Raw genomic sequence first — 142,127 nt, 5'->3', positions numbered from 1 at the left:
ATCTAAACTCCATCGCTCAATGGATAATACGATGGGTGTTTGAATCCAATGGCATTAGGATTAAATCCCTGTGTAAGCATCAACACGGATCCATGAACCTTCAGCTGGCACATCACAAGTAGAAAGAAACGAATATCCTGAATTTCACTAATAGCCACTATTTAGTTTTACTAAAAATGATTAAAAGCGGTAATATCAGACAATCAACTTTTCCTTTAAAATGAAGCACTCAAAAGTGTTTCACTTAAAATTCATCAGTTCACTAGGTTTCTTAAGTCGATCAATTCTTAACTATTGTATGGTTCTATTTTTTTCTCACTGATATCTAAGCGACCACTCTTGTTTGAATTAATCAATGTATGAATATTAATTAAATAATTATAAATGTAAAGGTTCCTTTTTTTGTTTTTGAAGGTATCCACAAACTACAAATTCCCAAAAGAATAAAGATTTGACTATCTCGACTACCATCTTTTCTCTTCTTCTTCTTCTTCACTGTTTTAATAGAGGAAAAAATTCTTATCTTGATTTTGCTCCTTATTGTTTAGAAATTAAAATACTGTTATTTATTTATTTAATTATTTCTCATTTGAAAATAAAGACGATAGTTGGTAATAAGAAGATTCTCTGAGAATATCACAGTTAAATTAGAATTCTCTTTCTTTTATTTATTTATTTATTTATTTATTACAAAGTAGGTTTAATTCATATACATGATTATTTGGTGTGATGGACAACTAACCAAATATAAATTGGACATATTGTTTGGTAGCTAGCTTTACAAATCTTCCATTATTATATGAATAGTTAAATAGCTCTTTGCTAGCTATTTACAAATGTCTAACATGATTCATGCTATTTAGTAGATAAGAGTATGGAAAGGTTTTTTTCCTAAAAGTGCTTAATATATTGAATTAAAACATTGAATTTATCAATATTATTCATTTAAAGACTTTCTAATGGTTGGAAGTTTATTGTGAAACTTGACTAGCCTTAGTTCGACATTTAGTTGGATAGTGGTCGTATAGTGCTAAAACAGCTCCATACGAAGATGGCACAGTTGTCCAGTGTTCCTTGGTTTCCAATTAAACTTCAAATGATTTCTATCTCTGGAGTATACAATCTAAAGATGCAACTTGTCCTAAATTAAATGATAAAAACGAATTAATTTACTACAATTGTTTCGTCGATCTTTTAAAGATGTTATGCCGGAAAAGGGAAGCTTATGTTTTTGAACATAAACGACATGTATTCCTGAATAAAGTTTAAAAATATTCCTCTCTGGATTCTAGCAAAATAAACTAAGGAAAGGAATAGATTGGCAAATTTCATGTATCAGAAGGGGTTTTGTGGAGATTTTAGTAATTTCACTAGTTGAAATCATGAGTCATTTGAAGCTAAACTACCATGGAAAACCTGGAAGCACTGGATGGCCGTTTCGCTCATAGTATAGGACTCCTCAGCAGTACGTGCCTATGATCCCACCCCGCACGAGATTTGAAATGCCTCTTGAAGTCAGTCACTAGTGAACAGATAATAATGTTCAAGATATTTTTAATGTAAAGACAATTCACACAACGGGATTATATCCACTGGATAACTTTAAAATATCAGTGAGCTCTAAGTGGTTATTTAATTCTATATCGAAAGTTCAGATTTATAATAAAACTTCGTCATTTAAGAAAACATATTCAAAATTTTCAACTTTTACAAAGAGTTAGATATAGTCCAGCCATTAGATAATAATTCAGTGTCTTTCATTTTCGATTTCCAATAAACCACAATATTCAATGACAAATTATTCGAAGTACAGTTTACTTATTGCTGACAGATATAAGATTGTGATTCAAGCTTATTTTCGGTAATCAATTACTATCCACTAGAGAACGTTATTATACGTTAGATTTATTTAATTACAAATGAATAGTAAATATCTCAATGAAATGTTTTCCTTCAGATATGCAATCCAGACTTTAATACTTTTATCATAACTGTTTTAGTCAATAAAAAAACACAACGACAATGTACAGTAGGTTGGTAGAAATATGATATATAACTGTAAACGCAACTTATCTCGATTGAAATGAGCAATTATTCTTTTCCCTGCTTGGTTCAAATATTTGGTTCCCTTTATGTTATTAATTGATATCAATCTATAGATTTAATGAAATTCATACTTTAAAGTATCCCATTACATGAGTTTGTAATTGTACATTTTATACCTTCATTACCCTACTAACTTACCATTGTTCATTTCAATTTTCAGTTGAATATTTTGTAAAGAGTAATCCAATTTAGGAATTTTTTCACAGACTGACATCATCTATATGACAGTTGCGAATCTAGGAGCACAATATAAATATACCCTACGAAATAACAATATGTTTGTACATCCATTTTCAAACAAACCAAAAATCTCCAGTGCTTCCAGGTTTCCAAAGGTGGTCTAACATCAATCGGTTCGTGATCTCAATCAGAAACTTAATGATCTCCACAACCCCTATACTTGTAAAAATTTCCAGTTTTGGGTTGTGGAGATAGTTGAATTTTATTGAAATCATGAACCGACCAATCTTAGACAACCATGAAAAACCCGGAAGCACCGGACGGTCATTTCGCCATAGTGAGGGACTCCTCAGCAGTGCAGTCATGTGCTTACTAGTGAATAGCTTCGAGAGAGAATTCTTTGAGTTAGGGTGTAAAGCTATGACCAGAGGAGTTCAACGGTGTCGGGTGTGAGGCAGCTAGCCATATAAGATAATGGAAGATGGTCGGACGACATCGTCGACTGGTCGAAGTTAGACATTAACACCGTTGGATGCCGACTGAGTAGTTTAGAAGTTGGGCGTTCGCAGCGCGAGGCTGGAGGTTCTTGGTTCGGATCTTACTACAGAACTTGTAAAGGACTAGACAAATATAACAGCGCTCACTGATCAGACAATGGTAGAAATCATAATCGTACAGCAGTTTAGTTTTGGCCCGCTCAGTTTGTGGAGATGAATTTTTAATGAGTGCCAACTATCGCCAAACTTAGATCTAAGATTGTCTAAAACTACCATTAACTGACTAAAAACCATACAATTTCCAATTGTCCTTCAGATGACTTCAGTGTGTGATGTAATCTCCCTACAAATAAATTCTGTTAGACAGAAAAGTGTGAATCAAGTTAACACCCCCCTTTACACACCACAAATGATGAATTAAAATTTTTCATCTAATCATATCACTTTTATTTAAAGATTATTCTTATTTAACATATTTTTATGACAGCCTTTTTTCAATGATTTCTTATTCCTTATTCCCTCTAAGGAACGATACGTATTTATAGAGATGCAAGTTTAAATAATTAAGAGATGCACTCAGTATGACTACATAGATTACTCTTTTTTAATGTTAGGATTTGTTTATTAAAATTACCTAGTGACGACAACATATATATGTAAATTTTCTAAAAAAGCGTGAACTACTCACAAGTAGTATACTTTTGAAGAGTTAGAAAATAAGGAATTTGAAAGCTGTACCGTTTACCACGGACTCCATCACTTAGCTACTGAGTCCAGATAGGTCTTGGAATGAAGTGAATTTCAATTTATTTGTATTGGTTGTTTGAATCTTCCTAATGATGGTTAGGGATGCAATTGACCACTCTCTTTTGGCATTCATTTATCCTATGCAGATTGCCTCGATATTGTCATTCAGCCAAAAAGGATTTTAAGCAGAGATAAATTCTTGTGACTTAGTGACAATAACAAAGCAATCTTCACAGGATACATAAATTCCAAAAGAGACTGATCTATCGAAATCCTAACCACCAATGAGAAGATTCAGACAACCAATATATATGATAGTTGAGTTCATGAGTCGATTTAAGCTAGACCAGCATGGAAAACCTGGAAGCATTGGATGGCCCATGAATTCAACTATTAAACTACTACAATCTCCACAGACCTCCAATCTGACAATATATATATGAATTAAAGTTTTTCATAGTTTCTAAACCACTAAGTAATATTATTTAAGCCACCATTTACGATCTGGAGACACGTAATGTTCGTTTTGTCCTAGTGTGATACTCATCAGAAGTGAGGATCCGTGACCTGACCTCCGGGCACTAAATTCAGGACCTTCAATTTTGCGCGTGAACGTCCAACCTTTAGAAAATTGACTCAAATTGGACATTACCATTGTTGGATGCCGGTTCAGTGGTCCATAGGTTAGATATTCTTACGTGAGACAGAAGTTTCTGAACTCAGTTTCCGGATGCAAATGTTCTATACCAGAAAGAAACGGATATTTAGTGCTTCCAGGTTTTCAGTGGTGATGTAACAAAGATCAGCTTATGTTTCAAGAACTACGAAGATTCTACAATCTGCAAAAAGTATTACATAAATAAGTAGTAATTTGTAAAATATTAAAGCCGTAATCGTTTGATGTCAAATGATATAAAACGTGAAAAGTTTAGTAATCTTTAACAAAAGATTGAAAAAATTAAAATTAGTACTTCTACGTAGACCAATTATTTGGGATTTCCTTATAGCTGATGTCTTCCCAACCTCAGAAAAGTTGCACGGATTCAATTGAAACAGACACGTTTGAAATAAGGAACATGTAAGCATTGGAGAATAAGAACTATATTGAGAAAAGTTTCCTACAATTATGTCAAAAACTATATTTCCAATGGTAATATTCATTTTAAAGGTAGCTTTGAACACTGAACATCAAAAATGTTAGGTCTGTCCTATTCAGTTACAATTTCATCTTCTAAGCATTAAGGATTAAAATACACAGTAATAAACCCAACAAATATGAATGAATTCAGGAACGGATCACAGATTTTGATATCGGTCGTATGATAAAAGGTGAAACCCTTTTCTTAGATTAAGCACATTGAAGAAACCTGACCATTAATAAGGGTTAAAACAATCAACTCAATAGTTAGCAGGGAATAAATTGCCTGCATATATCAATCTTAAACTAGATGAGAACTGGGTAATAAGATAACAATCCCACAATACTATCGTTGTTCTATTTAAAACAAGTGTTATAATGGAAAATCAAAGTTTTACATTTACAATCATTTGATTTTTTAATCGACACCTGTTGTGACTAAGCCCGGCTAGTGGTCACGTGGTTTACCTGCCAATCGAAATACAACTTATTCAATCTTAGTACTGTGCCAATATAGATATACATAATCTGGTTATACAATAGGTATACATATATAATATTAGCTCATTAACAGTTCTCAGAAGTTACTCATAATTTAATATTCACTAGGATATAAAGACACCATTTAAATCATATTACAAGCATAAATAATCCCTTACATTTCATTTAAACTTACTGAACTACAACAAACTAAAATATCTACATATAATGTGACTTAGTTTTATGAAACAACAGAAATTTAATCACTTTCATGATCATGTGTAAATTGTGTACTTTTAAGGATAATGAATTATTGGTATTGAATGACTTGTAATTCTGAATCTTGTATTCGAACTAGATTTTTACAACAATTATTTAAGTGTTGACCTACAGGTATTTCATTTATTATATTATTTACTGAACATGATCTGTTACTTACTCAGATCATGTTTGGAACTGATTTCATTTATGATCACGATACAACCAAGAAAGGGGGGAGGGAAAGCAAATTTCGTTACTGAAAAAATTCACCTGAATTTCTCTTCAACAATAATTGTTGGGTAAACTTAAAGCAACTAAGTTTGAAGTAATATCTTAATTGCAACAATAACATTTTCAATGTCCATGCATAGGTGTATACAAATATTTTTTTTAAGGGTTTTTAAGTGGTCTAACGACTTTTCTATTTGGTTTAGAACTATTTAATACATAAACTTCTAGTATATATTGGAAAATGATTGCTCAAAATTCAGTTGAGAAAATCAATTCAGTATTCATTAGTAAATGTTTAATATCTGTCATCTGAATAGTTTAACAAGCAATACTCTATCTGTATGATCTGCAGTACATTTTAGCCTGTTAGATTGTAGCATATGCTAGTTTATAGTTTAGTAAAGATAACATCAACAATCTTGATTATTAATTTACTTAATCAATTAACTTTAAATAAGAAAAGGTTGAAATATCTGATCCGGCTACTGAATCCTTCCATAAAATTCTTAAACACGATCGTCCATATCTAATAATCTAGTGTTATAGTGAAATCAAATAAAAATATTGGTTATTTATAATAACTAGGATTCAATCAATTACTAACAAGTGATTTTAACCACCCATAATTCATATCATATGAGATTAGTTGTATAATGTGTATTTATTATAAAGGTTATATAATTCTTACATAAACTAATTTATTTTAATGTGAATTTTAACCAACTTCCTAAGTGAATTGAAAAATATTTTATTCGTTTTAAGCTTATTAATGATTTACTTAGTGAAGAATCATGTTAAGAAATTGATATGATATTTATATACATGAACTATATGTTACAAACCTAAGCCCATTTTTCATGTAAGCCAAATAAGATATGATCTTAAGATACTTTAAGATAAGATGTATTATTTTCTGATGAATAGATTTATTCAAAACTTCTTACAAGCAACATGTGTCCACTTTATACATCTAGTTATTCGAATGATTATTTTGGAGCATGATTATAAATCATGAATGATATCAATCCTAGATCACATAGAAGGAGGGAAGAATCGAGAGAAGTAGTGTCTTTATCTTTTCATCACTAGAAACGCATCAACTTTGCAGAGTAACTATTCAGCAACAGAGAAATAAAGTTGGAACTATGGTATATTTTCGCACATTTACTACTGTTCATTCATTTATAATTGTACTACTATTAGCCTGGGTACAAGATCTGATTAGCTTAAATTCTGCTTACTGAATAAAAATTGTTATAATATGAATACAGTACTTTAGGACAGTTCCATACTGATAATCTGGGGTCCAATTTTTGTATAAATATGAAGAAACTGTTTTCGTAGGGCAAATTAGTCCATGAGAGCATATATAAGGTGACTTATCTAAATACAAATAAATAACTAATTACCATTGTGTTTGAATTGAATCTGAATAGACAGTGAGTAATAGTAACTAGTATACCCACCCGAGGTTATCTATGACTGATTTCATATAACTTTAAAACAATTTCTGATGACTAGACAGTGTTATCTATTTAATATTTTTAAAAGATTTTTTTTAAAACAAATGAATGCTACTTATTCGACATAAACCACATCGTTAATGTATCCCTTTAGGTTGATTCTCCATCAGTCATATCATACCATACTAGAAGATTGCTTATTTCCATTAATGACGTACAATATCCAGCAAATGACATGCCGAAAAAATCGTCTCTATACAGAAGGTATCCGTCAAAGATTTATCTCAGTTAGTATATCACGTAAGTTGATTGAATTTGGTATTCCCTACCACTGAACTCTAACTCTATCGTGAAAGCACGACGATTCAGGTTTTTTACCTCCTCGATAAATGTTCAGATAATGTTCAATAATCTTAGAAAAAATAGTGGTTGGTTTAAATGTTATCAAAATAAGTGTTCAATGTGTCCAGATGTACACTTTTGGTCTGGTGAGAAATTTAACTCACAAACAGTAAACATGTTGTTACGTAATTATTGTATTTCATACGGGACATCATTCAGTTCATTTAATGAGTAAAATAAACATGTTGAGTAATATGATTTATTAGGACTTTTAACTAAAGTCCTAAAATTAATGATATATGTGTTTTTCATCCCACATCTTCAGCTGTGCTACAGTGGCTATGTCTCAAGTTAATTTGTGTTACATTAGATTCGTCATAGGCTAGTAGTAATGCATGAGGTGGTTTGTATATAAGGCCTGAGCCTCTTGAAGGCAGTTGAAGAATTGTGGAAACTATACTTTGCTCAATGAGTTCCATGTAACACATACGTTAAACTATATAATACACTAATGAGGGTATTCGTCAATTCCTGAACCAAAGTGAATTGATCTAAATATACCATAGATTAGTCGGTAAACTAATAAGTCGAGGCAAAAGTTATTAAGAATATTTTTGATGATTACATGTCTTGTCATTCTCCTTCAGACTTACTGACAACACTTTCCACCTCGTTTCTGCATTCTGTACATAAAATGGACAGTTTAGACAGTAATAACATTATTATTATATCAGTGAAAATTGTGGGCATAATTATCTGCATTTAGTTTACTAGTAACCATTCCATCATATAAATGAAATACGCACAATTATTATTTGAATAAGCTTCAACTAGAAAAGGATTATCTGAAAATAACAGAAATTTACATGACAAGAAAAAAAAATGCTTTAACTTGGGAATGTCATATGAACCATGATGGAATTAACAACCGGTGAATTTACAATGTTACTTAAATGACTGTAATCTGGCACTGAATGCAGATGATTTATTTCTTAACATTTATTTGCCTACTCTGTAGTGATCACTTACTAAAAAACTTTATCATTCTTGCAAAAAAACGATTACCTTAATGGAAAAGCACATCAACTCCTTTGGCCGGAATACTGATAACAGAAATATCACTGACACAAATCATTCTCCATATTTCCAAAACTGATAGTCTGAAGTGAAATAAATAATTCTTCAGCAGTGCGCATCCAAGATCCCGCCCCGCGAGATTCGAACCAAGGGCTTATCACGCTCGCGTGCGAGAGCTTGACGGCCTTCCAGTGCTTCCAGGATTTCCATGGGGGTCTAGCTTCAATTAACTCATAAATTCAACCATTAAATTACTATAATATCCACAAAACCCCTCTCTGAAAAACATTCTTCACCAGCTTTAACCTGATCTAAATTACTAATTATTTCTGAGTGAAAATTTATATAAGCTAACTTGATATACATCAAGGTTATTAATAATACTGGTCATCAGTATTCTTGATAAGAGAATTACAGCATATTTCATACATAGCTATTCAAACATCAAAGGTTTAAGTTATTTGTCCACTGAAAATTACATTTTCAGATTTTATATCATATATCTAACTTCGGACCGAGAGTCGGATGAAGAGAGACTCAATTCATAAATTCTGTTGGCTTCTGATTAATCACTCTGACCTGTGAATCACCATATGGTATACATAATTTAGGAACCTAGAATTATTGTGTAAAAGTGCGAGTATTGTTGAAATTTAGCTTTGCTTCAGATTTCTGTCAAATCCCTAATCCATCTATTTCTCAAACCTCCCTTATCTAGAAAATTACCACCACTTTGTAGGTATAAATGGTCATAAAGAAAACCGAGATTTTCTTGTTTGTAGATACCGTTTTTATGTAAAAAGTCATTTAAATTTGCTGAGCATTTGGCAGAATACAAAGCAATAACCATAGAGTAGTCAGTAAACATAACTGAATACTTTATTATATGGTTAAAAATCTGATTCAGTCCTAATGTATAGTGATCATTGAAAGTGTACTACAGCAGATTTCATACCTAAATACAATTTACTTCGACATACAAAAAAACAATTGTATGTATCACAGTTTGTGGTTTAAAATCACTTGCACTCATTCCATCATTTTAATCACTACATAATCCGAATCACATATATAAGAAATATCCATTCATTGTAACTTTGTCATCTCAGTCATTAAATATCAGGTCAAATATCAGCTGATTTATTTATCATGCCCTGAACCATAAGTTTTATGGTACATTATGGAAAATTGTAATAACTAATTGATCTTCAAGACAGGCAAAATTAAACATTCGAATTGTGTACTTTTAGTCAGCTTTTACAGTATTTTTTTGCTTCTAATCTTCACTGATAACAATAACAACAAATAAAAAATTTACTTTTTTGATCATCTTGGGATTGTCCGAGGAATGAGATCAAATCATGTTGTATTTTGTTGTCATTCGTTTATTAAATTGTATATTACCTGTATTCATATGTTATGATCTGTCAAGCATAATCATATAGGAATTACTATTCATTTTTGGCACTTCCGTCTCAATTTTGACGTCATTATATTTTCTGAGCTGGGTAGTTCAATAGTGAAGCTTTTATTGTCCTTCTCATTTGAATGAGAAGTGAGTTATCGGGTTCCCATTTTGCTTCAAACATTTACTGTCTTGCTTAAAAATACCCAACAAATTAAAAGGCTAATATATATGAACGAAGAATATTCTTTTCGATAAATTCTCTTCAGGTTCTACGATTATATATCCGAATTAACAGTTCGAAAAATGGCCAGATTAAGGATAAAATGCATCGTTTAAAGCGTGTGAATTTGGGATTGTCAAAAAAAATAGAATAAAATTATTAATGTAGATATGACTCATATAGAATGTTAACTTAAATCTGCGTATATGTTAAGTGAGATTTAAGATCCATGATCAGAATTAATGTGGATCAGATAGGGTAAGAGAAATAATAGTGAAGTTACAAATTCAACCAAATGTTTGATGGAAGACTATAATGTGTAAGGGTTTCTTATTAAATTAGTAAGAAATAATAGTTGAATGAATGCTAAATAAGTAAATCATATATTCGGGAAATTAACAGCGATGTTAAACCAGTAATAATGACGATAATAATGATGATATAAAAACAACTGAATACAGATAACAGAGACAACTACATTTGACTAATAAACATACATTGGTCAAACTAGGTCACTCAGTAGCTAAGATTGCTATTGACTAATTAGCCGTGAGGTAGGCCACGGCAGGGGAAGCGGTCGAAGATATTTCTTTTGTGCACATAGCTCGGGTTTCTTAATCCGAATGACTACTGCCTTACACTATTTGAAGGACGTTGAGTCTGACAGAGTTTGGCAAGAAATTACTGACCCGATAAATAATTGAGATTGGCTTGTGCTGGCACTATAACCAGTTTATACTAAATGGTTCTATATTGAGTTGTTCATTTTCTTTACTGAACCTTTGTTTAGCCACGCTGGGAGGTGTTGACGAGCATGAGAATGCGAGTTACTAGAACCTCGACCAATATCACTTGCTCTACAACAGCAGTCGAACTGATAAATACAAAACCAGATGGTCATTCTAGGTTATTAATCTTTTATCCTCGGTTTGACCAGTGGGTGCGTAGAAAACACTAGTTGTAGTTCTCCAGCATTGAATGATTTTCGGATCGTACTGTATTGTCTCTGGATTAATATTTCGCTAGTTGCATCCCCTCTGAATTGTAGGCGCATGAACAGGGATTTCTTATTTACTATTTTTATTTCACCTATTCTAATCTTCGTGATCATATATTGGTATTCGTCCTTCCTAGGCGTAGTACGCGAGACGTTCAACTCTCCTTCAACTATATTCGTAGAACATATAATGCGTATTTGAGGACTAAGAGTTTTGATCAGGCTTCTTTCGTATAGTAGAGGTACAAAGCTAAAGGAATGTGTGTACCGACTTTTCGGTGTATTTTCTTCCGTTTAAATTTCTTCTTATTGACCAGTCAGCTCTCTTAGCTAAGAAAACGTCCAAAAAGGCTATTCTACCTTCACTTTCTTCTTCAGATATGAACTTCATTAATTTTCCTAATAATAACTGGTGGTGATGTGCTATCTTTACGGAGGATGAACGTGTCATCCACATGTCGATATTAAAATGTAAATTTTTGAACTATTTTTTTAAGTGGACCATTTTCTATTTTGGCTAGTAAAGTATCAGCTGGTGTGGGACCCAATAGTGATCCCATTGCAACTCCACTCCTTTGTTTATAGGTTTCTCCGCTAAACTTGAAATTCACATTCATGGTGCATTCTCTTTTACGACACTAATTGGAATTATAATTCTAATTTCGTTTTCTTCAAGTTGTTCACATATATATTTTAGTCCTAATGACTGGAACACTTGTGAATAATGATATTATATCCCAAGACACCATCCTTTGTTCCATAGTATTTGCATTTTCGATCTTGTCAACAAATTAAAAAAAATCCTTAACATAATGCTTTACAAGTTTTGCGTGGAATGATTTTAATATAGTTACCAACCACTTGGTTGTTGTGTGATATGTAGAGTACTACATATCAAAAATTGGTCTCAATGGGATACCGGGTTTGTGCACCTTCGGTAACCCATACAATCTTGGTAGATGAGTTCCCACAGGTCTAATAATTTTTTATAAACCTGATAAAGGTATCTGTTGGTCTCTGAGCTCCTTCAAAGATTTGGTTGGTTCATTCCCTATCTTATTATTGAGATCTTTTTGATCAGTTAGTTTTCGAAATTTTAATGTCATCTAAACTTGTACCCACTTTGTCAGTATCATCACTTTTATTCACAAAAAAAGTTCCTAAAGCTTTGTCAGGTTTCATAATCAATAACATTCCATCGTTTATGAGTACGTTAACAGCTTATTGGTGCTTCTTCGTAAGGATGATTTTGAAGTTAAATATACTGCTCTCATACTGGTAACAACAGTCTACAAGATTTGATCTCAAATGTTCAGGTTGTTGATCAGGATTTGCAACTAAATTCCGGGTCTAACTATGTAGATTTCCGAACTGTATACCTGTATCTATGTGGTCGGAGTGATTACTGTCTTCATTGGTAAACTGTATATTGTACTACATAACATAGACAACAATAATACCGGTACTTAGTTGAATACATTGCTTTTTATTGATAAGTACAGATATATGACTCGATATCTTGTTTGCTGATTTCTTATTTAACTAACAACTCAAATAATTTCTTACTATGCTTTACCTATGCATTTCGTATGCTTACATTAAGATTCAATAAATACTGTACTATTTCAATCGACAATCACCCTAGCCGAGGATATATAGTGGCAAAATTTCAGCGCTGAAGTATTCCGCCCTTACATCTGTTGGAATTTATTCATATACACGTTCGTTACAAACTACATATTACTTTCTTCAATAAAATATGTCTTTTTGGCAAAAATCAGTGTAGAATTTTCTTTTACATTCCAATATCATTAGTTTATACTTGTTCATAACTAATGCATTGTTAATGATGGCATGGTTTGGATCTGAGCCTTAATAATTTAAATACTCAGCGATTTTACCACGATTTCTAGCTTCGTAACATACATTTAGATTTGGTCATTTGAAAATATTATCTGTAGACTTTACACACTGAGTAAAGTTGGAAGCTAGACATGCAAATTTAAACATGGTTACTACATTAAAAATGATGTATTTTGGTAAACGAGATGTAGAAATTCTAATCATATACCCCGTTAAGTATATCTCTGTCAATTTTATTGTCAAGTAAAAAGTAGCGTTACTTTTAATTTAGCAGGACTTTTGTGTTTATCAGAAGTAAACCTCAGTAAACATAAATCAAAATACATTAACTTAACACATTTTCTTTACTACTCAGAGATTTTCCAATGGATCTTCCCTACGCTGGTCGGCTACGTTATTTGAAATACTAGTTCTTTTTAGTGTAATGATGATACACATCAATCATACGTAACTCGTTTTACTTTGTATAAGTCTATTGACTGGAAACTTAGTCACATTATTTAATTGAGGATTATTAATACTACTATCCTGTTTCCTAAAATGAAGTATGTTGAACAGAATTCAAACATGAAATCTGATGGCATCATATGTATTTGAAATAATCCTGACAATTTAAATTTCAATGGTTCCGACGCTTCACCTGACAAACTAGCCCGATCTTCTTCAACGAAACAATCAAAATTGTCATCTATAACTAAGGTTTAAAGTAATTCTGTTGACCTTTGATAATTTTGATTACTCCACTGAAGACCATTGAACCAGTGTGGCAGGTGAAATGTTGGGATTATTTAAATTTCAATCGCTGAGATTATTTCAAATATCATTTTGACATCTATCGTCGTCTAGATACTTGGCATTTAATTTCGTTCAAACCATTCGTTCAAATATTGACGAATATTCACATTAACTGGAACAGAATTGTTGAAAACTACCTCTTTACCGAACACCACTAGAAATAAGCTGATCCATTTTTTCGAGGAACATCATGCTAATACATTACAGTCAGTCAAACTATCTGGTTCACATTCCATGTTTGTTTTAAAAATAACAATCGTTTGTCTATCAAAAGGATTTTATTATGCAAAACTACTGGTTGAAAAACCATGTTATCCTTTTCTATTCATAAGTTATCTTAATTAAAATGACAAATAAATCTGATTTTAAAAAAGAAATTAACAATAATTCAATATGATTGTTTACTTTACAAGCACTAGTAAATTTTTATGCACAAATCTGAGGTTATGTGAATGCGTAAGTGTATATAAATGTTATACCAAAAGAAATTCAATCATTCATTCATAGTTGTAATTAGTTAATTTCAGTATGAAAATACTAATATGTTATCATTAAATCATTCTCAGCCCATATAACATGTTTATATTTTGTTTTCAATGCATGCTCTAAATCAATTCTACGTGAAGCATTCTGTATTTCACAAGTACATTTCACCTGAACTTGAAGTATACCTGATGTTGACCAAATACGTTCGTGACTAATGTCTTTTATGCTATGTATATAAAAATGGAAAAGTTAAAATTCATGAAGAAATACTTGATGGAAAAATAGATTTATGGATCTGGGTAATGATACCCTATTTTAATTAAACTCGTATCAACCTAGTCAATCAATTATTTGTGTCGATTGGACACCTTAATTACTCATAATCCGGCTTAAATTGTTTACGATCTATGAGTATATATGTTATGGACAATTAATTTGCACATAAATTAACTGACTTATATAACGTTCTCGCACAGTTAAATAGGAAGGTGACTAGCAAGCAAAATTGATCAATTTCAAGATAAGCACTTACCAGTGTTGTAATACTAAAGACTAAGACATTATTCAAACGAATTTTAAATATGAATAGTAAATGGGCAATTTTTAAGTTCATCATAAATCGTACCACCCCGAATTCATTGAATAACATTTCCAAAGTCAAACTATTATAATGCAATTAATTATTAGACAGCATTTTTAAAATATTGAACGAACAGATTAATTCGGCAGTTTAAAAATCCCCAAAGAATATTCAAAAGTGTAGAATATTTTCAATAACTTCATCATCATCATCAGGCTCTACAGTTATAAGTTCATAATGATTGTGATATTTTGCAAAGGTCAGAATAAGGCATATATTAAGAAATTTGAAAATGTTATATGTTAAATAAGGGTTAGTGTTTACATCTGTTATGATATAAATACTTCACAGTTGTGTTATTTGTAAATTAGAAAGATCATTTAATAAAGGTCAGAATAGATTGGAGTAGATTGTCAAGTCACAATCAGTACAATAGTGATATAGCAAAAATGAAAATGAAAAAAAATCATGTAAATAAAATGCATAATAAGAGAATTTCATCTTGTCAATTGAAGTAATAATGATAATAGAAATCGTGATAATGTTAAAAATTGTGCTAATATCTTTAAACTACAAATTACGAATGATAATGCCTAAGATAAACATATTTAGTTCACTTGGTGTTGTTTTACTTGTATCTTCCCATTGATGTTTAGCACTGCAACTGGTCAGTCTGTTATTGGTATATGTGTATACTATGCTCATTACCTCGATATTGTCTTCATTCACAAGCTCTATAAGCAAAGATGGGTAGTGGATAGCAGTGGAATCGGTGACACGCGTTTCGTCCTATTTGGGACTCGTCATCTGGATGTACCTGCACCCCAGAGTTGATGTTCACTCCGGGACACGAACCCAGTTCCGTTCGCCTCAAACGCCATCGCGTTATTCATTTTTGCTTGAAAAGCTTGTGACTTGAGGCTATATCGAGGCAATCCGCACAGGACATACACATGCCAACATGAGACTGATCAACTGCAGTCCTAAATAACAATCGGAAGATACAAGTAAAGCAACAACAAGTGAATTTAAACTTCACCCCATCGCACAAGCAAGCGGCTGTCAGGACTCAGTAGCTTGGTGGATAACGCGATGGCGTTTGAAGCGAACGGTACTGAGTTCGAGTCCCAGAGTGAACATAAACTCTATGATGCATGTACATCCAGCTGACGAGTCGCAAGTAGAACGGAACGCGCGTCCTGGATTCCACTGCTAGCCACCATCCGTCTTTGCTTAAAGATATTTAGTGCTACGATTTCTTGACTGAAGCATCTTAGCGAGATTATTATTTTGCATTCTCAACCGATTTATCACTTCTTAACTTCCTACTGACAACAAACAGAGAATAAATAAAATTCAACGACATTTTTGAAATTAGATTTGTGCTACCTACTAAAAAAGAAAGAGAAATATTTTCGTGGAGTAAATTTTATTTTAGACAATTCTGGGTAAAACTGTAGTACAGTGATGAGCTTATCAGAATGGTGGAAACAAATTTTAACTTTTATTACTTAGAATGAGCCGCAAACATATATATGTATAGTGTTAGAACGCTTAAAATTACAGCAAAAAATTGGTTTTATTACATCAAAGGATAAAAATAATAGTTTTAAACTAATCAGATACTCACTTCTTTACATATCTATCGCACGTGACAGGCAAACCAACCCTTACTCGACCTTTAACTCTAAACGGAAACAATGCATTTACTCCTAAAAAATTTGTGTCCTTACAAGGGTTCGAGAAAATGGATGATTTATGACCAAATGGACAAGTTTATATGTCACTGACTTTTCGACTTGCATACAGAAAGACCTGCAGAAAACTTTGATAATTTCCTTAATCATGTAAATTATATGGTATTATTGTTGTTTTTATTAACTTTTAATTGGCTAACAATGAGCTATAACTAGTTGCGGTTATTTCAAGAACCACTAAAACTCACCTCAATATTCTACTCCCACCCACTTTCTGTTTTAGTGATAATACTTAGTTCTAAAAGCTAGAAATTGTTATGAGAAACACTGACCATTTAATACTTTTTTCCTTACTGTAAGATTTTTTTAAAACGATAATCCATGAGATATTATGTAACATTAATAAACAATATTAAGTTTAAGAAATAATACAACCGTTATGTTAACTTACTTAGCTCCGATGTCGTTCAGAATTAGACATAGTTCTGAAATACTTTCAGGTCGATCATTTAAAACAACTATGAATCGACAGAGACGACCTTCAAGTGCTAATCCTTTGTCAATAACACGGCTTAGTGATGAGATATCAATATTTCCTCCACTTAGAATGCATACAACTCTAAAACATGAGGAATAATGAGGACAAGTTGTTATTAGTTGACATGGTGGATTTTACGACAATTTCCATCAAATTACTTTAAATAGTCGTTCGACTTTTTTCCCATGTTAGGTCATATTCAGTCATTCGTCTTTCAGCTCGAAGGTTGGATCCCTTAACTAAATCAACGAACAGTTTATTAGGAATATTACAAAATAACGTAAGAGTAGCCCAACGTATGATTTACTTATACGTAAAGTCACAGAGCCTGCCAGTCTCTATAATAGGTCTATAACTACAGATTGAATATAATTTCAGTATTTGGATAAAGCTAGTGATAGTTGTCATATTAGTCTTCAAGTTTGTTTTAATAGTCAGATGTTTCGGAATATTTTCAATACAGTAGACAGCTGGCAATATTTCGCATTGACATTTCCATACCTAAAATGTGGTTAGTCACAAAGATAAGACGCCTTACATATTTCTTTTTGAATATGTGGTCCCAAAGACTGAATTTAATGTAAAGTTGATAATAAAAAATGTTCGAAACCTATCCCAGTTAGTTGCAATATGCACATTAGTTAACTGAAGAACGGAACCTCTATCATTATATATATTTATAGCTTACACTGACGATGTCAAGCTATCTTCTTCCCCGATTTGCGATTTAGGTGGAACGTGTGTTTACCAGAAAAACTGGAATGTTACCAACATGAAATGTCCATAAAATCAAATTTAGTGTAATACGCCAAAAATCCAAATACTCACTTTTTTCCGATTAATTCAGGCAAAACATTTGCCATAATTAAAGCTAATGAAGTAGCCCCAGAACATTCTACAACAGATTTCTCAAATTCTAATAAACGAACAACTGCACGATAGATATATGTTTCATCAATAGTTACCACTTTATCAACTAATTTATGAGCTGTTTCAAAGGAATTCACACCAACCACAGAAACAGCTAAGCCTGATGAAAGAACAAAGAATACACTTAATCTAAAGTAAATATCATGATAATACTAAACGATATAAACCATTTATGTAATTGAAGTTATCCAACGAACTATGGATGTTAAAACATTAGGTATAGGATTTTTTTACCTAATATAATTGGCAATATAAATTAACTAGTGAATGCTCAGTATTAAGTACGAGCACATATTTGCTATAAAGAAATCTACATCACAATTAACGGGAAAATAAAACCTAATCACAAATAATGGTTATGACTTCGACCACATTTTCCCAGTAATTAATCATTGGGTCGTATGATGTCGATAAGAAATGTGTAAGAATCACTATAATGGTATTATATAAACTTCGGAAGATAAATTTAGAGTTCATTCGATATACAATATTGTAGCAACGATGAAAAAAAACTTTAGTAGCCAAAATAATGAAAATTACTGACATTGAAATTACAGTGATGCTTTTCTTCATTCTTTCTTCAGTTCCTGAAAGCTCATCAACTCGTAAACTAGATATTGTGACTAATTTCAAATTAGATTTAAGATTATCTGATAATGAAGGGAATTCTACAAATTTAACGAATCTTTAGAACGTGCAAAAAAATCCAACTAGTAGAAGAACTATTTTAGAAATATTGATTACACCATGACAACTTTGATGTAAGTTAATCTAGGTTTTAAACAAAACTAGTTTATTTCAACAGATTACTTTCTATAACAATCGAACTAAATTAGATATATACGAAAAATAAGGATAGCTCTAAGCTGCCGTGGTTCCTGTATATGAATAAATCAAGTGTAGTACGTTGTCAAGATGTCACTACCCAATGATTTTCGAGAGTACTTAATATGATGGGATAAAAAGATGACACTACTTAAGCCAACATTTCCTATCATTTCAATATAAACTTCATTTTATATGAAATGTGGGCTTTCGTTCAGTGTGATAATTATATCTATTGTATCAATTGTTATACTGTATTCAGAGTGTTTTTACAGTAACCATATGTATTTTCTCCCATCTGTGATATTATTAAGTCTCAAAATCAGTATTTGATTGTATTTTGGTCTAAAGATGACATGGAACTTTTGGGGACGTGATTTTGGAGAATCAATAATCTCCATTCCACCAGCTTTTTATGTTCTAACTTTGCGTCATGGGAATAACAGTGGCTCCCGTTTCAAAGTATAAGCAGTAAGATCCAGGAATTGCGGTGCTTTCTAGTAGTCAAGTAAAGTGTCAAGACTGAGAAATATCATTAAACACACGGCGATTTCTGTATTTTTTCATCCCATTAAAAAAATTTCATTCCGTTTCGTCCAATTAAATGACTAGTTTTAAATTCTTAATAATTGTTTATTTGTTTATTAAAATTGATATGAAATGTAAGTACTTGTCAACAGAGCACCTTTTCTTTAAATTATAGACAATGGTAACGTAAAAAGTACAAACTCTGTTGTTCCTGATGCTGTTACGGACACGGATAACATATTCTTGAATACATTGTATCTGGTACCGTTCTAATCACTTGAAGAGTTAAAGAGAGCCATCAGAACTTATGAAAGGGCGACGTACTGCCATTTTGCAGTGCAAGATTCTCATTTTCATAGGGATCAGAAGCCGTATATTAAATTTTTATATTGGAGAAATGGCCGCAGAACACATAGCGGATCCTAACACCTGACTAGACGAAGGATGTAATTTGATTTGTGTTATTATGTTGTTCAAGAAGGACTGCAATGTCTGACCTTCATCTGTTGTAAGTTTATTGAAGGTTACTGTACTGTTGTTCGTGAGAATGTACATCAAAATCATGGATGTAATTTCCTGACTAGATATTGGATTGAAGTGCAAGTTCAAAAATGCACAGGTGATTGTCGCAACAAAACAGATATCGGTCGGGAACCCCAAATATATCGTCTTCAAGAAAAACTCACATCTGCTGCCTGCCAACTATTGAAGCGTTACCTGAGCATTCCTGTAACAGAAATCATAACGTAAGTGCATTAGTTCACGGCTGTTGACACTACAGGCACTTAAATGGTCTCCCAAAATTCCGTCAATTGCTCGTATAGTTACTTAATGACAAAGATGAAATTGTTTCCACAAACTCAGAAGAATTCAATAAATGAGACAAAAACACTAACGAAGATGCCCACGACAACAGACTGTGTAACATATACAATTTCGCTCAACCGCCAAGTGAAACTGCTGATGGAAGCACTTGAATTTTTTGTCACTGTGATGCGACTTTCCATTCGTCTTGTGCTTGTGACTGACAACCACAATTCCATGGATTCCATTGTCTGATATGCGGTGTGAGAACGGAATAATAGTTGCGCCATTGTTCAGGGTAATCTGAAATGTTTAGAGACCAAAGGCCCTTGTTAGAGCCACGCACAATTCCACTTAGTTTCTTTCGTTTCAATTCGTTAAAAAATCATATAAAACAAGTTTTGTTAATCTCATTCTCAGTGAAGTAGTTTAACAGTTTCTTCTGATAACTCCTTTCCTGTGTACAACAGTGATGAAGTTTTTTTACCTTTAGGTGTGTACCGAAAATTAGTGAGTTTAGGCTGTCGTTAATGTTGATTTACTGAACCACAAGTACTAATATCAGTTCGCTGGTACAACAATATTATTTCTATGGGAAAGGTCACCTGAACTAACACTGATGAATTATAATAAAGCCCCAGTGAATAAGCTGCATAATCAATTGAGAATAATAATAATAACAATGTGATTATAGCTGAGATCCTAACAGAGTTGATACATACATAACAGCGGTAAAATACGCATGTATAACAGAGTCAACGGCTAAACTGAGTACCTGACAAAGGAATTAGATGCATTCTTGATTCCTAGTGAGGGATAGACTTAAAGACTTTGTAAAAAATATCAATGAAGTACATAAATCCATGTTAACTGACTGGAAAATTAAATCGCATTACGTTTTAATATGTGTGACATAAGTATTTAGATGAAAGAGACAAAAATTTACTGGCAATCCGTTTGGTTACAGACAAAATATAATATTAAAAAAAATTCTATACCATCTGCAGATGATTGACGATTTTCTGTGTAGACTGGTTTACCAGCGAACATAGCTTCTTGAAAACCAGGACAACGATTAGATTCTACACCCTAAAATTCACATAACATTGTTATTACCAAGATAAGTTGTTAATTGCCCATTTAATTGGTTATAATAATATTCAATATAAAAGTAATTGCTTATGCTTTCTCTGTTCTACCATAATTTATTTATTATCATACACTGAAAAAATACATTCCATTCATTTAAATTGCTATAATTATAGTTCATCATTATTTATTTTACCTTCAATTATATAATCATAACATAAGAGTTCATGTAACTCAAAAGTCCTCAAATGCCCTGGTATAGCCGAGAGTGGGGTGGGCTCGGCCTCCCTCTCGAAATGTTCTCACATGGCCACGCGTATACAGCCCCTGCCAGGGAAGTCCTACTCACCACGGGTGTTGTTTACGAAATTGAGAGGACGAAAAGCGAATGTCCGGCGCTTTAACCGGATCCCAAACCAATGGTGCACATGAGCTCCAGTATCCTGAGGGAACAAATGGCGTATGAACTAATCGTTGGTCACTGGCTACCATGGGATTGCATCTCCTCACGATGCTCCACTGCCTTGTGAGTTAGACCTTTAGGTCAAAGGCTCGGGGTGTGGCCCCCTAAGAAAACCGCCTGATTCGGTCTGGGCACCCGGGCAGTATCCCAGCCCTCACACAAATCGAGTGGTCTATGTGGCGCATATCTATTTGGTGCCTCCTTGTACCAATGTTTATGTGTTTAAATAAATAAAATAAAAACTCAAACAAAAACTAGGACTATGCCTCAAGAAGTTCTGTCATCATCTATCCATTACTTCCATTATCTTCTAGTTAGTTTAATAGAATTTTCAAGATTATTTCAAATTGTAGCTTAAAATGTTTTTAGCAGTAAATATTGAAGTTGACAAATATGTTATTTGATGTCTTTCTGAAACTAACCTGAGACTAACCTGTATTTTAATTTGTTCAAAGGGTCAAAGTTTTATGATTAATGTAAACAGAAGATAGAAAACATTGTAAATCGTGAAAAAAACTACTTTTCGATCTTTTAATAACTAACCGGTCAATTACAGTGTTGCTAAAAATAACTTGAGAATGTTCTTAACATAGAAAGAAAATTTTTTCAACTAATGCGATGATATAGAATTTCATGGTGAATAAAAAAACATACGATAATTTCTTAATTTTAAAGGTTTGCTACAATACTTGAATGTAATCAGTAAAATCATTTTTCATTCATATGTAGTTCGCTTTAATGATATAGCACAAATAAAGTCCATTCTATTCAGTAGGTTTGTCAGTATTATAAAACATAAAAGTATGTATATGAATACTAGTTCAATTAACGACTAATTATTTTCAACCAAAATGAGAGAAAACTTCCTGAAAAATTAAACTTTTAACTTACTTCACTTCAAAGTTTACACTCATGACACTGTTCATAAGGACAATGAGAATTTCACAAGTAAACGATTCTTTTTTAAAGATAGTATCAACAGTATCACCCTACTGACACATGAATCTTTCACTACTAACACGAGAGATTGTCTTATTCTATTTAAAAAAAAACTAAATATCTCTAATACACTCAAAAATGATCATGAGTAAATATTTCGTTGGAATCAACTTACAACTATCATAACTTCTGGTCGAATAGATTTAACTGCCACACAAAGTCCAGCTAATAAACCACCTCCACCAACTGGTACAATAATAGCATCCACATCAGGAACTTGTTCTAAGATTTCTACACCAATGGTACCTTGTCCAGATAAAATATGTGGATGATCATAACTACAATAGAAAGTAAAAAACTATGTCAGCTTATCTGTTGAAGACTTAACTGTGACAGAATCGTAACACTCATGTGATGCGGTAAGAATTAAATCAGATAATAAAGGATTAGTTCTTTTGGAAAGTGAATAATGCATAGTTTATTTATTATTTTATTATTATTAGCTTTATTCAGTATTATACTTTTGGTAAAACATAGAATTCTCAGCGCAAAGTATTTCAACAAGTTTCCGTTTTTTATTTCTTGATGAAACCTGACGATAAATAATGAGTGCTAGCCAATTAGATGTTAGCAGATCAGAAATCGACATCTGAATAATGTACATTCTTTTCGACGTATATTGCCAGCAACCACAATGCCTCTGATTGTGCTCTTTCCTAGCAAAACGTCGTGAATTTTTCACAAACTCACCTGAATACGTTGTGCAATTAGTTGACATAATGACCTGTTGAAACAAACAAAAGACGATAACTTGTTGAAATATCTACATGGCAGGAACAAGTAGCCCAGATATTCAAGCAGGCCGCCTTTATGTCATTGTTTATCTGATTGTTAAATGATTTGTAGTGGCTTAGATTCGTTAATTAATCACCATGATAACCGCTATTATATAAATCCCAACGGTGTTTGAAATCATAAGGCAACAAGAAGCGGAGACTACAGTTTATTAGTGAATAGCTCAGATAACAAAGCTACAAACACATCGAGTGAATTTCAAGCAGAGAGACGAATATTTGTGTGCAAGCGAATACGGAGGTAAATTTGTAGTCAAACCAAATAAAGGTGCAGTTAGGCAAGGTAAAGGCCAATAATAGGATTCGAGTATATATACATGGGGAAAAATGATTCATCGAGTGATATCTAAGCTATCAACATCTATCAAGTATCTACTGTGTTTAACTAAACAATAAAACCATATTATTTGAAACTAAATAATAAGTATGGATATTAGTTATGTTTGATTGTGTTCAAAATGTAGATAGATCAGAATCAACGAAAGTATAATTCTAATAGAGAATAAATAAGTAAATAAACTTACCCATTGATTAAAAATAAGTTGTTTAACTTTGCTATTTTTGAAGCATACAGTTTACTCTTGAAGTAGAAAAGAAAAAAAGCATATAATGTTTACAATGAAAATCACTTTAAAATTGTACGGATATTTTTCCACATTTGTAATAATTATAAACTTACTGATTACTAATTTGTAGATAGATGAATTTCAAGTATTTTTAGTTAGAATCTATATATCCTGAGAAATCGACATTTATTCCGTAAAACTGAAATAGTAATTCACTTATTAACAATGGATAATAACTATAACATCAGTTTAGTGGATTATATTATAAATAACTGAACATCATAACACTCCTCTAAATGTGTCATCTTTACTATGAAATAGGAAAGATTTGTAACTTAGCAAGATGATTTTGTTGTAATTATGTTCTCTGAGCTTGCTGATTCAGTCATGCTTTCACTGTCTTTCTAGATAACATTAACTGTTCGAACTAAAGATATAAAGGACCTATGAAAATTTATCCACAGGTGACCAGTATTCTGTTCTGCTTTTTTATACCTTTGATCGTTAGTTGTTAACACGTACCCTGCCATAGCCTGTACATTTATTTTGATTCTCTCCCTTCTTGATCTGATGGCTGTACATAATTTTTCTGACTGGTAGATAAGTTGCGTAGATTTTGATATGTTTATTGATTATTGACTGAGTATAAACATTTTGGAGATTTTGTAGTCTACTTTGTGATGCCTCAGTCTAAGATTCCAACGTTTTCCTCAGTCGGACATATTTCTACAGTTGTCTATATGTATTGGTATAGGTAAAGATATGTTGTAGCCTTCTAAAGCCGATCGGTTCTTAAGTAGACGATGATGAAATTTGCTATCGTTATGTTTGATTTACTGTTCTTCGCAATTAGGGAGGTTTTTTAAGATAGTGTTCGTCTTATCTTCTGTCATTTCATCTTTCGATTTGCATGGGATTGATTCAATTGCTTCCTTCGGTTGCACGTATTTCGTGTCAATAATGGTCTCAATAGTCTGGTTATTCTAATAATATTCATCAAGACAGCGAGAACTTAACGATGAAATAATATATCTCAGTGAACGTATTTTTAACCAAATTACTGTAAGACATTATAATCTTATGGATGTAACAACTGCGAAGGAGTAGCATACAAGAACAAAAAAGTTGTCTTCATGCTTTATTATTTTCAATAATTATCTGACTGATGTCAACCGACAATTAAAGCAACACTGGAGCCTATGAAATCATCATGATTAGCCCAAGCATTTAAAGAAATTACTAATGTAATAGCTCCAGCTTGTTTATTTAAAAATGATTTGGTGGGTAAGGTTGTTTTGTAGTTAAATAATCTTTCCCTAAAGACTTGCAACGTAAATACAGCTATGAGGTCTGAAAGTTACTACAGCTGAGGAATAATACCCATCATCTTAAACACGATTTTGATTACATTTCTATCAGTATGGGGATTTGTGGAGATCGTGGTATTACCACAATTGAATTCACGAGTCAATCTAAGCTAGACCACCACTGAAAACCTGGAAGCATTGGACGACCAGTTCGTCGTAGTATTGGACTCCCCAGTAGTGTGCATAAACGATCCCACACGTGAGACTCGGACCCAGGACCTTCGGTCTTGCACGTGAATGCTTAACCTCTAAACCACTGAACCGGCATCGAATGAAGTTAGACATTAACACCGATTCTGCAATCTTGAGTTGACTGAGGTTGAAAAAGTAAACCACTGTATACCAACTAAGTTGTTTTGAAGATAACACACTTACTGTGAGGCCTAAATGTTTGTGATTCGGTCTTTTGTGAGTTTGTTGGTGAGGATTATAAAGGAATCCGATACTAAGGTTGATAAAATCTACTTTAGATCCCCTGGTTTTCAATGGTTGATTAATTAAAACCAATTCGTGATGTGAAATATTTTTCAAATAGATAATCTCGACCAACGTACCATCCTAATTATCTTGAAGTAATTAGTTGACAGTTTTAATTGGCACTTCGCCAGTAGGGCTAATCCGTGTCAGGTAGAAACAAGTATCTAGCTTTGACAATAGAAAATGGTCTTGAAATTTCGTGGATCGGTGAAAGTTAAACATTAAAATTGTTGGATGCCGAATCAGTGGTCTAGAGGTTAAGCGTTCGCGTGCGAGACCGAAGGTCTTGGGTTTGAGTCCCACGTGCGGGACCGTGAATGGGCACCGATGAGTAGTCTCATACTACGACGAAACGGTCATCCAGTGCTTCCAAGTTTTCAATGGTGGTCTAACATCAATTGATTAATGATCTCAACCAGAAAAGTTTGTTATTACATGCATAATGATAATTTGGGATTCATAGTGTTTTTTAATTTCACACCGAACTATTTAAATTTAATGTGCAAATAGATTAGTTATATCCCGATTAATAATTATAAGACATTCACTTATAATCTAAAACAACGGTGAAGACATGTGAATGACAAATTAACTGAACTTAAACCGATATACATATATAAGTTCCTTTATACTAACATAGATAAATTCCATAATAGATTTTACTAACTGGCACATGATAAAAAGGAATTGGCTTTGTTCAAGCAGAAACGTAAACCATTAATATAATTAATATTTGGAAACACTAGTATTCAAAGTAAGTCAATACATATTGAATGTTCGTTTGAACTTTAGATCAGGTTAAGAATTAGATATAGTCTTTTATTTACTGAAACATTGAAAATTAAATTTTCATCAAACTTGCATAATTTCCACTTCCTTAAATTTAAAACTAGATATTCTTAAGTTGTGAAAAATTATTAGAGAAATCTAATTTACTCAGTGAACCTTTCATAAATTACTCATAGAAATTCAGAATATTTTACAGATCCACTGAAATAGACATTAAACTGTGGTTAGAAAATGTAAAATGGAACAGTATCGTTTAAATTAGCCACCGTATAATATTTTACTACAAACTATGAACAACAACATGTACTGGTATCAAAAATGTAATAATAATGATAAAAATAGCACCGCTGTAGTGACCGAGAACCTAGGTGGGGAAAATCAATTTATTATTCAATGCAAAATTACAGAGTGCTTTCATAAAATATGAAAATCATACATTAAATATATCATTTGAACATCTTCTTTGTTCTGTTCTTTACATACCCCATTATTCCTCTACTTCTGATGTCATTTCGATTCCTATCAGATTTGCTTTCTGTTCTCTTCTCTTCAATCTCCTGCTGCTAAGGATTCCACTTCCGATTGAGGCTACACCCTATTTACATCTAACAGAATAAGTAGCACACACCACACTATTATTATTATTACTAATAATAATAGTAATAATGAGTGACTGGTAACTAACAAGTCATTTGGTGTAAAATAATCCTCAAAGTACAGATCTAATATTTTTCATGGACTGTGCTTGTGATTGAAAATGATCTTAAATTATTATGTGCCCATTTCTAATTGTACTTTTACAATATTGACCAATAGTTATTCTCTGATATTCTCAATAGTATAGTTTGATTTAACATCAACGTAAATAAATATGATATTTGTGGTTGAAAGAAAATGTGCATTAAAATCAAAAGTAGTTCACTTCAGAGCGATGATCGCCTATTTAGGAATTCAAAATAATGTTTAATGGTTGAGGTCATCCGTAACGTTTTGTGTACTGTTATATCCCGACGACAATTATGAACGGTAACTTTTGAGAACTATTTGTGGACAAATATCATACGTATATTCTTTATGTATAACTATTCAGCAGCTATATTATGTATATCTATACTCCCCTTATTACAATCTTCATTTTGACCTATAAACTATTATCATACGATTAACCGTTCTTGAGTCTCACATAGTCCATTAATTACAGTCTCCCACATTCATAGTCACTTTTGGCTAAATATTGTGCAAATCCTGTTTTCTATTTGATGGTGCGATGTGGTCTGTTTGATTTTTATATAAACCCAGTGCGTTTGAAAAACATTATTCATATTGCAGCGGCCGGGACTAGTGTTCTGCACTCAACAGGCAGGGCTAAGCAGGAAGAAGGGCCGATAAGGACTCTAGAGTGCTCGTACGGGTTTATGCGTCATTGGTCCGGTCGATAAGCCACTGTTCTTTAATTGGCAATATCATTACGTTATGTATTAATAGGGCACAAGGCCATGAGTTATAACATGTCCAACTAGTATATCATATCCAGCTCTTTCAGTCGTTTCTTTGTGTTAACATGTTGCTTGAGTTCTGTATTTTAGTGTAATTTTCATTAGGGACCCTATTTGGAGCTCTATTTACATGTTTTCCATCCGAAATGTTTGGCTGCGTTACACCAATATGTTCATAATAGATGTCTTTGGATAACCCCATACCTTTGAAACTGAATCTTCAGTGGAATTTACACTTTAGTAAACGGGAAATTGACTGAAAATGCTAATTTAACCTAAATAACAGTGTTGTCACTAAAAATGTACAATTGGAATAAGAAATAATGATAAAAAATCTAAAATGAATTTATATTTGATACTTACTTCAAAAACACTATTACCTTTCAGTAAAACGAGTCCACCATACTTCTTACAACGTTCTTGTTTCATCAAACTTGAGTTTACAGGCATAATAATAGTAATTGGTATTTTTAACAAACTTCCATGATATGCCAAACCAAGTGCATGGTTACCAGCACTACATGCAATTACACCACGTTTAGCTTCTTCCTACAACGAAACATCCAAATGTTCATGTAACAAGTATATAACACTTTGATCACAAACAATCGTTCACTACAAATAATTATTCTGTTTAAACGACAAAGTGACTAGACGCCTTAACTTATTTTGGTTATCCTACCGTGCGTAAAAAAGTGATCAATTCCTGACTGACCATATACTGAAAGATTATTTCGTTACTATTTATGTCCTATCTTTTTCTTCCATCTAGATCTGATAATCTGTATGAACATTCCTGAAAAGTTCTAAGATCAAAATAAAATCGTCTACGTCTGAATTTTTATTCCTTACGTTTAGCCGTGAATCACTAAAATTTTCTTCAGGAATACGTGATATCAACAGCTTCTGTTGATATGTTCACAGAGAGGTGGAGTCTCCATAGCACTAACAATAGCAAAGATTAAATAGGTCACTTGATTTCAAAAAGCCATTGCTAATGTGTACCAACTTGCTAAATGCAAATGAGTAGTATATGAATGGTGATGAAGATTATATAATTGACTAGGCATTTTATATTTTATAAAATCATACATTGGTTTGTTGCTATGAATACAAAACCAATTTCAACAATGCGAAAAATCATGGTTCATTACTCCTCTTAGTTGTACAAATGCGATTTAACAACAATCAATCAACACAGTTACGTCTATATTTACTCACACACATATACATACCGGCGTATTAAGAAAACATAGTTAACTTGGTGATTTAAACCAAGCAGCGTGAACTGCTTTACAATAAGTTTTAAAGTAATTCTTAATTTGAACAAGTAGTCATACATTTAAAAAATATGCAGTGTAGTTTATTATCTCATGTCACAAAACCCCCTCAAAAAAATTCACCTATAAAATGAAATGAACATAATATAATGAACAAGTTAAACACAGATAGGCATAAAATTCAGTATTTATTAGTTTAAACATGTTCTATTTGTCTACTATTGTTAATTGAATATGAACGACTACTGCTGAGATGTAAAATAAAATATTGATTCATATAAGACTGATTTTATTTACATTTACTTGTTAACATGCGACAGATACAAGAACCTTTCTGTAAATGTGTCTTTAATGACATTAATGTAAGATTTGGAAGTGGTACTTATCTCAAGTTACAAACACTTTTGATTTTTGATGAAAGAAGTGGAAATATTTTAATGACATTTGAATACAATGGAGTTCCATCAACCTAACTAATATAATTTATTTGTAAAGTACATATTTATTTCATTGATCTTCATATACAATATTAGTGGGGAGGTTAGTGATACTGTGTGTGCTACTTATATTGACATAAGTAGTAGATGATGTTAGTCGTGAACAGAATGTCTGGCAGCAGAGAGACAAGAGGATCGAACAGTAAAGAATGGAAACAGAATGCAATTTGTATGAAAATGCAAGAACAATGAAGTCTGAGTCATTATGCGACGATTGATGGACTTTTTGCGAATTACGTATTTACTATTTGGTTGTTAGATTTTATTAATAAGTCCCGTAATTTTTTGTTAATCATATTCGATTGTTCCCACTGGTGTTCTTGTTCACTACAACACTACTTGGTTGCTCAAATTTGGATAGGTGAACTGAGATTCAAACTTGTAACTGTTCAGGTAAAAGTTGCAACCTTTACTTGCTAATCCATTAGTTTCTTTGAACTACCACTATTCGTCTCGTTAAAATGTCACCGTTTCTAAAGCTTTTTGAGGTGTCAATGAATATGGTATATATTAGTGAGGAGCTTTTTATCTTCATTTTCGACTTTAGTTTGGGAAAAAAGTTAGATATCTCATTAAATTTTCTTTTATCAGTTGATATCAGTTTGAAAAGCGTTCAAAGTTAAGTAGTCGTGAATATGGGGGTTCTCTTTGAATTTTCACTACTTTAGCTACACTACCCGATAATAAATAAACTCAAGCAATTTGTTTTACTTCAACGGCCACAACGGTCTTTTACTACCACATTACACTTGTCTGTAAAATTATTGATATGTTATTTCTTTTTCATAATGTGGCAATTCAAACTGCTAGAGTATAATTTACTGTACATTACTATATGATAAAGGTTAAAAGATGTTGGATGGTTAAATTCAACAACTTAAACTCTTATATGACTTTTGTAGACTGATTTTTGAGCGTAAATCACTAAACAGTTAAAAATTGAAATGAATCAAACTATCAACCACTTTCATTACATTTTTAAGTGTACGACCAAATCATACAAAAAATAAAATTATCGCTTACTGACGTCAACTGAAGTAGTGCATTGCGAGCTCCTCTTTCTTTAAAGCTGTTATTAAAAAGAAAGTCATAAAGACATTAAAACGTAATTTAAAAACAGTAACCTCCCAGTTACTTGAAGAAATTCCTTTTTAAAGTAAATATCCATATTGTATTCCAATGACAACTGAGACTTCTTTAAAACACATGTAGGTGTATTTATGCAATTTATGTTTTAATTCTTACTTTACACGGTGTATAAATTATTCCATCTTTTATAAGTTCACTGGCGGCCTTCACTTCTTCAAATACAATCACTTTAGGATGCTCTGGATCACTATTCGGATCTAACAAATCTGGATCTTCTGCATTCGGTAAAGGTATATTTGTTACTAATTGTTCATTAACCATGATGCCGGTATATGTCAAACTAATCTTCTGATAAAAAAGAAGCTATTTTAATGCGTCATCAATATATCAATTAAATTAAAAAGAAAAGCTATATGTTTACATCTCACCGCTATCCAGATAAGCGAGTTACGTGAAAAGTGGAACTTATATCGTAAATTGTTTCTCTGAAAGCTGATTAATACAAATTTGTTTAGCGCGAAAATATATAATTTACTGTTATGGTAAGCTAATTAGATGTAGACTAATGAGAAGGCTAGTGGACGATAATCAAAAGTGACCTATAGAGCACGTGAATTTCATTGGCTAAGAAATAGATTAATTTCCCAAGTAATAGAGTTGTATATATGTGATTGAGTATTTTTGCATTTCATTCTGTAGCCCAATATACTTCCCCACTCAGTTTTGTGTTCTTGCCTCATTAGTCAGTTGATAGGGGGAGTTAGGATATGGCACATGGTGTATCAGTAACAGACTCCGGACACCACCCGACACGAATTTTACAGTATTAAACAATCGGAACAGGATATAGAAAGCCAGCCATAAAACCATTATAAGCTGGCAAATAATACGTTAAAAGTTATCTATCAGTTGATGGCTATGTAACGTTTATCAGTATGTTGATAAACGTTATTCTAATTCATTGGCTTGGATCTATTAACTAACCGACAGGACTATAAGAGTTTTAGAAGTATTTAGTGATATAGGTGCATATATTATTTTATACGTCCCAATTTCAAATACCATCTAACTAATAGTCACATAAATAATTAAGGTTACTAAAGTGTTTATTGCACATTGCTCTTTAACGCCAGAAGAGATGCAGAAGCAATTAGATACAAAGAGTAAATAAACAATAGTTTAACTGATGTTTTACTTTCATTGGCTACGTTATTAGCTTTGATTTTACCAACTAAATAAAAATACGTAGACAAACATATCCTAAAGAGAAGACCTAGAACATTGTGTAGTTTGTAAACGCTCTATGATCACCAAAACCTAACATCTAGTTTCCTTTAACTTCATTTCTTTTGCAATGTATCCCTCAATCTGTTCCAACACGATTTCTTCTCTCGTTACAGCCACCGGAGTGTGAATTGACTAATAAAGTGTAAAAAGTTAAAAACTTGGTGTCTACTTTAGGTAAAATCTGTCGTAAACACATTGTCGAAGACATAACATTTTCGAAAACACGAACGAATGAATCGGTAGTAGATATTGTGTGGTGTACAAATGGTTAGAAAAAACTCCCTGTTTAAATAATGTTTGTCCTCATCTAAGTTTCATTCAGTTTCTCGACCTCTTATTATAGATTACTGAACAGTTTGTTTAAGATCTATTGTTGATCTGCTGGTAACAATGTACTTTATTGATTAATTGTTCCACACAATATATTATACCTCCAAACTCATTCGTTCCTCATCGAGCTTCTAATAGTCTTTCAGCTCATGACAAACCCGTCTTTTACATTTTTTAACTAAGGATAGATAACCCTGTAACTTGAATGTGTAAGTATCATGTTTGGAGAACCCATTTGATGGCTGTAAAATTCCAAATTTTTAAACACTTTGAACACGCTTAGTTTAAGTACCTTTAAGTAATTCTTTATTTTCGATATTTCTACTTGTTTCTAAATCATCCTCTAGGGTTTTTATTTGTGTTATAATAATTTCCCTGACTTTCCACTTGACCCTGTTCAGTACATTAGAACAGTTTGTGTTTCGAAGCATAGTGCGTACATTAGAGAACAGTGGAATGTACAATACGGTTGACTGACATACATCCTTGGATAAAGAAGTTCATCAAACTCCATCATGGGAAATGTCATAATTTCATCAGAACTGTGAATATCGAATTTGTGTATTATATAACAACATTTATCTGAAATCACAACGACGATCATAAGATAGTTTATTCTTCAACTTTTATTTGAATTAAGTATTTGTAGCGCTAAAACAGGTTTTTTTATATCATGAAACTATTTTTTGTCTGTATTATGTTCTCCGCGCTGAATGCCTAACAAGTGAACGTACTCAAAAACACGTGGTTATGATAGAATTGTAAAACAATTTAGTGTCTTAATCATCCAATATAAGTGCCCTGCGATGCATCATAGAAACAAACTAGTCAGATTGACATTTTAAAAAATTGTATCAAAAATTAAAACCGCTAGCATTCAATGACCAAAATATGTGACAGAAAATCTTAATTTTAAAGAATTCCGACCGCTTCAGAAATGAAAAACATTATCCGGAGAACAGTTTATTATTCTTAGAAAATATTTTAAAGTAGTTGTCTACGAATCAATAAGAATCATGAAATAATAAAGCTTACATAAAAAATCAGCTAATTCTGAAGAGAGCGTGAACTGAGAGACAAGTCGTATTTCCGCGCTTAGACGCAAACATTTCGTTTGTTTTTAAGGTTATTCAATGAACGGTATCTTTGTGATGCTTCGAAACAGTTTAAGGTCTTTGATAATGTAAAGTGAGAAGTAGTCTGGTATTCCTTTTAGTTACTTCGGGAGTTATTTGAGGTCTTCTGTATCTTGAAATCCGAATGAACTTATCTTAAGATTAATTAACGCAGTAGAGTTACAGAAGTCAACAGCTATCGAATTAACAGACAGGAAATTCGTTAATTTAATGCTAGAAATAGTAAAAAAAATAGAATGCAGGAAAGCTCAGATAAAATTATGATCAGAAGAAGTAAACAAATAAATAAGTAATTACTTAAAACAGTATGACCAAGAAAGATTTGTTTCATATCCTTATCATTGTGTTCTTCCCCTGCCTCTTAGAGCTATACGTAAATTTAATAGATTTTGTTATCACAATACATTCCTATGTATTCCTTTTTTGCAAGACATTGCATATATATGGTGTTTGTATGAAGTAATGATTATGTAACGGTAAATAAATCACCAAAATCAATGACTTTGTAAGTCCTTGACATTTGACGCCGACTACATTAGTTTTAGTGGGTTCACCTGGCTGAAGGCGCTCGGTCACGCATCCACACCAGATCACGAGTGAAAACGCAATGCTCAACTTCTACAACCGCTAGCCAGTTTAGATCAGTCATTTCTCGATATATGAATAAACCATCAAATATATCTTCGAACCTCTTCGCTTCTGATTTTTGATTTCACTGGATGGGCACGTTTTGATTATAGATGTTACTGGATGAGGTGGTGTCAAACTTCGAGTAATTGTGACATCTTCAATTGCTTTGAAATTGATTCTTAGTTCATTTTGAATTATAGATACAATACTTTCGTTTGTGCTTATCTAGTTCTATTTAGCTTAAATTGCACAGTTTCGAAAACTCAAAAATAATACAATAATCCGAATGCTTCTAGTTTTCGGAATATGCATATTCCTAACACAGTGAGCTGTGTCTACATGTACACTGTCGCGAGGTTGTGGCTAAGGATGTTAGAACCTTATGAACTTTGAGACGGATATTTACCAGGTTAAATACTAATATGTTCGCTACAACATAAAACCTTACAATGATATAAACTTCAAAATAGTCTCCAGGTTGCAAATATTTGTTTAAAAGATGACCCGTGTATACTGAAAAAAGTAAACAGACCAGCTACGCGTGCAATTCCAGAACTCCGGGATTTAAGACAAAAAGGGCGGCTTGGGAAGCTAGACTTCTTTACTACGTCCCACAGCAGATTAAAAGGTGATCTGACTCTTATGTTTAGAATACTAAGGAATGATTTTATAGCAGATCGACACAACTCAGAGGATATAGCAGGAGAGTAGAAAAGCCAAGAACGAACAAAATGCTTGTTGCATACGTTTTTTCACACCGAGTCATCAATTCTTAGGACCTGTAATTCGAAAGAAGTGGTATGCACCCCCTCATTTGATCACAATTGATTGATCACTGGGTGGTGATCAATGTCATCCTTGTCTAGTCCTTATTAGTGCAGATCGAATGCTATCGATCATGTTGCAATGTGGCCAACAGTCTAGGTGACTCGACACTGCGGGCACTATGTATTGAGATTTAGATGGTGGTTGGAGGTAGTCAACAGGAAACCCTGGACCCGGGTTTCGTGCTACTTGGCACTCGTCAGCAAGGTGTACCTGTAATCTTGAGGGAACTGATGCTCCCTGGCGGATTCGATCTCGTGTCACCCAGCTTCACAGTCAGAGACGTTACCACTGAGCTATCCGAGCCGTGACTAACCTCCTGTAGGACTGAGATGTAATCACAATTGATTGATCACTGGGTGGTGATCAATGTCATGCTTGTCTAGTCCTTATTAGTGCAGATCGAATGATGTTTAGGACTGCAATTGATCAGTTACTCATTGGTATATGTATATACTGTGTATATTGTCTCGATATTTTCTTAATTCGCAGGCACTACAAGCAAAGATAGACTCGTTAGCTAAAAGGATAGTGCGACGGCGTTTGAATTTAACGGTACTAGGTTCGTGTCCCAGTGTAAGCATAAACTTTGGAGAGCAATTAACGAGTTCCGAACAGGATTCCACTGCTAGCAAATAGAAGATGTGAGAACCAGAAGAGGAGCTGGCATAGCTTCAAATCACCACTTAGTCGTGGCCAAGATGAAACTGAAACTACAGGAGCAATCGACAACTGGACAAACAGGATTACAAAAATTCAATTCAGCCTTCTTACGAGGCACTAACAAACTCAATGAATTCAAGATAACTCAACAACAGGTTCCAAGCTTTGCATACTCTACGGAAAGAAGAAGAAACTTCTATGGAGGACAACTGGAAAGGAATCGAAGAAGCATTAACTTCAAGGTGTCAGGGGGTACCGGACCGAAAGAAGCATCATCATAAGGAATGGATCTCTATCGAAACCCTGGACAAGATTGAAGAAAGGAAGAACGAGAAGACAGTAATCAACAACAGTCGAACAGGATCACAGTAAGTCAATCCACACGCTGAATATACATAAGCGAACAAGCAAATGAACAGGAGTATTAGAGTCGACAAGCAGAAATATGTGGAAGACCTAACAACGACAGCAAAAAAGCTTCAAGAGAAGGAAATATGAGACAGCTACATGACACAAAGAAGGAATGAACAGAGTAATATAGTAATCCAGAGAGATCGGTCAAGGACAAAGAAGGCAAGCCCGATCACTGGCATTCAGGGACAGAGGAACAGGTGAGTCGAACATTTTGAAAAATTCTTAAATAGACCAGATCATTGAATCCCCAGGATATCGAAGCATCACCTACAGACCTTCTTAAAGATATCACCCCGCCAACGATCGAAGAAATCATCCGGAATTCATACGACGGGCTGCATAGAGGACAGCTGACTGATGCACTCCAAGTAAGGACCTGAGTCAGACAAGGTTGTTTACTCTACCCCTTTCTCCATCTTCTAGTGGTCGACTGGATTATGAAGACCTTGACATCTGAGAGGAAACACGGAATACAATGGACAGCTCGGAATCAATTACAAGATTTGGACTTTCGTAGACGACCTGACCCTTCTATCCCATACACATCGACAAATACAGGCCAAGACAAACAGTGTAGCAGCAGTCTCTGCATCAGTAGGCTTCAACATAGACAAGGGGAAAGGTAAGATCATCAAATGCAATACGGAGAACACCACCTCAACCACACTTGATGGAGAAGCTGTGGGAGATGTGGAATCCTTCACGTTCCCTGGAAGCATAACCGATGAGCAAGGAGGATCATATGCATACGTAAAGACGAGGATTGGCAAACCAATGCCCGCATTCCTATAGTTGAAGAACATATGGAATTCGAAACAACGGTCAGTCAACATCAAAGTGAGAATCTTCAATGCGAATGTCAAGAAAGTTCTGCTGTATGGAGCTCGAGCTTGGAGAATTACTACAACCACAATCAAAAAGGTACAAGCTTTTATAAACAATTGCCTACGTAAGATACCTAATGTCCGTTGTCCAGATACCATCAGCAACAACCTACTGTGGGAGAGAAAAAAACCCGGCTTTTGGCTGAATAGGAAGTTAGGAAAATACGTTGGAAGTGGATAGGACACACATTGAGAAAATCATCAAACGGTGACACGAGGTAAGCGCTAACTTTGAATCTTGAGGGGAGTCGGGAATTAGGAAGGTCAAAGAACACACTGCGTCGGGAATGGGAAGCAGATATGTAGATGGCGAATAGCAACTGGAAATAAATTTAAAGGATCGCCCGGAACAGCGCTGGATAGAGAACGCTTTTAGGGGACCTTTGCTCCTTTACGATGAGTAACAAGGGTTAGTAAATTAGTGAGTAATAGAAGACTAGAGACTATCAAAAGTTTGTTATAAGAAACGTAACACAGGCCGTTGACCTTCTATTCTTACTACACAAGTCCGAATGTGATTCTGATATAGTCATCCTGATAAAAGCGTCAGGTTCACAATCGCTGATTACTCAAAAAGCCCCACGAACACCATACTTTTTTCCCATCGTCATCCGAGTTTTCACTAGATTACGAATGCGTAGTGTATTTCTTCGTAAAGACAAGAAATCTTTTAGTTGCTGCACTAATCTTGGAGTCTATCTGAACAAACTTCAGTCTTTTATGCCTCGTGGATATAGAATCGATATCAGTGTGGTGTCTTGTCTGAAGAACGTAATTCATGGTAACTTTACATGTTAGCTGTCTGATCTATTTTATCATAATATAACTCAAGTTTGTTAGAAGTAGAAACTCACACTTGTAATAAAAGTATTTCCTGAACCCAGAAAAAAGAGAAATTTTAGTTTCATCAGTAAGTGTATCGTAGGTAGGATGGATCGAGAGTATCTGTAACAAAACTTAAGATAACGACCGTAATTGCTGAGAAGTATCTCCAAGTTAACATATTTTGAATCCTCTTGTCTTTCCTAAGCTGATGACTCGTGGTCACAGAAACAATAAAGCTCTATAATGTTTCACGTCAGTTACATGTTCTGGCACTCAGGTTTTGTAGAACACTAGGATTGAAAAACGAATTAAAACCAGTCATCTTACCAATCACACTTATATTATCTCCAGGTAAATACAAGTTATTTTCCTGGCTGTAACAACCGGGGGGTATCCGAAAAACGCTATGCAAGCGAATATATAGAAATGTTCATTGCTGAACTGTCTATTTACAGGACAAGTTCCTCATTTAGTGTAATTTATCACAACGCCTGTTGTTGAGGTTACCGTTTTTACTGACGGTTATCATGGTGCAGAAATGTAGAGACACGATAGCATCCAACAATGAAGAAATTGGAAGAACACTTCTAAACGTAATAAATACTACTTAATTACAACCAGAATTCAAGAGGATATCCTTTGGTTAGAACCAAGTGTATAAGATACTGGGCTTATTATGGCGATCAGTTAGTCGAAAAACATCCCTGAATCGCTAAAAAAAGCAGCCGAATAATCTGTCGATATAATAACAGGCGTAACGACCGAGATGTCAATATTAGGTTTGGATGCAGAACTAATGAACTAAATTCTATTCGATCAAATTAGACTACTTCTTCCTGAATACCGTATGAAGCGTTTCTTAGTAATTCTTAGTAAATTATATCAAGACACAAACTTTCCGTTCAATTTAATCGGTTTCAATTTAATAAAGATAATAATAATAAATTTCTTTACGTCACAGCAGGCGTTTATCAGATTTTATCTAAAATGTAAATGTTGAGTAGTTAATCCATGTTTCTATGAAAAACTAGGCTTGTCATCCGTTTCTAAGCAGTAGAGGCCAGTGCAGTGGACTGATCACTTTGGTAACTGTTACTGCTGTAATATCCACTTTCTAGTTGAGAAAAATGTTATAACCTTTAGCTGTTACAGAGCATCAAATCAGAACAAACGGTTAAATACATAGGACGAATTTATTTGATAATAAATTTTTTAACCACTGATTCAGTGAAGATTGTCTAAAATGTCAATAATAAGAATAAAAATTGCTCACTTTTTCGTTGTTTATTATCACTTAACTCTAGCGAAGAACTGTTAGACACTGAAAATTACACAGGCAATTTATTGTAAGAGCACAACTAGGATTATTTACACATTCTTTGAGCCAAAAGCTATTCACAAGGTCTATCTTTTACTTTAATCTTCTTGATACATCAGATGTTTATCTGGGACCAACACTAAGCCTTAAAGACCACTCCGTAAGTTCACACATAGAATAATCAAGTTCTGTTAATCCCTACATAATTGACAAACTTTTTTTCAAAGGCCAGATTTTGTTTTGTGTACCGTAGTAATCAACAAAACTGCGACTGATAAGAGTTCCTTTATCGACGTCATCTCTTAGTAAATCTCTTGTGTGATTTTTTCACCGTGATGGTTAGATTTCATTTACAAAACCTAGTTTCACTGATAGGAAGAAACTAGCAACCGAGTTGTGCATAAATTGGAAATACGTGAGTAGTTAGGATATTATTATGTAACATCAAAGACTTAGTGAGTGTATCAATGGATTCAAAAGTTGGCATTCGAAGCATGGGGGGACCCACTAACAATGTAGCGGTTCCTTTGTGTAAGCACGGTAAAAAAACGATGACAAAATATTAGAGAGGATACGACAGGAATATTGTGAAAAAAGTAACCTAATTTATATTTAGGATTGAAGAGGCAAATGAAGCAAAATTCTTAGTACAAGGTGTTAATTAATACTTTATTTCAACACAACAAAGTAGCTGACAAAACAACAAAAATACCTGTACCAAAGGTAAAACTATATAAACGAGATTGAGTTATTGAATAAGTGTGCTATAGAAGACAACAAAATGTTTAATCAGAAGCACAAGAAAACATATGAATATAAAAGTTTCATATATAGATAAAACCTAATATTAATAATAATTTTGATGAACAAATAGTAAGTAACTGGTAAAATCACAAAACCGATGAAATGTCACTGCGCTTTAGCCAAGTCATTCGACTGTCTATTCTTCGATCTCCAAACAGTTTACTGATCCTCGTCATGGCCAAAGACAGACAGCGCGTGTCGATTAGTTACATGCCATGAATGAAACCATGTATCAACAGTCGCGCTCAATTTTGCATATCGATTCTCACAGTTACATTCCTTTTATGTCACCGTGTTCGTTCTATACGACATCAGCATAGACATAATTCCTGAACACGGTGATAGATTAATCCACTTCAGGCACTACCTATGAGAACAGGATGTTTTATACTATAGTAAATAGAATGTACGCAAGGTAGGGGTCTCAACATCAGTAGTTTCACGAATAAAAGTTTTAAGTTCACTCATGTTCTTGGTCCTGTAAACGGCCTGTTCGAATAAACCAGCTTATCAGCGCCGATCTATACAAATGACGCGAAAGTCTGTAGTTCCATAGAAAGCGAAAAGGACTCGATTGAGCACCGAATAGACGATGCCCCTAAACGTGTGTATGAAGTTCACAATATTGGGGCAGCCACTCTCCACCATTGAGATAAAAATCTCCCACACCAAATTCAGAGGTAGTCGATTAAGTCGGTGATAGTGCCGGAACATAAATCTTGTTAATTCATACTCCAACACCAAAGATTTTTTCTCTAATCTAATAGAGAATAGGAAATAGTCTGGTAGTTCCAAACGATACTCTATTCCAAGTCACCCAAACACAGGCAACGTACATGACACAATCATGCACCTCGATGAGGCCACCGAAACGTTGCACAACGAAGAACAAGAATCTAGGTACACCCACACTTTTCTCTATCAAAAGTTGCTTCCATTTGTAATGCTTAGTCGTCTTTCCTTACTATAAGGGACCATGAAGTACAATATAGCAAAAAACGAAAAAGTACAATGAAAATTTCGGTTCCTCGTAATCGTCATCGTTCTTTTTATAGTCTTTTCTAGAATTCCTGGAAAAGAAAAAATATGTAAGTCCATGTCGAAATACACATGTACGCGCGTAAAAACACTAAGAGGGCGAAAAAAGGAAAATAAACTCATGCACACGTAATAGTGTAAAAAAAGACCTTTATAACATGGTTTTTTGTTTCGTTTTTTTCGAAATAAAAATATAAATATATATAAGCATAATAAAATAGGTTTTTTCATTACACATAGTGCAAAGAGAAATCGAGATGATGTGAAATGTCAACTAGTATCTTATGTGCAATAATCGTTAAAATGTTCAGGAAATCTTACTCTTCTTCCAGAACGCGTTGTTTTAAGTTTAGTTTCTGATATTGCCAAAGTATCACCGTTCGTGTTGGCTGCCAGTTGAGGTATTATAAGTGTAGAATTCGTGTCGTGTGATTGTACCGAAGGAAAATCGACGTGAATAAGATTTCCTACTAAATGCGCTGCTTTGAGGCGATCGATACTGATGCTATCGTTGGCTCCATCCTTATAGACTGTATAGTACTTGGTTTCGCGTTGAACAACTTTGAACGGTCCTTAGTATGCTGATTCGAGAGGTTGTCGATGTGAGTCTCGACGTACGAAGACGTGTGTACTATATCGTAAGTCAGGTTGAACGAATACATCAGTTAGTTGCGGTCGAGTGCAAACAGGTTTAACTGAACGCATTGCGTTTGAAGGCCTGTTCGTGTAGGAGGTTAGATCCATGTTCATTTAAGAAGATGAAGGATCCAAGAATCCTCCTGGAAGCCAAAGTGTCGTTCCATAAACGAGTGGAGCTGCAGTGTATCCAATGTCAGCTTTCACTGGAATGCGTGTCGAATTATGGTCTAATATGATATTAGAACTGCTCTAATAATAGACCTAATCCTAAAATTGTAGATTTGTCATGATATAACTGCCTAATCTATAAGATCTTACGTGAAAGTCACACCATCGACTACACCAACTCACTGTATCGTATCAATTACCAATACATGATGTAGAACAAGGTTAGGCTAGAGAAAGAACAATATATTTAATATGAATAGAAGATATAAGGTAACATTCAGATGGACCACGCCTGCATGGCCGAGCCATGCCATTCGGTCAACTCCAATTCATTCAATTCATTGTTCGCGCTTTCTCCATCGTTAGGTATTTCTCCGCGTTAAATATTGAATATCTATTTTCCGAGTAGTCTCGTTTTCAGCTTTGAAGATTGTGTGGTTATTGTCCAATGCCACTACATGCGAATACCTAGTAAGACGAGTGGAAGAGCGTCGGTCCACTGATAAATGTTTGCAACTGATGGTGAAGCTTTTAGTTGTCGGTGAAAACGTTCTACCAACCCGTTTACTTGTAGGTGGTAGGCAGTCGTTCGGGAGCGAGTGACTCCTAATAGTGCAGTCAGACAACGGGAAAGTTCAGATTCGAACTGGCGTCCACGACCTGTAGTGACGGCTGAAGGGCAGCCGAAGTTTGCTACCCACCGTTCGATGAAGACGCGGGCCACTGTTTCAGCAGTGATGTCCTTGATAGGTACTGCTTCTGGCCATCGAGTGAAACGGTCTACGCAGGTTAATAGATAAGAGTATCCATTTGAATCTGGTGAAGGTCCTACCAAATCCAGATGAACATGGTCGAAACGAGCACCGGGAGTTCTATATGAGCCTAAGGGACATTTGTTGTGTCTACTCACAATAGATTTCTGGCAGCTTACACAGGAGCGTACCCACTCCCTCACGTCTTTATTCATGCCAGGACAGCGAAACCGTTCTTCTATAAGTTTGACGGTCGCACGAACACCTGGATGAGAAAGTTTGTGCAATGTACTGAAGACGTTGCGTCGATGACGTTTCGGCACGATTGGGCGATCCCTAGCTGTAGATGTGTCACATAGTAATGTTTACCCACCTGTCTCCATCTGTTTAATGCGCAGTTTAAGGGTTGTTGACGATAACTCGTGCTGAAGATCAGCGCCTTGTTTTTGAAGCTGGGCGAGTTTAAGAAGGTCGATTCCCTGGAAAATCTTCAAGGAAGTTACGCGAGACAAGGCGTCTGCGACTACATTGTTTGCTCCAGAAATGTGTTGGTTCTAAGTGCTTGGATGCCTTGCGCATCTATAGTGTGTCATAAGAAGTCTAATGAGTCAGTTCCGAATTGGCACTTCTGAATGTTCACAGTAATACCATTATTTTGTAGTCAGCCGAAAACAATATTCAGATGCTCGAGATGCGATTCGCTGTCCAGACTTACTATTAGATAGTCGTCAACATACGCATGTACGAAGTTGAGACCTCGAAAAATGTCGTCTGTGAACCTTTGGAATGTTTGGACAGCGTTTCTTAGACCGAAAGGCATTCGCAAAGATTCGTGGTGTCCGAAGGGAGCTATGATAGCGGTTTTCGGAATATCGTCAGTAGCCATAGGGATTTGGTTATACGCTTTAACCAAGTCGATTATCGAAATGACAGTTGCACCTTTCGAGGTAGCTGTCAAACCGTGAATGTCAGGCAACAGGTAACGGTTGGGAATGGATTTCGCACTCAATTGCCGATAGTCGCTAGTTGGACGCCAATCGTTGTTGTCCTTTCTAGGGACAATGTGCAACTGAGATGCCCATGGGCTGTTTGACGGTCTTGTGATACCTAAGTCTATCATGTGGTCCCATCCGTGATCTAGTGCGGAAGCATGGCCGAGCGCCTTAATCTAGGTGAGTCCATTAAAACTAATGTGGTCAGTATCCAATGTCGAAAACTTACAGAGCTATTTATTTTTGGGATTTATTTACCGTCACAACCGCATTGACTAGAATGAGTGCATTCGAGTGAATAGATATGGCAACTAGAATTACTCGAATTATTTTGCTGGCTGGGAGTTTCCGGAATAGTACAATTCACAACAATTAGAATCAGATGAGCACCAATGAAAATACTATATTTAGAATTCAAAATAAACGAGCAGTCATGCACAAAATAATCATTAGTTGATACAAATGCCACACTAGACAGTACGAAGTGAAAAGTTTCAAATATCCGGGACCGTACTGAACTTAAAAATATCAATCTATTTTTGCAAGTTCGTGTTAAAGTTTTCAGATGTCTGGCAGCAGCATTACAGAAATCCACCAAGATTAGCTAAAGCATGTGGTCAGACTGCTAGCATTCGCAAGATTTCACTAATATGGAACAGTATCTTAAGATCAAGAAACTAGAGTCAGGAAAATACCGTATTGATTTACATTATCTCGTCACATAGGCATTAGATGTGAGCGGGTATTCTGAAAAGACAAGGTTATCCGTTCGTCATTTTCGTGCAGTAAGGTTAGTTTGTTTATACCGTAAGTATTTATAACGAAGTTAGAAATAGTCTGGGGGAGTTAGCTGAAAAAATTTTTAGCCTTGAAAGTACAGGTTTTGTTATCAGGAGGATGTTTCCGGGCACTATTCGGGCAAAATAGATCCGAACCAGTACTAGTTGATATCTTTACTTGATATTATTGTTATCAGCACAGTTGTCACGGAAGAAGTTAAATCGTTTATGGTTATAAATACAAAGGAAATAAATGTATGCACTGTGTTAGAATACTGAAAACCGTATTGTCGAGATGAAGGTTGTGAAGCTGATTTATTTACGGGTTTAATTAGAAAATTATTTTTCATTCGAAAGCTGGAATTTTAAATCAGTCTATTATGGGCTAGTCATGATGTTTATCGGGGCTTAATGTGTTGATTTGTGGTTGTATGGTCAACAACTAACCACCTCTCTTAATGACCCACCGTTTCAAGTTCTGTGAATGTTTATACGAGAACTAATTTTCACGTCTTCGCCTAAGTTAACGTGTTATCTGGTGAGTACTCTTGTAGTTCCCTCCTGCATTGTAACTGAAGTGTATACAGTATTCTGTCGTAATTTAATCTCTTTGTTTTCGGTTTACCAGGTGTGATTTCATTATGAACAATTGTATCTAAAGTACTTCTACAAGACTGGCAGGATTCCAACCCTGTACTCACCCTGGTTGGTGAGCAGATAGAAGTAGTCGAGTAGTTCGTGCATCTGGGTAGCTGCATAAGTGCTGGTGGTGGCGTGAGTGATGAGATCAATGCACGTATAGTGAAAGCCAGAGCGGCTTATGCCAATCTGGGCCACCTTTGGCGCCTTGGTGATGTTAGTCTGGCTGTAAAAGGTCGGATCTACAACGCGTCGGTGGGAGCAGTTTTGCTCTATGCTTGTGAAACCTGGCCTCTCCGTGTTGAGGACATTAGACGACTCTGTGTTCGATCATCGCTGTCTCCGAAGGATTGCTGACATTCAGTGGCAACACCATGTCAGTAATGCAGAGGTTCGGCATCGTGTGTTCGGGCACAGAGATGATAATTCAATTGGTGTCACCATGTTGAAACACCGACTTCGGTGGCTTGGACATATTCTCCGAATGTCGTCCCAGAGAATTCCACGTCGTGCATTATTTGCCGACTCTGGGACTGGTTGGAAGAAGCGGAGAGGTGGTCAGTGCATGACATGGTGTCGTGGCATGAAAGAAGGCTGCAAAGGACTGGCTTCTGTTGGTCCTTCACGACTCCCTGGTTGGGGTCCGAGAGATGGTGCTACACAGTAGCTAGAGACGTTATCAGATATGGCTCAGAATAGAAGCCAATGGCGATCCTGCTGTAAACTTCTTTTATTTTCTTCATAAAAAGTGGTTGTGTCTCCCTTAACTGAAAGATTTCCTCCGATTGTACCTTTCCGTTCTCTCATTACTACCACACTACCTTACACCAATCTCTTCATTATTGTTCTTTTTTTTACGCTCCTTACCTTTTTTCCTTTTCTCTTCGAATTCTCATTGTTTTGTGCGGCGCATATATATTGGCGCTCTCTTGTACCAATATTCATGTGTTCAAATAAATAAATAATCTAAAGTTTTTGAGGACTTGTATATTATTTTTCAATAAACATAGGTCTCTAGACCCCCCTTAGATATTCGACGTGATTTAACTAGTGACCATCGCTTATAACTATTAAACCTCACATTTAATTTGATTTGTGCTCCTACTCATGAGAGGATAACGAAATATGAGATTGGGCTAAACAGAATTTACTGACAGAAAGCACCTCAAGATTTAGAATCTGCCACATCCTAGATTCTGATGGATCAACTAATCTGACTTCAGTTTAGTCTCGGCATGAAGAGTCACTTCTCCAATTGATACAGTGAGTTCTGAACGAAAAGTGGTGTAGGATCGAATTTTACTTGTCCTTACTGCCTTAAAAAATATATAATTCTATACAGTTTACACTTAATGCATTATTTCTTGACTACTGATTATTTCCATTGTTCAAGAACTACTATGAGTTTAAATTTAACGGATGATGAGCTAGTGGACATGACAACAGCTGATCTTCGATTGCTGCTAGAAAAAAAACGTTTAACAATTGAGGAACACAAAGAACTTCGTAGTCGGAGACGTCGTTTGCAAAATCGAAAATACGCACGCAAATGTGCTAGCAAAAAGCAGTCCGAAGTGGAAAACTTAGCCACCCAGGTGAAGGAAGAGGTCGTTGAAATCCAGGTAGGCTATTTGTAATCTATGTTTTTTCGCACAATTTATAGACCAACTTCCAAAATAGGCTCCATGTCTTGACATCCCGATAGTTTCGTAAGTATCATAACGCAGGTGACATTTAGGCACAAGTATCAAACAGATACGCGTGCTTGGTCTACAGCATCCAAATTAGTGGTATTTGTATCGTGTATGTATCAGGCTGAATCCAAGTCTAGTAATAAAGAGACATAATTTTGACGGTTATCTACTCATAATATTGATTCTTTTAGTGATTTATGGCTCTTGAGTTGAAGGCTTCCTGTTTTTTATATGTCATTTGAACTCATTGGGTACTGAGCTGGCATTTTATTCATCTTGTACACTCTTTCTTTGATGGCTTTACATTTACTGACTTATTTATTAAGTAACAATCTGTTATTGGTTATTTGCTATGGATCCGAGTCATACAAATCATTTTATTTTGTTTTTATTTATTGGAGAATCACGCATGACTACGCATATTTGAATGTTTTTGTTGTCTGTTGATAAATGTGCACTTTGATAACAGTGAGCAACATAAGACAATAATTTCTGTACTAAATGATAAGGCCATGTACCCCATCTAACTGTTTTTCAAAAATGTCGTTAAGTTAGATGGACAGTAGTTTTTCTAAGTGTAATACAATATGGAAAGTCTTATTCTATGTAAAAATAACTCTGGTTTACTTTTTTAAATATATTTTATATGGTGTAGTTAAGAAAGGTAGGCTAAAATGTTTCCTCGTTCTACGAAAAGTTTGCTTTTTTAACACATAGATATTGGTACAAGGAGACACCAAATACATATACGCCACACAAATCTTATTCGATATGTGTGAGGGCTGTGATACTGCCCGGGTGCCCAAACCGAAGCAGGTGGTTTTCTTAGGGGGCCACTCCCCGAGCCTTTGACCTAAAGGTCTGACCCACAAGGCAGTGGAGCATCGTAAGGAGAAACAGTCCCATGGTAGCCGGCGAACAAAAATTGGTTCATACGCCATTTGTTCCCTCAGGATACCGGAGCTCATGTGCACCATTGGTTTGGGATCCGGTTAAAGCGCCGGACATTCGCTTTTCGTCCTCTCAATTTCGTAAACAACACCCGTGGTACGAGAAGGCAGTGAGTAGGACGTCCCTGGCAGAGGCTACGAAAAGTTAGTGCATAAAGAAAAAAAAGAACTAATTCATTCGCCAGTTACTTGTGTATGAGCCACATTGTAAATGTGAGGGCTAGCGATACTATACGGTGCTCCAAACTGAAGTGAAACAGGGTTCAAAACCAAGACTTAATAGCTGAGAGTCGAACACAAGTATGTTGATTATATCATCCATTTTTACATATCCCTTCCAAACGGCACTAATCCTAAACAAATCAGTAGGCAATTATCATGGGAAATAAAATTATTCGAAAATAAGTGGTAAGTTTTAGACGAAAAATACTAATAATAAGACTAAACTATTGTGATATTCAGAATTTAGCGCAAGATGAAGTATGGATATATCTACACTTTTGTGTTTTTTGTCAAGGTAATATAACTCAGTTCAAAAGCTTTATCAATGAAGCCCACATTTCCATACACGATTCAAACCACGGTCAGTGTACATTTCCTTGTGGATCAGTTTTCTTTGTAATGATTTTCGTTGCTTTCTTTGTATTTAACAAATCTCATTTTAGGCTCTGAGAACTCAGTTATCACGAACCAACTTGGCGACAAAACACTTGGAACACCAATTACGCCGCATAATGGAATTCAAGGAAAAGTGTCTCAATAATGAAAGTAATGGATTTCAGATAAAGACAGTCCGCATGTTGAATTCTAACGGTCAACCTGCTGGATTTGCTTACATTAATTCGACGTTCTCTTCTAATTTTATGGGACCTAAGATTCATGAAGTTGTTCATCCAACAGATAAAAATTGCGATGTCATAGAAATTGCAACTTGTTCAAAGTATAACCCTCTATCTTCAGGTTCCCGTAAGTACAAATTCAGCCTAGAAGAACACCCTTCCAACGTTTATCCACGTCAAATACCTACGGTTTCGCAATTTTCTTCAGGCCTTTGCTTCCCTGGTACAGCTTCACCTGTACGTTTTTCATGTAACCCTCCTTGTCACTTCAAAAATCATCTTCAAATGCGTCTGGTTAGGCCAGTCGGTGGAGGCTTCGCATCACACGGCAGAGGCATGTCTGAATATTAATATCAGCTCCCACTATTATTTCTCTTCAGTTAAATACAGCACCTCGAATACTAATATCATAAATGGAATAATTTATTAGCCCATATTCATGCATACTTGAGTGAACCCAAGATTTTCCATTTTACTGTGATCAAGTATTATTTCCATTGTTTTCTGTTCATTGTTTGTTCTATGTTAATGCTAAAGTTTTGTGGCTTTGGCTCATTTATAATAAAAACAAGTATAAAACCGTTTCTTTCAACCTCATGTTTCAGCGTAAAAATGAAACTTTTACTACTTAGTTGATGCTCAGTGTTCTTATACTCTGGGTTGGAACGTGCTACCAAGATGAGAAAGAATGGTTTTATCTTATCGATATTAAGCTGTGGTTTTTTCTACCAAAGATAAGCATTATTCTTAGCAAAACTTAATCAAATATTTGTGATCCTTCGTATAAATAATTTTCGCAATAAAATATCTTGATAATATGACACGGATATTTACTGAAACCTTGTTTATCACAAACAATTAATTGGTGTAAAAATAGTAGTACAACCTATCGGTGACTTAAACCAACAGGTTAGGGAATGTTAGTCGGTTTCAGGGACATCTGAATTGATAAGCGATCGCGAACTCACGTAGTCAAAATCCGAACAGGATGACGAGCTACGGTAACTTCAAACATAGACTAACCAGTACTAGGCAGTGAAAGCAAAAGAAATAGAAAGTCTGGTAGTGTCAGGTAATAGTGGACAACGTTTCATCATTATTAGTGAAATAGGTATATTTTCGGGTGTTAGTGAGATAGATGACAGTTCTATTTGATGAATGTAGAGTCTTCTGATCGTCTTGAGCAACAATGTAGTCATATTTTTGATGAGTTTCTCTTCATCTAAGTGCAAAATGTTGCTCCAGTATTGCTCTCACCACCAATCACAAGGAATACGTCATTCCAGTTCCTCACCCAATACAAGTATCGTGGATGTCCGAACAGTTGTGGTGTTTTGGTGTCTGATGAGATTACAGGACATTCAGAAAGCTCGATGGACTTGTGACAGGGGAGATGTCCGTCTACCAACCACAGGACAAGTGTACCGTAAAGCAGTTTACTGTGTTATACTTTATAGCTGTGAAATGTAACCTTCAAAAATAGATGTTCGTAGGTTACGATTATTCGGTCATAAATCCCTAAGAAGCATTGTTCGTATGTGTTGAGACCACTGGGTTAGCGATTCTGAGGTTAGACGCAAGATATTAGGTAAAAGTGAGAAATCTCTCGGCGAGGTAGTAAATCTTCATCGACTGAGGCATTCGGAATATGGATTACCTATGCACATCTACCGTATACCACGATGCGCAATGCTACATGATGTAGGAGCTGCTTACTCTCTTGTTACCTCTCGTAGAGGAGCATAGGCCGCTCACCGGGATTCTCCATCGAGCTCTGTCCTGGCCATTATCCCCGGTTGCTATTTATTCTCTTGACATTTGCTTTCAATCCCCGACGTAATGTTTTTGTTGGTCTTCCTCTTTTCCGTTTCCCTTCGGGATTTCAAGTTGTTGCTTGCCTCGTGATACAGTCAGATGATTTCCGCGATGTACGCCCTGTCCATCCCCAGCGTCTTGGCCTAATTTCTCCGTTATCTGGAAGCTTATTTGTTCTTTACCACAGTAGGTTGTTGCTGATGGTATCTGGTCAAAGGACATTAAGTATTTTGCGTAGACAATTGTCTATAAGTATTTGTACCTTTTTGATGATTGGAAGAAAGATAAAGGCGACCAAAATAATTAAGACATGACAGTGTTCAATGAAGTTGTTAACTTTTACGTAGAGCCATCTAAGTAGCCTTATACTAATCGGTTGACGTCATCGCCGCTGTCGTAACCGATGTTTGGAGACTTTGGGTGATATACCTCAGCATCGATTGTGGTGAACAGTTACATCCACTCTTTGTTTCCCCGTAGATCCTTGGTCTCAAAACTTATCTAATACTTTTATTTTTATCTCTAATTACATGCTTTCTCAAATCACATTGTCTAAGCCTTATCTTTCAACTATTGTGTTTGTCTTAATAATTTTATCTCAGTGCTAATATAGTGTGGCAACTTGAACTAGTGTAGACATGTGCCGGGGTGTATATTGTGTATGACTGACCGAAATAGTAAACGGTAGATGAGTCTGCCATCCTGTTGCCTCATCTACAATTAATCTACGAAACAGAAAACTAGTTCTTGACCGAGTGGTTTCCTAATCCCATAGAACAGCAATAAAGCTAGTGTATCCAAATGTGTCTAATTTGTCCCTTAAACGAATTAGCTAATTAACAAGCTAAAAGGTAAGTCATTAGGAAAATGATAGTGTCTGAAAAAGTGATAAGGATAAAGAACTCTGGGGATTATGAATTAGAAGGAGAATTAGTCAGATATAAATTTTAGCACAATCTGATACTGAGAACTACAATTTAGGAGATAGTCTGTAGTTGTTTATTGGACTGTTTTATGAATTGTATCACTGCATCATTCAGCTAGTTAATGTATTAATTAGCATCGCTAAAAGTCTGACTCTCCCCAATCCATTAGTTTTATGGTATAATGAAACATTTTCAGACTTGTATAGCACTATCATTAACTCACAATTGATTGATCACTGGGTGGTGATCAATGTCACGTGTGATTACTTCTCAGTCCTATAGGAGGTCGGTCGTGGCCCGGATAGCCCAGTGGTAATCGAAATTGCGTCATAAGTCTTCACTGATGGATATTCTCTTAGCTTAGTCGACAAAATCTTATCGAATTCACTCTCATATAGCTTCCCAAGTAAGCTTAACATTAACCCGAAACTATAGGGATCAGGATTTTATGGACAATCTGGGCTTCCTTAATGTTCCAGGTTTGAATTTCAATGAAAAACCACAACTTATTGATGATAACTCTGATATGTTACTTCACTTAGCATGCCGTAATTTTGCGACCGAAAGTCTTCAGTGATGTATTGTTATCTATTCTACACCTTATCTAGTGTTTTACTAAATAATATTATTGAGACAATAAATTAGTTTCATGAAAAATCCTGGAAATGTGTAAGTTCATATCAGAAACTCGACTATACGTAACTTTAACAATAATACTTTAATTTTCCTACAACAAAATAAGGGAATTCGAAGAGTATTTACTTTTATAAGTACGCAATCGAGCCTGACATTAAATATTACTTCGAAAGAATGAAGGTTATTTATTATTTCAAATATTCCTTTCTTATTTTTGTAAAAGAGCATCGTCATAGATTTTGTTGCTTTTACCAGAGAATTACTAGACACGGTTTCCGGAAATCACCTGACAAAAACATACTGTTAGTCCACTAGGTAATCGGTTGTTAGACTTAGCTTTTTCGGTAGATCCAGACCCACATAATGGTAATTTACAACTAAAATCCTTAGGTAGTATGATTGGGAACTAATCTCAATGGCTGTCTTGTCTTCATTTTTTTAGATTATATACTTTGCCAAAAATACAAGTTGAGTGAAGAAATATCTCTTCTCAAATAGTTCCCCGTCTTGGTTCTGTAGTAATATGTAGGTTTTATAATTAAGTGTTAAATAAATACTAAGGAAGTGGCATGTAGTCAGTTTAACAGTGTCTAGAGATAATGATCCAACGGGTGCATATTTAAACCTAAAACAGAATTATGTAATCGGCTGCTTATCTAAACTAGTTATGTAAGAAGAAGGAAAGCAACTGAATATGGATGTAAAGTGTCGCTTGCAAAATAACAGTGAGTAATTAATGAGACGAGTGCGAACAAAATTTGATTATCAATTTACCGGGGTAGATTACGTAATAATACACATTTAAGAAAAGTATCAGTAGTGTGGGTTTGGTCAAATCGATGTCCTTAGTAAACTAAGAGGCTGAACACTAACATTATGTTTATTAACTGATATTTCTATAGCTCCAGCTATAAGTAAAAGACATTCTAGGAGCATGGGTCAAGTTCGATGGAACCATATAGTCAACTTTGTGTTGATGCTGTGACCAGTATTAACTAGATGCTTTAGAATAGAACTTATTGTCTTTTTTTGTCCTTTGGTCAACTATGAGGCTGATGCTCATATTATTACTATGACTGACACTGATTATTTGGACTTCTATCAATTTGATCTTAGGTCAGGGATAGTAAAAAGAAGAGTTTTAGAAATCTATTTATTTGTTTTTGCACTATACATGTAGTATAAAATTTGACCAATGTATTTACCGAGATAACTAGTTCTTATTTTCAAGTTTACATCTTAAATCTCGAGTTCATTCCATGAATTCGTATTGAGACTTTCTAGCAAACTATGAAGACTAAAAAACTATCCATTATTTTAGGCATTATTCAGATACTGAATAATTTGTAAGTTATAGCATTTATGTAATATAGCTTATGGTATAAAGAGTAATATGTTTGGAATAATTTCAATATAGTATATTTCAATTATGGCTAGTTTTGAAATCTAGGATACGTGTTTCTTTATACTTGGAATTTATTAGTTGAATGTCCCCAAAATGAAACTTACATCTAAAGGCTCTCTCTATTAAGGCTATCCATTCAGGATCCAAATGTTGCAACAGAAACAAAATTATTACAGTTCTGAATATAACGAGAAATTATAAAATCTTACAAACGCTTGCAAAATAGTTCACATATTGATACTACTGTTTATTTCATAAATAAATAATAGTTGTGCAACTATAATTCTGCTTGTACTCTCTAATTTATATTTCAATATTATTCCCTAGTTAAATTATTCTATTGTGGATAGTTATTTAACGTAACTAAATAAAAAATTTGCGTTACCCACTGAGTTCAAATAGTCACTGGTTTGTGCAATGGTTATGAATTTCCTTTATTATCACTCAAATTTATCGTTCTCAGATGACAGTCTGATAACGGGAAGAGGATTAGATGTTTTCCGAGAACTTGGTCTATTGGAAGCGGTATATTGTGAATCTAACATCTTTGATGTCATTTTTCCCTCTAAACTTAGCCAACTGAATAAGATTTATTTCAAATAACTACCTATGGTATCCCCACGCAACAAATTACTCCTCTAGATTTTCACCCTGTACTCACTGCGGAAATGCAGTCTTGTGGAATAATTTCTAATCACTTTTGGATGACATTAACAGCAATAAATTATTTCCCTTAGAATGGCCAAATCAAACCCAAGAGCAGACAAGATCAAAGTTTTGTTTCCACTTGGTATAGTCGCAGTTCAGCTTTAAAAAGGAAGTTCAATGACTATGTACAACACAATCAATTACTTGCGATTTGTTCGATACACAGACTACTGACACAATACGTCAAACCCTATGATAACACAAGTGTACTAATCGCCCAGGTGTACTGGTCACCAAGCAAAGTGTATTTGTTCATAATCGAAGAACAGTTTACCCTCATTGAAATAATAACTCGATCAATGTTAGACCACCACTGGAAACTTGGAAGCACTGAACGACTTTTTAGTCCTAGTATGGGACTCCTCAGCAATATGCAACCACGACCGCGAATGCGGGACTAGAACCCAGAACCATCGGTCTCACGCGTAACCCCCAGACCACTGAGTTGGCATCCATCGGTGTTAAAGTTTAACTTCAACCAATCTACGGCGTTGTGCGACCATCCTCCATCGTCTTCGGTGGATAACTGCCTCATAACTGACACAGTTGTGGGTGCGAGATCGTTGAGGCGCACTGCTGAGGATCCCCATGCTAGAACGAAACAGCTGTGCAGTGCTTCCAGTTTTTCCATGGTGGTCTAACACTGATCGATTCATGTTTTCAGTGAAACTCAACAATCTACACAACCCCATGATGAAAACGTTTTATTTGCTGATATCATCTCAAGTAGTCTGATGAAAAGTAACAGTATAAACGTTAGTGCATTAATGTAAAGATTCCTGAATGATGTTTACTTAGCTCACTATCTACTTCAATAAAGCAAATAATGTTTGTCAGAGTATAACTGACATTTTTGATTGAAATAGTATCAATGGCTGTATCTGAATCTAAAATTTATTACTGACAAGGTTAGGGAGATTATAAACATGAATAATTAATTTTGTGGCGTCATAATTATTTCTAAAACTGTAAGACATACAAACTTTGGTAATTATATTGTAGTTATACTCTGTACTTAGTAGTGCACTGGATATTCGACTAACAGATTTCTTGGGACCGTTGAGAGGAAGCATGTAGAACAAAATCTCATACACCATAATTCAATGATTCAACAAACACAACAATTTCGGATATCAGTTTACTGACAGTAAATAGGTTGACAACGATTATCCAACTCTAACAGCCAATCGTTTGATAAGAAAAAATGTCGGTCACTCATTCTTATCTTTTACTGTTTATAATTAGAAGATCAATAGAGAAAAATTCCTAAGAGCATTAAACACGTTAAAAACCAGTTAACAGGAGCAAAAGTCATTTGAGTTGAACCATAACAGATAAAATAATGTGCATTATAATATTCTGATGTTCCCACTATGTTTAGAAACAGTCGCCATCGCATTACTGAAATATGATGGCTACCTCATTTTTCTATGGCTAACATTATTCCGGTGCTGATTTGTTAGAAATGAATGATGCCAAAATATTGGCTTATTATTTAAATATAGTTAACTATTAAGTAGTCATGGTTTTCTACACAACTAGAGATTCGATTTTACCAGTTGAACGTCGTATACACTAAAAAATCTGAATATTAATCGTCAACCCAAGTCAACCGTTCACAATATTATTTGAACTTGAACTTATATTACTGTTATGAAAAATTGCAAGGATGTATAGTGGAGTTATAAAATAGCTTTTTGAATAGCTCCCATAATGGATTTTTTCATTGATAACCATAGGAAAAATATTTTAATTTGAACTGAAAGGAAAACAAATATATAAAGATCAATATGAATTTGCTATATTTCATTGACATTTCTTCAGCTGTATACACTTTATCCACATCTGAAGGATAACGTACTATTACATAATTAAAACTTGCGACTGTGAACAAGTAGAGCGACAAAAGTTATCCACTAGGTTTTAAACATGGTTCATACATAAATTATATACCGAGTGTAATCGTATGGCTGTCTAAGTTCAAATCACAGTATGTTTTGGTCCTTAAAAGTAATAGAAAATATGGATAAGTCACAAGGATTTGATCATATGTACAGTGCATAGACACAGGAAAACTACTGAATGAGTAATATTCAGCCCATAGTACCAGATGAACGTTATAAATTAGTTATGGAGATTTATTAACCACCAAAAACCTCGAAACGAGATGTTTAAAACGAGTAGACAGATACAGATATGTATTCAGTCCATGAAATCATTGACTCCTGGACTGAGTTGTGTAAGGAGTGCATACCTTCTGTTTAGAAGGGTCTCATACACCTCGAGCAACTAAAAAGAAACTTCTGATTCATTCGTGTAAATATCGGTCGAAGTCGCATACATACATTCATTTATCTTCTTTTAGGTAATCAACACCATATTATCCATTTTTTGATTTCATCTGACATTATTTTTCGTTAGTGTTATATTTCCTTTTTGTTATTACACTTGATGTATTGATTTAAAGTTGAACAAGATGAGCCGAAAAACATTTCTTTCTAATTCCAAATTGATTGTACGTCTCAACTTAGATTGGTGAGGTGTGGTTTAAACATATAACTAACAGACTGATAAATAGATAAGTTATATAAGACCATAACATTGTTGTACGTACCTGAGTTATTACTTGTTTAGTTTTAATTGTTATTTCAAGATATCCTTGATAATGAGACAATAACAAAGATTTTATCTTCAGTCACCTTCTTAACAAAAGAAGTAAACTGATACAAAAAGGCTGAATAACTAATAACTGAATTGAACAATTTCGTGCATACAACATACGAAGGTGTGTTGTGTACACATGTAATAAAATCAAGTGTACTTTAGGCAAGATCATGAATTTATGGGATCATTCAAACCAAACTTTACAGTAAATAGCTGAAATGTGAATAATACATATAAATTTCAAGTAAATCTAGTAATTATCTATCAACACATTTTTATCATATCCCAGACAACTAGTTCAATTCGTTTGTTATAATCTGACATACAAGTTATTTGTCGTATTGAATTAAGGACATTAAAAGATATGCAGTAACTTGAACATGAATAAATAGTATTTTTCTGGTGGTAAATAGTCTTATAACCTATAAAAATAAATAATTGCTTTATACAAGTTCTACCATACTTAGTTTAAAGCCATCAGTTGTTGTTTGTTTTTTTTTTATACATAAAATGAAGCTATTTGAATAAGGTTCTCCCCAACAACAGTATTTGTATTTTGTTGGTTTCAACAGTGTAAAATAAAGAAGGTTAATAATTTTTTTTTATCAACCCACCGTGACGGTATCTTACCATATTATAAATAATCAGTGAAAATGTCATTTATTTTAAATAAATCACAGCATGGTACTGTTTAATTGGAAGATCATATGATTAAATAAAATTCAACAGAACACAAACGTAAAATAAATACAACACAACAATGATAACACTTCAATTTGTATGAACTAAAATCACTGATAATCATTGACATAGTGTTGTCTCCATCTTAGTGGTAACTGAATTCTGTTGATCAATTTGTTGTTTCAGGATTTTGATACATTATATATCTTGAAGGAGAATTTTAGTCAACAAATGAAGAGTATACAGTAGTACATTTGTTTAATATCCAGTTACTGAATAATGTACTATCTCAGTTTAATCAAACAATCAGTTTAATCGTTGCAATGGAGCAGGTCATATAGGCCACACAAAGCGAGATCTTTCGAAGTGCATCTCTGAATATTAATTTGCCCGGCTATCTAAAGGACTACAAAGCTCTATTCTAGAACACTTATTTAATTCTGGTCACTATGATTTACCGAAATTCTCCTTCAAAATCAATCATACAGTCAGAAGAACTGATTCAGAAGGAATACAAATTAAAAACTTCCGTACAACATAGGTTTGAAATATCCACTAATCCAAGCGCAACGTTTGTATACAAAAACGATACGTCTAACCTCTCATTTTGTTATAGACTACTAATTTTAATTAATTAATTATACAGTTTGTGTAATTCAAAATCAAGTCATCTCTGTTTTAGGCACTAAAACTGATTACGACTGGCCTAACAGATATTACTACTTTAGTTAGAGCATAAAAATATATAAACTTGTTAATTAATCATATAAGTTTATTTGTGATTCAATTCCAATTATTATTGTAATGAAATTCAATAATGCCAACAAAGATAACTATAATAACGAGAGATCAGCTTATATGTAAAATGATATTAAAATACATATATATGTATATTATTCGCATAAAAATTGCCGAACTAGAATAAGCAATTAATAAATGATGAAAATGTTCATGATTGAAATGCGTTTTGACTACTGAAACGAAATAAAACACCCAATAACATAATGCATTCCATTTAGGTGTGAGACCTAAGAAAAAGTACAATGTTTTGTTTTTTTTGACATGAAATAAGGACAATAAAGAACAAATGAATATGAATCAATATGAAGTAAAATAATGTCGGGTTCGAACTAAGACAATAAATAACAAACACATGATTCGAATTTTTTTTTAAAAAAGGAAAAAGAACAAAGTTGACTAATTTAAAACGACTAAGAGAAAAAAATTTGGTCAGGGTAAATGTTGGTCGAAAAAGAAATGCACAATCATTTGGCCTAATAGTAACTAATGCTTATCATATTCTTAAACTGGAGGCAGATAAAGTAAATGACGCATTTTTGATAACACTGATAATGAACCGGTCATGAAAGCTTTGTCAGATTTTATTGCGTTTATTACATCTAAACGACCTTCTACCACATCGGTTAAATCGTCAATATGTATGAAAAGTGTAACATTTGCTGGTTGTTTATCAACTGGTAGACAACCTGAACCGACAGTTCCTGTTTAAAACAGATTATTTAAAGAAAAAGAGAAAATTAACAAACCAGGAATAGAGCAAAAAATATTAATGACGAAATAACTTAAGATTGAATTTGCAAGATTATCCACAATCTGTTCGGTGAACATGCAAATTCAGATCATAAAAAGACTTTTTTTACAAACTTTTGGCGGACAATAATTCTATTTATTTGTATTGGTTGTTTAAATCTTTCCATTGATGTACACGACTGCAATTGACCAGTCTCTTATTGGTATATTCTCAGACTGTGTGGATTGCCTCGACATTTTTATCATCTTCGAATTATTTCCTGCTTGTGGCAATCTTGCTTTCTTACTTACTTACTTAAGCCTGTTACTCCCAATGGAGCATAGGCCGCCGACCAGCATTCTCCATCCGATTCTTGTTCATTTTTCTCATGTCTATTTCCATTTCCCGGCGTAATGTGTTCTTTGGTCTTCCTCTTTTCCTTTGGCCTTGAGGATTCCATGTGAGGGCTTGTCTTGTGACGCAGTTGGGTGCTTTCCTCAATGTGTGTCCTATCCACTTCCAGCGCTTTTTCCTGATTTCTTCCTCCGCTGGGATCTGGTTTGTTCTCTCCCACAGTACGTTGTTGCTAATAGTGTCCGGCCAACGGATCCGAAGTATTTTGCGTAGATAACTGTTAATAAACACCTGTATTTTCTGGATGATGGCTTTCGTAGTTCTCCAGGTTTCCGCCCCATACAGTAGAACTGTCTTGACATTTGTATTGAAAATCCTGACCTTGGTGTTGGTTGACAGTTGCTTTGAGTTCCAGATGTTCTTCAGTTGTAAATATGCTGCTCTTGCTTTGCCGATCCGCGCCTTCACATCTGCATCAGATCCACCCTGTTCATCAACGATGCTGCCCAAATACGTAAAGGTTTTTACATCTTCCAAATCTTCTCCGTCAATTTTGATTGGATTGGTGCATTCTGTGTTTTATCGGAGAATCCTGCTTTTCCCTTTGTGTATATTGAGACCTACTGCTGCTGCCACACTGTTCGTCTTCTCCTGCATTTGTTGTTGCGTTTGGCAATCTTGCTACCTCCGTTTTAATCGTACAAAACATGTCAGACATCTTACCTTTCACCTGTTTTATGGCTTGATGTTTATTCATATCCGCGTTACTATACTAGGTTTTGAGAACAACGTGAAGTCACAAAGGGCTATAACGTAGTCTAACATAAGTCTAAGTCGATGGCAGATTGACTAGCTTTACAAGCAGACTCAGTAAAGCAGTATATATCACTGCGTAGACTACAAGGATCATTTTCTATAATTTTTTACCAGTGTAAAATAAAACATTTTGTTAAATTATTCATCAATATGGATGGTGGTTATCAGTGTAATCCAGGTCGCAAGTGATCCACATATGCTGAAAAGAGACTGATTAATTTAAGTTCTAAACATCAATGGAAAGATCCAAACAATCAATACAAATGAAATATTCATTATTAAGTCTAGTGAATAAGTGACTATTAATTAGTGGAAAAAAGGCTGTCCTTGAAGGCAATAACCTCTATTTATCACCTTAAAAGTGTGAAGAATTCTTTAAAGAAAGTTGCCGACCAAAAGAGATTTAATAACTTAGCTTACCAGGAATAGAATTGGTAGCTTAACGGTCAGGAGGTTCAACTTTCAACCAATAGTTCACGGATTTGAGTCCAGCTCCGTTTACTTCGGTTTAAGTAGAGCGGTTGTATCGCTAACCATCCACTGCTCAAAATCCCAAGAGTACAGGAATCAGTACTTGACAAATGAGTTACATCAATACCGATAAGTTGAAAGTAATTTCATTTTAGAAAATAAATATGAGTCAATGTTCAGTTTAAAAAATGGTTCGAGCTGTTATTTTCTGATTCAAAATAGAAAAGCACTTTTTTAACTGGTTAGTTTAATCACATTATTAGGTTTATATTTCTGTCTAATACACCTCATTCGATTATGGGAGGAAAATTGAGAGGGAACATGGTACAAACGAATAACCTGAACAACTAAAATACTTTAGTGGAAACACTAGAGTTCACACAGAATTTAAGTAAGACTCTTCTACTATTTTCCTGATTCTCTAAATACCCCTGATACGTTGAAAATAGAGGAGTTAGCATATCTCGTTTTGAGTTTGATAAGAGCACGAAAAGCTAGGATCCTATCCTGTTAACATACAATTAAAACTGTATGATCCGATTACATGCTTTAAGTTTAAACACAAAACTCTTTCTAACTACATTTTTACCCAAGTCACACATTTTATGTTTAGGTGAACAATATTAACTCAAGATACATAGTTGTAACGCTTGAAAATCGTGACCAAAATCACTTGCATAAGAAAAAGAAATGAAAATATTATGAAAACAGAAACATACCAGTACCAGCATCCAAATAAAGTAGAATAAAATTTCGATTTTCCACTGAATTCAATAATGGTAAATGATCTTTGACAAATTTGTTCTCCATTGATATAACTAATTGTAATGATGCACAATCAAGAGCTTGACAAGCGATATTACTATTAAGTAGACCTTGAGCACGTGTTATTGCTTTCGATAAAGCAGGATAATTATGTGAAATGCGTAATTGTGACAGAGTATTTAAAGACTTAAAACTATACTGTTTTTGTACTTTATTTATTAGTGGTGTAGTTTCAACAGAACTAGATTCATTAGTTATTGTGGTAGTTGTTATTTCTGGGTCTGATATTATGTCGGTGGTATCACATGACATTGATGTTGAATTAGTTTGTTCGGAACCATTAGACAAATTGATTATTTGTTGTTCTACATTCGATTGACTAGTGGGTGGTTTTATTAGCGGTTTATCACCTCGACTATTCAGCAATACACATGATAATTGATGCAAGTGTTTAGTAACCAGTTCAATATTTGACTTGGAATTATGCGATGGTGGCGGACGGAGTAGAACTAAACCATCACTGGAAACAATGAATAATAGTAGAAATTAAAGTGTAGAACAGATTATTGTTACTCTACACAAGTAATAAGAAATGTTTACTAAATATTTAATGACCTTTAATATTGTTTAAGAAAAAACCTTATAAATAAACATTAGAATACAAACAAGTAAGTGGGACTGATGAGTGGACCGTGGATACTTTTGAATCTCGTAGTTTACATCATGAACTAACCACAGTTTAAAAAAAAACCATCGAAAACTACGAAGCACTGAACAGTATGTGAATCCTCACAAGTACGCGTTGATGACCCTGCCAAGAATTGGATTCAGGATTTAGGTAACGCAGTCAGTACTCACTCCTTAGATTACTGAGTTAGGATTTAATGATTTACATCTCCAATTTTAATCAATTTGGAGTGCCGAGCAACTAACTTCCGATGTGATTGGTGGGTAAATGCCTAGCATCCAGCAGAGTTAAACGCCGCTGGTTATGGCTTATAACTAGAACAACAGGAAAGACCTTCAGAAAATGATCACTAGTAACATATCACGATAATGAATAATATATTGTACAACCAATTAAAAGAGTTGATTTGCTGAATTTTTATTATTAACATTTTTGAAGTTTTGTAAAGCAAAAAAATATAATTTGTTCTTTTTTTTGGGGGGTAGAAATCCAGTTCAAATATTTCGACAAATAATTTACAACTATTGTGTCTATATGACATAGTTCGTTCTGAGCGACATTTAAAAATGTTTTTAAAAATCCAACGTTAAGAAAATACATGACATAATAGTTTATGGCTAGCTGGATAAAAATAAATACATTTATGAAACATTTCTCAAACACTTACAATAAACATTATATGCCCCCAAGTCAACACCTTTAGCTGAATCTGAAAAGTCAAACCTATTTTCAAGAGAGAAATGTGATACACCAGGTTAGCTAGAAATCATCCACGATTTTCCAAGAAGTGACTTACATTTCTTAAGAATGAAGCACACACAATAGTGGCTAAAGTCTCTCTCTCTCTCTCTCTATATATATATATATATATATATATATATATATATATATATATATATATATATATATATATATATATATATATAAGACTTTAATATGAATATTCCGTCTCATGGTTTTAATATGAATTATGTAGAACAAACAGTAAAATCAGACACACGGGCATAAATAAACTTACATAGTAACTTCTTTCACATGAATGCCGTATGGACCACAACGAGAATTTAATGTGCCCTAGTAACAATGATAATAAATAAATTGGACAACCAACAATCACTAGTCATCGAATACATTTAATAGGAATTTAGAAATATATATCAATATTTTAATTATTTTTCAAGTTATTGTAACTGTCAGTCAGTAACAACGTAGAACTTCGTACGTACGTACATCAGTTCAAGTTGCCATACCGCATTAGCACAGAGATGCAGTGGTCGATTCAAATCCCATAGTGGTAGAGGTAGTAAGAGTATAAGCACTAATCGGGAAGATTAGGGTTTGGAGATGTTATTTAAAGAGTATAATCCAGTGAAATAAATTTGGAAAGAGAAAAAAGAAAGTAGCATGAAGAATTCAGAAGATTAGAATTTGGGAGAACACAAAAGGTGGATGCACCTGCGCCATTGCAAATGATTTTGAGCCATGTAACTGTACTGTAAAAAGAACTAAACATTGTGGATAGGGGTTTGACAATTGAAGAGTTTATCATTTTTAAAGGTAGAATCGAATCCGGTTCCACATAATTTGGTTTTGGTAGCCAGGTATTATGATAAGTTTACGCATAAGCAGCATGACTTAAAGCTGAATACATGAAACATGTACTTGATAAGCAAATGAGATTAATTATTAATTCATTAATTTAAAAAGGATGATGATATGAAAAATAAGGGAATAATGTAAAGATTAGTGTAATGGAATTGTGGATATTATTGAATCGCATAGGTTGCATCATGAACAACCGTTAATTGGACTATAGCAGCTCTCCTGCAATCGATTTCGATTATGGTTACTCGAATAGTAACAACTCGTTTAAGTCTTTGTACTATTATGATCACTATCTTGTATGCATAAATGTGTACGCTTGATCACATGATAGCCTACGCATATATCTCTCACTAGCTTAAATGTTGATAGCTTAGATATCATTCGATGAATCATTTTTCCCCATGTATATATACTCGAATCCTATTATTGGCCTTTACCTTGCCTAACTGCACCTTGATTTGGTTTGACTATAAATTTACCTCTGTATTCGCTTGCACACACATATTCGCCTCTCTGTTTGAAATTCACTCGATGTGTTTGTAGCTTTGTTATCTGAGCTATTCGCTAATAAACTGTAGTCTCCGCTTCTTGTTGCCTTCTGATTTCAAACACAGTTGGGATTTATACAATAACGGTTATCAAGGTGATTGATTAACGCAGTTAAGCAACTACAGGATAACCATTGATAACTACAAAGCAATGAACATCTGTTTCATCCTGTTGTAACGTGTGTGACTGCAGGTTTTGGTATAGCAGCGTATTTATCGACCGATTACAGTGGACACGCAAAACACGTAGCGGACGACCTAGTGCCCTGATTGGCCCTGCTTCGCTGTCTGTCCTAGCCAGTTGAGTCAAGAACGCAAGTCACAGCCTCTGAGATATGAATCATTGTATTTCAGACATACTCTATTTATATACCAAACAGACAAACCACATCGTACCATAAAATAGAAAACAACATTTACACAATATTTAGCAAGTGAAACAAACATCGACCAATGGGAAATGTACATTTAAGGTCCAAGGCCACCGTAGACTTAACACGATAATTATTGGTATATTTTTCCGACTATCCTAACACATCCTAGTATGAGACTCTTCAATAGTGCCTTTTCACAACCAATCAGGAATCTTACTCAAGACCTTGCAGTGAAATACTAATCTTAGAATTACTATATCAAGTGGCTTATGTCTCTAACTTAAATCAATTGATTATATTGAGCAACTATCTTCCAATGCCATTAGTGATATTTCTCATACCTGAAAATAAGTAACTAATGAGCAAATGATTATTATTAGCATAAAAGGTTTGTGGAAATAAGTATCAGATAATAGATAATAATTGTAACCTATTACCAAATTCAGTGCTTCATAAGTGTGTCATTAGTGTTCGACTCTACTTTCAATTGAATTGTAAGCTAAGTATTATTTCCGAACTTCCAAAAAACTAGACATTATTACCAAGGCATGAACTATATTTCGTATTTTATGATGTATAAACCTACTTCAACAATGTTTCCAATCAGAATGAATCCAATAAATTCTTTTTAATTCAAACTTCAATATATAAATAATATTTATTGAACAAGACTTATTTGTCATAAATCAATTCTTTTCTTTATTTTGAGCAACGTATTTGTTTAAAAACATAAGCATTGGTAAAAGGAGGCATCACATATACATGCGCCACACTCTATCATTCAGTTTGTGTAAAAGCTGAAATACTGCCCGGGCGGACAAATTGAAAGATGATTTTAAGTTATGAGTATTAAAGTATTTTTAAAACAAACAATGAGTAGGTACAATCATTGTCTGAAACACGAATACTGAATTACACAGTTAATGATTGTTAGAAATAAAACGAACAATAATTTAATATGAATAAATTATATATAATAAAACAAATAAAAATTTAAAAATCTTACTTTTGTTTCATTAGCCAAGTCAATTTTTGCATTACCTTGTTCTAAATAATACCATTCTAAATGAGTTAATGCTGATAATAAACACAATTGAGTTTGTGTAGTAACAATATCCAAAGGGCTTTTGTTAGTTATACTAAATGCATAATCTGATTCTAATAAATAAAATACTATTGAACATGTCACTTCTACAACAGCTTCATCTTTTGTACCACCCTGAAAGGTAAATAAAGTTGTTTTTTTAAAAACAAATAAAGAATAACAAAGGTTAAGTTCAAAGATGAAAACAATAGTTTTGATGAGCTTAGTTTCTCATGATCAATGAAGTATAGATAATGATCACAATTTTTTAATAGTGTAAAACATAACAACACTGAAGTTATTGATTTAACACTGCGAGATTCTGACCATTTTCATGTAAAAATTTGAAGAAATCCAAAAAGTTAATTGAATTAACCAGATTGAACCATTGAACAACTCTATCAAACTGACACTTTATGATTAAGAAGGTTAAATTTTATTTTTTGAAATTCATAGGGGATACTGTGATATCAGGACGAAGAATAAGTGAATAGTAACTACTAGGATCTATTTGTAAACTGTTATTATACATATATATATATATATATATATATATATATATATATATATATATATATATATCTTATTGTATAAACATTAAGTAACTATGGGTTCTAATCTTGACGAATATTCGTATACAATATTACACATATATTCATATTCCTTTTATTATAAGCATCCGTTTGATCTATTGACTATTATTATGCGACTTACTATCCTTAAGATATTCCTAATTTGTTAGTTACAATCTCTCACAATCACAGTCAAATTTTGGTTTGATCTTATATAATTGTTATTTTCTGTTTCATGGTATGATGCGGTCTGGTTTGTTTGTATGTAAACCACATATATCTGAAATACATGATTCGTATAACGGAGGCTGATAATGGTGTTCTGGACTGAACCAGATGGGTTAGGAGAGAAGTTACTAACTCGGAGGTCCAATAAGAAATTGGAGTGACTCTGGGCTGTTCGTACTGATTTATGAGTCACTGGCCTGTTCAATACGTCAGTGTTCTAATCGGCGATAAGTCACGTGATAAATTCGCAGGGCAGAAGTGCTATGTTTGAAGAGATTACGTGGTCACCTAAACATGCAAACGAAACGAAGACTCGGCGACACAATGACCAGATAAGCTAACTACTCCGACGCGTCCCAAACCCGTTAACTAGAGAGAGAAGCGCACGTTCAGAAGAGTGAAGGTGTGCTCCAAGCAACCAGAAGCACGGACAACAACAACCAGCGCAACTTAAGCGTATTTATACAGCAAAAAATATCGTTCGGAAGCGCTACAAAACAGCATATTAAAAGAGGCCATGAACCAATGACATTTAAGGTCCTGTCAAGTAGGAAAAGTTACATGAAGGTAGAAATGAGTGCTTTTGGCGCGAAAACAAGAAATGCAACTTTCCAAAGTAAAATTACAAATATAAGACATTTACTAAGTGAGTTCTTTGACCCTTTATGTCAACACAGAACCGTGTCTACAAATTAGGATGTGTCGATTGTGATGCCTTCTATATTGGAGAGTCATCTCGAGAAATCTTAATTCGAGCCAAAGAATATATTAGGTACACAAAGAAATTACATAATAATCCCATAGAACTGGAAATCGGCAAAAGCACTTCATGCCATTTTTAACAACCACCGAATCGATATCAAAAACACCAAAATATTACAAAAAGGCTTTTCCAACAACAAAGAAGGGAGAGTAGTTGAAGCTTTCCACATGATGCTTAATCCTACCGCTCTCAATAGGAAAGAAGGCCTCACTACCTAACTCACTATCCGACTTGGACTATCTATCTATCTATCCAAGCTACTATGTCTGATATTATTCACATTTCGCACTATTATCGTACATACAAACTAAACTCTATCCTTTCTCACCTCTAAGGTCACATTTTTCATCCTTGACCCTGCGAACACACACAAATTTACACACATGTCGCTTATAAATAACGTAAACTGAAATGATATAACACTGATGTACTCAGACCTGTTTTTTGTTTCTTTGTACTATTTAAACTTGGATTAATTTTGATTTGGTTATTTATTCTCTGAAGAAAAGGGCTTACACTGAGTCACGAAACGCCAAAAATCTAATTTTCTGCTCATTGGGATATTACAAATATATTATTTTTATTTATAACAATCTACCCAATGCTCAATTTACTTGAAATTACCAAGTCAAACCTTAGTAATGGCACCTACAGTTCACATAAGTGTTTAGTTCGGCATGTATTATACCCATTCATTAGCAAATTTATCCCTTTGAAATTTGTTCGTTTTTTCGAAATCGTTACCAGATGGTAAAGTGCTAATAGATGTGTTAATTACTGTAACTCTCAATTTTTTAAGGAATGAAGATTTGCTATCTGGAAACTACTAAGCTATAACTCAGAGACTTAAAGACAACAGTCTCACAGCCAAACTTGAAATTCCTAGTTTCTATCAGTCTTTGCAAAGTAGTCAGTGTGCAATATTGAGGAGTCCCAAACGACTAACCGGTACTTCCTGGTTTTTATTAGTTTCTCAGCAGTTAACTATTCGTGATTAAGGCATTAAACTAATCTCCACAATCCATTTAAATGAATATTATTATTCTTAGTCGTCAATTATTGTGTAACAACTTAAGTCATTTTACAATTGCTTTTGGTCAATTTAGTAAACTATTTAGTTTTTCGGTAATATATATTGGAAAACTAATCCTGTGTCATTTGGAGTTTTGAATAAATATACTGCGATATTTTACCAACTTATCTATATATTTACTGTTACGTCATGGTGTTGGACTTTTCAAAATAATGATTCACATTACATTAAAGAATCTGACTCAATGGAATATTCTAGTTAATATATGACGATTGTTGAATTTTATAGTTTACATCCTGAATTCACTTTAGTTAGATATCTATTGAAAACTGGGTTCCTGAGTTTAAGACAGAGTGAAGTAGTGGATAGGGACTGGTACGAAACAGATATTTAATTCTTCCTGATTTTCAATGATTATCTAACTAGGATTACTTTGTATTGTAAATTATTAAAGTATAAATGAAATAGTAAAACTGTATACATAAATACCATTGATTACAATGTTGACTTTATTCATTATATGTATTTAACCAAACTAAAAAAAATGGAAAATGTTTGAGTCAGTTGTACAATCAACAAATAAACATTAGAAATTGTATGAATCAGAACAACACTTGCTCATTTATTTATGACTGTGCTTGCTTAAATTCTTGTTTACGTAAACGCAACAATAATATAGTTGAAGTTAGACATTAACACCATTGGATGCCGACTCAATGGTCTAGTGGTTAAGTGCTCGCAAGCGGAACCAGTAGGTCCTGGGTTCGAATCTCGCAGGGGGTGAGGTCGTGGATGCGCACTGCTGAGGAGTCCCACAATAGGACGAAACGGCCGTCCAGTGCTTCCAGGTTTTCCATGGTGGTCTAGCTTCAACTGACTCATGATCTTAACCTTTGAAATAATATAGAATTTAATTTTAACAAATAAGCCTGAAATTTGAAAAAAGACTAGTTTTTTATAAAGTTTTTAGATCTAACAACAGTAACGATATAAGATTTCTTTCAGATTTAACTAACAAACAAAAATGAAAAATGTGTAATTAGATTAAATTGTATTAAAAAAAATTATGCATAATTGATAAACTATTGGAAAAGTTTGGGGATAAACTCCAAGTTGTCAAGTCATCTAAGAGCGCCGTAGTCATTAGTTACGGTTATGTTTTCGTCTAGTTGATCACTCCATCGTAGATATTTTTGAGTAATCTCTATTATATAATTAATTGGAGACATAACTTTTGGTGTTTTGTAACTTTTCTATCATCATGAGTAAGTTCACTACACTTAACACGCCAGTAGCATGATGGAGTGGATTTTCGTGGTAGAAAACTTTATATTTTCCCTGTAAGCCAGTGAAAATGGTAGAGAACGAAATACACCCTCCAGTATGGATAACGACAATGTAAATGACAATTCCCGCTTCATTTTGGTTGGTTGCCAGATGGGGGATCAAAATTGCAAACGTATTATACACCATAATCTTGGTTGGAGGATTATCGACTTTGTTACCAATCTTAGAATGTTTTTAGAGCCCCATATAATATCAAAGTCAACTATAAACCTATAAATATCGTTGTTTTTGTACTTAAATTACTGGGCAATTCGTAAGCGGTTAGAAAGCCAGTATCACAGCGTTCAAGTACCATAAACACGACAAATACTTTTTTTAAAAACATCTATAAAACGAATAGTCACTCACAGATACAGGTTTAATTTTTACTAGTTGATCATCGAGAGTAATTAAGTGGTAACGATCACATATAGGCAACAGAAATACCCAACCTGGAGGGAAAAGAATTAAAAGTAATGATAACGACAAGATAATTTGTCAGATTAAAGCTATGAATTTATGTAAAATTTGCCAGTACGTGAGAATAAAGCAATACGACCAAATGCATTGCATAGACTAAAAGAAACAAACATGAGAAATCACTATATCAAACGTAGTGGATATCACCTTCGTATACAGTAGGAAAAAAGGAACATACGTTATCACTCATAAAAATACAAGCAATCAACTATTGATACAATATTTGATCAGGAAAATGTTATTTTTCTGAAATAAGGCAATGCCAAGATTGTTAGAAGCATGAAATTCGGCTCAATTTACAATTAAATCAACGGAAACCCAATTTGTTCATCCGTAAGGAAGAAGCCAGTCAATCAATCAGTCGAAAGTTAACCGAACGCAACAGTAAACAAGAATGAAAAAGCATATTAGGATTAAAATAAATCTATGAGAAAGTCAGTCATATACCAGGTTATGAAAATAAAACTATTTCGTACTTGTGGAGTAATTCGGAAGAGGCCACTATTTGTTTGAAGTGGGCGCTGATAATATTGTCTAGAACGATAATGGTGTAGCGAACGAGAAATCAGATATAAGCAGTACGTAGCACCACAGTGGAAGCTTTATAATAAAATCATACAGTTCACGGGATGCAGTAACATCAAGCGAATCGAATTAAACTGCTAGTTCCTATGATTTTGCGTCTATTTGATGCAGCATCATAAATACTAGTACTCTGACAAAATCAGAAATGAGAAAAGATAAATGGTCAGGTCATTGAATGCCGAGTCACATAAACTACTGGGTTATAACTTAGTAAGAAAGTTAATTAAGAAGAATAAATAGTTTAAAGGATAGAGCGGATAATCTTATCAGGTCGTCATATTTTAGAACGGCTTAATAAAAGAAAAATCAATTAGGGAAATAAAATGTTTAAGTAATGTAAAGAACACACACAAAAATGTTTGACAGTGAAAACACTGAGATTTTGGACAAAGGCAAAACGATGAAGATCAGGACATTCCTAATAGCTTAGCATTTAGGACAGTTAGTGGTCAATATAAGGAGATAGACTTAATTTACCAGCCTGTTGGAAAAAACCATAAACAACCGTAATTACAAGAACTAGGTCGAGGAAGGAAACAATCAAAATAAACACGTAGATAATGACAGGATGTGACATCAAAGGCAATCAAATTCAGGGTCGGCAAATCAGGCTGCTTGCTAGTCAAATATGGAGGAATTTGAATAGCTCACATTTATCTGAAGCCTGTGTTGATATGACCTAGATAGATAGTGAAATTGAAATTAAATAATCGGATTGAATGGAACACTAGCGTTTTTTATTATGAAAGTTTCACAAACTATTTAGATCCATCAACAACGGTTTTATAATTTTTGAACGTTCTTTACAACTTAAGAATTAAATTATTCAGTAAATGCATTAAAGTCTGCGATTTATGCAGTGTCATTTTACTGATTTTTTAGAAGACAGAAAATATGTCTTTAGGTAGAACGAATCAAGATAGACACAGATACTACAAAGAATCCATGAGATGCAAAACACTATGACTAATGAATAACTTGATGTTTTAGGTTAGTTCTACATCATGGTTACCGCAGCAGTAACGTTGTCCTACGATTAAAACAACGTGAAAAACTTTATAGTAATAAGGAGAATATGCAAATGCAACAAATAAAAATACTCGTACCTTAAACGGAATGGGCAGTACTCGTAGAAATTTTGAAGTGAAGCAAATAATCCACAAGATTTAAATGTGTCCGTGTGTTTTAATAACAATTGAAGTGATTTTATCACACATACTTTAGGTCACTTTATATCTATACACGTCGTTAGGCTGGCATTCCATCCCTAAATTATTTGTTGAGAAACATTATAATGTATGATAATGAAAATATTTATTAACCCTATGAAAACAACTGAGTTTTTCATCGTAAATTAGCACTCCTCTCAACAATAAAATATACATTTAAACAATAAATGTTGCAAAAACAATCATGCAGTACTTCTTGTATTTAAATGTCTTGATTCACAAATTCATTATGCCGAATCTCATAAGCAGTCGATACAATATTTCATGATAAAAACGTGACTACTTGACCAGATTTAGTAGTTAAATGAATAATATTAAAAATGTCCAGTTTTGCTCATCTGTATTTCATTGAAATCGTGAAACGATCAATGTCAGAATACTATTCAAAACCTGGAAGCACTAGGCGGTCGTTTAGTCCTAGTGTGGGATTCCTCAGCAATGCGCATCCAGGGAACCACATGTGGGACTCAAACTTAGGAATTTCGGTCTCACACGAACGCTTAACCTACAAACCACTGAACGAGCACTCAACGGTGTTAACGTCTATCATTAACCAATCCACGATATTACGCAACTATCCCCCATTGGTTTCGGTGGGTAACTGCCTCACAACCGACGCTGTTGAACTCCACTGGTCATGGGATCGAAGATGAATACTGATGAGGAGATCCATATTGGGACAAAACGGCCGCCCAGTGTTTCCAGGCTTTCAATAGAGGTCTAACATTGATCGGTTCATGATTTTAATGAAGTTCGACAATCTCTACAACCTTATACTAGAAAGTGTCCATATTTATTGAAATCATAGATTTTTATTAGTTCTCCGATTTAAGAGAAGTATTTTACATTCACATGAGCGATTTTCGATTAAACGTTCTGCGAAGAAATATCTAAACATGATTAAATTATTTAAATAAAGCATCATTATCCAGATTTGACATGATGATTTGTTATAACGATCGGAGTTCCCTCGTATTTACGAATGGGATATCTAAACTAAGTTCCTTCCCAGTGTCTGTTCTACAGGACATCAACACAACTCAGATCAAGAACATGTGATTAGCCTGACTAGAAGGTAAATATATTTCCACACCAAAAACCGACAACAATCCAACAACAATCAATGATAATAATAAGGATAGGAGAATATAGAACTCATTTATCGCCTGTCAGACTATCTACTAGTCTGACTAAGCAAACAACCAATCATTATCATCCTCGCCCACACAATTTCGAATAAGTTAAGAATCTACAAAAATTAAATCAACAACAGCAGTACTTATCATACTCACCAACCATCAAATCGATATAAAGAGAAATATTCAGATAATCCGAAAAAAGTTTTTTTAACTAAAAGGAAATGTGAGCAACTTTTATGCATTGTTTAGTACTAGTGCGTTCAAAAAAAAGAGCTACTGATTATCTGACCGAATTGTATCGTATATATCACAGTTACATTTAATCAAATGATATGACAGTAAGAATTAAGTCTGATAGCTAGACATTAATTTCAATGGAGATTGAATGACTTACAGTTTTCATGTGCTAAGTTCATTTACGTGTTAAGCGATTTCTATTTTTTTAGTTTCATCTTTTATACACAAACCAGTTAATTTTTTAGACGATAATACCTCTTCTGCTGGACAATTGTCTGACCGCCTAATAACTTTATAGTTGGAGACTTACATCGACAGTTCTGTTCTATCAGTATCCACAGCTCTGCCATATTGTATCATTGCATTCTATTCATTCACCTTAACTATTACAAACCTTTTAAATCCCTTATTATATCACTTAGTTGAGATCAAACCGCCAATACAAGTGCAGACTAAACTTTGATGATCACATTTATTCAAATTTGTCCACAAACGCATCAATATGCACAAAACGTGTCTCATATATAATCACATTTCCCCCAAATGAGATGAGATTAGCACAACCAAACTTGTTTACTTGTGCTAATTATTTGACGTACATATGATAAACATATAAATGTAGAGCCATGGTGAAAAACTGACTAACAATAAATTTCCTCGCTTTAATTGTCTTTTTAATTAAATGAATATGAATTCACAGCTCACTTTAATTAAAATCAGTAAATACTCATTATTATTTGACGTAGGAGTGATAGTTGAGTTTGGAAAATCTCAGTTACTACACCACTACCTCCAGTTACAACTAAATAGACAACCACAGCTCTTTAGCGATCAGACTACGAGACGTGACAGATTAGGATTTATCTATTACACTATAATCGAGTGATTGATAGGAATGAGACTGTTCACATACACTTCAACCTGCTAACTAGGTTGATACATCCTAATAAAAAATAGTCAATTGAACTGTACTTAAATTAAGTATGAATAGATTTGATTAGCCGACTATGCTATTTGATAAGAGTATGATGACTACAAATTGTTTAAAACACTTATTGATAAATCTAATTGAATGCTAGATTAGGTTCCTAAGCTCTTCTATTAACCTCCAGGCTAAATCTACACAGCGACTTGAACACGAGAGAAAAGGAGAAAAATATGGAAGAAACGCTTTACTTTAAAGGTTTGCTTGTATGCAGAAAATCTGGTTTTTATAGTATTTTAGATGTCCTTGAGTTTCCTGAAAATTCTAGGACGCTATTAAACATAGTAGCAGTATAAGTAATCATCCAATCAGAAACTCGACATGTGACTTTTCACTTCCTATATCTTTCTGGCGAAACTTCTAGTGAACACTGATTGGATAAGATGCTTCTCAGCGTTTTCAGAGCCTTTCCTGGATTTTTTTCGGGGAGTTTTCTGGATCGCCCCAACACTTGTATCATTAGTTTTATAAAATAGAGGGACTATGACTAACACTGGAATCAACGACGTGTGTTTTGTCATATTTATGACGCGCCAGCTGGAGGTAGTAAATCATGGTGTTGATATTTACAATGGGACTCGAACCATGTACTTTTCACTTCAAATGGAAATTTTTTATCTACTGAACTAGAGCCCAGATAGCCCCCGGCTTATTTGGTGCGTATGGTGTTTGTATCAATATAATTAAGAGATTGACTTAGGCCGGTGTTGATAATCGGGACTAAATTTTGATTAGTGTTTGCTAACATACATGTATCCTATGTGAATCGTCTCGATATAGTTAATTTGTCCTGGATTCCACTGCTAACCACAACACTTCCAAAAAAATGGTGACGATGCAATATGATCAGAATATACACACCAAGAGAGGCTGAAAAAATTCAGCCTTGAATACCAACAACGGGATAATTCAAACCTTTACTAATAAGGCTTGAATCATTACTTTGAAAAAAAACTATATTTAACATACCAGGTCCTTTAGATTTCATTCGTTTCCCGAGTCGAAATACAATGATTCGTTCACTTTTCGCAAGACGCTAATAACAGAAGAAACGTCGTACTTTTAGAGCAAATTAATTTCAGTTTATTTTATCATACGAGTTTATAGCGAATCATAAAACTTCAGAAAAATATAATCAAGTGTAAGGGGAGACTCTTCATTATTCTATGCACTGTTTAAGTAAATTAAAACCCAATCAACAAAAATGACATATGATTTACAATATAGATGAAAGACTTCTATATGTTGGATTAATTCAAATCTATTCATAATCATCTCAACATTACTCCTCTCTACATTTATCTAAGAGGAGTACTAATGTAAAGACCTATCTGGAAAGGAAGGAAATTAGAAAGCCTGTAGTAAACCAGCTAATGAACTGGGAAACAAAAGTGATGATGAACGATAACTTATTGATACCCCGAGTATTAATAATAACCACGTACGATGAGACTGGAACTCAGTGCCTTACATCGCTTCAAATGCTTAGTGTTTTATCCACTAAGATACTGAGTCCAGACTTAAGTATAGAGAAACTAACATTCTTTCCCTACCTTGTTATGATCTAAACGAATTTTTTAATTTTATATAGAATATAGTAGGTCGATTGATCTGTTAATAAGCATTTGATTTATTTCAACACAAATCTCACAAAAAATGATGTAATTCGAAAATCCACCCAAAATCACTGCACATTTACAAAATCTATTTTGGTCTTGGAATCAAAATGACCAAATCCATACGTTTACTTATCATTCTAAAATTTATTAAAGTCCGAGAACTGTTAAGCAAGTTTATAGTTTTAGAAGATCAATTCGCTTAAAAATGAAAGACACAAGAAAACAGCTAAACTAAAAATACTAAGGACGAAAGTTCTCATGTAAACTGAAAATAGTTTGCATTATAATACACCACATAAAAAGATCTGTAATCAACCCACCTTCACATAAAACCAACACAAGAATGGAAAGAATATAATCAATAATAAAGCTGATAGGACAAGGAATGAATAATGTAATCGACTGTTTACATTTTTGGAATATCCAGTATCCATAAAATCAAAAATGTCTAATTGACAATCTATAACTAGAATTACAAAAAAATGATGAAATGAATATAAAGTGATGACCAGAAATATCTTACAATTCCTCTTTAATAATCAAAGCAAATTCTCTACAATGGTATATGCCATTTATAATAAATTTCGTGGTTTGCAACACAAATTGATCTTAGATAACCATTGAAAACCACTCTTTGTGTTCTCCCAAATTTTGATCTCCTTATTCCTCCTTGTCTCTTTTTTTTCTATTCCCAAATTTATTTCACTGGATTATACTCTCTTACTCTTTAAATAACATCTCCAAACACTAATTTTCCTGATTACTGCTTACACTTTTATTACCTCTACCACTACGGGATTTGAATCGACCACTGCATCTCTGTGCTAATGTGGTGTGGCAACTCGAATTGATGTACGTACGTACGAAGTTCTACGTTGTTACTGACTGCCTGACTGGATTGAAAACCAGGGAGCAATGGACATATGTTTCTTACAAATATTGGATTCATCAGAAGAGCCCATTCACGATTCCGACGAGGTTTGAACTCACAACATTTAGGTCTCGTGAAAGTCGACCAACCCTCAGCTATTACTCAATAGTTTACATATTTAACTTACTATTGGTTGACCTTGATGGACAACAGAAATTATAGTGAAAACCCGTGACTATAGGAGTTCAGTTTTGTTTGGCATGTAATAAATATTACTAACGGCAATGGATGATGGTCGTATATCATCATCGATTGACTAGAGTTATAAATATGAACCAGTGAATCCCAATCCAGTGATCTAAATTTTAAGTGTTCACTGTGATACCTGAAGGTCCTAGGTTCAGTTCCCGATGGGTTCTTGGATATGCACTGTTGGGAAGTTTTGTAATGGATGAAAATAATAACTAGGGTCAGTCCGTGATGCAAACTATAAGATTCAGCAACTTCAATGACACTATACAATAAGTTATGGCAAAAGTAAATACTCGTTAAAGTTCGTTAAGTATAGAGAAAAATAAAGTAACTATCGAACAAATTATGAAGACAGGCAATAGGCGAATTAAGGATCTTATATAAATATATCAACTATTCTATTTATACTGGTAAACGTCGAATAACCGTCATAGTTGGTAAGTCATAAAAAGATATAAGAACTAATAATAGTTGATGCACACATCGAAAAAGAAGTAAACGCAAATAGTTCCCTACCCCACTAGAGAAATAGATTCATTTAATTTCAACCTTGAGTAAACAAACTACATGATTTCAGAACTTAAATATTTAAAAACGAAAATCAATTTAAAGAAAACTAAACCATAGTTCATCACTTCAATCATGAAACAGGTATAACAAAACAAACAAGTCTTGGCACCTTAAGTTGTGGTTTGATTAAAGTACTACAGTGACCACGGTCAATAAACAAGTGCAAGCAGAGATTTAAAAAACAACACGCGTTTCAAATCGTATAATTTATTTCTATACCCTAGTGCAGAGTATTAATACTTAAAGTAGCTGGATTAATAGGTTTGATAATTACAAATCTGATTATTTTGTATAGCTCCTCTTTCAATGGAGATTATCACAAATTTAATCGTAAATAAAACTATGAGGTGACCTTTTTGACTTAGAATATGCCGATGACATAGTTCTATTTGATGAAGACGCTGACAAAATGCAGAGTCTTCTGACCACTCTAAGCAACAATGCAAACACGTTCGGCATGCGATTCCCCCCTCGAAATGCAAAATGTTACTTCAGGATTGGGTTGCATCGACACCCGAACTAATGATAGGGAGTGAAGTAGTTGAGCGTGTCGACCGCTTCACTAATCTTGGAAGTCTCATCAGTCCTTGTGGTCTGGCGTGTGACGAAATCTCAGCACGGATACAGAAGGCTCGATTAGCTTTTACCAACTTGCGTCATTTATGGCGTAGGCGGGATATCTGTCTATCAACCAAAGGACGTGTTTACTGCGCAGCAGTTCGTTCCGTCCTACTTTATGGCAGTGAAACATGGCCGGTAAGAGTAGAAGATATTCTTAGGTTACTAGTATTCGATCATAGGTGTCTTCGAAACATTGCTCGTATATCTTGGGACCACCGAGTAAGTAATGTAGTTGTTAAGAAACGGATACTAAGTAAGGATGGCGAATCAACTGATGAAGTATTGGAACTTTATCAGTTGAGATGACTGGGACACGTGTTACGTATGCCCAACCACCGACTGCCCCAACGTACGATGTTTTATGGTGTAGGAGTAGGTTGGAAGAAAGCTAGGGGCGGCCAGACCAAAACATGGCACAAATCCATGAAGTCACTGACAAGTGGACTGAGTCATGTTGGTAGGTGTGGACTACCTGGTTGGGATCAACGAGACGATAACAACAGATGGTTAGAGACCTTAAATGACATGGCTCAAAATCGTTTGCAATGGCGCAGGTGCATCCACTCTTTGTGTTCTCCCAAGTGGTAGCCTTCTGAATTCTTCATGTCCCTTTTTTTCTCTTTCCAAATTTATTTCACTGTATTATACTCCTTGAATAACATCTTCAAACCCTAATCTTTCCGATTACTACCTATACTTTTGCTACCTCTACCACTACGGGATTTGAATCGACCACTGCATCTCTGTGCTAATGTGGTATGGCAACTCGAACTGATGTACGTACGCACGACGTTCTACGTTGTTACTGACTTACTGACTGATCTTAATTATTCAAAATGAAAAAGTGATTCTGAATAGAAAGTGTTAAACAAATATACTTCAGATTAGTAACCTAAGATAGTTTAAAAAACTGCGATGATATGTGTGCATTTTTTAGTCAATTAAATAGTCAGTCAGTGTATGACCAGGCACATATGTCCATCAGTCCAAGTTGCCACAACAAGATGAACACCAAATTTATAGAAGTAGTTACTTCAATGGTAGTAATATATAAAAGAAAAATTGAGTATGAGGATATGATACATAGAGAAAGAATCACTTCGTAGAAAGAGCGGTATAAAGCAATTTTAATCTCTCGGTTTAAGGTAAGACAAATAGTGTATACATCTGCGCCATTGTGATCGATTCTGAGCCATGTCATCCAGAGTCTCCAACCATTGGTTACAATAGTCTGTACGCTGGATCTTATTCAAACAACTTACCATTTGTAACAGGATCGGAGTAGGTAAAAATTGTTTTGTAGCTATTACTAGCATCCTGATCGACAGACTTTGTTTGGGAAAAATTAAAAGCTGTACTAAAATTGAATGTCTGTGTCTGACCATCTAGACCACTGAGAGCGATTAAATCTGATGGCTTTGTAAATTCGATTTGTTTAACATCACAGTCCGTTTCATAACTGAATTTGTACCCAGGTTGAATGAAAGAACCTGAAGTACTAATATCTTCAGATTTATGACGAATTAAGGGCCATTTGAAGTGGGTCTTTGCATGACGGTCACAAAACTTATCATCATTGTTGATTAAATGAGAATCGTATGACAACTTAGTATTTAACTCCCTCTACAAAAGTTAAAAACAGTAAAACTTCCTAAGTTTCTTGAGTAAAAAAATATTCTGTCGTTTGATAATTAGTTCATACACACGTTTGTTAAGAACACCAATACTGTTTCAACTAAATTCATTCAAATGCCGAAACTGTCCAATCTAACTGATACATCTAGGTTGTTATTTAAGAGGTCACGAAGTCGGACGATGCAGTGTTGCAAGATGTAAGACTACCATACTCATCATACACAACACAAAATTTATGTATTATAGTAATAAAAAAACGTAATTTAGTGTCCAAAAACATCTACTTACTAATTTATACAGATTACACCGGAGGCTGTTTCCTTAATTAAATCCTTTAGCTATGTACTGAATGAGGACCACCTACAAAGTACACGATGCAACGATAAATGGAAATGTGATATTTGAAACTTGGTCGATTGATAAATACACACCACTGACTTGTCGATTTTTATAGGTACGCTAGGCGAATCTCAACTTCCATGACGTTGGAAGCTCAGAAGTATAATTCATTAAAGTTCATTTAAAAGATGATGTAAAACTTTATCAAAGTGAAAAATGCCAAGCCCCATAAAATTATTGTACTTTTCAAGACAATCGCAAACAATCTTACAATGAGAAGAACTTTTACTGCCATTCCGAAACCACGGTGCTCATTCCATTTAGAATATTCTAACAAGTGAATTCCACATCAAATAAAGCAACAAGTGCTACTAACTAAAGATATACCACCGCGCGTTATGTTGTTACAAAATCTTACAGTTTGACGAAAACTTGGCAAAAACACAGAAAATTCGGTTGGCTCTTGACAATTTCCGTCACTTATGCAGCAAGCGAGATATCTACCAGTCAACTAAAAAAACAAGTACGCTGCTTAGCAGTTTGCTTCATTTTCCCTTGTGGCTTTGAAGTACGGCCTTTAAAAAGTGCATATTTGTAGGCTACTAGTATTCGGCCCGAATCCCTTTGAAGCATTGCTCATAGATGTTGGGGATATTGTGTCAACAATTTTGGGGTTAGATGCAGAATACTAAGTAAAGATGGGGAACCTCTTGATGAGGTAGTTAATCTATATCGACTGAAATGGTAAGGACATGTGTGACATATATCCATCCACCAGCTACCACGTTGTGCGATGTTTACTGGCTTAGGAGTACGTCGGATCAAAGTTAGAGGTCATCAACACAAAACATGATATCAGCTCATAAAGACACTGAGTTAGAGTGAGTTAAGTAGGTACGTGCCCCCAAATGCCCTCGCATGACCGAGAGTGGAGAGAGTCTGCTTTCCCTCTCGAAATGCTCTCACATAGCCACGCGTATATAGCCTCTGCCAGGGAAGTCCTACTCACTGCCTTCTCGTATCACGGGTGTTGTTTACGAAATTGAGAGGACGAAAAGCGAATGTCCGGTGCTTTAACCGGGTGCATATGGGCTCCAGTATCCTAAATGAACAAATGGCATATGAACCAATCGTTGGTCACCGGCTACCATGGGACTGCATCTCCTTACGATGCTCCACTGCCTTGTGGATCAGACATTTAGGTTGGAGGCTCCAGGTGTGACGCCCTAAGAAAACCACCTGCTTCGGTTTGGGCACCCGGACAGTATCAGAGTTTTATAAAAATGCAATTGTCTAGTGGTGAGTATCTCCGCCTGTCACGTGGAAGGCCCGGGTTCGATTCCCGGTCGAGGAGTCGGCTCCCGACCGCTGTTGCTACCTTGACGTGGTGGTCGGGTTTGCCTATGGTGATGAAGCAACCGAGCTATACTGACTGGAACAACTGTTCCTCAAGGTTCTACCATGTCAGGCAGGTTGGTTGAAGAGCGATAAGACTAAAAGCAACAAACCCAAGGTCCGAAGGCGAAGTCGTACTGCTGACTGTACAGAGGTGTGACAGCAGGTAAGGTGTTTCCTTCAGACAACCAGCATAACAGCGATGCTGCCTTCCCACAAGGAGGGGTGGGGTTAGAAAAGGTCGGCCCTAAAAATGCACACCTCACCTTATCCCACGGATATCCGTCTCCGGCAGTAAGGTCTCAACAACTACGGAGCTAACACAAAAATTGCCCATAAAAAGGTCGTGTGTGACCGACCTCAAGCAGTTGTCCCTTGGGCACTGCGGTCACGCTCCCAGGTCAATAAGACCACCTCTAATCCAATTTTCTTTTCAGGTACCTCCAGAACAACCCTTCCACTGTGTGGGCAACCGGGAAGTGATAACCGCCCTCATACCTCTAACAGCACCCAAGACCACTGTATTCATAATCAACCTCCGTCTTCAATTCCTATTATTCCTCCTACATCGACTTTCAACTCTAAATTTCCTCTTTCGGCTTCCTCCTCAAGTGTCACCATAGCCAACGATTCTAGTGCTCAAAACACTGTCCCAGGTCTACTGAAACCTCGCTCCACACTACACATTGGAGCCTTCAATGTACGCACCCTAAGTCAAATCGGTCAGCAGGCTTCCTTGGCTAAAACCCTAGAATCTCGTACCATTGATGTATGCTGTGTTTCCCAAACATGCATACAGGATCCCAGTGTGGTCATTCACTTGACCTCACCTCGGCAAAACGGAGAGCCAACGAGATACACCCTCCGTGTATCTGGTGACCCGATGGCCAGCTCTCGTGGACTGGCAGGAGTAGGAATAGCACTAAGCATGAGGGCGGAACAAGCACTGTTAGAGTGGATCCCCGTCAACAGTCGTCTATGTGTTGTTCGATTAAACGGCTCCGTAAGAACTCGGAAGGATAGGGACACACGTCGTTGCCTTTTTGTCGTTTCTGCCTACGCTCCCACCGACTGCAGCCCAGATGAAATGAAAGATGAATTTTACAGAAAGCTATCTGAACTTCTTCAGAAAGCTAAACGTTCAGACATAGTACTTGTAGCAGGTGACTTTAATGCCCAGATAGGTAGTTTAAACTAAACAGAAAGGCATTTAGGTGGGTATTTTAGTATACCGGCACAACGAACAGATAATGGTGATCGTCTGCTGCAAATATGCTCAGACAATCGTTTATTTTTAGCAAACAAAAATTTTAAGCATAAGGAAAGACATCGTCTAACATGGCGACCCCCTACACCAAACCAACGATGAACTCAAATAGACCATATTGCCATCAGTCATCGTTGGAGAGGGTCGGTAGAAGATTGTCGCTCATTCTGGAGTACCTGCTTGGACTCCGACCATGCCCTAATACGGGCACGCATCTGCTTGCGCCTCACTGGATGCAAAAAGCCATATTAAAAAGACCCATTAGAACTGAGTTGAGTAACGAGAAAACCAAAAGTAGGTTCCAGGAACAACTGAGGTCACACTTAGGCAGTTCTGAAAACGAGGCTGACCCAGATGTTGCTTGTAAAGATATACAAACAGCTGTGGAAACAGCAGTGACATCTATTAGTGACTTAAACCATAGAGTTACAAAGAACCAGTGGATTTCTTCAAAGTCTATCACACTGATGGATTCTCGCAAACTCGTCCCATCAGGTTCCGAACATGATGAAGAGCGACAACAAATCAGATCTAGGTTAAGAAAAAGTCTAAGAAACGACCGTGAGCAGTGGTGGGCAACGAAAGCAAAAGAGATGGAAAAGACGGCGACTATATGGAACACAAGACAGCTTTTCAGACTAATAAAAGAAACTGGAACTAATAAGTCAAATGTAAGTGAGATTATTTCGGAAAAAGACGATACTCTCATCTACTCCCGGTTCAGACGTTTAGAACGATGGGCGGAACACTTTAGGGATCAGTTCAGCTGGCCTTCAGCGACTCTACAACTACCCTCCATTCCCAGACAATGTGAAGGGAACATTGAAGTAGGTCCCCCAACTCCAGCAGAAGTTCAAAAGGCTACAGTTAATCTGAAACGAGGAAGGGCAGCTGCTCCAGATGGATTGGCTCCAGAAGTCTTTAAGGATGGTGGTCCAATTTTAGCGATAAGGTTGACTAATATTTTAGCTAAGATCTGGGAGTCAGACGTTATCCTATCTGACTGGTCACAATCACTTATCGTCCCAATATATAAGAAAGGGTCGAAATCATCCTGTGACAACCATAGAGGGATTAGTTTAACTAATATAGTATCTAAAATACTAGCCTCGATAATTATCAGACGCCTAACTAAGACTCATGAACTGCAAACATGAGAGAACCAAGCTGGCTTCAGACCTGGTCGTGGCTGCATCGACCACATAATCACCATTCGTCAGGTTCTAGAACACAGGCACACTTATCGACGTCCGACAATGGTGGTCTTTCTTGACTTAAAAGCAGCATTTCACTCGGTAGACCGCGAGATTCTGTGGCAGTGTCTGTCATTGAAAGGCGTACCCCAGAAGTATATAAACCTTGTAAAGGCTCTTTACTCGAACACTACTAGTCGAGTGAGAGCTTATGGCGAACTGTCATCTGCTTTTACAACCTCAAGTGGTGTCCGTCAAGGCTGTCCACTTTCTCCATTTCTGTTTAACTTCATCATAGACCTACTGATGGAAATAACATTCTCGTCAACTGAATTCTCGGGTACTGATCTCCTTCCAGGAGGTCCACTTATCGACTTAGAATACGCAGATGATATAGTCCTGTTTGGTGAAAACGCTGACAAAATGCAGAGTCTTTTGATAGTACTAAGCAACAATGCCAGAATGTTTGGAATGCGCTTCTCTCCCTCTAAATGCAAGTTGTTGCTTCAGGACTGGCCTGCGTCAACACCTGAACTAAGCATAAGGAGTGAAGTGGTCGAACGAGTCGACAACTTCACTTATCTTGGAAGTCTGATCAGCCCTAATGGGCTGGTATCGGACGAAATCTCAGCACGGATTCGAAAAGTTCGTTTGGCTTTTGCCAACTTACGTCATCTTTGGCGAAGGCGAGATATCCGTCTATCAATTAAAGGACGAGTATACTGCGCAGCAGTCCGTTCTGTCTTACTTTACGGCAGCGAAACATGGCCTTTGAGAGTAGAAGACACTCGTAAGCTACTAGTATTTACCACAGATGCCCCAGAAATATTACTGGCGTCTGCTGGGATCACCGGGTAAGTAATAGTGCGGTTAAACTCAGGGTATTAGGGAATGATGGTAAATCAGTTGATGAGGTTGTTAATCTTCATCGACTGAGATGGTTGGTCCACGTGTTACGTATGCCCGAACACCGATTACCACGTCGTGCAATGCTAACGGGTGTTAGAGATGGTTGGAAGAGAATTAGGGGCGGCCAAAGCAAAACGTGGCATCAGTGCTTGAAGACACTAACCTCTAGTCTGAGCCATGTTGGTAGATGCAGACTACTTGGTTGGGGTCCGCGTGACTATCGTAACCAATGGTTGGAGACTCTTGGTGACATGGCTCAGAATCGATCACAATGGCGTCGGTGCATTTACTCCCTGTCTTCCCTTAAACTAAGAAATTAAAATCACTTCATATCTTTCTTTCTACGAACTAACTCTTTCTTGCTGTACCATATCCTTATTGCAATCTTTCTTTTATATATTACCACGGCCAAGGGTGAGGGAATCAGCTCTCTCTCTCTCTCTTTCGAAATGCTCTCACATGGTCACGCGTATATAGCCTCTGCCAGGGAAGTCCTACTCACTGCCTTCTCGTATCACGGGTGTTGTTTACGAAATTGAGAGGACGAAAAGCGAATGTCCGGCGCATTAACCGGGTTGGTGGACACCAAGGGTCCACCTAGGTGTGTTGGAAGTCCCTGATTCCAAACCAATGGTGCACATGGGCTCCAGTATCCTGAAGGAACAAATGGTGTATGAACCAATCGTTGGTCACTGGTTACCATGGGACTGCATCTCCTTACGTTGCTCCACTGCCTTGTGGATCAGACCTTCATGTTGAAGGCTCCGTGTGGCCCCCTAAGAAAACCACCTGCTTTGGTTCGGGCACCCGGGCAGTATCAGAGCCCTCACACATATCAAATGAGATTTGCGTGGCACATATGTATTTGGTGCCTCCTCGTACCAATATCTATGTGTTAAATAAATACATAAAATAAAAAGTAGGTACGTGCAGAATACTTGAAGTTTGGGTAGTTATCATAAGCGTTGATTAATGACATTTGGTGAAATGGTTCATAAAAGATCTTAATAACTTAAATGTTTGAGCTGATAAGGTTATTTTGGCGAGACTATAATTTATGGACGAACCAATAGGGTATAAGATAATAAGTCTCGGATATTGGCGCGAAATTCAGTCATCCAATTTGGTTAAATATTTTCGGCATTATAGCTGATGTCAGTTTGTGATGAAAACCCAAAATATAATTACTAACCTTAATCATTAACTGTAAAACATAATTCTAATTCCTCACACAGTTTTATAACCCTCATTTGGTACGAGGTATTACGTGGACACTATCAAGGTCAGTCTAGCTTAGTTCAAAGTTCGTCCATAAATTATAGTCTCACCTTGGTGTGCTTTGAACAGGATGAAAATGACAACCAAATAGGATTCTAAAGTGATATCTGTCGCCAGGTTACACAATATACATGTATTAATACATGTAAACATTTCACCAATTTTTCTATTGAGCTTAACATAACAAACCTTGGATTGAATATAAAAAGTAGTGAGTTAGCTAGCATACGTCGTGACTTCATAAAAAACGGACGAATGCATTCGATATTTTACTTTTTGATGTAGGCATTCAGAACATTCAATCCTTTGCAATGATAGTGAAATACATAGAGCTGACAAACAAGTAAAAGTGAGCTCTGCAGTAACAATTTTTTATACGTATCTACAAAAAAAATTTTAAAACGCGACATCAAAAAAATACGCCACTTAGAGCTGACAAAATTTGCGTGTCAGTAACATATAGATAAAAAATGACTGCAAATTAAAAAAACAGACGGATACAAAAAATATGTGAGACTACAACGCTCTACATATTTTCTGTGAGCCGTGCAGCTCACTTTTACGTTATGTAGAGTATAACGAACGCAAGTTCTAAATATACGTGTTAACTAGAACAAAAATCACAATTTCAACTCTTTCCGAACGTATACTTCAGTCAGAATCTTTACGTTAACACTATTCTTTACAAGAATACGAGCGATAAAATGATGGCAACGGTAAGTAGATACCAAGGAGTAAAAGCATTCTGACATACTCCAAGTAGAAACTTACCATAAATAGTTGTATACAGCTATCCTAGAGAGACCTTGAGGACCGAAATATCTGCCGTCCTGTCGCAGCTATGTCTCTATATTTGCTATGATAAAACAAAACTGACCTTCAATATCATGTGATCATTTTCAAAGTAAAACTTGTAAAAAGTACGTGAAGAAGTATCGAATGAAGTTAGGGAAAAAAGTGGGAACCACAATTTATTATTAGGTACTACTTCAGATAGTTTGATTGAACATCAAATGAATTCGATTTTTTGAAATATTCGAAAACTAAAATTACTAAGAGCATGATATTCATTATTCATAGATAAACTTCAAAGATAGATATTTTGTACCGCCTCGTAATACTATGTGACTAAAAATTCCGGATTCATCTAGAAATAGTTAATATGGGATGAATAGTCGTGTGTATTTCACTCAGCCGAAGAAGCTAGCCGGTGCAATGTAAATCAATCCATCGAGAGCAAATATTTTTAATGATCACTCCATCAAAGGAATATCAAGAACAAAATAAATTCTTCTTGAGTCCAAATAAATTTCAGAGACACATCATATATTGGCCTGCTATATAAAAGTGTACCACTAATTGATAAAAAGACATAATGATTTCTCTGAAAAAGAATGTAACTACTATTAATACTGTTTCAGAACTTTATAATACAGCAAAGGTTGTAACAAAAATGTCTTTCCTTTTCTTTCCTCTTTGTCGCAAACTTGTATTTCATCACATTTACAGAAAAACGAACGTCGAATAAGCTACTAGCGAAATAAAATAGATATGGTTTAGAAGTATCTCCAAAGAATCCTACGACTTCTGAGTGCCCATAACGTCGGATCTCCAATGATCTCTTGGCGACTATGTGTAGCAAAGCTATTATTTTGACTGCCTAAAGGATCTGTGATTAGTGATTCAATTTTTGTCAAATTCTTCAATACGAATGGCAAAGCGTTTATGATAAAGACGTATTGAAGGTGTTATAATAAACGGTCCTCTGATTTCTACGTGATGCGAAAAGGATGTGACAAGCTCTCTACACTTTAAGTCAGTTAGAATAATCTAAGGTGTTTTTCAACAACTCATCATACGTACTAGTAATAGATTGCGATGTAAGACGCAAGATGATGAAAGCCAGGCCCGTATCATGCATTTGTTGTCAAAGTTGTGGTATGTACAAATATGGTTATACTCTTGGTTTTTAGAGTTATTATTAACTAGTGCTGACTGACGGTATACGTTGTTCACGGATCATGAAATTTCTAGAGAACATTTATTTATGTCCGAAATTTAGATTGTCATTTGTATGAGTCTTATTTTTGGCTTTCAGTGCTACTCTAGGATGGACGTTCTTAAGTTATTGAGTGTAGTTGGTGAAACTACACTTGCTTACACCTTACTGTTGATTACAGATTGTATTGAGATCACGAACTAAATTAAGCCAGATAGCTTTTCTGAACCTGGATACAGTGGATAGCTATTTTGTTCAATTATAAGGCCCCTCGGAAATGTGCGTCCGCCACCCTGCTGTCGGAAATTGCATCCGTAGCCCTAGGTTTCGTGAATGAATGCCTAAAATTTAGACCTCTGGATGTGGATTCGTTTGATTACCTGTCTATCTGCATTCACCGCTATCCAAAAGTTACAATTGACAGCACGAATATCGGAGTTTAACAATATCGAGTATGAAGCAATTATCCATCACAATGAATGAAGTTAAGCATTGACATGTATTGAGTTAAGTCAGATATGTTCATAGTTGCATCCCAGTTCAATAGTCTGTAGGTTTGCGTATGTGCACAAGATCAAAATCAATGAGTATGCTTCAAGATGATCGAGTCGTGAATGTGCATTATTTGGGAATCAAATACTAAGACGAAATAGCTGTTCAGTGCTTCTAGAATTTCTGTGGCGATGTAACTAGGATCCGTTCGTCATTTCAAAAACATTTGATACTTCTGTCTAACATTGCATTGGTAAAAATGTAAAGTCGTATATCCTGTCTGTTGACTGAGTACGGTATCTTTGTCGGCTTCATCAGCCGTCCTCAAACGTTAGCTTCGACGTTTGCCAGTCACTTTATATCGCATTTACATGATAATTAGCAGCATTTAGTTGCACTGCTATATTTTCTGTGTGATTTGTGGGATGTGTTTTTACCGTAGCAATGGCATCTCCTTCGAGATTTTGTAACAAACATAGCTAAGCGGTTAAAGTCCGACCAAGATCTTGAAGGAAAGGTAAAAATATTATCCTCAAGGGTTGCAGAAGTTCTGCATTTTATTCTACGCAGTTATTACATATTTTTATTCCCCAACCCCACTGAAGAATACAGTGTGTAAACCAGTTCAACCGCGCTCTTTATTTTCTCCTGTTGTGAGGTAATAATCGGTGCAACCACTATTTTGGAGCCTTCTGATTTAAACACACATTGGATTAATAGGCGTTAGTTTAAAACTTATTCCTAGAAGTTCACTGCCCAGACAGCTTGGAACCTAAAAATGTCGGACAACTGATTTAGTTTGAGGTTTGCTTTATGGTCTTGGGAAGTGGTTTGACTCAGAGACATTATCATGTCTGCTACATCAGTGAGTCTGTCGACATTGATACTTTCGTTACCAGAAGCTCTAGTTTTCTCAAGGTTCTTTGGAACCCAACTTAGCTACAAATGGTGAAACAAATGTTTATAATATGGCTGGTTAAAAATTACATAATTGTACTTCGCCTGAGGTTCGGTAACGTGTTCTCCGTGGGTTCCACGTTTTTAAGCAATCAGTCGATAACTTGTTGGACTTACAAAGAGTAAATTATAACAACTCTCAGAAATATCGGATGGTAAGTATGGATCAAGTCTGAGTATTATGTAATCAAACTTTTCTAAGCTTCGATATAATGTGAGCAGTTTGGTTTATGGACTTATTATCAGGGAATGTGTTTTTAATCGTATGACAGACTACATGTGTCTCGTAGGAAAACTGTCTCAGTAGCAAGACTCCAAACAAGTCGTTTACTTACACTAGTTAACACCCATGAAGGAGCATAGGACGCTCACCAGCACTCCCCATCCTACCCTATACTGGGCAGTTCCAGTCGCTATTCACTATTTTCATGTCTACTTCCCATCCCGACACAGTGTTTTTTGGTCTTTCTATTTTTCCTTTACCTTCAGGATTCCATGTCAGTGCTTGCCTCCAACGTCTTTTCTTAATTTGCCCTTCGGCTAGAAGCTGGTTTGTCTTCTCCTACAGTAGGCTGTTGCTGATTGTATCCGTTCAACGGATATAGAGTAGAAAATTGTTTATAAATACTTGTACTTTCTGGATGATGGCTGTCCCAATCAATAACGTCTCATGATACCCTCATATCCAGTTTCGTCCATTCCGACTTTGGCGTTTATATCTTCCAGGACCGTGAGATCCTTTCTTGGGCCTTTACTATGATTGATTGCAGCCTATTGTAGGACTGATCTTTATCATCGTCATTGCTATGACAACATTCATTGTGATTCCCTCGTAAATTGTTCAGAAGGATGCTTTGATCATCCAGGATCCTTGTGATTTCCATTCTATGAGTGCATTCCGTGCTTCTTTAGACAGCATCAGAGCATATCTCTGCGTGTATGGAGCATATTCCTCGTCGTGACCGGAGTACAGCAGCATCTCTCTCGTATCTAGCCTTTGTTGTTCAGCTTGGGCCCAATGGGTTTCGAGTAATACCAAGTTGTACTCCTGATTTCCGTCACTACGTGAACGGTCTCCTGGATGTTCCGTGAACCTGCTAGAGTTGAAGCTATCACGAGTTCACTTAATCTGCGAACGAGAAACAAGACTCGGTGACCAAAGACCAGCTACTGATGCATCCCAGCCCCGCTAACTAGAGGGAGAAGTCCAAGCTTGGTATGGGGAAGTATATTCTGCAAACAGCCAGAAGCGAGCGTTAACAACAAACACAATTCAAAACGTATATATACAGTACAAAACCGCCCTCGAGGAGAGTTACCAAATAGCATACTAAAGACGCAGCGGACCAATAGCATTTAAAATATTTCCAAGTGGGAGATGCGATATGAAGGTGACAAGAGCGCCTTTGGCGCGAAAACAAAGAAATTCAAATTTTCTAAACAAAATTACAAAATTAGGTCCTTTGCCAAGTGAGTTCTGTGGATTTGACGTTCCCAACACCCCCTTTTTTAATAGCGTACTTTCCTGGGGTCGAAATGCATCTTGACTGTTGCTCGCCGCTGTTGGAGAAGCCACCTACTGGAACAGAGATCAGCTTGTTGTTGAGCTTCTTCTCGTAGTGGGGCTGCTGTTAAGTTGAAGGTATCAAGCAGGATGTCAAAGGGAAGATTTACTCCTGTTGATGGGCGGTTTAGGGCTATACGCTTCCGTAGTTGTTTTCGGTGTGTAGTCCACGTGTCTCTTCCCACCAATAGTACTCAAGGTAGTTCCCAGTGGGAAATACGGCGTGAAGATGACAAGAGCGCCTTTGGCGCGAAAACAAAGAAATTCAATTTTTCTAAATAAAATTTCAAAATTAGGTCCTTTCCCAAGTGAGTTCTGTGGATCTAACATCCCCAACAGAACCTATATTGATTGTTGCTCTGGTTGTTCGAAGGGGCATCGGCCTCATAACTTTCGAAAGATCTCAGCTTTTATAAAGAATTATCATAATTCTCCCCTCAATTTGAAGGGCAGAGTTGAAATGGTTTGATTTATTTAATCTGGTTAGCACTTTTTTTACCAAGGTCGTATCCTACGTTATAGGACTGCTGACCACATGCTCGGTTCTCCTCCTTTACCTGGGCTAGGGACCAACAGTAGGCACAGTTAGATAGTTTCGAAAAAAATAATATAGAAATAAGGAGTTTTGGACCAGTTTTCCGTTTGAAAGCGATTTTATATTCTTCAAAAATCATCATATGAACTTAAATCCATCTTCTTTAGTTTTGGAAATATGTTCACGAATTAAATGATATTTTGGTCGGTTTCAACTATAATGTAAGGTGTTGCTGTATTACTAATATTTCAACACCAAGCGTTATATATTCTTAGACAAAAGTATTAGTCCTTATAAGTTGATGTCAACTTTTTACCACAGAGCTAATTTCAAACTGATCAAGATCTTAATCCTTCGGTGCAATTAGTATAGTTCAAAACCCTGTGCCATTTTCGCGTTCTAATACCTATCACTAGCACATCCATTTATAAACATTCACACAGCATCTTAGATTAACCTCCTAGAAGTGTAAAACGTATAGAGAATAGCGAGACGAAATGATTGCAAATGTGTGGTGTCGCATTCCGCTCCATTACATAACATGTCAGCATAAACAGAACTTAATGCTATAGACCATGTGATTGGAGTTATTCATCCGCAAATCGTCTGAAATTAATTCCTCACGATAGACGACTTCCTGAGGGTCGAAAAACGTCCGTGACTATGACTGCATTTCCCATTCAAAATGCCATCCCACCTTGTTAAAATGAAATATGACATTATTTCCGTTATGACATGGATGTCTTGTTTTACTACCACGCGACCTATCGACCAATCCGAATACGACTTATACGGATCTTTACACTAGGCCAACCAATGACGTTCAACCGGTGCGGGCAGTCTAGCGTCCTTACTGGTCCTATGTCCTCCGAGCCCTTCCACTTGAGTCCAGAACACAATACCAGCTTCGAATCAGAGCAGATCGTTTATTTCAGGCATACTTGGTTTATATATCAATCACACAGACCGCAACGTACCATAAAATAGGAAATAATATTTGTACACAAATAAGCCCAAAAAGTGTCTGTGAATGTGGGAGGCAGTAGTTAATAAACTGAACATAACTTAAGAACCGTAAATCGTACAATAATAAATTATAGGCCAAAATAAAGCTTATCATAAAAGGAATATAAATATACATAGTGTAATTGTTGAGTAGTTATACAATAAGAATGTTTATAGAATATTAGTCCATTAATAGTCCTCGGAAGTTACCTGTTATTTAATCTTCACCGGATATAACACCTCCCCTTTTTTTAAGATTCCAAGTTTAGATTCTGATTTTAGAAAAAATTATGTGTAACTATAAATACTCCAATATTCTCCTCCTCCGCGAAATAATGTTGGGTCCTTATGTCTCCAAATTACAACTAATAGGACTTTGATTAAACCATGTTTCTCATATTGACTGGAGAATCCACTAAAAATGACTAGATGATGACGAACGACCTTTGATCTGAGTTCATTGTTTTCAAATTCATTATGAATCTCGTTAGCAGATAACGAGTCATTAAGAAAGTCAACGTCTAACAGAATTAAATTAGATTTTTGGCAATCATTCGACTCAGCTGACATATTTCCCTCATTGTTATAAGAAGTTTCATCAAAATCATATGCATTATTCTGAGAATCAATATCTGGCACACTGTCATTAGAAATGGGATAAGTTGACTCAATATAAAATTCTGTCTTCCGATGATTTTGAGTAACATCTGGTACAATTGGGTTCATCGTGTTGCTCCAGTTATTTTCTGAATACGAGTCCCCACAGCTTTCTCGACTAATAGCACGTGGATCACAATTTTGTTCGAGCTGGAGTTTATTTTCAGAGCTAGACAGAACCAGTAGCGTTTCATTCAATTCTGGACTCCGGGCTTCATCTACAGGATCTGGTTCTTGATCATCTGGTATTGTCACAACTTCATGAGCATTTAGAACAGTATTTTCTTGCTGTGAGCCGGATACGTTACAAATATTACGTTCTGATTCAGGTATAAAGGGATGTGAATCCTCCACAGGATATGCTTCTGAATTGTCCATTGCTGCACCATTATCTGCAACATAAATAGATCCCTTATTTTCTTGTTGAATGAAAAGTCTGCCCAAAACTGTTTCAAATAGTTGTTGTTGGAAGGCTAATATCTGCTGGTTCTGTTGTTGTTGGAAGGCTAACATCTGCTGGTTCTGTTGTTGTTGGAAGGCTAACATCTGCTGGTGCTGTAGCTGTAATATTAACTGCAACTGTTCTAAAGAAATCGACATTTTTTTGTGCCAATAATAATATTAACTCCAAAAATCACCGGCAATTATTACAGCTAATTTATTTCCAAAATCTGAGTCACCACTTGTCGTATTATTATTTTTTTCGTTGTTGCCAAAATCCCCGTCGCCAATTGTTATGACCTTGGATGTCTTGTTTTGCTACCACGCGACCTATCGACCAATCCGAATACGACTTATACGGATCTTTACACTAGGCCAACCAATGACGTTCAACCGGTGCGGGCAGTCTAGCGTACTTACTGGTCCTATGTCCTCCGAGCCCTTCCACTTGAGTCCAGAACACAATACCAGCTTCGAATCAGAGCAGATCGTTTATTTCAGGCATACTTGGTTTATATATCAATCACACAGACCGCAACGTACCATAAAATAGGAAATAATATTTGTACACAAATAAGCCCAAAAAGTGTCTGTGAATGTGGGAGGCAGTAGTTAATAAACTGAACATAACTTAAGAACCGTAAATCGTACAATAATAAATTATAGGCCAAAATAAAGCTTATCATAAAAGGAATATAAATATACATAGTGTAATTGTTGAGTAGTTATACAATAAGAATGTTTATAGAATATTAGTCCATTAATAGTCCTCGGAAGTTACCTGTTATTTAATCTTCACCGGATATAACACCTCCCCTTTTTTTAAGATTCCAAGTTTAGATTCTGATTTTAGAAAAAATTATGTGTAACTATAAATACTCCAATATTCTCCTCCTCCGCGAAATAATGTTGGGTCCTTATGTCTCCAAATTACAACTAATAGGACTTTGATTAAACCATGTTTCTCATATTGACTGGAGAATCCACTAAAAATGACTAGATGATGACGAACGACCTTTGATCTGAGTTCATTGTTTTCAAATTCATTATGAATCTCGTTAGCAGATAACGAGTCATTAAGAAAGTCAACGTCTAACAGAATTAAATTAGATTTTTGGCAATCATTCGACTCAGCTGACATATTTCCCTCATTGTTATAAGAAGTTTCATCAAAATCATATGCATTATTCTGAGAATCAATATCTGGCACACTGTCATTAGAAATGGGATAAGTTGACTCAATATAAAATTCTGTCTTCCGATGATTTTGAGTAACATCTGGTACAATTGGGTTCATCGTGTTGCTCCAGTTATTTTCTGAATACGAGTCCCCACAGCTTTCTCGACTAATAGCACGTGGATCACAATTTTGTTCGAGCTGGAGTTTATTTTCAGAGCTAGACAGAACCAGTAGCGTTTCATTCAATTCTGGACTCCGGGCTTCATCTACAGGATCTGGTTCTTGATCATCTGGTATTGTCACAACTTCATGAGCATTTAGAACAGTATTTTCTTGCTGTGAGCCGGATACGTTACAAATATTACGTTCTGATTCAGGTGTAAAGGGATGTGAATCCTCCACAGGATATGCTTCTGAATTGTCCATTGCTGCACCATTATCTGCAACATAAATAGATCCCTTATTTTCTGGTTGAATGAAAAGTCTGCCCAAAACTGTTTCAAATAGTTGTTGTTGGAAGGCTAATATCTGCTGGTTCTGTTGTTGTTGGAAGGCTAACATCTGCTGGTTCTGTTGTTGTTGGAAGGCTAACATCTGCTGGTGCTGTAGCTGTAATATTAACTGCAACTGTTCTAAAGAAATCGACATTTTTTGTGCCAATAATAATATTAACTCCAAAAATCACCGGCAATTATTACAGCTAATTTATTTCCAAAATCTGAGTCACCACTTGTCGTATTATTATTTTTTCGTTGTTGCCAAAATCCCCGTCGCCAATTGTTATGACCTTGGATGTCTTGTTTTGCTACCACGCGACCTATCGACCAATCCGAATACGACTTATACGGATCTTTACACTAGGCCAACCAATGACGTTCAACCGGTGCGGGCAGTCTAGCGTCCTTACTGGTCCTATATGTCCTCCGAGCCCTTCCACTTGAGTCCAGAACACAATACCAGCTTCGAATCAGAGCAGATCGTTTATTTCAGGCATACTTGGTTTATATATCAATCACACAGACCGCAACGTACCATAAAATAGGAAATAATATTTGTACACAAATAAGCCCAAAAGTGTCTGTGAATGTGGGAGGCAGTAGTTAATAAACTGAACATAACTTAAGAACCGTAAATCGTACAATAATAAATTATAGGTCTGTTATATCCGAGTGGAGATTAAATTACAGGTAGCTCCCGAGGACTATTAATGGACTAATATTCTATAAATATTCTTATTGTATAATTATTCAACAATTACATTACGTATATTTATATCCCTCTTATGACAAGCTTTATTTTGGCCTATAATTTATTATTGTACGATTTACGGTTCTTAAGTTATGTTCAGTTTATTAACTACTGCCTCCCACATTCACAGACACTTTTGGGCTTATTTGTGTACAAATATTATTTCCTATTTTATGGTACGTTGCGGTCTGTGTGATTGATATATAAACCAAGTATGCCTGAAATAAACGATCTGCTCTGATTCGAAGCTGGTATTGTGTTCTGGACTCAAGTGGAAGGGCTCGGAGGACATAGGACCAGTAAGGACGCTAGACTGCCCGCACCGGTTGAACGTCATTGGTTGGCCTAGTGTAAAGATCCGTATAAGTCGTATTCGGATTGGTCGATAGGTCGCGTGGTAGCAAAACAAGACATCCAAGGTCATAACAAGGTCAAAATAAAGCTTATCATAAAAGGAATATAAATATACATAGTAAAATTGTTGAGTAGTTATACAATAAGAATGTTTATAGAATATTAGTCCATGAATAGTCCTCGGAAGTTACCTGTTATTTAATCTTCACCGGATATAAAAGTTCCTATGATGTCAAAGCACCTATGATGATATGAACACGTCAGGATTCTCAGGACAGAACTGACCTCCTACATACAGAGTAACCTAGGTTTTGCATAAATACAAGTACAAGCAGATATCTAAATATCTTCTTACACATCCTTGTCGATATGTGGAACAGGCAATATCTTTAGTAGCTTTACACTAAGACCTTTTCTTTTATTCTGTCAGGAGGAAATAAGGCAACCTGTCTCGATCGCGTCAATTTGTTCAATACTAATTGTCCCAGTGTGTATCGCCGTCATCCCAAAAAAATAAAACGGACGTAAAAGTTGTCGTGGTTTAACACTCGTTGCTCCTGCATTTGCGTAAAATATTACATTAGTGTCCCACGTTTATACACAGAATCTAGTGTCCCTGTTGGCGTGACTACACAGTAAATGACAGAGAATCTATCTAAGTTCGCGTCAAGGTTTAAAGCTCACATTAGCATTTACCCTAACCAAGAGGTTGCTTCTGAAAGTTGACAGAAGACTAGCATAACCTGAATATGAATGCATAAATTGCCCATCCATGTTATCGTAACTAGTGCTGCCAAATCTACCAAATCATTCAAACACCTACTCTGATCAAACTGACACCTAGTAATTTACTTTATCTAAGCAACCACCTGGTATTTATATACACCAATTATATTCCAAATTGTTTGCTCCTGATATTAGAGACTCGTTCAAGACGAACAATTACCGATAAACTAAGGAGAATAAATAGAAATTAAATATTCGAAAATAATGTAGATTTTGGAATACAACGTTTTAAGCGTTTGAATCAATGTAAACGTTTCCTCGAAAAAGTGTTATAATTAAAAAGTAATCAAGCGCAGTTTTAAAAAACTAACAGAAAAAGAGAGTGGAAATAACATGACCACTATTCACAATAAAACTGACAGAAACGAAGAAATTCTCATTATAACTTATAACACTGCGAAACTGAATACAAAAGTTTAGTAGAATCAAACATAGAACTACGCTTAGTTTTTTCTGAAATCATAAGTTAATTTACAAACAAATACATTGTGCATCGCTTTTTGTAAAAAAAGATAACACATAACACGTCTTGGAAACAGTGTAAATTCATTTACGGAGTAACATTAAATTATGCATTTAATTCATTGAATATCACAGACAATCAGCGAACTGAGGTGATAGAACTATTGACTTTTTAAAAGCATATCAATCTACAAAAAATTATAGGCAAATAAATAACGATATTAAGTAATGCATCAACGAAATATATAAATAACTGAGGTAAACAACATAGTTCATCCAAAATTTACATAAACGTCACAACTCGTGACTTCATACGTAAAGAATTCGGTTTCCGTTCGGGTAACTACTAGACAATATCACTAACCAATGTACCAAGTCAATTACATGGATATGTTGACCACGTTGCTAAACTGTTCATATATGAAGTTGACATAAAATGTATGAGAACTGGAAACCTATTAAAATCACTCAATTACGTATTTTCTAGTTGATAAAGTCAAACACCCATACTCCGCTTTACCTATTTCGAAGTTTCGACAGTCAGATTGTAAGGACAGACCTCATGAAGCAGTATGTGTCAAAGCAGTGCTGAAATGTTTATTTGGTCGAAGGTGATTAAAGAAAACCCTGAACATAGGTTTTGAGCTAAACGGTACTGGTCAGCAAAGTGTACTTAGAACCTTGACGGAGCTGATGTTCTCTGAAGAATCCGAATCCACGTCCCCAGTCTCACAGTCTGGGGAGTAACCACTGACCATTTTAGACAGACAATGACTCTGTAAAACTGGTAATTTTACATTGGTTTATAACTGAGAAGTGATAAATATCATATTTGTCTAGTCCTTAAGGTTGGCCGAATTTCAACGACTAATTTGTAATGTGACACCTAGAGATTAGCACCCTACAGTGAGCATCAGTTCCATCAGAATTCCGGAAACGCCTGGCAGCCCCAACTAGCACGACACATAGCTTAAACAGGATTTCCTGTCACCCATCTCTAAAACACAAAACTTCTGTTGGAGAGCTCCAAAATACTTTTCGGGAAAGTTAACAGGGATCCAGACAATGCTTAGAAACATTTTGCACGATCAGGACTGAGCGAAAGTTTCTTCGAAACATCTAGAAAGATAGTAAATCACGTGTCGAGTTTTCGGTTGGACAGTTACATTTTTATTGCTATGTTCAGCATACTTCCAGAGCTTTCCAGACAGTTAAAGTCAAGTTATATAGCTCAAACAAGCACGATTATCTGCGCATACTTTAACTGTGGAGAAAAGTTCTTATTTTCACTTTGCGCCGTTTCTTTCGTGTTCGAGTCGCCAACTAGATTTATTCTGAGCTATCAGAAAAATGTTAAGAAATCGGATCAAGAGTTCATAAAACAAATAAATAAAACTACATCAATAATTGCTTACCTGCGCTCTATACATTTCTTTAACATCAGCTAAATCCAATTTAAGTTCATTATTTTCTTCCGTTAATTTACCGCATAAAATCAATAAAGTTTCATAACGTTGTTGTAATTCCATTGTAGGATCATTGTCATCAATTACATCGCCAATATTATGATTACGGTAATTATTTGTAGTAGGAGCAAAGGGATCTGATTGTGATAAAGTTCTATTTACATGGTTTGTATATTTTACACCTGCTAACTTTTCGTATTTCTCAGCTCGAGCTGTTTGTTTAGCAACTTCAGTTAATAACTTCTCTTGTGTGGCTGTTAATTGTTCAATTTCACGTTTCAAATGAGCACATTCACCTTCGCGCAAATGTAGATGAGACTATAAAACAGTAAAGTTGTTTTAAATTAAATGAGAATAAAGAATCCATGTTTAATAAAATTCCTTTAAGTTTCATGATCATTAGAGATCCCGCGTATGGGGTCTTAGATGCCTAATCCCGAGGACATTTATGCTAGGACAAAATCGCCACCCAGCAGTTCTAGGTTCTCAATGGTGGTCTAATTTAGCTCGGTGCGTGGTTTCAATAGAACCCAACAAATAAAATAATATCAATGACGTACCACAACTGATTATTCATGAATACACGATGCGAATGAGCCATATTATAATGACTCATCATAATAATTGAAATCTTTCAGAAAAAGCCTCAGTAGTAAAACTTATTCTTCATGTTGGAAGTTATCGATCAATATCTGTGAAACTTCACCAAGTTCTATTGTCAGGACTATTCTTCTCCCCAATATAATTTAATTTTGTTACAGGTATGATCCTAAAGAAAATACTCCTTCTGACCTTAAGTGTAATAATCTACTACCTAGAGAATCGTCAGTAGGCTAAGAATACATACATGACATACTTCCGATTGATAAAGACACTGAGAAAATGTAGTATTCCGAGACTTTTGAGTGAAAATTTAAAAATGTTTTGGATGCATTTCTTTAACTATGAATGAAAACATTTGCTTTAAAATTAGTCTCAAATAACGTCTATCCTGACCACTGACGGTGAAGTAGTTTAATAGGTTGACGACTATAAAAGAGTATCAGTTCTCTAGTGATTGCGGATTCGCGCCTTGACAACAAATAACAACTCTCACAAAGCTTGGATCAAACGCATTTCGACAACCTAAGTATTTGATTCCAATTACTGTATATTATTCAGGTTAGTAAAACGATTACAGAGAATAAAAAAGTGGTTAAATGGTAAACATAAACCTCAAACAAAGGCTAAGATTCCATATTATAATTACTTCTTACTTGAAAATATTCCATAGAAGCTTGATTGACCATATCAGACTGAAATTGAAATGTTTTTGGAATACTGGCTACTTCATTGTTGAATGGAGATTTTCTCTGAAAAACGGAAAAGGTAATCAAGAATTCAAACATACTGTTAATGCTTTGGTTGTCTTATAATAATTCGTATTGTAATAATAAACAACAAACTGAAAATCGATCCGTACATGATGAGCGCTTATTGTTCAGATATTTGGGAGTTTTCAAGAACTGACCATTCGATCGAATACACATTGTCAACAATATCACTGCAACTCTTTATAAGCCAGTCTACCGAAATTTAAGCTAAGGAGATTTCAGCACATTAATAATACAAATTATTAAACTTTATCGGTTATTTTTCAGCTACGATTAACATATATAATGAAGCCAAACCAATTTAAACTTTAGAAAACAGACCAGATGAAGGCTGCTTCTACTTAGTGAAAGTGATTGACAACTTAATCGTTTTACTGTGCACAGTTTAATGTGCTAAGCTTTGAAGCAGACCGTTTCCATAAAAGCTAGCGATCTTAATTGGCTGTTCAGAAAAAAAACAAATTGTAACAAGGTGTGGATCTGAGAATAAGTGCTTTCATCGCTTATTCATTGCGCTTTAAATTGGTGTGTTTCAAAATGCTATAAAGCATACTCAGACAAGAACACAAACTTCAAATTACTGGTTTATATATAATCAAATTTTGTACGTAAATGAAAAATAGGAAAATCAACATCCAACACTATCTCTCAATGAATAATAAATAACTTGAAATTTTGTATGAATTAAGCGCTGATGATGTTGTCCAGAACAACAACGAAAGTTTCATAATTAAACAATCCAGTCAGTATGACATAATTTTTATGAATGATTCGATTATTTTCTTATATTATTTTACATTTATAGACGCTAAATCATTGCATGGATGTCATCGGTTAAAAAGACTTCCTAAAGAGATATAAAATATGTTTGTACTATACATTCCCTCTAACTGACTTAATTCTGAGTGTTTGTAAGTTGTTTCTTTCTCCAAATTTGACCTGAATACTTTTTCTTACACATTACTTCTAACAGTTCATTAAACAACGAACCATTATTGAACATCGAATACGAGGAATAGATAATGTTTGAAAATACTAGAATTGTAATAATAGAAATATTATGATACATCGTGACTAAATTATTACACTAAGTGTGAAAATGTAGAGATAAAAGAAAGAAATCAGTCATAAAAGAATTGAAACCATGATGTTAAAGATATGGTGAACTCTAAGCGAAAAATTGGTATGTTCGTATACAACTTAGATCAATATTATGTGTGGATTAGGCTATCCTTAGTTTTGTGATTACAAGTTATCTTTCACTAGAATGGTGTATTAAGGAACGCAAGGATCCAATCATAGAAAAATAACAAGTTGGAAAATCTATGATAGAATACGTTTAAACTACACGTGTGTTTTCTAACTTGGGACGTCATGTTTTATAGGGCAAACTACAGAGACATTTCATAATTAGAAACAATAACAATAATTCAAACTAATCAGGAATTTCATTAGGGATTAATAAATAACTTCCTTTCAACAAACAGGCGACAGAGGTTCGATTACTGAACACATGTGACTTATTTTATAATGTACTAACTAAACAGGAATTTCACAGATGAAATAACTTCTAGGCATATCTAACATAATTTCTTATACCCACTTACATAAAGAGTAATTTAAAAATATACCTAGTCAAATGTATAATCAGGCTAGAATAGTTAATTTTTTTCAAACTGAAATGTTGAAGAAGATATCTATAATAAAAATCTACTCACAATGATTGAATTCATGAAAACGAAGTATATACACAAACAGAAATGGTTCAGTGAAGTTATATGTGTAAAAAGTATAGATAAACTAGAATAATGATCTGCATTATATATATATATATATAAACATACGTCAAGTGAATGTGAATTCAATGGTTGATCGATGACCTTATTTGCCACAAGTTGGTCTTTTGCCAATTTCATTTCTTCTAGTTGCAAGCATAAATTATTATTCACTGCTTCTAATGCTTTATAACGTTGCTCTTCAGATAACAATGTTTGTTGTAATTCACTTATACGAGAAAGAAATTCATTCATTTCAGATTTAGATGTTTCCAGTTTGACAGTTAATCTATAAAACATTCGAAAAATACAGTGGAAAAAAAGAAAGTTTATTGAATAATGACATCATACGATTACCTATATTTTATTTCGTAACTAAACTAAAATCGGGAATCAGTGAGATATTAAAACGTATAACCTGAGATATATGTGCATTGGTTGAAGTTGTCACATAATATCAATACGGTGAGACAAATGCCAAAGTAGTAAAAATGGTAACAATATCATGCATTAAGGTATTGTTTTAAATAAGACATCCAATATAAAGAAATACTGAAATAAATATGTGACTGTTTTGGGTGATGCACTTAAAATTTGCTACATCAATTTCGCACATGGTTTCCAGACTCCAACTAATCGATGACGCTTAAATAGTGCATAAATGAAGAGGTGAATAAACAGCTGAAGATTTACTCTTTAAGGCACCATAATGTGATAAGAATCTTGCGTTACCTATGTGATTAGAAGCAAACTTGGAATTGTGTGAAATTCTATAAAGTACGCCAAAACTAATAGCAATTTCTGCGCTTAACAAAAACAATCATAACAGCTGTTTGGAATCAACAAGTAATCAATAAGGGTGTATACAAGCTAAATGTGTTCGAAAGTATTTTACGGTTCCTTTGTAGGGAAGAAAGATGAATTATTAGCGTATTCTAACAATGGCTTCTAATCATTTTAATGAATCAGTGAACAAATAGCCGGTCACACGCATAGTACGACCTGGTACACTGATTGAAGTTGCCATAGCATAACAAGCACAGAGAAACATGGAAGTATCAATACAGATGAGAGAGTAGGAGAAACAGCCAAATTATCAACAACGGTGAAAAAACACTAGGCATATACAAACTCAAAATTTAAGGGATGTGACTGAGTGAATGCATCTGAGTCATTATAATCGATTTCGAGTCAAATCACTGGTTAAGATAATCTTGCGGAAATGAACCAATGGTTGAAAACAGAGCGCTTAAATCATTGAAACAGGAGTTCCGTACACATATATCGATATATCTTTGGATTATAGACAAATATGATGTTTAAAAGTCATATCCTCAATGACCAATTTCACTGAATATGATGAGACATTTGAAAGCTCTCATCTTTCTTCCGTTAGCTGATATCTTAGGGATTTAAAATCAATGTAATTATTTCTACTACCTTGTAAGTTTTCCAACATTCATATAAAAAGTCGTAACTTTGAGAATAATTTACATCATAGTGTTTTTGGACCAGGGGATTGTACAAAATAATAAGACATTGAATAGCATTCTCATCCGGGGTTAAAAAACATCAGTTGTGTTCACCCATGACTCCGTCAAGGACAGAACTGAAGACCTACTGACCTAACGGTAAACATACATCCTTAAACCAATGAGTTGTAATTCATTGTTTTACGTTTCAAGCTTCAAATGACTGAACATGTTGGACGGTCACCATGTTTGATAACTGATTTATGTATGATTCACTTGGTATTGTTTTTACATGGATCTTTCCATTGATTTTTAGGCAATACGCACAGTATGCACATATGCCAATAAGAGACTGATCAATTGCAGTCCTAAACATCAATGGGAAGATTCAAGTAAAAACAATATCAAGTGAATTAAACTTCACTCCATTGCACAAGCAAGTGGCTATCAGGACTCAGTAGCTAAGTGGATAACGCGTTGGCGTTTGAAGCGAGCAGTACTGGGTTCGAGCCCCAGAGTGAACGTCAACTCTGATGCATGTACATCCAGCTGACGAGTCGCAAGTAGAACGGAACGCGCGTCCTGGATTCCACCGCTAGCCACTATCCATCTTTGCTTATAATGATTTATATATGAACTTTATGTGTTAGATGAAACTTTTGTTAAATGTTTAAAACGCTTTCGATTTTCTTAAACTTATTCATTCCTTTATCTAATGTTAATTTATTTATCCTCATTTAATTTAAAAGACAGTAATAAATTCGACATTTTTGATTGTTTAAATTTGGGAAAAATACAGCAAACCATTACGTAATTGAAAATCGTTTTGAAAAAAAACCATATACCTACTCTTGTAAATCGAACATGCTACCCTGTGATTTTTCTTGTTCTGCTGTAAATATTTTTTGCAAATCAACATATTTCTGCTTTAAGGAATTCAATTCTAATCTAGCCATTGCTAAATTATCCTCTGCTATTTGAAGCTGACTTCTCCATGATTCTTCAGACGTTTGAGCATTATCGGCTGTAAGTTTATATTCAGCTAAACATGAGAAAAAATTGAAACAAACCCATAAATAATATTCGATGATAGATTTTATTGCACATGTTAGTGTAAATCTTAGGACACTGTATCTTGATGTGCAGAGACATAAAAAAGGAAGTTAGCTTGAAAAAGAAAATCTTACTTGAATGCAGTGAATTTTAATATCAAGTATAACTTTTTAGACACTTTTTTTTACCATGGATTATGACCTGATGAATAATAGACAGACGGTTCGAGGTGTGAAAATGAATCATTACAATACTGCTCGACTGATCATATACAATGATAAGATATGATTCAATGATACACCATCATGAGATCAAAAATTGAATCAATCCTCCGAACGAACTGAAATAAAAGACGAGATTAAGAGCCAGAAGAAGACGTTTTTATCTAGTGAAATAACCAAAGGGTCTGAAAGGTGAATTCTTGCTTCGAGATCTGAAGATCCTGTTTTCGACTCCTGTTGAGGAGTATTACTAAATTGAAACAGCTGTCCGGTACTTTTAGATTTTCAACGAACGTCTAATTAATATCATTCTGTGATTCAAACCATACAATTCAACAGTCTCCACCAAACGCCAATAATTATATCAGTTTTGTAAGTCACTACTAGAAATTCAGCAAACAAATTTAATTTTTGCTCAGAATATCACTCTTCCTGCTTTTAATAAATAACGAACATAACAAAATTCATTCCATGGATCACTCACAAAAAATAGAGCATATAATGAAAAAAGTTACCTCTGAAAAGACAGAGCCTAATACAATTCGTTCATAATGGATATTTGAATATCGTGTTCAAGTTTTTAAATGAAAGTGATTATCTATTTCTTACAATTAAGAAAAGCTTACAACAATGTAAGTGCAAAATCCAATAGATTCAAGATAGTTAAAATGTGTCCTTAACAAATTGCTAGTAAGGTTTTACAGTTACCATAGATTCGTATTTGACATTAAAATTGGACTTGCAGGAAACGAAACAGAATAAAAATGGTTATCATACTTTTTATAAGAAACAATAGAATTACGACAGTTTTGAGACGATGACCACTAAATATTAATCACTGTGTTGTCATTTTGTCTAATTTATGTAATACGGTCATCAAATTAGGTAGCTGGCGATAATTGTGAACTGCATACTTTTGAAAAATAATAATAGGTATAAATTCAAACTTAATTAGTATCAGTACTCACTAGCAAGGTTCATTTTAAAAAACCACCTATCATAAATATAAATTTCTTCACACATTTTAATCCAAACAACTAAACAAAGGTTTTGAAAAGATATTGCAGTGAACGGAGACTCAGATACGGTATACCAATTTATTCTTTTATGCAAAATCGCAATGCCAGTGCCTTTGTAAAATATAAAACTCATACATTGAATACACCATTTGTACATTTTCCTTGAGTTGTCCTTTACATACTCCATCATTCTTCCAATTCTGTTGTTATACCGACTTCTCACTATTTTCCTTCCTCTTTTCTTTATTTCAGTCTTCTGTTGAGAAGCATTCTACGTTCGATTCCTCTCACATACTACTTACATAGGTCCGCATAAGTAGCGCACACCATAATATTTGCAGCAAATACCCTTCTTTAAACGATAAACTGAATAAAGTAAATAAATCGAGTTGAATGATCAATTACTAATGCTGATCGAACTGCCCAATAATGATAACGTATTCAAATATGACAGATGAAGGTAGCTTCTTAACAAACAAATGTCAAAAAATGAGACCTAGATCAGCAGCTGCACAAAACGTAAAAATTTGAAACACGACACAGTAATCAAGTATAAGATTCTACGAAATCAACTTTGAGCTACAATTTTAGAGTAAGAATTAGTAATACAATCAGGTTACCTAAAATGAAGTAGATGGAATGACGTAAGGACGTCAGTAGTAGTTTTAAAATTAAGTCCCTTGATCCAGGTTCAACAGGTGATGTTACTTCTTGTTAAGGACACTAAAATTTAGCTAATTTTCGTTGATAAATGTTAGTTTTCTTTCCTTTAACAATAACTACAAGCATGATTTTTCTAATTCGTATTTCCTCATGAACTTCAAAATTTCCTGATTAGCTACTATGACTCAATCATTAAATTTTTGCTTTCAGGTAATAACATCTAGTGACACTACACTAAATTTCGTTTTTCATAAAATAATCTTCGTACTTCGTAAATATCAATCAATGTAGGCCGAACCAAACAAAATTTCAACATGCAACACTAGTGTTAATATTAAAACGTTCGAGCACAGAAAATAAACAATTTTAAAGGAATATGTGAAGACTGATTCAAAAATTTTATTCACCATAGATTAATCTAAATTAGGGTGACATTGAGAATTATGGAGCACTAGACATCTGTTTCATCCTAGGATAAGACTCCTCGACAGTGCACACCAATGAACCTCATCAAAGATTGAAAATCGAACCTTCAGCTTTGAAAAGAAGCAAACGGTTCATCATTAGAACCACAGGGTGGGCATATAGCTTAAATCTCGTTCACTTATGAAGAAAATTATAAATACAAAAAATACTCAAATGTATTAAAATAACACATCTATTTTGAAATGTTTCTCAAACTGAAACACTCACCTAATAATTTATTCAATTGTCTTTCTTTTGTTTCCCATTCAAATGCTTGATTATTGAAATTAGATTGAAGAATTTCTAATTGTTTCATGATTGGTTGCGTTGCAGTAGTAGTTGTTTCATTCAATAGATCAATTTTCAACTGGGCATCAGACAATAAACCCTAATACGATATATATATATATATATATATATATATATATATATATATATATATGAGAGAGAGAGAGAGAGTAAACAGTTTATTGATGCTATTAGTTTAAAAATGGCTGAAATATCCAAAACAGTTATATTCATTCGAATTTGTTATATCCGAACGAAGAATAAATGGGTAGTAACTGTCAAGAATTATTTATGGATGGTTTTTACATAAATAATTATTGGATAATTATTCGGTGGCTAGATTATATATATATGAATAAGTATTTGAGCATTTTATTCGGTAGCCCAGCGTATTTTCTCACTCAATTAGTCAGTAGGGAGGTTAGCGCGTAGCATACTATGTATCAGTATCAAATTTCAGATGTTACACGTCACAACAATGCGTTAACTCATTAATGGAATCAGTCAGCTAAATGTACCTGCACAGCAGATTCGATGGTCAATCCAAGACCTGATTCCAGTAACATCTGATTCAAATGTCAATGCATTACAAACTTACGTACCGAGTATTCTAGTTCGATTACCGTGTTGAGATCAGCTCAGTATGTAGCTCCAAGGTAAATTATGTATATTAAAGACGTATGTGACTGATTATGAAGATCAAGCTTTTTCATTCTACAGCACGCGCTGTGAATATTGCCTACTCACTAGTGCGCAATCACAACCTTAAATACAGGAAATTAAGAATGAGACCTTTATTCAGACTCGTGAATGCTTAATTTCTAAGCCAGCATCCAACGTAGGAGCAGGCGCATATATGCATCGGTTCAAGTTGTCACACCTTATTAGCACAACAAGATAACCACCAAATTCAAAGTAGTTACCTCAATGGTAGTAATATATAAAAGAAAAATTGAGTATGAGGATATGATACAGAGAGAAAGATTCACTTCATAGAAAGAAAAGTATAAAGCAATTTTAAACTCGCGGTTTTAGGTAAGACAAATAGTGTATACACCTGCACTATTGTGATCGATTCTGAGCCATGTCACACAGAGTCTCCAACTATTGGTTACGATAGTCACGCGTACCCCAACCAAGTAGTCTGCATCTATCAACATGCTTCAGACCAGGAGTTGGTGACTACATGGACTGACGCCACATTTTGTTTTGGCCGCCCCTAACTTTCTTCCAACCATCCCCAACACTAGTCAGAATTGCGCGTCGTGGTAATCGGTGTTCAGGCATACGCAACACGTGGACCAACCATCTCAGTCGATGAAGATTCACAACCTCATAAACTGATTTGCCATCATTCCCTAATCCCCAGCGTCTAACCACTATTCCTTACCCAGTGATCCCAGCAGATGCCAGCAATATTTCTGAGGCATATGTGGTCAAATACTTGTAGCTTACGAGTATCTTCAACGCTTAATGACCATGTTTCGCAGCCTTAAAGTAAAACAGAACGAACTGTCGCGCAGTATACTCATCCTTTTATTGATAGACGGATATCTCGCCTTCGTCGTAGGTGACGTAAGTTGGCAAAAAACAAACGAGCTTCCTGAGTCCCTCCAGAGATTTCGCCAGACACCAACCAATTAGGGATGATCAGACTTCCAAGACAAGTGAAGTTGTCGACTCGTTCGACTACTTCACTCCTTATCCTTAATTCAGGTGTTGACGTAGACCAGTTCTGAAGCAACAACTTGCATTTAGATGAGTAGGAACGCATCCCAAACATCCTAGCATTCTTGCTCAGTACTACCAAAAGACTGCATTTCATCAACGTCTTCACCAAAGAGGAAAATGTCATCTGCATATTCTAAGTCGATAATTAGACCTCCTGGTAGGAGATCAGTTCCTGATAATCCAGTCGGCGAGAAAGTTATTTCCATCAGTATGTCTATGATGAAGTTGAACAAAAATGGAAATAGTGGACAGCCTTGCCAGACACCACTTGAGGTTGTAAAATCAGATGACAGTTAGCCATAATCTCTGACTCGACTGGTTGTTATCGAGTAAAGAGCCTTCACATGGTTTATGTACTTCTGAGCTACACCTTTCAATGACAGACACTGCCACAGAAACTCTCGGTCAATAGAGTCGAATGTTGCTTTTAAGTGAAGACCACCATTGTCGGACGCCGATAAGCATGCCTGCGTTCTGAAATCTGACGAATGGTGAATATGTGGTCGATACAGCCATGACCAGGTCTGAAGCCAGCCCGATTTTCTCGTGTTTGCATTTCATGAGTCTTTGTTAGGCACCCGATAATCATCGTGCTCAGAGCCTGATGTGATGGGTTTACGAGAACCTATTAGTGCAACAGACCTTGAAGAAATCCATCGGTTTTTGTAACCCCATTGTTCAAACCACTAATAGATGTCACTGCTGTTTCCACAGCTGTTCGTATATCTTTCCAAGCAACATCTGGGTCAGCCTCGTTTTCAGAACCACATAGGAGGAATAATAGGAATTGAAGAGGGAAACTGATTATGAATGCTGTTAGAGGTATGAGGGCAGTTATCACTTCCCGGTTGCCCACACCGTGGAAGGGTTCTTCTTGAGGTGCCTGAAAACGAAATACGATCAGGGGTGGGTCTTAGTGACCCGAGAACGTTACCTCAGTACCCGAGTGACAACTGCTCGAGGCGGGTCAAACACGAGCTTCTTGTGAGTAATTTTTGTGTTAGCTCTGTACTTGTTGGGACCCTCATCACCGGAGACGGGAATTCGTGAGATAAGACGAAGTGTGCATTTCTAGGGTCGAGCCTTTCTAGCCCCGCTCTTTCTTTGTTAGAAGGCAGCATCGCTGTTATGCTGGTTATCTGAAGGAAACACCTTACTGCTGTCACACCTCTGTACAGTCAGCAGTACGATTTCGCCTTGGGTTTGCTGCTTTTAGTCTTACGGCTCTTTAAACGACCTATCTGGTATGGTAGGACCCTGAGGAACGATTATTTCAGCCAGTATAGCTCGATTGGTTCATTACGGTAGGAAAGTCCGATCACCACTTCAAGGTAGTAGCAACTGAAGATTATTACATTATTATTATACCGTTTATTGACTTTGATAATCTAAACGGAATGTAGACAGTAACCAATTAATCAGAGGCCTAGTTTAATTCCAATGATTGCATTTGTTAGTGGTTTTTGTTATATATGTAATCTACAAGAACCTCAACATTACATAGCGTATTCCAATCGAAGTAACTGAATGTCTATGTTATATCTTTTCACTAGACGATCGATACGCTTTTGTGAACAGAATCACATGTAGGAATGTTTCATCACACGCCTAACAAAATAATAGCATGTTCTTGAGACCCTATTCAAATGAAACCGATAAATTGTTTGATGTTAAAACAAGAGCCGAAAGTTAACCTGGTAATACTGAATTTCTTCTCTCCATTTGATCGCTTGTTCTTCATGTTGTGTTTTAAATGCTCGTAAATCTCTTGAATTGCTGTTCAGTTTCTGTTTTAAGGTTTCACATTCAGCCTTTACTTTTTCTAAATCTTCGACACATTGACTTTCAGCTTGTGAATGACAGTGAATTTGATTCAACTGTTCTTTCAACTCTGAATTTTCACTAAAACAAAAGATAAGCAAGAGAATTAGGTAAAATTTGTAGACTTTTAATAATAATGCTATGATTGCTAATTAAAAGCAAAGTTACGCCCTGAATTGGTAAAATAGTTTTGTCAGCAAAAACAGTTTTACGGTGATAAATACTTCAGAATGAATGCGTTAGGAATGGTCTAAATTATTGCATACATTGAATATAAGGATTGAAGCAGTTCAGTATACTCACAACTTCACTTAGTATGGGAATTTCATCAAGTGATTTAGAAAGCCTGATTGGTTTTCTTCAGCTTATGTCATCTGTGACGTAGTTGAGATGTCCGTCTGATGACCGAAGAGCATGTATACTGGAGATCAGTTCATACTACACTACCCCCTAGCTGTTAAATGTGGTCTGTGAAATTGTAAATCTATAGGCTAAAGGTTTTGATCATAAGTTTCTTAAAAGCATTGCTTGTGTATCATGAAACGACTGAATGAAGACTGAAAAAGTTAGTCTTCGGCAAACATGAAACATCAGTCGATGAGGCTGTGGATCTTCGTCAACTGAAGTGATTCGCACGTGTACTACGTATCTCTAACCACCACCTATCTCAATACACAATGATAGTTTGTGTGCGAGTAAGATGAAAGAGAATTAGGTGCGGCCCAACTAAGACGTGCCACCAGTTTATCAAGTCATTGAATGTTGGTTTGAGTAATGTTGTTAGATACAGACAATTTGGTTAGGATTAGTGTGAAAGCCACAATCAGTGGTTAAAGACATTTAGTAATATGCCTAAGAACCAATTAAAGCGGAACAAATGCATGCACTCTTCTTCAAGCCCTTGATTTTTATTATTCCTTCATACATACATTTTTATTCCTTTGTTTTGAATTGTTTGCAAAAAACCATTGAAACAAAGAGTGTTTATGTCAGGTAATTGAAGGAAAAAACAGAAAATACAGAGTATGTTGCTTTTGTGGATCAATCGACAAGCCTATCTGACGTGGTAAAAGGACTGCTGCTTCCTATAGGATTCAAGCATGAGTCATCATCCAGTGTAACAGTAAGGGACACTACTAATCAGTTACTCATGGAATGACCGACATCCCAGATGTGTTGTTAATGTACCCTAATAACTACGACGCCAAGATTCAGAGCTTTCAGTCAGTCGCTCTTCTTCAAATAACAGAAAAATATTCTACCACGATGTTCAGTCATCTGGGCTGGTGCTTATACTTAACCGATTAAATATGATTAAAAATAGACAAGACGATATGACATGTGATGGTTACTGTTAGCGGGACATAGGACTGGATTAAAGCATGTTCAATGCACGATCGCTTTGCTGCGCGCTGATTGGCTAATTCTCATCCAATCAGCACTAGTCGATAGTTGGAGAATAGTGAAAATTCCCGTTTTGCCATTTGGTAAATAAAGAAGGAACGAATTGAGCGAAGAAATTTCTTTTCAATTAGTTTTTCATCATGGCTCTACACTAATATATATACGTTTTTTAATAATAATATAATACTCATCGAGTAGATACGTTACGTATAGAGCCATGATGAAAAACTAATTGAAAAGAAATATCTTCGCTCAATTCGTTCCTTCTTTATTTACCAAATGGCAAAATGGGAATTTTCACTATATTGAAACGTTCTGAGCAAGCATTTGCGTTAAAGGTTCTCAATGAGTATCTGAAGTATAGCGCAAGGCTCAGTGAGGCGATGACAAATGTTGATTTTATAAAGGAGAGCATAGAAACCAACTCGTATCCAAAGTTGTATTGGAAATCTTTACGTCGCTCTCGAGTTCGACCAAATGCAAAGACTCTCAAACGCTACGCCCTTAACCAAATCGATTCTCTAAACTCATATATTGCCGAGATGGTAAAAAATATCAACGAGAGAGTTGGAGAATACTCTAGAATCTTCTCATGTAAAAACTTTAAATATACTAACGTTTTCCCTATTGTGCTTCTTACTTGCTTCTTACTTCCATCTAACCTTGTTATTTGGAATATAATCTCTTTCCTGTTCAACCGTGTTCTGGTTTGGGGACTTGTCGAGTGTACTGGTGTCCGAGAATACTAGCAATAGGAATAGCTGGGTCATAACCGTAAGAAAGAGATTATAACAGTTACCAACTGTGTTTTTAGTATACAATAATATGTATTACATGTACAAATACGTATATTTAGGATAAAAACATACTTACTTGATGAGAGTCTCCAGTTCCTGTTTTTGGTCAGATATTTTAATTTCATTCTTACTGATTTGAATCTAATTAGTATATGCATAAAAATGTTGCTTAGTAGTACCGCATTTCATGTATATTAAATAAATGAAACAAATACATTGTTTTCTTACATTTTCAGTCGAAAACTGATCACTTGAGATAAGAAGGAGAGTTCATGCTTTATCTATGTCAGTGTAACAATTTATGACATTTTTTACTATTCCCAGTGTAACATTTTAGTTAATATGATATCGGTATAAATAAATATATATATTTGTAACATCCCAATGAGTAGAAAAATTAAATTTTCTGAAATTTTGAGAAAAAATAACCATATCAAAATTAATCCAAGTTTAAATAGTACAAAGGAACAACACAAGAATATTAATGTGCGATCATAACATCCTTGCGTTGTCCCATCGTACTATTTAAACATGTATTAATTTTGATTTGGTTATTTATTCTCTGAAAAAGTGATTTACACTGAATCACAAAATGTCAGAACATTTAATTTTTCTACTCATTGGGATATCACAAATATATTAATTTTATTATAATAATCTACCCACTGCTCAATTTATTTGAAATTATCAAGTCAAACTTTGATAATGATACCTACAATATAATATCGGGTTTATATCTCTCAGTGTAACATAATTTCAAGTCAATGTGTAACGTATCAATTAAGTGTTAGCTTTAATCAGAATGATATGTGCAAACTTTACGTCCAGTATGACAATTATATTCTTGTTATTATCTTATATGAACTTCGTGTACGTTCGACAGTAAACTTTTTCATTTATATAATGTTTATTAATTAACGACCAAGTGTGTATAAGATCAGTATATAAATGAATGTAATTGGTTTGACATCGTTGTTTTTTTAAGTTAGTAAATCTTTTTATCTCAATCTTTGAGTCTTCACTTCGCATTGTGGTAATCACATTAGTTCTCGTATCCAAGTGTAAGTAATAGGATAGCGGACATTACAAAAACGTATTCATCATATCATTAGAATCCTACTCAACAATATAAGTAATCTAAATAGCAACTGACTTTTACATCCGAATCATTAGTAGTAGTAGTATTGATAATGTTATACATAGAAAAATATATACTAAGAAATTGAAAAGTGAAATATATTTCAGTGAGGATTGATTACCTTAAGAATTTCCTGCTGTTCTTCCAAATTATTTATTACTTTCGTTTGTCTAGTAGAATTGGCTGATTTAAAAAAAGGTCAAATGAAGGAAAAAACATGAGTCAATAACTAATTTGTGAAATGACAGTGTTTACCCGTAAATTGACTTAAGAAAGTAACTATTGTTTGAAATACTACTCGGTATACGTAATAATAGCAACCATAATGGAATAGAACACAGTTTTCATACATTTATCTTTGAATAGCTAAAACAACATATAGTATCAGGTATAATAGCATACTAGTCATACAAATTAGTGACAAAAAATACGTGGGTCTTATCTCGTTAAGGTAACGGTAGGAACCAAGGTGCACTGGCGAACTTATTCGTCCTACCAACATACTCGTTTAAGTGAAACCTGAAGGTCCTAGATTCAACCCAAGAGTGGAATCATGGGTTCGTGCTGCTGAAAAGTCATGGAGTCGGACAGGACAGCTATCCATTACTGCTAGACTATTGATAATATCCCAAATGACATTAATCTGTGTAGAATATAACCTAAAAACAGAACCAATTTGAGCGAAACCCCTTCAACAATAAAATACATTCGACGCCTAAGAGTTTGTGATTCAATTGCAATGATCAAGTATGAAGTACATTTTCATTCAAAAATAGCATTGACAATTATTAGAAAAATCAATTAATAGATAGATTAATAATTACTTAGTTGAATACCAAGTATCTCTTCCTTATTTTCTAAACTGCTTCGCAGCCGTTGAACTTCAACAGTTAATTGTTCAATTTGTTTCCTAGAACAAAAAAACACCAATCAAATAACAAGGATAAATAAAATGTAGGAGTCAAAGACAAAAAATTATAATGATTCAATTATGATATTAAAGTACATAACAATTATACAAGTAATACACAAACAGAAATGTCTACAACACTTTTTTCACTCTTTTATTTATGTATTAAGCGCTAGTCGGATATCTTCAGCATCTAAAAACATTGTATTATAATGTCTATTTTACAGCTGCCTATTGAATGTGTTTATAAAACAGAATTGTTAGGTAAATTAGAGTTAGAACAAAACAAATTATACAGTTTTCAATTTTCGAAGGTCTAGAGACTAGCTTAAAATTCAATATGTAGGTAATTAATTGCCATAGTCCATTCGAGTAAACTTTATATAATATCAAATCTACAATGATTTCATAAAGAGCTTCAAAGAAAGAAAGTTGAAGGAACTTTCAAAGGAGACTTGTAGAATAGATGTAGAGTGAGGCTAACAGTTGAATGTAAGATGAGCATTACATCCCGACTGGGACTCATAAGCTGGATAGTACATCCTGAAGCGAAAATAACATTATAAATTGAATGAATAACTTGCTGAGAACAAGAAATAAATAATGACAAGGGAAAAACAGTAAAGAAATTTGACTATGAATAGTGATTTATTAGTTTACTTCATCAGAATTATACTAGACAGTAAGAGAAAGAATACAAATGGACACATTAACAAGTTTTCTTTATTTATAGAATACATATAGAGTGATAAAGACTGTAGAAGTATTAAATACACAATTCAACTTACAAATGTGATGCTTCTGTCTGCTTGCTTTTTTTCTGTTCTGAACGAAGCTTTTTTAATAGATTATTTGTCTTCAACTGATCAGCAGATAATTTATGACCTTCTTTTAATAAATTCTCAATTTCTTCATTTTTCTGCAAAATTACATTCTCTAATTCATTTACACGTTTTCTGTCATAATATTTAGGGAAAGAAAAGACGTAAACAATAAAATAATCAGTCAGTCACAAACAATGTAGAACCTAGCAAATATGTGCATCGGTTCAACTTGTTATATCATATTAGTGCATCCAGATGAAATTATCATGATGAATACCATGTTATTAGTATTGTGGTGTGTGCTACCTATACGGACAGATATAAGTAGTATGTATCAGGCATGGGAAGTAGACGTGAGAAAACTGAAAGCAATCAGAAAAAACAACAAGAATTGAGGAACAATGAAGTTTGTGAGACAATCCAAAGAAGATGTGCAAATGGTGTATTTAATGTATGATTTTCATATTTTACTAAGCCATGGTGTGACTTTGCATTAAACAATAAATCGGTTATCCCCACCAAATCTTCGTCCACTACAGTATCAATAATAACGAAACAGATTAGGCGTAGAATGAATTCGTGAAATAAAAAGTACAAAATGATGTCGAAACTCGGGATCTAATTGTGGACAAAGAATGGATGTATATGCACCATTGCAACTGAATTTGAGACATATCACGAAAAGTATTCAACTACTGGTCATGATGGTCGCCAGAACACCAACCAGATAGTTTACATCTACCAATATAGCCCAGTACAACAGTTAGTGACCTAATGGACTGGCACGACATTTTGGTTTGGTCATCCCTAGCTTTCTTCCAACCTACTCACCCTCAAATCAATATCGCGCGTCGATGTAGGCGATGGTTGGCAACACATGATAATCAATGATTGACAGAATTATTTCTAAAAATCACTTAATTTGAAAAAAAGATTTCCTTTCCGAAATCTAATTAGCATGAACACCACTGTATAGAATCTAGATAAAGCCACCTTGATGAATAATAACCAACTCAATATTTAACCAACCCTCTACAATGTATGCATCTAAAATCTATCAATTACATAGGTTTGAGCAGACTAGTAATATAAATAGCCCTCTTACATGAGGTAAGGTACACAGACGAATATAATAGATCAGTACACTTGGTAGATGAGTTACTTCATCATATTCCTCTAAAAAAGTACTAGACAAAATGGAAGCCTATAATTGACGAATAAGTTATATTAAATTCAACAGTCGCGCACCATTTCAATGTCCAAATTACTAAGTTTTACCACACCAAGTAAGAATTTAATAAGACAAAACCAATTTATTATAGAACCATTCAATAAATTGATTACACTTGGATGATAAACTTACATTTCAATTAAAGAATAATTTTGACTGATATATGCGATTAGTTTTATAGTTATGTTCAGAGTAAAATAAACACGTAATGTGGTTAAGTATCTGTTTAAGTCAATTTGTTCATATAATGGTAGAAACTTATACTGATAAATGAGCAACAAGTACTTAACGACAATTATGTTTGATATAGTTTTTTTTATGAATAGGTAAAATAGATAGCGAACTCTATATGTAGAAAATAGAGTATCTGAAGGTTATGATGCTACGCCAAATTTATTTCGCTCGCAAGACATCCCGTTACCAAAATTATAGAACAGTGTATGGAAGTTGCATGTGTATGTGAAGTGTGTAAAATGTAATATGCTTATTGCGCAACAGCAATAAGTATTAGATAGAAGCTTTAAAATGCTGAATCAGTGATTTAAAAAATTAACAGAATGATTGAAAACTGTATTTCTATGCTTTTGATTTAAGTTGGAGAATAACTAGCAGTAGAATACAAGACTCGTGTTTTGTCGTATTTACGAATAACCAGTTGGATATACCCACCACATCCCAGTGTTGATGTTCAAACTGAGAATAGAACGCAGTATCTTTCTCTTTAAAGTTACCATGCTTATACTAGAACAGCGGGAGGAAAGTAACGATACGTTGAAATTAACATCATGAAAATAAAGAAAAATGTATGCATGATGATAAAACGCTGAAACATTATAATAAAAGTAACTTACATATCATTATTTACAAAAGGTTTATCATCACCTACAGCACGTGTGATCACCGGAATTTTTTGTTTCACTGACGATAAACTTTTTTTCAATTGGTCTCGTTCACGACAAACAACCTGTAACCGTTTCTCTGTATCTGATAAACGTTGAGAAAACTCTGAGGTAATACTGGACACATCAGTAGTGACAATTTCTTGTGTGGTCAGTGTAGTTTTTAATTGCCTACAAAATAATAATAATAATGTTAAAACACTAGATGTAAACAAAAGTTAACAGAAAGGAAGACACTGATAAGTAAAACTTCGATGCTGTAGAAGGATGTACCATAACCTTGAAATTAACATATCATGATAAAGATGCTCCAACATATATAAAGCCAATTATCGATGTAAGTATAACATTTAAAAGATAAGACGAAACAATACAACCGTTCGTATAAAAATGCATTATCAAGACCGTTTCAATAAATAGAAACAAAGCGTTGAGGGGAAAGGGAATTCAAAAGTGTATACCACTAGATTATCACTCATTGTTCTAAAATGCTGTGCTCTTCAATATCTGGATGTCTTCGTCCCTATTCTCCATAAGGTTTGAGGTTCACTCGATTAAAGGGTCCAAAACCAGAGAGAAACAGGTTCCTGGTGTTTATTGCTTTCTAGTGCTTCTTTAACTGTTATTTCAAAATGAAAATATCTTCGCGTTATACCAAATCTCTCAAAATCCGGACAGCTTCGATCAACCCGATGAAGCCTTCAGAGGTCCTCTGAGTTAATAGCTCATCTCCTAACCCACCCGGTTTAGTCCTGATCTGGAGCTCATTGGAACTGGATTAATTATCCTGACATAAGTGATGTAATCATCTGATCTTGAGAAGCTAAAAGTAGGCTCTGCTGCCATTGAAGTAACAATTTCATTTCCTCCATAAAAGTGCACATACTGATCTTTATGCGGACAGATTGTCTTGTAATACCAACCTCCACATGACCAGCATGGAGATGGTTGATGATAAAAAAATAAAACGTTTAAAAATAATATAAACCCGAAAAAAACCACCTAATAAAAATAGATCATTTATAAAACATTAGTTTTGTAGAAACAATCACATGTTAAGAGATTTTCGAAAAATTAAACTGGATAACGAGAAAACATATATTTCTATTACATACTCTTGCAATATTGAGACTGAATTCTGTAGTACGTTGTTCTCATGGCTAAGTTGCATAATTTTTGCTTCACGAACATTTAGTAAATGTTTGACTTCGGAGAACTTCTGAAGCAACAAAAATAAACAGCATTGAAAAATATTAAACAATAAATTGTATGGAATATTTCTTTGTGAATCGTTCAAGTTCGAGATATGCGTGAACTAATAAAAGTTCTCAAAGATACCTAGCTAGATTAGTCGAGTCAAATAAAACTACTTACGAATCGATTAAAGTTACGATTATAAACTACTGAATGTATACTCTGTGGTCTAGATGTTAATCGCTCGCAGAGAGACACGAAAGCTTTGGGATCGATCACCGGTAGGGATCACGGATGAGCACTGCTAAGGAGTCATATACCTGAACAGAACAGCTATCTAGTGCTTCTCGGTTTTTAATGGCTGACGAACAAAGGTTAGTCCATAGTATAAACTATGAAGTAGTTATAAGTATGTATCCATGAGTAATTCACCTCCTAACAGAAACAACCACTGAGTTGAACAGAATTGGAATTAAATTATCTAACACTGAGGAAATAAACTCTAAAACATGTTAAAACTTGCTAGAAATCACATTATGCTGCTAAAATTGTTATTGTATTTATTTGGTGTGATATCCAAATTTATAGTAGTATCTTCTTTTCATGAATCTAAAAGCACTATCAGCCAATACTCTAACCCGCTCTTCACGTCATAGTATTGGAATTTATTCCAGTCCATAAATTCTATGTAACGTCAAATTAGTAAAGCAGTAAGTTGGGAATTAAATGAATCCTGATATCGGCATACAACTTTATAATTAATATTGGGAAGAGAAAGCTCAGAAAGTCCAGAACTTAGAGAAGCAATAATCTACTCTAAAGATTTTACCTACGGAGTTCTTATAGAATAGTTCAAGTTAGACTATGCATAAATGACGATCAACTAGGATTGAGCTTTCTGATGTCAAAATTAATATTACGTTTGTGCCTAAAATGTTATAAAAGATAAGTTTCATCAACACAATCAAGATAATAACAATAACTAGGTCCTTTGAGTTGCTCATTTTCACTCCATTAAACTTGATCACATACTTCTAGAACCTCGAAAATTATCATCATAAATCTGTACATCAAAAAAATTTCCAGATTCACACTGGACTTCCCTAACAATCCTTTACTCTCTGAGAATGCATTACTACTAAAAATCCTGGTTATTCTTAGGAATTTTCTTACCAATCCCACATCCAGTACAGTTAGCAATCACTATGATTTCTCCAACATCTGAAATTGACTACGTTTGCTTTTAGCTGCTCTCCAGCCAATCTACCTGACACCATAAACAATTAAGAAATAGACATTTCACCTAACATAGCTGCTACCCTAATATGTTGAGTGTTGGATGCCTAAAACACTGTACCGTTACGAAATTATTGATCATGAACACCATATAGTATCATTTTACGTGCTTGAAAAATTAAACACAAAAACGGTCATAGCCTAAATTATCATAAAAACTAGGAACTGTTTTTGTTAGGAGGTAGGTATATTCTCTAGAGGATTTCAAATCCATATTGAACAAAAATCAGTATCCATATGTTTAAAGAATAGTAAATCTTTTAAAAAAAACTTTAGAATAATACTAATCTCACTAACCTTAGCGAGGTCATGATAGGCAAATGTCAAATCATCGTCAATAGTATTTTGCAAACCTTTACAATTAAAACAAAAACAAACAAACTTATTTTTGTCGCCGAACATGTAGTTTAAGTTTATGAACTCGGAATTATCGGCACAAAGCTTTACTATTTCAATTTCATTTTAATTAATATGTTTTTCAGTACAACTGTTACTTGAATAAGAAACAGGTAACTGTTCAAGTTTTTTAGAAACCAGATGAATAAGTTTTTATTATTTTTATCCTGAACCATTCATCATAGAAAATAATCTTAATACTTTTTGACAAAGGTAAGATCAAAGAACAGTTGTTCATGAGTTCGACAGGGAATTGTTAAGTATGTAGACACCATTGACATACAGTTTACTGATCTGAACCTTGATTGAGATGAGAATTTCCATTTTCTATTTCGACTTTTTAAATAGATAAATAGCGAATTGGTCTGTCAAAAATCTAATTTGGTTAGACCAATCAGTCAGTCATAAGCTATGTAAAACCTGACACATGTGCATCAATTCAAGTTGCCACACCAAATTAGCACGTCGAGATAAAATTATCAAGGCAAATCCCGAAATAACAGAAGTAGTAACGCCGTCAGTAATAGTAGGGAAATTGTGTATGCTTTTTATGTCTCTCGACATAAGTAGTATGTAACGCCAATCAAAAGTTGAATGGCTGGAAGCAGATAGCTAAGAAGATCGGATTGAAGAAAGCAGAAAGGAATTGAGAAGTGGAAGAATCATGAAGTATATAAAGGATAATTGATGGAAGATTTGTAAATGAAGTATTTAACGTATTTCTTTTCAATCAGTTTTTCATCATGGCTCCACACTAATATATATATATATATATATATATATATATATATATATATATATGAGCAGAGCTTTGAAGACACTTATGATAGAATACTAGTAGCCTACAAATATTTATTCTTAGTGGTTATGTTTTACACCCATAAAAAAGGGTGAACTGATGAATAGTAAACTTTTCTAGAGTCGGCAAACGTACATCTCACCTATGCTACAAATGACGCAAGTTAGCAAAAGTCACTCACACTTTCTGAATCCCTTACGAGATTTCGCCAGACACTAACACATCAGGGTTGGTGAGACTAACATACGTTAAGTGGTCGATCCCTTCAACTACTTTAATCGCTATCGTTAATTCAAGTGTTGATGTAGGTAGGTCCAGAAGCAATATTTTCAGTTGAAAGGAAAAAATAACATCACAAGCATACTTGCACTGTTCTTCGTGGTGATCGTTAGAATCCGTATTTTGTTATCATCTTTACCAAACAAAACTATCATTTGACAAATTGCTAAACAGTTAGACGATGAGGACGTTGCAACTGTAAGAACGTCTATGACAAAGTCGAACGAAAACGGAGAAAATGGAGAACCCTAATGGACACCACTTGAGGTAAGCAATTCTAATGACAGCTCACTGTGAGCTTCATTAGTCCAATAAATAATCGAACTCAGTTATGAATATACGAACGTGTGCAAACGAATAAGAATTATAATATGATAAGCCCAGGACTGCGGAATTACACTTTATCCAAACATTTGTTATTTGTATAAAACAGATTTAGCTTAATATTTTATAGATCGTTCATTGAAATTGGTCCCCATTTTATATGATCATATAAAATCTGTGGGACTATATAAACCCACATTTTATGCTTGTTGGGACTCGTCAAAATACATAACTACACAATTAAGGAGTGCATTGAAATCCTTCCTCAGTGCTCTAATATGTACCACCCAAATACTCCGCAGTCAAGGGCATTAGCATAATTAGGAAACCTCGAACCAGATTTCGATAGTGTTAAAAGACATTTTGAAACATCGCCATGATTTAAAACAAATTTATGCGCATTAGATTACTCAACTCAGTAGACAAAGAAGCTACTATATTATGGTGTCTTTTCCACTCAGTTTCCCTAGACAAGAGTGATGAATAACAAGAAATCAATATTTGACACAATCTAAGATTGGATATGTTTAGGCTTTACTCTATGCCACCTAATTCAGTGAAAATGATTTATTTCTCAAGTGATAAAAAGTTTTTAAAACAGGTTAAGAATTTAAGTAGAATAAACGGTGCATTTCACTTATCACTAATAGCAATTTTACGTATAAGCAACAAACCGTGTACAGATAAAATACCTGCCCTAAGAAATAAATGTATGTGAGTTTTCAATGCTGTTGGGAGTATAAGGGTGGTTTCCCCTTCCCGGTTGGTCACACCGTGGAAGTACATATTTTAAGGGAATTGAAACAGAAACTGGATTAGGTGTAACACTGCCGACTTGGAAGAGTAATCAGTGCCTAAAAGACAGCTCCTCGGGGCCTTTTCTTGGATAGCCTTAGATAATGTCACCTCAATCACTTTAAGACCTTGACGGACGTCCTTGGAGTAAGGACATGCGTGTTTTTTTGGTCCAAACTTCCCTAACTCCTCGTCCATTCGTGAGAATGCAACACTGATGCAGATACTGGTTGTTTAAGGAGAACTCCATGCTGCAGTACGAATTTGACCACGGACTATGAGCCTGTTATTTTCAGTTTTACTGCCTTCCAACCAACCTGCCTTGTACAACAGAACCTAAAGGAACACGTTTCCCAACGAATTTTGCCAACATATTTCTACTGAGTTATTACGATATGGAAGCACGACCATCAGTACATGAAGGTAACAGCTACGGCTGGAGGAAAATACATATGAAGCAAAACAATTGATCTATAAATATGTTTCAGATGAATTAAGGACTTTAAAAATATTTTTAGACTGAAGTGGTCTTTCGAAATGAAACGAACTTTTCTTCAACAGTATTAAATAGATTTTAATCAAAAATAATATGAACAAAATATTCATTACCATTGAGCTTACCCATACATAAATCTTGCGAAACACTAACAGATCTACGATGTTCAGGACCACTAGAACTAAGAAAGTGGAGTAACGAGAAGTTAAAGAAAACAATAAAACTAAAATATGAAGGTCTATGATGACATAGTATTTAGTGGAAAAAAATAGACATGTTGAAAGATGAAACTTTCCCCAAAGTCAGACTTCTTCCAAATATAACGCTGCATACAAATTGACAGCTTGTTATGCATAAACGTTTTCACATCTTGAAATTGTATCTACTTATCACAGAAATCAGAAATTAAAAATGTAATCTGATGAAACAAAAAATGCACGAGATACAATAATGCAGAACTTTTGACAAGTGTTGGTTTGTTTCCAAATTTGTAATATCAATTATAATTTATGATACTCTAACAGTTAGTATATTGATTTGCATAAAAACGAAATCAAGATCCCAGTGCTTGCTTAAAAGAAATAATTGAAACGTTTAAAAAAGACAACCAACAAATCTAAAATACTATATTAGGCTTACCATTTGTTTAAAACAACCGGAGCACTAAATCCTCTAAGATAATATTTTTGCAAAACAAGTGAGTTTTGATTGAATCCCAATGACAGACGTGGCTCTTTAACAGAAGACATAATAGTAGGTGTATTAGAAGAATGTAACTCGTGGACTTCACCACCATATGTAGAATTACAACACGAAATTACTTCAATATCCGAACTAGTGGTATTAGTATCAAAATCGTCATCGGCACATACTGGTTGAGCAGTGAATGGTAGTACTATATCAGATGAAGAACGATGCAAAGAGGTTATATCTTCATTGGGAATTGATTTATTCACTAACTGCAATTCCTTTTCTAGGGATGACAATTGCGAATTTGCATCAACAGCTGATTCTTGTGCAATGTATTCCGAAGAAATTGTTACTTTTGGTGCATCACACTTTTTTTCACATAAATCCTGTGATGTTTTTTGTTCAGTGACAGTAGAACAATCATTAACTAATGTAGAATCTATTTCCCACTGTAATACAGAAATATTAAATCCTGATTAGTTTGACAAATGGGTATTTAACTCTGAAAGTAAGTATGAATGTGTTGTTTAGATCAATAAAAGTACCAAGGCTATATTGCACTGCAACAGGTAATTTTCTAAAGTTCTAATATAAAAACAGCGCCGTCAAAAGACCACTCATCGTATCTTCACCGAATAATTCGAGCGCGGTCCAGCAAACCTAAACTGTATGGGTATCGATAATAGAGCTAAGGCGAATAAGCAAACACAACACTGAAAAAAATACCACTTTAAGGGTCATATCTTAGCTAATCTAAATGAAAGGATGAATCCCACAAGTACACTATAATCTTCAGGTGTTCTCTAGACAATTATCCCTCAGAGAACTATCCAATAATTTATCTCTTACTGAATTCATGTGAACTGATTTGCTTTCTCAAGTCGCTCTGATTTATTAAAGATAAATGAATAATGTAATACTGTGTGAAAAAAAGTTCAGAAAATATAATAAGAAGCAACCCAGTTATTTATAACGCACAACAGATATTTGGAGTGACAGCAAGCAACATGTACGTGATGATATATCCGCTTTTAGATAATGAAATACCCTTTTAAGTCGTACAGTGAATTGCAGACCAACATTGAAGCAACAAAATAATATGAACTGCAAAAGTAGGTATGATCACATGGTTACTTTCCTTCCACCTTTTAGTATTGGATTGATAATACACACCGACTGTACTTCGTAAAAAACTATATATGAGCATACTTGTTGCTCTCTTACAACCTATGATAATTGAATTGTTACAAACTTACTTCAGATTCATAGATAAGCTAGTTTCATGTAAAATAGAGTAAACTTAAACATTTCATCATCTATAAGTGACACCTTAAAAACGAACAGGAATGCTCTGTGTACGAAACAGATAAATCTTTATTCTACGTCGTTCATGAACAATTACTTTGTGATTTAGTTTTTCAGTTTGTGTCAAAAACCAATTCCAAAAAGTAGGTTCGCAGATTCATCGAATGGGCGAGACTATAATTTATGGACGAACCAATCAGATTTACGATAACAGGTCGTGAATTTTGGCGCGAAACTAATTAATTCATTTGTATAAATAGCATTTTGCCATTATAGCTGATGTCAATTCCTGATGAAAACCCTAAATCTAATTCCTAACCCTAACTATCAACTGTACATATTAATCCTAATTCCTCACACTGGTTTATAACCCTCACATAACCGCAGTAAGTGAACATTTTCAAGATCTTTTTAGCATCGCTCAAAGGTCTCCATAAAGTATAGTCTCACCTACAATTTTATTACCAACCTCAAAACAACCAACAATTGTTTGCACTTTCGTGTAGTAGCATAAGATAACTGCAAGGTACTTAATGAAGCAGTTCACATGAATCAGAGAATAAGTAAATCACAATTTTTCCTAGCCATCCACAACAAAAATCAAATTCGCCTACAGAATGTATTCGAATTATCACAAAATCAAGAATGTATCGTGTTAACGACGTAAACTTATTCGACATAACTACATACTAACTGAGAAAGAAGGTAAGAAAGTCATATACAGTTTCCTCGACAAGTATTGCTTCACGATCGAACCGAGATCACTAAAATTACAGTTAACTGACAAAGTAAAATATCATCTAGCTAATGTGAATCGATTTGGACCACTATGAAATAATGAAGCTGATCGTTCGGATGCCCTAGGTTATAACAGATAGATGAAAGTTTCAGAGTTATATCCGAACGAACAATAGGCGGATGGTAACTGCTAGGATCTATTTATGAACTGTTATATATATATATATATATATATATATATATATATATTCTTATTGCATAACTATTCAGTAACTATATGATATACATACTCACATTCCTTTTATTATAAGCTTCCGTTTGACTTATTGACTATTATTATATGACTTACTATCCTTAAGATATTCCCGATTTATTGGTTACATCCGCTCACAATCACATTCACTTTTGGCCTAATCTTGTATAATTGTTATTTTCTGTTTTTATGGTATGATGAGGTCTGGCTTGATTGTATATAAACTGCGTGTGTCTGAAATATATTATTCGTTTAATGGTGGCTGATATTGGTGATCAAGACTAAACCGGCTAGATTAAGAGAGAAGCTATTAACTCAATGGACCAATAAGAACTCATATTTGTCTCTGGACTGTTCATACTGGTTCATGCATCATTTGGGGGACTTGTCGAGTGAGTCGGTGTTCGAGAATACTAAGCAATAGGAAGAGTTGGGTTATAACCGTGAAAGAGAGAATTTAACAGTGGCGACGAGGAAAAAGGAAAACAAAATCAAGATGTCCATATCAGATGACCAGCTTAACCGAATACTACAACAACAGCAAGCACAACTTGATGCACAAATGCGGTTGTTGCAGACTCTGGCTCAACAGCTTAACATTCACTGCCCGAGTCCACATGCTATTTCAAGCACGTCTTGTGATGCAGTCGCTAGCATCATCCCAGAATTCATCTATGATCCCGAAAGTGGAAATACTTTTCTCACGTGGTTTAAACGTTGGGAAGATACATTTACACAAGAATTCTGTAACCAAGACGACGCGTGGAAGACTCGACTGTTGGTACGTAAGTTGGGAAGCAGTGAACATGCACGTTATACTGACCATATATTGCCAAAGTTACCTCGAGAGCTCAGTTTCGAGGAGACGGTAATTCAATTGTCAGAGATATTCAGTGAGTCATCCTTATTGTTTAGTATTCAACATCGGTGTCTAAATTTGGTGAAACGCGAAGCCGATGAATATGGTGTTCTAGCAGACATCGTCAACAGAGAATGTGAACGGTTCAAGTTACGCTCGTTGACAGAAGATCAATTTAAATGCTTAATATTCATCAAAGCTCTTCAGTCACCACAAGATGCTGAGATCAGGACTAGACTTTTGGCTCGACTGGATCAAGACCCAAACGTCACACTCAGAACATTGACAGATGAGTGTAAGCGGCTAAAAAGCATCAGACACGAAAACGAGTTGATTGGACAGGCAAATCCTAATTTAACCTGCAGTAGTGTCAATGCTATTACTAGGTTAAAAGTTCAGAAGCCGATAACAACTGGTAACAAACCAACGACTGCATGCTGGTTATGTGGTGAGTGGCATTATGTACGATTCTGTCCATTCAGGCATAAACGTCAGGTGTGTAACAAACGTGGACATAAAGGTCATTTTCCACCGAATCGTACGTCTCGGCCCAAGAAGAAGCGCAAGCGTCCTCGACGCACCAGATCCTACGAATCTGCTCAAAGGGGAGGTGTTAGCGGGACATAGACTGGATTAAAGCATGCTCAATGCACGATTGCTTTGGTGCACGCTGATGGGCTAATTCTTATCCAACCAGCGTTAGCCAATACTTAGCCAACACTCTAGAAATCTTCTCATGTGAAAAACTATAAATATACTAACGTTTTCCCTATTGCACTTACTTGCTTCTTACTTCAATGTAACCTTGTTATTTGGAATATAATCTCTTTTCCTGCTCAACCGTGTTCTGATTTTGGGGACTTGTCAAGTGAGTCGGTGTCCGAGAATACTAAGCAATAGGAATAGCTGGATTATAACCGTAAGGGAGAGAATATAACATAAGTCGGTGTTTCTAAATGGGGACTAAGTCACACGATACATTAACAGGCCATAAGTACATAACAGTCAGCTTAATCTGAGTATACTGAGTTGACCTGGAACTCATACTAAATTACCAAACCAGTCAGTCAGTAATAACGTAGAACTTCGTACGTACGTACATCAGTTCAAGTTGCCACATCACATTAGCACAGAGATGCAGTGGTCGATTCAAATCCCGTAGTGGTAGAGGTAGCAAAAGTATAGGTAGTAATCGGAAAGATTAGGGTTTGAAGATGTTATTCAAGGAGTATAATACAGTGAAATAAATTTGGAAAGAGAAAAAAAGGGACATGAAGAATTCAGAAGGCTACCACTTGGGAGAACACAAAGAGTGGATGCACCTGCGCCATTGCAAACGATTTTGAGCCATGTCATTTAAGGTCTCTAACCATCGGTTGTTATCGTCTCGCTGATCCCAACCAGGTAGTCTACACCTACCAACATGACTCAGTCCACTTGTCAGTGACTTCATGGACTTGTGCCATGTTCTGGTCTGGCCGCCCCTAGCTTTCTTCCAACCTACTCCTATACCACTGAACACCGCACGTCGAGGCAGTCGGTGGTTGGGCATACGTAACACGTGTCCCAGTCATCTCAACTGATAAAGTTCCAATACTTCATCAGTTGATTCACCATCCTTACCTAGTATCCGCTTCCTAACAACTGCATTACTTACTCGGTGGACCCAAGATACACGAGCAATGTTTCGAAGACACCTATGATCGAATACTAGTAACCTACGAATATCCTCTACTCTTACCGGCCATGTTTCACTGCCATAAAGTAGGACGGAACGAACTGCTGCGCAGTAAACACGTCCTTTGGTTGATAGACAGATATCCCGCCTACGCCATAAATGACGCAAGTTGGTAAAAGCTAATCGAGCCTTCTGTATCCGTGCTGAGATTTCGTCACACGCCAGACCACAAGGACTGATGAGACTTCCAAGATTAGTGAAGCGGTCGACACGCTCAACTACTTCACTCCCTATCATTAGTTCGGGTGTCGATGCAACCCAATCCTGAAGTAACATTTTGCATTTCGAGGGGGGAATCGCATGCCGAACGTGTTTGCATTGTTGCTTAGAGTGGTCAGAAGACTCTGCATTTTGTCAGCGTCTTCATCAAATAGAACTATGTCATCGGCATATTCCAAGTCAACAATTGAATCTCCCGGAGGGATGTTCAACACCTGGAAATTTAGATGAGGAAAGTGTTATCTCTAAAAGCATGTCTACGATAAAGTTAAACAAGGATGGAGAGAGTGGACAGCCCTGACGAACACCACTTGAGGTAATCAATTCTGATGACAGTTCTCCATAAGTTCTCACTCGGTCAGTTGTGTTCGAGTAGAGGGCTTTTATAAAGTTAATGTACTTCTTTGGTACTCCTTTCAGTGACAAACGCTGTCATAGAATCTCACGATCAACAGAGTCAAATGCCGCCTTAAGGTCAACCTACTTAACATAAGACAGTAAGCAGCTGTAACATTTCAAATAGGCCTGATCTAACACACTTTACATGTTTTGCTTTATTATAAATTTTCATTATTGTGGCATGGGTTAAAATTATACAAACACCAAGCAGACACACTGTAATGCCCAATAAAAGATGGAACTGACGTGGTTTATTGACCACTTGTAAAACAAAATATCCTTTTCTTGTTAACCAATGAATCAAATTTACCTGATCTCAAAATTCTAGATTGCTATACACACATGAAAAAATATGTTTAAAACCTTGAATATATAAAATTATCACCAATAACGTGTTCGAAGTTAGAAACAATGGGATTATTCGATTATTTTATGGACTGTAAAATGAGATACTATTTGATCTAAAGAAAACGTGTGCACGATTTTTGTAACACCACCCTGACAAAATGGAGAACTACATGCGTGAAAAAGCATTTGGGGACATTTTAAACAGGATAAGCGGAAATCAAAACGAATGAAAGTCTGTCTGGCAAAAGCAAGTAACAAGTATGTACAAAGCAATAAATCTGTCACGTGTAAAACTTAGCCGGTGTTTTAGATTTAAGTGAAATTAGTAACAAACCCTTGTTACTAAAAGTTGGGTCATGCATAGATTGTAGAAGTGCAAGAATATCGTAATACGCTCTTAGAAAGTTGCGCATTAAAATGTCACCTCATAAATATGAATGTATCGCTGTTTGTATTCCATCCGACAAAAAAATATCATGACCTTAACAAAAAAGACAGATATTTTTAAATGTTCAAAACAGTGAGTGGAAATGGTAAAATAAGATCTGTTTGTATATATCTTTCTTAGTAGAAGAAAACATAAGATGTGAAGACCTACCAACTCATCAGTTTTAGTGTTCTCATCAGTTAGCACCTTATCAGAATCACTGGATGCGAAATTGTCTGATTGATCGTAAACAACTTTTTCCAGAGAATCCATAAGAGGTGAGTGATGACTTAACCTTGTTGAACAAGATCTCTCCAAATCTCCACAATCGCTGCCTACTTCACACTCAGATTTCTCTGAAATTAGGTAGTAACCAGTGATGTTAATTAATGAATCTAAGAATGAAAAAAGCTTTCAGCCTCACTTTACTAATATTATATGAGATTGAAAATAAGAAGTAAGCATATGAATGCAATACAAATAAACTAAAAGACGTTACCTGTAATTATATTAATCTTCAATGTTAACGACTATTCTCACAGTTAATATCCTATGCCATCGAACTGTAATTTTATACCGCCAAAAGGTTACATCTTTATTTATTTTTGACAATGGAACACTGAATTTAGATAAAATAAACGGTGATGGTGCTAGTGCTATTGCAAACAAATAACTTATTCGAGAAATGAGATTTTATTTATTTATTTATTTGAACACATAAATATTGGTACAAGGGGGCACCAGATATTTATGTGCCACACAAAACAATGTGAATGTGGAGAAAAAAAAGAAAAGGAACAATAAGGACCGGATTAGTGTAACGAAGTGTAATAATAATAATAATGGGGGATACGGAAAGGTACAATCAAAAAGAATTCTTTCAGTTAAGGAAGATACAACCATTTTTTTTATGAAGAAAGTAAAAGAAGTTTACAGCAGGATCGCCACTGGCTTCTATTTTGAGCCATATCTGATAACGTCTCTAGCCACTGTGTTGCACCATCTCTCCGACCTAAGCCAGCGAGTCGTGAAAGACCAACAGAAGCCAGTCCCGTGCAGCTTTCTTTCATACCCCGACACCATGTCATACACTGACCACCTCTCCGCTTCTTCCAACTAGTCCCAGAGTCGGCAAGTAATGCACGACGTGGGATTCTCTGGGACAACATTCGTAGAATATATCCAAGCCACCGAAGTCGACGTTTCAGGATGATGACACCAATTGAATTATCGTCTCTGCGCCCAAATACATGATGCCGAACCTCTGCATTACTGACATGGTGTTGCCACTGGATGTCAGCAATCCTTCGGAGACAACGATGATCAAACACAGAGAGTCGTGTAACACCCTCAACTCGGAGAGGCTAGGTTTCACAAGCATAGAGCAAAACTGCTCTCACCGACGCGTTTTAGGTCCGACCTTTTACAGCCAGACTGACATTACGAAGGCGCCAAAGATGGCGCAGATTGGCCTAAGCCGCTCCAGCTTTCACCATACGTGCATTGATCTCATCACTCACACCCCCACCAGCACTTATGCAGCTACCTAGATACACGAACTTCTAGACTACTTCTATCTGCTCCACATCCAGAGTGAGTACAGGATTAGAATCCTGACAGTCTTGTAGAAGTACTTTGCACTTCAAACGTGCGAAGCACATACCGTACCTACGGACATTGATTGACCACTGATTAAGTGCGGATTTCATGACTTGGACATTATCGCAGAGTAAGACAATATCATCCGCATACTCAAGGTCGAGAAGTCTTTCTCCAGGCAACCGATCCACACTGCCATTAATTACAACCATCAGAGCTGTTTCCAGAATGTCATCGATGGCAAAGTTGAAGAGGAGTGGTGAGATTGGGCAACCCTGTCTAACCCCACCGCTCGGATGGAACAATGAAGAGAGGTAGTTGTACGCCCTCACTCTGTCTGAGTTGTTTGTATATAGGGCCTTTAAGATGTTAATTAACTTCTCAGGAACACCCTTCTTCAATAGACAGTCCCTCAGAACAGTCCTGTCCAACGAATCGAAGGCAGACCTGATGTCAAGAAACACTACGATTGTTGGACTGTGATAAGTATGACGGTGTTCTAACATTTGGCGGAGGGTGAAGATATGATCAATACATCCTCAACCAGAACGAAACCCAGCCTGCTCCTCGAGAGTCAATCTTTCTCGAGTTTTGAACAACCTACGAAGTATGACGGAAGCCAATAGCTTGGACGCGATCGGAAGTTGACTTATCCCCTGATATTTGTTACAGAAACGACGTGAACCCTTTTTAAAGATAGGGACAACTACCGGCTCATTCTATGACGTTGGTACACTCTCTAGCTCCCAAACCTTTGTAAACAACGTTGTCAGTTATTTAACCAGGAAGTCACCACCATCTTTAAAAAGAGCCGGAGGTAAGTCATCTGGGCCAGGTGATTTGTAGCGCTTCAAGAGTTGGAGTTCCTTGCGGACTTCCGCCTCATTTGGTGGATCAGTCGTCACCGGTCATGGAGGGCAGGACAGTCTGACCGATGTTGCCGGAGCAGCAGGCCAGTTGAACTGCCCCTCGAAGAATTCTGCCCATCGTCCAAGACGTCGATGGATGTCAGTGATTGGCATCCCGTCATCCTCGCAGATTGTTTCACTCACACCAGACTTCTTGCTGCCAGTGGCTCGGATGAGCCGCAAGCGGCTTTACTCGCCATTTTGATGGCGTCGTGAAATTGCTACTAACTTGCTGACATCAATCCTTTGGTGGCGGTCACTTCGTTGGCCACTGAGAAGTAAGGTAAGATTGGCGCAAACAAGGGCATGATCAAAGTCCAGATAGGTACACCAAAAGCAGTGGCAGTCTTGTACGCAACCACGCCAGCGGTAGCTGATCGCGATGTGATCAATCTGAGTCCAGGCTTGAGATGCAGAGGAGGACTCCAGGTGGCACATCGGCGATGACTGTGCCGAAAGTTAGTGCTAGCCAGAAACGGGTTGTGGTATGTACACAGTTGCAGTAGACGGTCCCCGTTATCTGTCCTGCGACCAATACGTCCCAATCGGCCACCTAAACGATTCTCTTCTGTGCCTAGACGCCCGACCTGAGCATTCAAGTCTCCAGCTAGTATTACAATATCTGTCGAACTCTCTTTCTGGAGAAGAACAGTTAACTGGTTATAGAATTCATACTTGATTGCATCCGGGTTGCAATCTCTCGGGACATAAGCAGAGATGACGAAAAGACATCGTTTCTCACGCCGATTTCTTCTCACTTCGATAAAATAAGCAGTGGGCGTGCTAGTGCCATTGCAAACAAATAACTTATTCGAGAGATGAGAAATACTATGCTAAGTTTAATGTCACCACCACAGCGATTATCTATTTACAAAATGCTTCGATATGAGCGCTTATGTGAACTACTCGTACCAGAGCAAAGACTGAAACAATGTATGAAGCTTTATAAAAATGTAATTGTCTAGGGCTCCATGCTTCCTTTGAGTAAAACAATGATGCATCAAGAAAAAGATTTAGGAAATTTAAACGATACATGTAGTAAATAGAAGAAAGAAAACTGCAAAACAACGAACGGCAACACTGAATGAAAGATATAGAACAATTTGATGTCGAAGACGTACAGGAAGATCATGATAGTGAATACAAATTGCTTAATGTAACTGATTTGAAGTGTATCACTAAGTCTCTTACTAATGATTACAGTCATTTCATCAGTCCCCATTAAAAAGCTTGCTTTCTTAAATTACTAAACCAAAGGCCAATTATATGTATTAACAATTTATCGATCTGATCCTATCTAAATGTTTTTCCGTTCACGCACGCAGTTACAGCGGCTGGAAAATTCATATCAGCAGTTTTGATATAATTGGACGTTAGAAGACCAACATTCAATCCATATTAACTGATTACAAGTTCTGTATTTTCTGATCATTCTTGACTGAATTTTTGTTGTTTCCTTGGTCAGGATTTGTCTTACGGTCAGTTATTACTAAGTCGCTCCAAACATTTTGTAGCTTCAACCGACCAACATTATACGGCTGGTTGTGTTTACAACAATCAAAATCACGATCAGTCACACAAAAAACCGAGACAGAATCCTAATAACACTAGTTCCAAATATATCACTCGGTGATGGTGTACAACCTCATCAGTCGCTTTGCCACCATTGCTTAATATTCTTCTTCTGACAACAGTTACACCTACTGAGTTGTTTGACTAGACAGGAATAGTTTTCGCAAACAACTATGTGGAAACATGACTCAATATTTATCTGTGCCGCGTCAGATGTTGATTATTACTGACTGAAATATTTATGATGAAATACATGGAACATGCACGCCAATATTTTCAAAACATAAAGTAATGAAGGCACAGCTGTTATATTTTTTCAGCAAAAGATAATTGGGGGAGCTATGCAATAAGCGAAATAACTTTTTAAAACCCAAAACACTTTGAAACCCGAGACTTTGTCAATTACAATCTACTAAGGGTGATCAATGGTGGCGTGCTCGAATATCTGGGCAACCTGTTCCTGTCATTAGGATATTTCAGTAAGTTATCTGTTTCCCTGTATTTTTTAACACATCATTATGCCTATTAGTCTCAAACCTATTCAGGTACGTTTGTGAACAGTTTACGACATTCTGGTGTACAAGTTACAAAGGAAACCAATCAGAGACATTATGGTTGCTGGTAGTATGTATCGAAAAGAATATACATTATTCAGATGTCAATTCCAGAACTGCAAACAACTGGCAACACTCAATACTTATCGCAAGGATCGATCAGGAAATAAGAAAAGGAAACTTGTTGACATACTTTGTGCTGAGAATCCCACATTGTGCCAAAAATATATTTAATAAAGCCACTAGTAGTAATAATAATAATAAGACGGAGGAGAAAAAACTACTATAATGATCTAAATGATCAATCCGCTTACTTAGTCAACGTATTATGACTAGACAACAATCAAGCTTTAGGATCTAGGACATAGGATTAAAATTTAATCAGTTTGGATGGGATAATTTGTTCCGATACAATAAATCTAGTGACATTGCCCCCAAATGCCCTGGTACGGCCGAGGGTGAGAGAATTAGCTCTCTCTCTCTTTCGAAATGCTCTCACATGGTCACGCGTATATAGCCTCTGCCTGGGAAGTCCTACTCATTGCCTTCTCGTATCACGGGTGTTGTTTACGAAATTGAGAGGACGAAAAGCGAATGTCCGGCGCTTTAACCGGGTTGGTGGACACCAAGGGTCCACCTAGGTGTGTTGGAAGTCCCTGATTCCAAACCAATGGTGCACATGGGCTCCAGTATCCTGAATGAACAAATGGCGTATGAACCAATCGTTGGTCACCGGCTACCATGGGACTGCATCTCCTTACGTCGCTCCACTGCCTTGTGGATCAGACCTTCATGTTGAAGGCTCCGAGTGTGGCCTCCTAAGAAAACCACCTGCTTTGGTTTGGGCACCCGGGCAGTATCAGAGCCCTCACACACATATGTATTTGGTGCCCCCTTGTACTAATATCTGTGTGTTAAAATAAATAAATAATAATAAGACAACAATCATATAGACTAGTCCTAAAGCAAAAATTTGTATTTCAAGTCAGAAATGAATCTTGAAATTCTTTTACATATGGCTGTAAATATTAGAGTTGCATTGTGTCGATTTTTTACTTTGTGAAATATGTTGCCTAAGTTTGCGGAAGAATCTAAGGTAGATGACAAGCTCGTGAGACCTCAAAGGGATTGCTCATTGTGAGTAAATAAAGAAAACAGGAAACCCCGGTGAATATTGCTCAAAATAGCTACGTCAGGAGATAAAGTCTACCTGTAAATTAAAGGAAATGAATTGTACAGAAAGTTAGCAAGTTCTACTGAGTTTAGGGATGTTCCAGATAAGGGTTAAAACCTGTCTGCTTTCGAGCTTTATAGTCGTAATCACATTGGATCCAAAGATTTTGGAAACTACCTTAGTTCAATTTTTAAACTGATGATCTATGGAAGACTTTAAGCTCAATTAAAAATTAAAACGATTACCAATCGAAAACTGTCAAAAGAAATTGTCCAAATCCCATACTTTAACTAACCCGAGTTGGTTTACCTGAGAAACCCGAACAATTACTTTCAAACGTCACTAGACTTATTGTATCGAAACAAATTATCCCATCCAGGCTGATTAAACTCTAGTCTTAGGACCTAGATCCTAAAGCTTGATATCAGTATCCTATCCAAGTTATCAGTGGGTAAAAAGCAATCGAAATTTTGTCGGGTGCTATTTATTCTTTTTTAGTCATCGTTAGCCAAGACTTAAAGACTACTGCACACTGCCGTGCAATAGCCGCCAAAGGTTTTAAAACCTTATGGTCAATACGTAGGGCTTTTAGTCATGTCGACGCTAAAATGTTTTTGACTTTTTATACAGTGTTCGTACGTCCCAAACTCGAGTACTGCATACAAGCAGCTAGCCCCTGCTTAAAAATAGACAGTGAGCTTTTGGAAAAGGTCCAGAGAACAGTAACTAAACTGATTCCCGGAATGGCGAAGCTTCCGTATGATGCTCGACTGGCCAAGCTAAACCTATTCCCGTTGTCATATCGTAGAACTAAAGGCGACTTAATTACAGTTTTCAAATTGCTTAGTGGTAAATTTGCACCTGATATGCCCTAATTTTTCTTGTCTTCCAAAACAGAGAAGTTACGAGGACACTCCAAAAAAGTTCACAAGCCCAGAACAAATTGCTTGTCAGCTGACTATCGACTTTCCCATCGAATCATCAACGAGTGGGGTTCATTACCTCAACACGTGGTTGAGGCTCCATCCGTCCACTCTTTCAAAAGAAAGTTGGATCAACTGAGAGGCCACCATTGCCAGGACTAACACAGGCCATCAAGCCTCCTGTCCTTTCCAAACTGAGACTGAAACTTTGTTCGTTGCTTTTATCTGCCCGAAGAATAAGCCACTGACTAACCTATCTATCCAGAAGTATTTGTTGAAGTGTTCATTACATACTCCCTAATAATGTTAAAACCGTTTGGTCTAGACATTTCATTGAGACAGTCGATAAGTACCACTAACCTTTATAATAAGGTTCACAACTGACGTGGTTAGTCCGTACCTCGTAAGTGAATTACACAGTACCCATCTTGATCTGATCAACCATGACCGGAAAACGGATGGCTGATAAGTTACCCTTAAGTTTCATAGGACTTGAGTAATTAACCAGGTGCAGGGTAATCCTAACGCGATGTACACTTGTCAAAGTAAAGAAATTTACATATTATCAAGACCATATGTAATTTTATAAAAATCGGCGAGACTCTAATTTATGGACGAGCTATTCAGAAGCGTTTTAGAGATTTCAATGTTACGGTGCCAACTTCAGTGCCTAAAGCTAACGTACGATCGGTTTACAGGGAATTTTGTACAAAACGTGATAATTGAGCGTCTATAACAAATAAAACGGCGAGACTATAACTTGTGGACGAATCAATCAGATATAAGTTAACAGATCTACCATTTTAACGCGAAAGCCTTTCATCCATTTGGCTAAACAGATTTCTGGCATTATAGCTGTCAGTTCGTGATGGAAACCCTATATATAATTCTCAAATAAGGCAAATTATGACAATTATCGCGAACTGGATAGTAAAAGCACCAGTAACACTGGCTGCAGCCCGGTGCTACAATATATACGGATGTTTGGAGAGCGTATAGACTCCCATATAGGCTTCGTTATGTGTATCGTATCGTCATCCACAAGCGGCATTTTGTGTAGTCAACAACCGGAGTGCACATAAACAATATTGAAGCTATGTGGTTGAGTCTGAAAGAGTTCTTGAGACTTTATCATGGCTCCAGAGGCCGACTATTCTGTAGCCGTATGGATGATTTCCTCTACTGCATGCATAACGATTTTAGAACCTCTGAACCTCTTTCTAACCTTGACAAGTTTTTGAACCACGTATTAGAATTGTATCCACTTTATTTCCTTGGTTTTGTATAATATATTTTTACTACATACTTACTGTTTGCTGGTTGGCTAATATTTCCTCAAGGTCACTTAATATTCGTTCAAAGGTCGTCCATAAATTAGAGTCTCGTCGAAAAATCCATAAGCTAAGACTACATGATGCCTATATTGAGATTATTAAACAGACCTGTACATTTTTAAAGGTCACTATTAAAATTTAATCCAGTATTCCAAATAACAACACAAGTTTGTATTAAAACCGAGGATTTCACATAAGCTCCACATAATATTATAACGTTAAGTGATAGGTATCACGTTAGGGTACGTTAGTTAAGTTAGGCTACCCTAACTTACATAGTCTAAACGACATAATGGCGGTAAGAACAACAGGGTCACTCAACATTTCGGTTTGAAGATTCCATACTTAAAGTAGGATGTCCAGAAAAATATATCCCTTTGGATCACAGCACAGTCGTAATCAGATTACACCGAGAAATACGCTCGTGAACGGCCCTACACAGAATAGAGATCCATAAACTATCGAATACAAACAGTTGAAGATGTACGGCGCATTTTTTCGTCACATTTCATTAATGTTCATCTCTAACTTGCTCTGTACAAATGGTACGAACAATAGGGACATACTAAAAAAGGTACAGAGGGCAGCTACGCGTGCAATTCCGGAACTCCGTGGTTTATCATATAATGAGCGGCTTGAAAAACTGAACCTCTTTACTCTGTCCTATCGCAGACTAAGGGGAGATCTAATATTGATGTACAGAATACTGAGAAATGATTTCGGACCTAACTTATTCTCTCTCTTTCTTCCCACTAGATCGGGACACCTCAGAGGACATAGCAGGCGAGTAGAAAAGCCAAGAACGAACAAAATACCCGTGGCATACAGGTTTTCACACCGAGTCATCAATACTTGGAACCTGCTGCCTGAAGCAGTGGTGTCCGCACCTTCAATTGACTCTTTCAAGAGAAGACTGGACACTCACAGAAGCATACTAGAAAAGGAATAACACAGGCCGTAGGCCTTCTGTCCTTACTACACAAATCTGAAATCTGAAAATAAAAACAACAGATCAGACCTTTCAAGAACTAGGTATCGCAACATCAAAATATAACCCACTCGGTTTCGGTTCACAACGACTTGATTCATTTAGTTTAAAAGATACTAATGTTTTCGTTGCGTCAACTTGTCTAGTTGAATATTCGAATAGCGTAGGCAGTGCGTTTTGATTAGTAGCTTCATCTGTGATATCGAGAACTTCATCTATTTTTTGTTGGGCACTTTTCAAGGCTGTGATCGCAAATTTTGAAATGTTGCCTGCTTTCTCCAATGAATTCCACCAATTCATCTCATAGCTAGCTCCGTCAGTAACCTTGAGGTAGAGAACAAATTTGAGTGATTCTTCTGCCACTATTCAATTTAACAGTTATGTATGCATATTAATTTGCTCATAATCGCATGCTAGCATTTCCATTTTCTCCACTTCTTTGTGATATTCACGTTATTTCTTCACATGAATATTACACTTCCATATTATGCACTCACCGCTCACGTGAAATCGTACTCTGTCAGAAATAGTACGAGTATTCTTTGCTACTTTTTATTGACGTTAACAACAAGCTTCTTTAGCGTCAGTTTTAGAAACAAACATTTTTTAAACAGGTGTGCTATTTTCCACGGGGAGGCCTCGCGGCGCACCATATCAAGCCCACATGGATTATTCTACCCACCGGAAAGACAAACCAGCTTTTTCTACCTGAGTCACGTTTTGAATTTCTTAAGTATTCGCTTATTAGCAATGTCTGTCTTATGTGAGCTCATGTGTGTTCAATGATTACCCTGCCCATCATGTGCCTATGATTTAATGTCGTCCGACCATAAATATTGAGTTCCACCGAACACACCATAACTAAAGGCGCTCAGTCATGCATCTGCACGGTTTATTAGTGGGTGTGCCGTGCCACTCATACCTTGAAATTACTCGTATGGGTTCTGATCGACTTAGTGTTGCTGGGGTGAAGCTATGTAATGCACTACTTAAAAAGTGACAAATGGAAACGAGGCGCGAATCACATAGAAAGCCTCACATGTTAGGAATCGAGAAGAGTTTGGGCTTGCTGAATTAAAAAGCAAGGGTGTTACAGGAGAACTGAAAATATTTAATCGATTAAGAACTGCAGTACTAAATATTAATAAGTTTGTTCTTTTGAGTGTATATGTTTTGCCCAACTTTTAAACTTGTTCGTTCATATCTTTGACCTCGGACATTATGGTTTCATTCTGTTCGATTTCGTATTTTGGAAGTTTTGCACTGGCAAACCAAAAATTGAACGACGTTGTGTTTAAGCTGACCACATATAATTTACGAATAAACTATCTTACCTGAAATGGAATTTGATTCTCTTGTTATTTGAGGTCATAAGTTACGAGTGGATCAATCGACCGTGCTTCAATAACTGGTCGATGAGTTCAAGGTGTTGCACAATATTATAAATAATGTTGGTCTGCCGAGAACTGATGTTGTATATTTTGATGTACAGCCTGATCAATATCTCTGCTTTTTGGTCAGTTTACTGACATTATCGGAAATAAGTTGTCCGATAAAAGTTAAATGTTATATCTGCTGTATTAGTTGGAAGGAAAAATCAGGATGGCGATCTGGCTTATTTTTACCCAGTGATTTGGACTATGATAGAGCAAAACAATTTTCTTAAGATCTTTTTAAAAGGGAGCATCTTGTTGCCTGTTAAATAATTACGGAATTACCATGAAGATGCCACAGGTATTCGGAGTTTGAAAACGCTTTTGCCAGTAACACCTTCTATATGAAGCGTACCCACCAAGTGAAATCAAAAGACAGAAGCGAGAAGGTTTGAAGATATATTCGATAAGTTATCAATATGTCGAGGATCGTCTGATCTAATCTGGATAGCGATTGCAATAGATGTTGAGCACGGAGTTCCCACTCGTGATCTGGTGCGGATGCATGACTGAGCGCCTTCAGCTAGGTGAGTCCATTAAAACATGTGATCAGCA

The 142,127-nt window shown here is 35.4% G+C and overlaps 4 protein-coding genes across 11 annotated transcripts; 1 reads left to right on the top strand and 3 right to left on the bottom strand.

The window, feature by feature from the left end:
• Positions 1-14,064: 14,064 nt before the first annotated feature.
• On the bottom strand, positions 14,065-33,823 carry MS3_00002840 (uncharacterized protein). 3 transcript variants are annotated; one of them, XM_051210497.1, is made up of 12 exons: positions 33,752-33,823; positions 31,256-31,447; positions 31,135-31,205; positions 31,034-31,079; positions 28,597-28,782; positions 24,063-24,118; positions 22,860-23,022; positions 21,192-21,282; positions 20,076-20,116; positions 17,935-18,136; positions 17,020-17,187; positions 14,065-14,517 (listed from the first exon to the last, which is right to left on the bottom strand). In XM_051210497.1, exons 2-9 carry the CDS (start codon positions 31,418-31,420, stop codon positions 20,103-20,105), a joined length of 792 nt encoding a protein of 263 aa, XP_051070491.1. In that variant the 5' UTR covers positions 31,421-31,447; positions 33,752-33,823; the 3' UTR covers positions 14,065-14,517; positions 17,020-17,187; positions 17,935-18,136; positions 20,076-20,102. The 3 variants fall into 3 exon arrangements, with proteins under 3 accessions (XP_051070491.1, XP_035586977.1, XP_051070492.1); XM_035732620.2 differs by lacking the exon at positions 20,076-20,116; XM_051210498.1 differs by lacking the exons at positions 20,076-20,116; positions 33,752-33,823 and adding an exon at positions 20,286-20,496 and having other exon boundaries at positions 31,256-32,170.
• Positions 33,824-44,402: 10,579 nt separating this feature from the next.
• MS3_00002839 (uncharacterized protein) lies at positions 44,403-51,007 on the top strand (the record flags this gene model as incomplete). Of its 4 annotated transcripts, XM_051210496.1 has the most annotated exons (4): positions 44,403-44,594; positions 44,635-45,121; positions 46,616-46,844; positions 48,532-51,007. In XM_051210496.1, the coding sequence occupies exons 3-4, from the start codon at positions 46,623-46,625 to the stop codon at positions 49,054-49,056; spliced, it is 747 nt and encodes a 248-aa protein (XP_051070490.1). In that variant the 5' UTR covers positions 44,403-44,594; positions 44,635-45,121; positions 46,616-46,622. The 4 variants fall into 4 exon arrangements, with proteins under 4 accessions (XP_051070490.1, XP_051070489.1, XP_051070488.1 ...); XM_051210495.1 differs by having other exon boundaries at positions 44,403-44,741; positions 44,781-45,121; positions 45,212-51,007; XM_035732619.2 differs by lacking the exons at positions 44,403-44,594; positions 44,635-45,121 and adding an exon at positions 45,212-45,885 and having other exon boundaries at positions 48,532-49,056.
• A 7,296-nt stretch (positions 51,008-58,303) lies between these two features.
• Positions 58,304-87,145, bottom strand: MS3_00002838 (uncharacterized protein; the record flags this gene model as incomplete). 2 transcript variants are annotated; one of them, XM_051210493.1, is made up of 9 exons in its annotated part: positions 58,304-59,042; positions 61,432-61,997; positions 63,184-63,239; positions 65,699-65,911; positions 70,068-70,893; positions 75,323-75,389; positions 76,293-76,438; positions 79,549-80,281; positions 87,074-87,145. In XM_051210493.1, 2 exons carry the CDS (start codon positions 61,787-61,789, stop codon positions 58,843-58,845), a joined length of 558 nt encoding a protein of 185 aa, XP_051070487.1. In that variant the 3' UTR covers positions 58,304-58,842. The 2 variants fall into 2 exon arrangements, with proteins under 2 accessions (XP_051070487.1, XP_035586975.1); XM_035732618.2 differs by having other exon boundaries at positions 70,068-70,150; positions 79,549-79,909; positions 87,074-87,076.
• A 9,448-nt stretch (positions 87,146-96,593) lies between these two features.
• Positions 96,594-140,604, bottom strand: TMF1_1 (TATA element modulatory factor 1). 2 transcript variants are annotated; one of them, XM_051210492.1, is made up of 18 exons: positions 140,211-140,604; positions 131,259-131,443; positions 124,751-125,250; positions 124,237-124,292; positions 121,320-121,375; positions 119,648-119,751; positions 118,485-118,703; positions 116,367-116,534; positions 115,493-115,578; positions 114,790-114,851; positions 113,607-113,671; positions 111,203-111,410; positions 107,718-107,877; positions 104,918-105,110; positions 102,666-102,885; positions 100,705-100,800; positions 99,398-99,766; positions 96,594-98,170 (listed from the first exon to the last, which is right to left on the bottom strand). In XM_051210492.1, exons 1-18 carry the CDS (start codon positions 140,437-140,439, stop codon positions 98,144-98,146), a joined length of 3,003 nt encoding a protein of 1,000 aa, XP_051070486.1. In that variant the 5' UTR covers positions 140,440-140,604; the 3' UTR covers positions 96,594-98,143. The 2 variants fall into 2 exon arrangements, with proteins under 2 accessions (XP_051070486.1, XP_051070485.1); XM_051210491.1 differs by having other exon boundaries at positions 100,698-100,800; positions 104,918-106,727; positions 131,259-140,604.
• Positions 140,605-142,127: the final 1,523 nt, after the last annotated feature.

The sequence above is a fragment of the Schistosoma haematobium genome, chromosome ZW (genome assembly GCF_000699445.3).
Source record: "Schistosoma haematobium chromosome ZW, whole genome shotgun sequence".
Lineage (NCBI taxonomy): Eukaryota > Metazoa > Platyhelminthes > Trematoda > Strigeidida > Schistosomatidae > Schistosoma > Schistosoma haematobium.
The sequence above is the reverse complement of the archived record's forward strand: the minus strand, read 5'-3'. Positions and strand labels throughout refer to the sequence as shown.

What these genes read in the sequence shown, in the direction of transcription:
- TMF1_1 (XM_051210492.1), bottom strand. Translation starts at nt 140,439, where the DNA reads ATGAATTGGTGGAATTCATTGGAGAAAGCAGGCAACATTTCAAAATTT. An exon ending in CCGGTTGTTTTAAACAAATG is followed by an intron (nt 124,293 to 124,750) that starts GTAAGCCTAATA and finishes CCACTTTCTTAG; the next exon opens with TTCTAGTGGTCCTGAACATC. An exon ending in CCTTTTGTAAATAATGATAT is followed by an intron (nt 116,535 to 118,484) that starts GTAAGTTACTTT and finishes ATATTATGACAG; the next exon opens with AAAACGTGTAAATGAATTAG.
- MS3_00002840 (XM_035732620.2), bottom strand. Translation starts at nt 31,420, where the DNA reads ATGGTTAATGAACAATTAGTAACAAATATACCTTTACCGAATGCAGAA. An exon ending in AAGGTAATAGTGTTTTTGAA is followed by an intron (nt 24,119 to 28,596) that starts GTAAGTATCAAA and finishes TTCTACTTCAAG; the next exon opens with AGTAAACTGTATGCTTCAAA. An exon ending in CTGAACGACATCGGAGCTAA is followed by an intron (nt 14,518 to 17,019) that starts GTAAGTTAACAT and finishes TTATATACATAG; the next exon opens with CATAAAAGACATTAGTCACG.